This window comes from Poecilia mexicana, unplaced genomic scaffold (genome assembly GCF_051168715.1).
Source record: "Poecilia mexicana isolate PSO_F unplaced genomic scaffold, ASM5116871v1 scaffold_10, whole genome shotgun sequence".
In the NCBI taxonomy this organism is placed as follows: domain Eukaryota; kingdom Metazoa; phylum Chordata; class Actinopteri; order Cyprinodontiformes; family Poeciliidae; genus Poecilia; species Poecilia mexicana.
The window spans coordinates 30,945,642-31,086,301 of record NW_028263379.1 but is presented as its reverse complement, the minus strand read 5'-3'; the positions used below and the strand labels follow the sequence as shown (position 1 = coordinate 31,086,301).

Genomic DNA, 140,660 nt, shown 5'->3' with positions numbered 1-140,660 from the left:
TGTACTCTGCTTCCTGCTTTTCCATCCACATACACATTCGAACTGCATCAGAGTTCACTTTAACTGATCCAAGACCTAGGTTTGTTTGCTAGTGTGTTCACTTTTTTGTTCCGCATCAGAGTTCGATTACACATTCACACCTCCCCAAACGAACCAGACTTTCTTAACCAACAAATTAGAGTTTAGAGACATTACAAACACTAGACATGTTTCAAAATGATCAAGAACTCAATGCTTAATCACGTCCAGGAGGCCACTAAGAGGCAGAAAGCAGCCCTGTAGGGCCTGCAGAAATTTGATAAAGTTCCTCATGCTTAGGCTAAGGAAAGGAATTGAAAAACAAAAGTATCTTCTTCCAAAGAAAATATTCAGGCCTAGCTAAAATCTCCCAGACCTTTGAGTGAGGGCGTGTTGTGGTACGATGAAATGTCAAGTTTAAGACAGCAACTCAATAGGCTGTCTTAAACTAACCTATAGAGCTAGTGTCTATAGGCTATAACCTGTTTTGTGATTGTTTGGCACAAAACAACACATAGCACCACCAAAACATCTGAATATCCACAATGATGCATCAAGATGGAGGCACGGAGCACTTGGGTTCCTTTTCTTCAGCTGAAATTTGGTTTCTAATATGAATGGATGAAATTCTAAGCAGTTCTGGGAACGCACCCAGCCCTCAACAGATGTTACTGAACTGTAACATCTGTCTCTTCATTAAGAGTCTACAAAGGCTTTCTGCTACCACTTTCCTAGACTTAACAGTCCTGATACTAAATGAAATGACTGTCAATGGGCCTTTTGGCAGCACTGAACATTTACCTTACAGCAAACAAACTCCCAAGGGATATATGTTGATTGCTTCACAGAAAGAAACATGAATGTTTAGAATGGCTTCCTCTTTGTATATTGTACTTTGGGGAAATTTAAGGTTGTAATCTATAACGACAATAATCTGTTGGGTTTGGTAAGGACAAAAACAAGAGAGCAGTTTATATTCTAATACCAGTGCTTGCTTACTTCTTCCCGCCTCACCAATTACCAAATGATCTTTCTGATCATTTCTCCGTCTCCTCTTCTGTTTGCTCTCGCTGTTCATTTTATTAACTACCTGGAGTTTTTGCTAAACTATCAATCGCTCCTCTTGAACAGCTGTAACTCCATCGATCCAGAAAAATCCCCCCTGATCCCGATGCTCCCTCCCCGCCTTCCTAAACTCTCGTTTTTAAAGTCTCTTTCTCACATACCATCCGTACCATCTGTACCTCCACACCAATAAATAGTTAAGGTATGAAACCGCTACGGCGGGCATAATAATCCACGGCAAGAAGACTCAGCCCCTTTCAAGCGATTCAGCTTCCTGTGTTCATTGCGTTTCCCCCCCAATCGGCTCGTCTCACAAACACGATAGATTTGTTGGAAAGCCTTTGTTGTTTGAAGTCATTGTCTGCTGTCTCTTGTGAGTAAATGTATATCTACAATGATGGATATGCCTTTTCTCCAAAAAAAAATAATGCATTGGTTAATTAACTTAATGGCTTGTGCTGTATATCTACGCATGCGTATGTACGTGAATGACTCCACTGTGTGTGAGGTTTTATGTTGTAAATTAAGCAATATAAAGAAAAAAAAAGGCTCATTAACTCGAAAACCAGCAAGACAAATTAGAAGCGGTGGTCTGATCATTTGTCAGCATTTAATTAATGATGCTGAGAGCATCCAGCCGGAGTGCCGATCCTGCACATTTTCATCTGAGAGCTTTACCGTTACAACATGTGTTAACGTGCAGCATGCATGATGGTCCGCAGGTCCAACAGCCGAGTTCACTGGTAGGAAACAGCTTGGACAGTTGTTTTGCTGTTAAGCACATTTTAAAGGTACGGCCATGTTAAAACATCAGGTTTATATATTAAAGTCTTTCATAAGAATAGTTCACTGATTAATGTCAAACCTTTTTCATATATTTATGAAATATCTGGTAAAAAGCTGTGAAAATAACAAGACTTGTTAGCTGTTAGCCGCTAATTATGCTAATGTTAGCATCTCCCTAACCCTCCCAACAGTGCTAGGCTAAAAGGGCTAATTTACAGTTAGTACAGCTAGTGATCATCCCTTTAAAAATAAAAATAAAACTTAGACTGATTAAGTATAATTTGGATAATTCTACACTGAACATGGATACATTAACATTTTAAAATTGCAGTGCTGTTGTTTTTTCCAATACCTTCTTAGAGAGAAGCATGATGTAGTTCATCATTATTTTTATAATGATTACAAACAATTCTTACTAATTATTATTAACATAGCTTTTTTATTTAAGAAACCCTTATTTGGAAAATTTAAAAAAAAATAGTTTTCAAATAATTGCTACAGATTTTTCTTCATTTCATGAACCCAAACTGCAAATACACCTCAGTTGCATAAAATGTCCATCTCTTGAGGGAAACTACAGGCTTCTGACAAGAGCTTCCAGTTTTATAATAAAACAAATCTCAAATTCTGCATTGAAATGTGATTTTATGGGACTTGCTTTCCACCACTGTGCTTAAATTTAATTAAATCTCCTGTACAGCAAAGCCGATTCTCTTTAAACCAGGAGTAGTTTTGCGACACAGAACAAACTTACATGCTCTTATCGAGCAGAACGTTTTCATACGGTTTGATATTAAGAAGAAGTAAGAGCTCCCCTTTTTGCTTATTCGAGAAAAATCCAATTTTATGCCCCGTCTATTTAGTTTCACCTGATGTCCCTGTGATTGATTCGCTCCCTGCTTTCCTTTTTACCGGCGCCCACAGACTCTTCGATGTTAAGGCGCTAACTTCTTCATGGCGCGCTTTACGGCGTCACGGAGTTCACATCAGTGCGTTGTTATGAGCCGTATTTAAAATTCATACTCTCAGGTTAACAAAAGGAACTCTTGAAAGAAAGTCGTGCTTGTGCCTGAGCGTGGGGGGAAGTAAGGCGTGAGGAGGTGGGCTTCACCGCTGTCCAGCCAGAGCTGCGGCAGATAGATAGAGAAAGGAAAAGAAAGGATCTGGGTCTGGAGAGAGGAGTGGGCGGAGGAAGGACTTCGGAGGGAAGGGTGAGATGACTGCGGAGGCGGAGGTAAACACAGGGGACAAACCCAGGGAAAAAACAAAAAAGACTGGAGACACATCTCTGTTGTTTGTTTGTGAAGGATATGAAAGTCCTTCTGCCTTATTGGCTCTGAAGGCTTCTATGGTAACATCACCCAGGGGCGACTGTGGCAGAGGTAAAAGCTTCTGCTATCGTCTAAAATGAAAAATGAGAACAGTGTTTGAAGAGGGTAAAAAAAAAAAAACACGTCAGGTTTAATAACAGACTCCAGCTTTTGGACCATCTTTATTTTATAGTATAGTTTGTTTGTGTAAGTTATTACTTGGGCACATGTAAACATAATGCCATTGGGTTTGCCATGAAGCCATTTTTTTTAGCTGGATGGTCTTTTAATGTGTTCATCTCATTTTCTCATAGTTTTATTAAGTCAAACTCCAGTCCTCAGGGGTCACTGTCCTGCAGTTTTTAAATGTGCCACAGGTACAAAACACTGGAATGAAATGGCTTAATTACCTCCTCCTTGTGTAGATCAGTTCTCCAGATTCTAATGATCTAATTATTCTATTCAGGTGTGGTGCAGCAGAGGCACATCTAAAAGTTGCAGGGCAGTGGAGTTTGACACCTGTGCCTTAAAGGGACAACATTACGTAAAAATCAACTTCTTTGAGCGTTTCGTCATGTTATGTTATTCCCTCATCAAAACCATTGTTGGAGTGTTGCCTCGGTTCTTTCTTCCATGTTTGAGAAAGCATTTTATCTCCCACGGCAACCTTTCAGCTGTGTGTTAAAGGGTTAATAGAGGAGCCACATGGGGATGACTTCCTGTAGGCGGAGTTTCAGAAAGAGCAGAAGCTTCTTAAAGGGACAGAGGCCCAAGTAAAAGGTGTTAAATTAAAAAGTCAGTTTGTTTTAAGTCATGTTATACAACCGTTTTATAACAACTGGAGGTGACAGAGTTACTTTATTGAGTTATAAAATGATACTATGAGGCTGGAAAATACATAAAAATACCTCTTTAAAGCAGATTGTTCATGTGACATAACCTCTTATTGATACTTAATTCACCTATATTCTTTCTGTAAGGAAGAATAAATGTAAAGTCAACAACTGAATCCAGTTGTTCTAATAATTATGAGGTGAATGGAAGAGAGTAATTAACCTTTTCACATAGGACGTTGGTTTGGATTCTCCCTTAATAAGTCACCCCGTCATTTCAAAACTGCACTTTTTGTCTTTGTCTGATATTAAAAGTAGTTTAATTGGCAACATTAAGTCACTCATATTGGTAATATTTAGTAAACAAACAAATTAAATCACTGTTTCTTCTTCTTGGATGCCTCAGAATGTGATAACTATGAGCTGCTGGTTCTGGCACTGTGTACTGAAAGAATATGTAAGCAACACATTTGCTATCATTAAATGGCTAATTAATCAATTAGCTGCTGATGACATTTAACTGAAATGTCATTAGCAAAATTTCACACACACAGAACCTCTTCCGGAGCTTCTTTTTCATTTTTCCCCTCATTCTTGATATCTGCATTAGCAATTTCTGCTTTCTTAAACAGAACAGAAATAAATGAACTCCTTAATCACTTTAGAAACGAGTCCGTATTCCTCCCTCCATTCATATCTTCCTCCCCTCTCTCTGTGCACAGACACCCACAGAGTGTGTGTGCGTGTATGTGAGTGTGTGCGGGCGTGTATGTGAGTGTGTGTGGGCGTGTATGTGAGTGTGTGCGTGTGTGTGTGCGTTTGTTTGTAATACCTTGTGGGGACGATTTTCCTGACATATACTATGTTGTGGGGACCGGAGCCTGGTCCCCACAAGGGGAAACCCTGTTTTTGGGTCAGGGGTCAGCGTTAGGGCTAAGGTATGAATTGAATTTTGGTTAGGGTTAGGGTTAGGTATGTGATGGTTAGGGTTAGGAAAAGGGTAAAGGTAAGGTTTAGGCTGTAGAAATGAATGGAAGTCAATGGAAAGTCCCCCCAAATATAGCAACACAAACATGTGTGTGTGTGTGTGTGTGTGCGTGCGTGTGTGTGTGTGTGTGTGTGTGTGTGTGCGTGTGCGTGCATGTGTGGGCATCCGTCGACAATTACAACCAGGAAATCTATTAATTAATTGCAGAACAAAATCAATTGTTACAGGGCTTAAAAAAACAAAAACAGAGGCAAGCTGGAGCTATCTTGATGTGGAGCCAAAGGGATTTTAGGGTCTGGGAACGCTGATAGAGCATCGATCTCCTCCTCCTGTTTTTACTCTTGTGTTCATCTGTTTCTCATCCCCCTGAAGGCCTCATTCGTTCACTAGAGTTCTGTCTCTCAGTGTCCGTCTGTCTTGGTGTCAGAGGACTGCTGATCAAACAGGGTGTTCCTGTTCTGCTGTTTAAGCATGAAATCAAATATCTTGCTGTTTTCATTCCTCCCACAGTTTAAGTAAAAACAGCAGCAATTAAGAAATTTTTGGGGATCGATGAGAGGCCAGCTACAACTCTTAGCTTTAAAGGGGCAGCGTTATGTGTTTTCCATGCACATGGTATCATTTTTTAGCACTATGTTAACATCAGTTGTTATAAAAAGGCTATATATATCAAATATGATTTAAAGAAATGTGACTTTTCCAATTTCAAAATTTAATGCTTTGAAATGGGATCTGTCTCTTTAAAATCTCCTGCTCTTTCTGAAACTCTGCCTTCAGGAAGAAGGAGCTTTGTCCTTGAAGGCGGAGCTAGGTCCACCCAGGCCGAGGGTGGACCTAGGTTTTGGACAACTGAATGGCTCCCAAGGTAGCACTTCAGGTAGATTTTTGGTAAGGGAATAACATTATATCATGATGTAAAGCTCAAAAAAGTTGATTTTACATAATAGTGCCCCTTTAAAACAAGGACACGGACTGTCTGTTCACGGCTCTAAAGCCCTCATCAGAGCACGGTAGTCATGTTTTTAGCTTCCTGGCCCAGAGGACTGGGAACAGGAGCACTCCCTCGCACTCACTGGAACACATCCATGTTGTCTTCCAAGTAAAGTAGGAGAACAAAGAGCACAGTCAGCATTCTACCCAGGCTTCAGCTCTGACACAAGGCTTTAAAGTTTGTCTGTAATAAACAGAGTTAAATTAAGTTTTATAAAAAAATATGTTTTCATATTTGTTCCTCCACCTCTTACCGGAGCTGCTGTTGACGTCTAAAAAAAACGCACCGCTCCTGACCAAAAACAACCAATCAGATGCATTAATAGGGTCTTAGTGGTGTCAATCAGCCTTGGCGGATAAAGTGCTTACTGTTACTGGAAAACCGTTTATCTGCCATCATTGACGGCAATGCTAGCTAGCCTCAGCATGCACGGCAGGCTCTGCTGATGGGGAGAAGCTGTGGCGTGTCTGAGGGAAAGGGGAAGGGAGTGAGGAGCGCGTACACAATCATGATAGACAGAGCTAAGACCCTCCTCCTGGCTCTGATTGTGAAATTGTGAAATTTCTGTGAAAATTCACACAGAATTCACACAGAATTCCTCTGCTTTCACTGAGAGAAAGCAGAGGAGCTCACTCTTTTTTTCACAAATTACCTGTCTTCTAATGTCACAACAATGATAGTTTTAACAAATATGTAAAAAATATTTGCTAAAACATACAAAATATGTATGTTTTTTACATATTTTAGCAAATATGTAAAAAACATATTTTATTACATACCATGCATAAAAGTTACATACCCAGCTTTAAAGGACTGCAACACCAGATGTCATGTTGACACATGAGTCATAGTCAAATCATTTCTGAAGTTAGATATATCTCACCTGGTCTATCGTTTTCTCTCCTACACTAAATAATCAATAGATGTTTCAGTAAAACTACTTTTCAAACTCACTTCCTCTTGTGTGATTTTATGGTATTTGTGATTTTTTGTGATGCTGCTCGTCTCGGCCTGGTGTCACTTGGAAAATAGGTTTTTAATATCACTGGGATATTACCTGGTTAAGGAAAGGTCAGAAAAAGAATAAAAATAAAGCATCCACTATTTCACTGTGTAAGGTTTCAGTTAAATAATATGACTACAAACTCACTATCCATATCAAAATTAGAAAACAAACTCCTGTAACTTATAGTTCAGCCTCTATGAAACAAAATGTCAGTCTTTTAATTTGTTCTCCTACATAGTTGTAAATTTTGATTTACTTAAATAAAACAGCCTTATAACAAATTAACTTCTGCATCAGGAGCATTTCACAAGTAGAGCTTAAATCAGGCTTTAGGCTAATAAAAAATAAAGTAAGCTAGGTATAGCTAATGAGCTCAAAGTCTGACTTTATGTGTTGTTTATGTTTTTAATCCACATTTATCCCTCTGAAAGGCTTAACTTTACTCTTTGCAGCTTCAGAGAAACCCCTGAACCATACGTTAAGAACGCTACAAAGTTTCTGGACAGTTTGACAAAGAAAAACACAAGGAAGTCCGGCATTGTGTTAGCTATGCTAAAGCTAAAACTGAAGTTAACAAACTCACCTAAAAGTGAAAAAAGTGTTTGTTTCAGCAGGCTGTCACAGCTCAACTTATCATTTATTTCATCCATTAAAGATGTCAAAGATAACACCATCAATGTTTAACGATTTTTGCAGCACCAAGGAAATGTGATTTCCATGAGCTCTTAGCTGAAACTTGACAACAGTAAGTGATCGACTGAAGGCGGATCTGACTCTCTGATCCTACACGATTTCCTCCAATTTTCTAGAGATGTGACTTTCATACAGTGTCCATTTGCTGCAGATTTTTTTTAAGCTTTAAGTCTTTTTTTTGTTGTTTCATTTTAAAGTGTGCTCTCCACAGTGTGCCATTATGGTACATTATAATGGTAGCCTCAGCAGGTTCTGCTGACAAGGAGAAGCTGTGACAGAGTTCTTCAATGTTCCTACATGTCCTCTTTAAGCAAAGTGCATTTTTATTCTTTAATATTAAAAACATGTACCAGAAGTCTAATTTTGGCATTGAACTCCTGAACTTGTTTTTCCTTTGGCCTTTTATGTGATTTGATTGTCACTATAATTACCATATTTTCTGGACCATAAGGCGCACCGGATTATAAGGTACATGCTAAAACATACAGTCAAGAAAAAACAAGTTACGGACGCAACACATTAAGTTTAGTTGAGCTTTTATTCTACTATGTAACAATAGACTCACGTTAGTTTTTTTTCTTCTTCCACAAATCCATCAAAGTCCTCTTCTGTGTCTGAATTCCGCTATCAAACATCCCAGGTTCCCTCTCATCATTGTCGGAGTCAGACTCGTTGCCAGGTGGCTGTTCAGCAATGATTTCGGCTTTCGCGAAAGCTCGGACAACAGTTAAGGCAGATACATTAGCCCAGGCATCCACAATCCATTCACACATGGTGGCGTAACTCGCCCGGTCGGTGCTGCCTCCCCGTCTTAGTAAAAGTGTGTTTGCAGTCTGTCATCCATCGCTCCCACGCCACTTGGAACTTCACTTTGAACCCCCTGTTTACACCAATGATTGAGTCTCAGATGAACAGGGATGGTGGTTCATGGAAAAGATGTAAATATTTGTCTTGTTTTGCTTCAGATAAATATTTACAACAACCAGGTCGTCCAGCAGCATCACGTCCCCAAACTGTCTTTAGATTAAATTTCATTACAAATGTGAGCAAAACATAGTCAATATTCCACTAACATTGAAAAAAAACACAATTTCGCAATTGCGGTATTTTCATTAAACAAAAAACGGAATCAAAATCACACGTGAATAAGTTTGTTCATCAATAAAAAAAATCAAGCCGCGCCATCATCCTCCTATCACTTCCTGTCGACTTCTTCATCTTTTCAAGCATTTGTAACATCTGGTTGTTGATCACATGACTCGTGCGATGGGGAAAAAGTGTTTCCATTGCAGTTTTGCATAATACACTAATTTTGATATGGCCAAAAGAAAACCATGTCATCCTAGTGTCAAAACTTCATGGTAAAAAATAAGAGTTTTTCTAAATTGGCGTATGTCAAATTGTGTGATTTTAAGGTAAATGGAAATGCGGCTATGGTGAAATGCATACTGAGGCAAAGTCGTCTGGTCAGCCTACACCATGGAAACATAATAATAATATTGGAGCGACAGGAATTTAAATGTTTTTACTTCCTGTTTCTGAAATTCTTATGCAAATGTCCAGGATATGAAGGCAAGAGAGACAAGTTCTTTCTTCTTCTTTTTTTTTTTTTTTCCAATACGGGTTTTAAAGCCAGTAAACACATCCCAAAACAAATTGTAGCCTTAAGCATCATAAGTGTTCAGGGACAAAGCTCAGGTTTTAACATTGCAATCTATTCTTTGTAATTTACCTTTCCCTTCCCCCTACCCCACCAAGAAAAAAACATCTGTTAGTAAGTCTCAGGTTTATAACGACAATAAAACTATCCAAGCACAATAACCTTGCTCTCCAAACAGGGATATTGCTTCTGGCGAACTCTGACACAAAAACAAGGCTGCCTTGCTGGAGGTAACCTCTAAATCTAAATCTAGATTACAAGCCCAGCGCAACAGAGCTCTGAAAATGACATATTTCACATGCGACGTGTTTTTGACGTGTCCACCCAGGAAGTGCACAGGTGTGATCTAATTGGACGAAGGTCCCGCTGATTCGCGAGCGAGTTCATTTCCAAGATTTACTCCGGCTTCGTCAGGAACTCCTCTGGAATTAATGAGATTCATTACACTTCAGATGCTCATGCTGGGAGAAATCAGGTTGTCTGTTGTTGAAAAGGTCTCGTCCAGTCTGGCCAATTATGAGACCAAAGTTGTTTCTTTCTTCTGTTTTGGTGTGCCAAATCAACATGTGGACTGATATCTGCTTGTTCTGACATCAGACTGCATTGTTTTTCCCTTCCTTCTCATAGCAACAGCAGGACGTTACCAGCACTGACCTTGGTAGCAAGACATATTTGGCAGTTTGTTAGCGATGGAGATGTCACAACATAATGAAATAAATATAAATCAAAGTAATGTTATGAGGCTGACTTTAAAGACACTTTGTTTTTCTCTTCCCTGAGGTTCAGCATTTTGGAAAAGGTTTCACATGATGTATGCTTTAAGCTTCATTATATTTTTTCAGGTTGCAATCACAAATCTTGCCATTTTTTTCATTGGAAATTGATGTGAAACAAGTCAAAGCGGAAAATTATGGAAGGAAAATGATAGGTCCTTTTTTTCTAGGTGAAAATCTTGACTATTTGCATTGATATTTAATAATAATCTAGACTGGCTCACCAATATTATACATTATTTCATAATTATATTTCCCAACCAAAAGGTAGTTAACTATCTAATCTCTCAGTTTCTGGCTGTTGAGCTACAGGACATAAAGTCTAATTTATATGATAGGATATGGATTTATTGTACAATAGGATTTTATAAAATTTTGTGACGATAAAACTACCAGCATTCTGAATTAAGCTGAATTAAGTAGTCAACCTCCCATCAGCCTTTTCTCAATGCGACAAAAAGAACGTTGATGGAAACATGTTTACTGACCTTGTTGCTCATCTGTGCTTGAATATCTTTAGATCAGAACATGATATTTTGCTTATTTACATCTTTTAGCCTACTTGATATATTTGACCAATCTCTTGAGATGACAGGTCTGGTTTTATTAAAGTTAAGCTAAAAAAATTTTTTTTTGATTAATCCCAGATTTAACAAAGGAAGCCAGTTCCTTTTCACATAGCACCAGGTTGGTTCAGAAAGTCATCATTTTAAAACTAAACTTTATAGTTTCTCAGATTATCTTTGTCTTGTACTGAAACTAGCTTGATATGAATAATTTAAGACTGACAAAAAACAACACCAGAAGGGAGAATATTGGTGTAAACATAAAAAAAATAAAATCTTTTCTCACGTAGGGTTGTTATTTTCTCTGTCTCCAATTGTGTTTCAGCTGTTTTGGCCGTCATTCCTTCGACAGACTACCAGAGTTCAAACCTTGGCACTTCCTCCTGCCTCCAGTCTCCCACCGTAATCTGGCCTGTCGTGCGTACCCAAACTGACTCTCCTGCTAATTAACTATTCAGCCTCTGACACTCGCCTCTTCGCAACAAGGCTTTAGGAAAAGGACTACGTGGCACTGCCAACTTCCCTGCCATGTTTAAACCCCCTCAGTGTCAAACTTGGGAGCACTGCTTTAAAGTCCTGGTCCAACAGAGGCAGAGAACATATTAGATTCTAAATGCTAAGGCACATATATTGGAGTTTGAGGAGATTACGTGGACTTAATTTAAAATTTCTTCTGCTTAATGCAGACTCCTGGGTTTGTGGAGAGGGAGGGGCAGCAGGAGAGGCTGTGGACGTTTAATCAGTTTCATTCATCTTCGTTGCCTTGCAGCATGTGTGTAATTTAACTTTTCATCAGTTTATGAAAAAAAAACTCTCAAAGGTTTATTTGAACAGTATCTGCTTTTCCATTCCAAATGTTTCTAAGCTGAAGTGTTTTTTTTTTTTTTATATTAACAGAATATTGAGAATTTAGCAATTGTGGTGTTTTGAAATTAAAATTATGCATGAATAAGCTTGTTCAAATGAGAAGTCATTAAAAATCATGGCAGCAATGGATGTAAAGAGTTACATAAAATATATTCATATTTGAGCCATGACAGCAGCTCTCATCCATCAGGAGTTATTATACTGCGTCATCATCAACATCCTTCAACCACTTCCTGTCGTCTCCTTCCTTTTTCAGCCAGTAGTAACTCAGGCTGTTGATCACGTGACTCATGATGATAAAAAGTGTTTTCATTGCAGTTTTGCAAAACATATATTTCGATACAGCTGGAAAAACCAATCCTCATCCAAGAACAAAAACATTTGATTAAAAAATGGTTTTTTTTTTTTTAATTGGCATGTTACCATTAAGGAAATTTATTATCTTACTTTCAATTTGCACAACTTAATGGTTAATGGAAATGCAGTTACTGACTCGTTGAAATCTTCTGGGCTTCCTTAGAAACTTTTTTCAAGTCAATTTGAAAAATGAAGTGAACTCACTGTACTGTTTCATAACTTGGATAAATTGGAATGTATGTGTGATTGAAATTGAATTGAATTGTATCATATATTTCTCTTATTCCTTGTAATTTAGCATAAAAATATTTATACAGACTATTTAATGAGACAGATCTAATTTTTAAAATGTCAGTCTTACTGTTTTTATCCATAGTCCAATCATCATACATTCATCCTTTTCATTCCACTTTTCCAACGTACTGCTTTGTGTAAATCTGTCATATTAGAAAGACTAACTTCTGCATCTATGCTTTCTTCAGCTCAGGTTTTTCCCATTCCTTGTAGCGACTACATTTGAATACTTTTCAGATGAGTTTCAAAAACAAGAGACTTGTTTTTTTATGAGGATGGTTAACTTCAGAGAAGTTGACTTTTTTTTCTCTACTGTTTAGTGACTTTTCGTCAGCTGTTTTGGCTCAACCTTCACTCCGCCCCCAGTCCCAGGTGCTAGGTAAGTTTGATTGGTTACATCAGGACTGATTTGATCAGAAAAAAATATTGAACCATAAACGAAGAGAGTCCACAGTCAGGAAACAAACCTGCTGAAAGACTCTGAGACTGAACAAAACGACTTCGCTTTATGAACACAGACGGGGAGGAACACGCAGCAGCAAAAATAAGAAAGGAAATAAAGGCATATTTTTAAAAAAAAAATGTTTTCAGGGCAAAAATAAGAGCATCAACACCTGAGCAAAGAGCGGGATCACAGGGTTTGGGACTGAGAGGAGATGAGAGAGAGGAGAACCTGAGGAGGGATCGTCCTCCTCCACCTCCTTATCTCCTGTTCTCAGGGTTTAGGGGGAGCTTTATAGCAGAAGACCCCGCCACTCTTCTGAACATTCACACCGCCATATTAGAGCTGGGAAATGCCCAGGAGGAATGTGGGAAAAGAGTCAGTGGAGGAGAAGAAAGGGAAAGACAAGAGGAAGAAAGCAAAGTCTTCAGAAAAGCAATGAAAGCGAGGTGAGATTATGGTTAGCATATTTATGTAAAACTATTCTGTCTATTCGCCACCTTAAAGCCTGGTTTCCACTGACCGCCATGACACCGGTCGGTGCTACTTTGTTACTATTGTAAAAGAGACCCATAGTGCAGCATTCTTGAAACCCCTTCAGTTTTAGATCCAGTAGTATGATATAGTACGGTTAGCATGAAGCTAACACCGTCCATAAAACAGAGTCCCAAAACACACCAACACTTGCTGTTAGCACAGCTAAACATAGGACAGACTAGAATAACTGTAAACAATGAGGTCTGAAAGAATCAAACAAACTAGTTTTAGGTGAATTTGTTAGCTTTAGTTTTAGCTTTAGCACAACTAAAGCTAAAGCTCCCTTGTGTTTTTCTTTGTCAAACTGTCCAGAAACTTTGGACATATGGTTCATGGGTTTTTCTGAAGCTGTAAAGAATAAAGTTAAGCCTCTCAGAGGGATAAATGTGGATTAAAAACATAAACAACACATAAAGTCAGACTTTGAGCTCATTAGCTATACTTAGGAATATATATAAAGCCTGATTTAAACTCTTCATGTCACATTCTTTTAATGCAGAAGTTAATTTGTTGTAAGGCTAGGCTTTATTGAAGTGAATCAAAAATAGCAAGTATATAGGAGAACAAATTAAAAGACTGGCATTTTGTTTCATAGAGGTTGAACTGTGAACTTGAGTTTGTTTTCTAATTTTGATCTGGATAGTGTGTTTGTAGTCATATTATTTTCATTATTAGTTTCTGTGTAACTGAAACCTTACACAGTGAAATAGTGGATGCTTTATTTTTTATTCTTTGTCTGACCTTTCCTTAACCAGATAATATTCCAGTGATATTAAAAACCTGTTTTCTAAGTGACACCAGGCCGAGACGAGCAGCATCACAAAAAATCACAAATACCATAAAATCACACAGGAGGAAGTGAGTTTGAAAAGTAGTTTTACTGAAACATCTATTGATTATTTAGTGTAGGAGAGAAAAATATAAAAATATAGACCAGGTGAGATATGTCTGACTTCAGAAATGATTTGACTGATTCATGAGGGCAAGCTGTTTCTATGTTTTAACAAATTTATCTACGAGGCAAATAAAAATACTCTGGATCTGCAGTCCTCTACAGAAAAACAGCTTAAACAGGCTTCACCCACTTCAAAATAAGAGCATGAGTGTAGATGGCTAACTATTTGAAGGATATTTAACAAAAACTTCAACGCAGATGTCGAACTTTATTCAACTACGTTAATTTACAGCCAAGTACGCAGAAAAGATGTTTGTAAGGAAAGTTAAGTGCACTTGATGTTTTCAAAGTTAGCAAAAGCAAAAATGTTAGCGCCACTGTTAGCACATTAGTGGATTAGCAGAAGTGTGCCAGCCACATACAGTGGGACGTTGCTTCTGATTTTAACATAAGAAATGATTCCTCATGGTGGGAAGACTAGAAAAAAAACGGTTCTAAATCCTTTTAATTTATTATTATATTCCAGTTTTTAAAGAAAATTAGATTCAGCTGGCAACAGATCAGGAGTCATTCACAAATGTCTGATCTGTGTGTTTCTATTGCATACTGTGATTATACTTCATACAGCGGTGTTTGTCACAATTATTATAAACGTTCCAGATCAATAGCTCATCGCAGGGAATCCCACTGAATTACAGGTTTCAAAAAATGAAAGTTTAAAATAATTTGAAAAAAACCTGTTAATTTAATTATATAAATCATGTGTGTTGAAGCATCTGAAAGTAGAGGACCAGAGTTTGACCCTGTGTCCTACAGGTTTCATGTCTCCTCCGCTAGCCATCATGACCAACACTGGCTCGCTGCTAATCGCTGCTGGATCAGCTCATAAACAGCAAGAACCGTGTCCTAATGTACATCAGTCCAACATTTTAATTGGATAGCTGCAGCGTGGGGCTCGACTGTCCCTCACAGCTTATTACTGAGAGCTTGTTAGCTCTGAACAGTAACTCCAGCTGCTCACTTGCTCAGATAGACACTGATGGGCCCGGTTCTTTGTCAGGTTGTGCTAATACTGCAAGAGAATTACGGCTCTTGTGGGGCAAGATCAAAGGCTTTGGATGTTTGTAGTTTACCATGACAACTCAATCCAAGAAAATAATAGAAAACACATGAACTGTACTTGAATGTATACATCATGTCTCAGCTTATTTAGTTCAAAGCTTTTTGCTCTGATGCTCTTGTGGTTGTTAAAGGGGTAGTATTATGTAAAATGGACTTTTTTGAGTTTTACATCATGTTATGATATTATTCTCTCATGAAAAATAAACCAAATAAACCTGGAGTATTGCTTTGATTCTTTTATGGATATTTAAGAAATCATTTAATCTCCATGGTAACCCTACCGCTGTGCAAAACACCAGGTTTGACGTAGCTCCGCCTTCACGGACAAAGCTCCTCCTCTAAGCAGTTTCCAAACCTCTATGGTGGAACTGCTGAGCTCATCATATAAGCTGGTAAAAACATTGCTAAAGGGTCAATAGAGGACCCATGTTGTGATGACTTCCTGAAGGCGGAGTTTCAGAAAGAGAACAAGTGTTTTTTTTTAAAGAAACAGAGACCCAACTTCAAGGTGTTCATTTTCAAAGTTTAGTTTCTTTTATGCCATATTTTGACATAAAAGAATATATAAAATATATTAGCACTTTTATAACAACTGAAGGTTACATGGTTACTTGAATCTGCTATAAGATGGCATTATGTGCCAAGGAAACATATTACTGCCCCTTCAAATCATAATGTGTCTGATCATTTAAAGATTTTAAACAATGCAGAATGGATGCTACTCATTAAATTGGTAATACAAAGTTCTTTAAGTCATCTCAACTTCCATAGCAACACTTCGGGGTGTTTAAGTGCAGAAGTCCTTGAAAAACTCAAGGAGTTTTTTTCTATAGAGACTCTAATGAAATCCTGTTGTTCAACTGCAGTAGCAATTTCAGTCCAAAGAATATCCCAGTGCTGTCTAACCCTGCTCTGAAGAGACAAGTTAAGACTTACACCTGTCTATCCTTTCTTTTTTATAAAAAGCAGACTTATCATGGGTTTAAACTTGTCAAAGGAAAACCAAGAGTACTCTTACTGCTTCTACATGATGTTAGATGGAAAATAGAAGCTAGATGCTGCTACTAAAATGCACCTTATTAACTGATCATCAACGAGTACCTGTGCAATGCCAGGAAGTGTCAATCTGTGAAGAGTTATTACACCATTTCCAAATAAATCATGCAGTGAGAAAGTTTACTTATCAGTAGAAAACATTTCAGAATCCTGCCAGCATTAGACACTCCAACATGCCCCCAACAAAGTCAGGCCAGGCAATGCTCTGAGAAATTGCAAAGAACCAAAGATATACATCTCAGACTCTAACAAGCCTCAAGGGTGAAACATGTTGGTGGTTTCCGCTGCAGTCCACTGCTCCACATCATGCAGCCCAACGAGCCTCTTTGGCACAGTCTGGTTTATTCTGTTAGCGTCATTGTTTCTGAAAACAAAAATCTGAGGGTTTTAGTTGCACTGCAGCATGAAGCAGCCTCTGAGGATCAAATAAACACACTGTAGGATTACTGACCTGTTTTCTTCTTCATTAGGCATTGTAATGTTAAAGCCCTACATTTATTTTTTTTTTTTAAATGACAAACTTAGGTCTTGTTTTGGTTGAAGTGAACTCTGGTGCGATTTGAATGTATGTGTGAACATCAAGCAGACCAGAGACTGCTCCAAAAGCAGGAAGCAAACTACTGAGCAGGGGATTCTGGCTAAATAAAACCAAAACAAACATGTGAGTCTCCTGTTAGCGAAAGAAAAGACTAGTTGTCTTTTACCAAAGACGAAAGAGAAATCCTATAGACGGTAAAATCTGACGCCACTCCATTTCTGTTTATGTTTCATGAAGAAAAAAAGTTGTGCTCAGTGTCTTCTTTGGGGGGTTTCATGTTGTTTCCTTCAGTAGTTCTTGGTGGAGCGCCCCCACAGGTGAGGAAGTGAACAGGTTATTGAAAGGGCTTGATTTGTTTGACTCAGTTCAGTGAGAAAAAGACTCACAGCAGCCAAAAATCTAAGAAATCAGATGTGAAAACACCCCAACTTAGTTTCTCTCATTACTGAACCATCAATCGTGGCAAACCATTTCTGAAACATTTAGCACCTTTGATCCAAATTAGAAAGGTTCTAGGCTCCCAAAGGATCATACAAAACATTACTTTTAATATCTATATGCTAACATTTTCTGCTAAATTGATTTTGTGATTTTTGTCAATTATTTAGCTTATTAATAAGCATATGAAGCATTTTATTTAATCCTTTAGAATCCTCTATGAATGTGATGAAACAATGAATAAAAACCCCTCACTCGAAAAGTTGCCTTGTTTTACAAATGTTTAGTTTCACAGTAAAAGCTTTATTTATTTTTTATTATTTCTGGAGACAATTACTTCCCAGAAACCAGCCAAGCTAATAGAGTCCTGTCTCTTCAAACATCTGGCACTCTCTTTCTAATTAACCTCAAAACACGCTGGCGGACATGTTGGAAACAGTCGGCCCAGGTGGCAAATGTGACAAGAAATCAAACCTAAAGACACTTAATGAGAAGCAGCCTTTAGAGCCAGAGGCAGGAACAGCGACACCAGCACACATCCTCACTTCTGAAACAGCAGAACTGCAGTATCATAAAATAATTATGATACAGATCAGCTGATGTCAGAAGATGAGTTTTAATCGACGGGCAGATTAGAGAATGTTGGATTGGAGAGGGCGGTCTGACGGATCAGACAATTTTTGAAGAAGATCTGAGCTGAGATCATTTTACTCAGCTCAGATTTGTACTCTAATTTGGGAGTACAAATTGACTGTTTTTTATTGTTTTCTGGTAAGCTTTTAGATGTAATTAAGATATTCATATGACCAGTAAATGGCAAACATAATGAACCAAGAGCAGGACCCACCTGCTCTTGGTTCCACTTTGCAGTGGCACAGCAAAATCTATATTTTTTCAATATTTTGTTGGTATCAATATTAGTGTATTTTGCAAAATTGCAATGGAAACACATTTTCTCACGTCACATGAGTCACAGGATCAACAACCTGATGTTGAACAAACCTATTCATATGTCATTTTAATTTAATTTTTTATTTATTGCATAGTTGTATTTTTCCAACATTAGCGGAATATAGGCAAAGATTTGCACACATTTGTAACAGAAACGCAGCTACTGACACATCCGAAACAAATTAACTTCAGCATAACAGACTGTCCAGCCAAAGCAGCAGCGCCTGTTCTGTGCCTGACACTCGTGTTAAAAATGCTCCGAAGGGTCAGCAGGGTTTTGAGGACCTGCAAATGAATGTTTTCCAGTGGCAGAAGGACCCACTTCATGATATAAGTCTCATGTTGTCAAGAGGGGTTTTGTTTTGGCTGTAGAGAGGAGGGGTAAAGGGTCAGGGGTGGTACGCCTTTTGAGGAATTGAGATTGGAGAGAAGTGGGGCTGACACCAGGAGGCAACTGAGTGACCCATGACTTATTTAAGAGAGCAGAGTCCTTGAACCAAAAGCGTAACGGAGCAAACTTCAAGAGGAGAACCGAGGGGATTTCAATCTGAATCGCTGCAGAAACGGGGCTCTGCGTTCAGCAGGGGGCAACGTAAACCTGTTCCTGTCTGATGCTTAAGTCGCCCCTGATAGGTGGGAGAGGTCAGAGCGAGAGCAGACAGCCCATCGCGTGATTCATTTACTCTTATGTGTCTGTTGTTTCTCAGAGAGTGGAAAATCCTTTCTGCTCCTTCACTTCCTGCTGCCAGCAGCAGTCAGCCGTTGGACCGTGCAGCGCGACTGCTTTCTGTCACTCTGGGTCTCTCTCCTGCATCCGTTTCCTCCCTGTTCTTTCTACCGGAGGTGTCCTGTTTTATGTTCTTGTTTCGTTTTTTTCCTCGTCGCTTTTGTTTTTTGAAGCCTTTCTTTAGCTTTTCTTTTGCTTTTGTCTTCTCTTGACTTCAATTTTTCGGGTTTTGTGTGACAGACAGAGGAGGATGAATTTTGTTTACAGACATTTCAATATCCATCTTCTTTATTGTTTCGGTTGCGAGTGGTTCTCATTTCCATTCTTTTTAAAAGGTTTTATTGGCTCTAGTGGCTTTTATTTGATAGTTAATTTACAGGAAAGTGGGTAATGAGAAAAAAGGAAGACATTCAGCAAAGGTCGCCAGGCCAGGAATCAAACCTGCGACAGTCGCGTCAAGCACTAAGGCCTCCATATACGGGTTGTGCTTAACCCCTGCACTACCACAGCACATCCGCCTTACTTTCATTCTATTGTTTTTTGTGGTCGTGTTTTATTTTGGATATTTAAAATATCTTCCAGCTCCAGTAAGTGTTCTTTATAAAATTAAATATCACTGATCTTTGAGAGGACAAACTTGCATTGTGTTATTTAGCCTCAGTGTTAAAGCAGCTGTTACATGAAGGCCTCCTTGGTTTGTTAGAAAACATAGTAAGGATTTTTTTTAATGTGCATTTTGAAGTATCACATCAGAAAAGATCAGTGGAAGCATTTTTGGATTTTCTGAAGAAGACTTAATGTGCAAAAAGGGAAGATGGAAACACATTTACTGAATAAATTCTGACCTAACAACCTTCCCCTTCATTGGTGGGTCGGTACCTTACCAGAGACCTTTCCACATCTTGTTTTTTGTGTAGCGTCAACTTTTAAGGAAATTACACCTTGCGAAGTCAGGTCCATTCACTTCAAACCACTTGATGGAAACACAACAAATCTGCATTTTCTTTTTTGCAGAATTTTACAAATTCACTTAAGAGTCACATCACAGTTAGATGGAAATGTATCCAAATGGAGACACCTGGGGACATCGTTGTGGTGTTTAAATCAGAGTTAGCCTTTAAGCCAATGTCTGCCAGGCCTGTGTTCAATACATCTGTTGTGACTTTTTTACACTTATGTTGTTCGGTATATTTGCATGATAAGTGACTGATTTACAATTATATGTTAAGCATAATTTACATGATGATTATTATTAATTGTATTGAACATGATTGTATATAATTACAAAGGTGAAGTGAAATATATTTAAGTGCAAGACATGATTTATTTGAATAGAGGAAGTCTTTTATTTTGAAGAATGCTTAAGGATCTGTTACTGTTTAGTCACTATCTTGCTTTGTTGACTTTTGATTGCTATTGGTTACGAACAGTTGTTGCCCGTTATCAGCTGACGCCGTTGTTTTCCTCTTCAATAAACACTGAACAGAAAGGTTCAGTAAAAGAAATACGAGCCTCCGTCTTGTTTGAGAAGAAGCTTTACTCCGTAACAACATCATCTGAAAACTATAAAGACTTTAACACAACTGCCAAATGTTACAAGACATGACTGTGAACGTAAGCTAACAGGTCAGGAAAGGAGAAGGTTATTCAGGAAAGTTACGTTCATGCAGCTGGTGAAAGCGACCCAGACTGGTATCTAACTTTTTCACAGCAGTCTGACAAAATGGAGTCAGAAATATTTTAAGAACGTCACAATGACCACCTACCTTCTTCTCTTACCGTTGCCATGGGCCCCTAACCCCACTTCTGCTCATCGTATATCATCTTCAAGAAACCTTTGAAATGGTTTGAGATTGTGTTGTGTCTGTAATTGCAGCCCACACTAGAGTCTCAGTAAACAACGTGACAGAAGGGTGCTGAATACAAATACATGTTTCTGTTTTAGGGGGGAGGGCTTTAGCGGGGGAAAGAAAAAAAAATATATCAAGAATCATGTTTTTCTTCCACTACATAATTAGACACCGTTTTTCTTTTTGCTTACCACAAAACATCCCTGTAAAATGCACTGAAGTTTGCTTTAACGTAACAGAAACTTGTGCACACCTCGTTCTATTTAAAGCGACGTACACGTCGATATTAACCTCAGAAGCGATCAGCATATGGGAAATTGAATCTGTTTGCATAATTTGCTGATTTTAACCTGGTTATAATAATGCAAAATTATGATAATGTTAGCTTTCAGACTGAACTCCTCTCAGCGGGGATTCACCGAAAGGGATCATTTTAATGTGCTTAATGGTGCATCCCTAATTTCTGCTGCAAAACTCCTCAACTTCATTTTTCCCTGCATTAGGAAAGCAGGTGGTGTTTTCATTCAGTTAAACAGCTTTACTCAAATCAACCAAGACGCAGTCACTTCTTCCCTCAACAGTGTGTAAAACCAGATTTTCATAATGCGGCTTGATGACTGAGAGTAAGAATAGAGCAACAAAAGTAGCACAAAAGCATGAGTTATGTGCCTGAAGTCATGATTTTATGTGCTGAGACAAAAGAAAGCAAAGGAGTTTAGATAAATGTTGGTTTTGAATGAAATGGAAAATTAGGCGGAACTTCTCTCTACAGACCTATCAAAGCATCCTTGATTATACTTAGTTTATATCTATCACTAGTGGTTGCATTTCCATTGACCATATAATTTAGCAATTTGACATTTCAAAACTAAATCTTCTTAATGGAAACATGCAAATTTTGAGAAAACTCATTTTTTGATAAAACATTTTAGCACTGCTATGACGTGGTTATTTTGATAGCATTGAAATTGGTTTATTAAACACATTTTCTCTTGTAACGTTTCTGTTTGAATAACCATCACTGCCCCTCCGTTCTTGCAGTAATGGCTACCAGAGAGCATCAGTGCCGCGTCCTGCTCCATCTTGGTGAGATGTGTGTTTGGCCTCCGTCTTGTGGACTCGATTTGGATGCGAACCGCAGAGTGACAGCAGGTGGAGGCGCTGCTTTGGCCCGGCAGCCAGCGGAGAGCATGCGCGACACTCGGAGCAGGTGTGTCGTCTCTGTGTGCCCGGCAGTGAAGCCTCCCGTTGAGCGTGTTGCTGGTGTTTGCCGTGACTCTGACAGGATGAAGTTGCTGGGTGAGCTCGGGTTGCCTGCTGTGACTTCTCCTAGTACCGTCCCTCTGATGGCGCAGCAGCCCGAACGCGTTTGCTCCCAACATTAAAGTGGCCAAACAAGAGAAGCTTAATGTCCTCTAGGTTTTGTTGGAAATGATGTCCTAGAGATTCACATTAATTTGTGATGTTCTCGTTCATTAATTTTGATGTATAGTTTTATAACTTGGACAACAATTTGCAAACACGTTTTTTTTTTTTTTTTTGTCATTATGCAGGGATTTTTAAAAAACATTTTATTGGTTCTAAATGTGGAGAAGAGGCAATTAAGTTTCAAGTTTTGCTTTTGATGCGGTCCTATTCTGTACATTAACGTGGATGTAATTCCACATTACGTTTTATTTATTTGCTGATATTAGAGGCTTAACTGGCCATTTGTGAAGGAAGTTTCGGTGTTGTCTTAAGTGCCAGCCAGTGTTCACATAATCATTTAGACTAGCAGTGTCCAAAGTATGGTCCAGGGACCATTTATGGCGCTTGAGATTATTTTGTTTGGCCCCTGTCCAGAAGTCAAGAATGGTAAAATAAATAAATAAATAAATAAATAAATAAAAAATTTGACTAGCAAAACAGAAAACAATGAATGGCCTAAAAAATAAGGGAATTGTTTTTTTTTTTGTTTTTTTTAATAAAGCAAGAGTCTGAAGCCCTTTTTATGTTTAGGATCAGTGATGATATACAGACTTAATAATTATTTAGTCTTTTATTGAGAAGGAACTTTTTTTTGCATTTTGGTTATTTTTTTAGGCCACAAGTAGTTTAAATTTGACAGTTTGGACTCTGATTTATACTGTAAATGATGGCAAAAATTGCACTTCAATTTCACTTCAAAGCATCCATAATGTCACAATAAGTAGCTTGAGAATGATTTCATTACTGAGTCATTGCTGCAAAGTTGGAGTCACAGTTAATCAATGTAACTGAAGATAAACAGAGGGATGAGTTTCTCCTGAACTTACTAAGACATCAGTCTTTTAACCTTCAGGAGGTAGAAGGCCGGCTTTGTAACTGTCTTTATGTGTCTGTGAAGGTTCAGGTCAGAGTCCATCACTACTTCCAGGTTTCAGGCCTGATCTGAAGCTGGTTTTGTTGGACTCTTTAGGTTCAAAGATAACTTCAGTTTGGTTTTGTTCAGCTGAAGAAGGTTGTGGTGCATCCGCATGTTGATTTGCTCTTTTAATCTGCTCAGCACGTGAATGGGTTCATAGTCACCTGATGTGATGCAGATCTCTGTATAGTTAAAGAAACTTGTTATATTTTATTTATTATTAAATAAAAGGAGCACCACGATGGAACCTTGGGGTACCTCACATGTGATCTTTCTCTTCTCTGATGGAAAGTCACAAGAAGCCCTGTTGTTTCAGTGACACTCAAACCAGTTGAGTTTTGTGTCAAGCTCTCCAGCTGATTCAATAATATATCATGGTCAAGAGCTGAGATCAAATTATTTATGCCATTGTTTTCAATGTGTTGTGAGGCAATATGTGAGTGTTATTCTCCTATACCACAGAAAACAGCATGCTTTAGGATTGTGCTCCTAAAGCACACGATCTGCGGTGCTGGGGCGAACTTTGATTGCTGTTTTATCTCTTTTCTTTGATCTATCACTTGTTCTAAACTTTCAGTCAATTCAAGTCTCCTGCTGCACAGATCTGACAGTGAGCGTCTTCCTCTCTGATTGCGCCGCCGCACGCCGCCGCACACGCCCCTTACACTAATCTCAGCCACACCTAAAAATCAGCATGACCTGCCCAAAAATGAGTTTTAGAAGTGGAAATTCAGAATAATTTTACAATGAAATAGCAGCAACTGTTATACAAATCAGATGATACATTTACTCTTAATGTATTTATCCAGGAAAAAAACAAACATAGTGGTTATGTTACAAACTCAAAATACTGTTTTTGTGTTTTCCAAAATAGTTGAAGGTTTTCATAAATAAATCATTTCTGCTCAGTGTAGAGTCCAATAAATATGTAGTTAGCCTGGTGATTAAAATGTGGTGTATTTTTTACACCGTTTAAAAAAATACTTAAGAAGGTGATGCAGAACTGATGTTCCTGTCTTACAATATTACAAGAGAGGTGTTGGGACTCAGCTGTATGTTTTATAACTTTGATCCAACTGGACTGAATCAGAATGTGTGTGAATGACCTTGACCAAAAAGACTGGATTGAATTGATTCTAAATTTCTGCACATAAATGTAGCGTTTTTGAATTTGTTCACAGCATTGGCTTCTTTGTTTGCTGTTGTGATCATCAACACCTATTAATATTAACTCCTATATTAACTCCTGACTGACAGCCCTATCCTAGGGCTGTCAGTCAGACAAGGTGGTCTGCAGCACAGGGGTTCCACAAGGAACAGTCCTTGCCCCCTTCCTCTTCACTCTCTACACTGCTGACTTCCGGTACAGCTCTGCCAGCTGTCACCTGCAGAAGTTCTCGGATGACTCTGCTATCGTCGGTCTCATCAAGGATGGTGATGATGAGGAGTACAGAGAACTGACTCAGAGCTTTGTGGAATGGTGCCAGAGGAACTGTCTGCAGATCAACACAGGAAAAACAAAAGAACTCGTGGTGGACTTCCGCAGGTCCAAACACTCTCCTTCTGTGCCAGTGAACATTCAGGGAATGGACATTGAGATCGTGAAGTCCTACAAGTACCTGGGTGTTCACCTTAACAACAAGCTGGACTGGACTGACCACACAGCTGCCTTCTACAAGAAAGCACTGAGCAAACTGCATCTCCTGAGGAGACTCAGGTCCTTCGGTGTGCGGGGGGCTCTTCTCAGGACCTTCTTTGATGCTGTGGTGGCATCAGCCATCTTCTACGGAGTGGTCTGTTGGGGCAGCAGCATCTCCACTGCTGACAGGAAGAGACTGAACAAGATCCTCAGGAAATCCAGCTCTGTCCTGGGGTGTCCTGTTGACCCAGTGGAGGTGGTGGCAGACAGGAGAATGAGGACTAAGCTCCAGCGCATGCAGCAGTACCCGTCTCACCCCATGCACCTCTCTCTGACAGCACTAAGCAGCTCCTTCAGTGCCCGGCTGCGGCACCCTAAGTGCGTGAAGGAAAGATACCATAGGTCTTTCCTTCCGGCCGCCGTCAGACTGTACAACACCCGCTGCTCTCAGTAGTTCACTACTCTTTACTATAGGCGATAAACCAGGAATTTATTTATTTATATTTCAAACAATACTGTTTCAGTACTTTATATATTCACCTGATTTTACTGTGTATATATAGATTTTTATAGATTTTTATATTGGTTCTGCTCTGTCCCTTATACTGCTGTAACAATGTAAATTTCCCCACTTGTGGGATTAATAAAGGAATATCTTATTAAAATGCCCATCTAAGTCGTCTCAGAAAACATTTGCGGCAGAGTAACGTCTACAGTTTCACAAATGTAATGTAAAAACATATCAACACCACAGTGTCATGGGTTCAGCTGTATGAATATATACAGCGGCTTGCAAAAGTATTCACACCCCTTGAACTTTTCCATATTTTGTCACATTGCAACCACAAACATAAATATATTTAATTGGAATTTTATGTGAAAACCAACACAAAGTGGTGAAGTAGAAAGAAAATCATACATATTTTTTTACCAATAAAACAATGAAAACTGTGTGAAAGTATTCAGTCCCATTTCCTCTGAGTGCAAAACTTTTTATTTTGATCAAAAAAGTGGCAAGTTTCCACAAAGCAAGTTTATTTTCACAATTTCAAACTTACGGTTAATGGAAAACGCAGCTGCTGGGAAAAAAAAGTCCATGTTTTTCCTTTTCCTCCTTGCATATGAAATATTTAATTCCTGTGTGCTGTTTGATGTTTTTAGTAAACATCCCAGGTCAGTCCAATCGAGTGAAAAACACAAGCACTGCAGAGGAATCACAACAAAGGGAAGCATAGTGGAAAAAAATATGCAAAGCAAAGGACAAGAAGTGACTCTCTACATATGGTGACCATGTTATATGAGAGCTCCGGACCAGATCTGCAGCTTCTGCTGTGTCAGATCGGCTGGTTATGAGTCATAAATCCTTTGTGTCATTCAGAAATTGTGTGAAGGAGGAGCTGGGCTGGCTGGTAATAACATGCAGACCTATACTGTGTTTTATTACTGCACATCATTCATGCTTCTGCACATCACTGAGTACAGAACAGTGAAGGAACGAGAGCCGTGTCCGTTAGGCCTCGACGTAAACAGAAAGAAAAATTAATAAGGAAAAACACATGGGAGAATGGAAGGAACAATTTAATAGATCTGAATATTATTATTCTTCACATTCAGATCTGAAGTGGTTTCTTGCACTGCTAAAACTAAAGCATTGTTACACTGAAATATGTTGCCAATGAAGAAATACTTAAAAACTCAGTAGACTTTGTTGGTACCAAACTCTAACCTGAACACAGCAAGTGATCAAGGTTATGTTTGTCCTCACACGTGCGCTTTATATTTAGCCACATAAAACCATTTTCATGCGAGAACTGAACTTTTCTCGACATCAGATAATTGGGATCACAGAAGCAAAAAGCTCCTGCTGGTTTCCTCTGTGTGCCTGCGTGTGTGTGTGTAGGTGTGTGTGGGTGCGTGTGCCTGTGTGTGTGTGTGTGTGTGTGTGTGTGTAGGTGTGCCTGTGTGTGTGTGTGTGTGTGTGTGTGTGTGTGTAGGTGTGTGTGTGTGCGTGTGCCTGTGTGCGTGTGTGTGTGTGTGTGTGTGTGTGTGTGTGTGTGTGTGTGTGTGTGTGTGTGTGTGTGTGTGTGTGTGTGTGTGTGTGTGATAGAGACAAATTGGGGGGTGGTGGCATAGATCAGTGGACCAAATATATTTTCCCTTCCTCCCCTGTGCAGGCTGGACACGAGGCATATACAAGTGTCATCTCCCGCCGTGTGTGTGTGCGTGTGTGCGTGTGTGTGTGTGTGTGTGTGTGTGTGTGTGTGTGTGTGTGTGTGTGTGTGTGTGTGTGTGTGTGTCAGGACCCGTGCAGATGTCCACTGTGTATTGGAATCAGTCACAGCCCGCCGCCTCCCAACACGGCTGAAAATCCCCTCTCATGGACCACTGGCCAAAACAGCCCATTTGGACAGAAAGATCAGAGCGCCAGAGGGCCGTGGGATGCTGCTGCCTCTGCAGAGTGCCCTAATAAAATAATAATGCACCGACGGCACTCTGAGAGGTGGACAGAAACAGCTGCCTGGCCTGGAAAAAAATAAATAAATCTATTCATGTAGGTTTATTCTTCATCTTTCTTCAGAGAGACTTTTACTCACTGCAAGACTGTTCCATCTTGTCGCCTTCCTAAAATAATGGCCTAAGTCATTTTTTGTTAAAAAGGATTTTGGAGAGAAAAAAAAATCAACAACTTTTATTGCAGAAGATGATTAAGGAGGAGAAAAAAAATCACTTTTGGCAAAAGTTGGCTTTGGGTATTATTTTAGGAAGGTGATACTGTACAGCATTCAAATGTGATTTTTTTCTTTTCAGCTTATCAAATATATATATATATATATATATATATAATAAATAATTTTTTTTAATTCCCTTCTCACCCTCCGTGGGTGGTCTCTTTCATCCTCTGAGCTCGGGTCCTCTACCAGAGGCCTGGGAGCTTGAGGGCTGTGCCTAGAACTGCACATTTCTGGACTGAGATGTCTGATGTTGTTCCTGGGATCTGTTTGAGCCACTGCTCCAGTTTGGGGGTGACTGCCCCGAGGGCCCCGATGACCACAGGCACCACTGTGGTCTTCACCTTCCAGGCCTTCTCAAGTTCCTCTCTGAGGCCCTGGTATTTCTCCAGTTTCTCATGCTCCTTTTTCCTGATGTTGTGGTCACTTGGTATTGCTACATCCACCACAACGGCTTTCCTCTGTTCTTTATCCACCACCACAATGTCCGGTTGGTTCGCCATTACCATCTTGTCTGTCTGGATCTGGAAGTCCCACAGGATCTTAGCTCGGTCATTCTCCACCACCTTTGGGGGTGTTCCCCACTTTGACCTCGGGGCTTCCAGTCCATATTCGGCACAGATGTTCCTGTACACTATGCCCGCCACTTGGTTATGTCGTTCCATGTACGCTTTCCCTGCCAGCATCTTGCACCCTGCTGTTATGTGCTGGACTGTCTCAGAGGCCTCCTTGCACAACCTACACCTTGGGTCTTGTCTGGTGTGGTAGATCTGAGCCTCTATTGCTCTGGTGTTTAGGGCCTGTTACTGGGCGGCCAGGATGAGGGCCTCTGTGCTGTCCTTGAGTCCAGCTTTCTCCAGCCATTGGTAGGATTTCCTGATATCAGCCACTTCAGTTATTTGTCGGTGGTACATCCCATGTAGGGGCTTGTCTTCCCATGATGGTTCCTCCAGCACCTCATCCTCTGTTCCCCATTGTCTGAGACATTCGCTGAGCACATCGTCCATTGAGGCTTTGTCCTTGATGTATTTATGGATCTTGGATGTTTCATCCTGGACAGTGGCTCTCACACTCACTAGTCCTCTGCCTCCTTCCTTACGGCTTGTGTACAGTCTCAGGGTGCTGGATGTGGGGTGGAACCCTCCATGCATGGTTAGTAGCTTCCGAGTCTTAACGTCCGTGGCCTTTATCTCTTCCATTGGCCAGCTAATTATTCCGGCAGGGTATCTGATTACTGGTAAGGCATAGCTGTTTATTGCACGGATCTTGTTCTTGCCATTGAGCTGGCTTCTCAGGACTTGCCTTATTCGTTGGAGGTATTTGGCTGTGGCTCCTTTCCTTGTGACCTCATCGAGGTTGCCATTTGCTTGTGGTATTCCCAGGTACTTGTAGCTGTGCTCTATGTCTGCTATTGTATATATATATATATATATATATATATATATATATATATATATATATATATATATATATATAATCAATCCAATGTGTGGCCCTCGAATTAATTTTGTTTGGCCCCTGACCTCAAGTCCAGAATGATAAAAGAAAAAAAGGAACGAAATAGAAAATGATATCTGACCTAAAGAAAACAGAACACTTTCCGTTTCTTTTTTTTTTTTTTTTTTTTTTTTTTTACTAAGGCAACTGTCTAAAGCCTGTTTCTGTTTTGGATTTGTAATAATGTACAAATTCCATAAAAAATAAAAAATGATTTTTTTTTGTTGGAGAGGTAAAACTAACAAAATCAAAAACATCCCAGCCTCTCCCTCATTTTTGCCTTTTTAGTTAATTAATTTCATTTCCCAAAAGTATTTTCCTTGTTATTGTTTTTTTTTTCACTTTATTTTGCATTTAGTCACATATAAATTACTCACATCATCACACTTATGTATATATATTTTTAGGAAATTTTACATATTTGTATTTACCAATATTTAGTGCTTTGGATGAAGTAGCTTGTCAACAAATTAGCAACGTTACCATAGGGATCAATAAAGCATGTTCTGTCCTATTCTAGTTGAAATTTGACAGTTTTGTCCTGCATGGTAAAACATTTGGACACCACTGATTTAAATTTGTTCATAAAAACATCTATTTGATGGAAAGTGAACAAAAATGAATAAAAGAAGGGCTTTGATCGTTTTTTGATCGTATATTGATATAGCTGCCTGCAAATAGTTCTGCAGTAAACCTTTTTGGGTTCTTCTTTCTCCGGCCTCTGCTCTGTAACAGAGCAGTGACGTAGCAGCAGTCTGAGAGTAGAACACCTCTACAGCTGTTACCTCCACTGTCAGGACAGATGTCCTCCACCACATAACAGGATCCGTTCAAGGAACATGACAAAACCCATAAAATAATCACACACACACACACACACGCACACACACACACACGCACACACACACACACACACAAATGTCCTCCAGCTTCACAGCTAGTGAGACCAAAAGAAGTGTCAGTGTCAACATTTCACTGAGACACATCGACAGAATCAACGTTCTGGACTAACAGAGACGTCCCAGAGTGGAGGGATCTGGACCATGTGAGGTTTAATCCAGACAGACAGAATGTAAAAATTTATTAGGTCTCTGTTTTTGTTTGCTATTTCCTAAAGGTCCCATAGTATCCTACCCTGTCATTCTCAAACATATTTGGCATTGTCACTTAAGGTGCGTTTCCTTTAACAGTAGAATTGCGCATAGTGAAATTATGAAAACAAATTTTGAAAAATCTCATGTTTTTCAATAAACATGAGATTTATGCTACAATGATGTGATTTCATAGCTGTATCAAAATAGATGTATATCACAAAACACTTATTTAGAAACTTTTTATTTAGCATCACATGTTACTACTGGTGGAAATGAGAAAAAGACAACAGGAAATGGTAGGAGGATGATGATGTTTATTTTTTTCTGACATTGTTCAGCTCCACCAGGATCACACAGCTCATTAAAATGTATGTCATTGTATGTCATTCAATCATGTTGAATCCATAGCTGTAACGTAAAATGGCCGACTACACTTTCCCCAAAACGCCGCATACATAATTTCTTATTTAATCGAAACACAGCAATTGTGAAATTGTGTTTTTTCAACAGCAGAATATCAACAAAGATTTGTGCACATTTGTAATGGAAACACACCTTTAATTTGACTGGGTTTTAACCCTAAAAGAACATTACAGATGCTCCTCTTCCAACTGCTGTGGTGATGTTTTTTTATGTATGTTTTTTTTTGTATTCTTTGCCTTTTTGGAGGCATCGTTGTTTTGTACATTTTCAGTTTTGGTATCTTAGTCCAACGTGTTCAAGTACAAAATTAAGCCTTCTGCTCTGGGAAACTTTGAACCAGCCATGTGTCAGTTCAAATTGTTTATAATGTCCCCTTAGCTTATAATGAGTAGATATAAAATGTAGATATAACAATATGATCTGGGATTAGCCCTCAAATATAATTCAGAGCAACATGCATCAGCACATGAACTAACACAATTAAAATGAATTTTACATGAGATTTACTAATATACCCCTGAACAAAACTTTAAAAGCAAGTGAACAGCATTCGCTTTTCACACGGCTTTATCGTAACTGGGTTGTTCAAAACATAAAAAGAAGAAACAGAAGCAACAATCCCTCCCAGACGTCTATTGTCTCCTCTGCAGGGTTGTCTTGTTGAAAGAGCCACGCAGACCAAGGCCCTCTCTCAAGACAAATGCTGGCAGCTACGTCTCCATGTAGCTAGCCGTGGTTTGACGCCCCTGCACAAGCTGAAGCTCCATTGTTCCATGAAAGAAAAACAGTTCCCCTCGGCCATGTAGGCGACGTCTCTAGGGGGAAATCCACGTCGTGCCAGCAATGCTGGAAGCCATCAGGAACAATCCATAGTATTTCATCTTTTCACCAGAGAAGAAAAAAGATTCCTCCACCTGTCCATGTTCTAGTTTGGGTTTAGTTTGCAATGTGCAAAGGGGCAAGCTTGTGTCCTGGGAGGATCATAATCTTTAAAATACTTGTTTTTATCTGTCTCTTTCCAAATAGTCTTTGAATGAATCGGCTCCCTTTTCGTTGCAGAATGCAGCATTAAGTCCTGTTGCTTGTTTTTAAGGCTCTGAATGGTTTTACCACATCTTATTTATCTGACCTCCTAAGATTTCCTGTCTCTGGGAGATCTCTGAGGTCGTCGAATCATTTTGTACTGGACACCCTGAGGTCAAGGTTCAAACCTTGGGGCACTCTTGACTTTTCTGTGACAACCACCTGGTTTTAGAATGACCTTCCCCTGGATTTTCACTCTATTACCTGATCCAAGCATTTTAACTTAAAACTTCTCTTTTTACCGAGGTTTTTAATACTATGTAGCATTATATGTGGTTATTGTTCTGTCTTTTGTTATGTAAAGTGCTTTGGTCTTTCCAACTGGCTGTTTTGGTTATAAATAACCAAATCAAATCAATCAATCAGTCATTGGGTTGCCACCAACATCAGAAGGTATATGTGTTTCATCAGTAGTTGTGTTTCTATTAGAAATGTGGGCTAAATTTTGACAGTATTCCACTGATGTCGAAAAAACTTTACATTAAATAAGAAATCACACGTGAATACATTTTTTGTTTTTTTTTATACAATAAGTCATTAAAAAACATGCCACACCACCATCCTTCAGATACTTCCTGTTGACCATGTGACTCGTGTGATGTGAAAAAAAGTGTTTCCATTACAGTTTTGTGAAACAAACCAATTTGGTTCTGGCAGGGGTGTCAAACTCCTGTCCTCAAGGGCCGCTGTCCTGCAGTTTTTAGACATGCCACGGGTACAAAACACTGGAATCAAATGGCTTGATTACCTCCTTCTTGTGTAGATAAGTTCTCCAGAGTCCTACTAATGACCTAATTATTCTATTCAGGTGTGGTGCAGCAGGTTCACTTCTAAACGTTGCAGGACAGTGGCCCTCCAGGACTGGAGTTTGACACCTGTGGGTTATGGCCAAAAAAGAAAAAAAAAAAGGACACTCACCAAAACAAGAGGTTTTGGTGAGTCACGGCCCAGTCACGGAAGGCTCTCCTTGCCGACCGAAGTCGGACTGCTTTGTTGACATTCTTTATGTCAACAAAGTGGCTTTAGATATTCATCCGGGGTGCTTCGACTAGGGTTACCAAGGGACCAGCCCCTATACATTTAAAGCCGGGGGAAAGAGAGACAGAGACTGCAGCGGCAGCGTGTCAGTTGGTCTGTGTTACCCAGAAAGCAGTTGGGCACAATATCGCAACACCAACACCGTGAGTGAAACAATGGCTGGGGCAGCCTACTATATAAAGTACTCGGGGACCATTTTATTATTACACATCCACATTTGTAGAGTACGGAACAAATTGCGTCTATTCTATTCACTTTATGTTGCGGTGTGCCTTATATATGTAAAAAGTTTTAAAATAGGCCTTTCATTGAAGGTGTGCATTAGAGTGTGGAAAATATGGTACATGGTCAATGGAAACACAGCTTATGACACTCATTTGGATTGTCCAATAATTCTTTTTTTTTACCAGATCCTTCAGAACCTTCTTTTAAATGTGTGAGGTCTATACATGGCATTGGGAAGGTTGGCATTCACACAGCTTGGTACAGGAGAACGTTTAGGTCTGTGATCTGACACAACTGACTACCAACAGTAGTAAACTCATATGTAACGGTTTAAGTACACTGTAGAACAAAGTGGAAGTACAAATCTGTACAAAGAAGAGATTGCTTTGGTGAACTGACCTTAATCCACTGTCTGCATCTTATGCCATAAACCGCTTGGTTGCTTTGTTTCCTCTAACGGCGGACGCCAGTGTAGCCGGATCGTTTTCTGCGTTGTGCTGGTTATTGAGTGAATGGACCGTGACACAGTTTATCTTTCAAGCAGATGATTCTCAGTTTATTTCTGACGAGAATACAAAGACAAAACAACCGTGTTAAAGGCTGCCCGCTCCAAGTCCTCTCCCGCAGGGCAACATGACAAAAGGGGAGGGGGTAAGGGGCGCAAACAATTTAAAGACAATACCACAGAAGAAGAAATAAAAAGAAGGGGCTTCCGATCTTAAAGTAACACGGTTAAAACAATAACAGAGGTGTTTCAGTAAGATAAGGAACAAGACAAATAATAAAAAAAAGACATTTTGTGTAATTATAACAAAAGAGAATTACAACCAGGTTACACCAGGTCTTGATCTTTACTCTTGTCTCCTTCCAGTCAGAAGAAAGGCACGTGCAGAGAAGCTGTAGAAGAAGATTGAAGAACTGTCAATAGGATCTTTGTTATGCTGTTCACAAAGGACAGATGTTGGAGTCTATACACACATATGCACACGCACTCACAAGTCCTGACTTTGCCATCACATCCCCTGCCAGGGCAAGGCCAATTAAGCTGGCACTGTCTCTTGGCCTTAACTACACCCTCGCTCTTCCACACACACACACACACGCACACAGTTCCACTCAAACACACTCTGCGTCTCTCTCCTCTGACGCTTCGTCTGACAGGGACAGATGGACATGTGTGAGGCTGATAAAAGAAGCGTGCAGTCCCTCGCTCCCCTCCCCACTCCTGAAATGGCTCAATGAAGATTGATAGGACCACTTACATAAACCCTCCCACACAAGCAAATGCTCCTAGATTAATAGCCGCACTCTGGAGAACTCGTCAGACAATGGCTTTCCTAGAAGTCTGCAGAACTCTGCAAACTTCAGGCTAAATGACAGGAGCATTATTTAACATCCTGATGAAATTGATGGCTGTGTCTCTTTTTTTTCTTTTACAGACTTGTGAGGGTTATGGATAGTGAATCAATAAGAGCAAAATGATGTTTTTGCTCTTATTACAAAGGGCACTGAAGAGAGACTGGGGGACTGTTTGGACGAGGCGCATCCAGATGAGTGAGGGACATAAAATGGACGAAAGCAAACATCAGGAATTGGACGGGGGGATGGGATGAAGATGGGATTGGATCTTAAAAGTCTATTTAAAAAAAAAAAGATTTGTTTGTACCTATTCACAAATATGCATGCGCACTAAAAGAAATACTTCCAGGGAAGGTATTTTTATTTTTACATTTTTGTATGTTATTGCTATTGTAAAAATACCGCATAACTTAAGAAGAATAACAAGAAGTAAAGACAAAAACAGTTTAACCACATACTGCAAGATCGTTTCTGAAAGGAAAAAGAAAAAGATCAAGAAATTGTATGTGCCGGCGTGTTATTGTAATCACCGTGGTCGGCCAGCAGCCAGATCAAATGAACATCTTTCCTGACTCCGTGTCCCTATAAGCTCCAATCAAGGTGCTGAATTGCAAACAGGACCAAAGCAACAGAGCAAATCAATGCTGCCAGGCCCCTGTGTGCTGCTGTTTACGGCCAGTTGCTCTGGATAAAACATCAACAGACAAAGGTAAGGAGACATAGAAAGGATTTAAACGAGGCAGCTTTGTCTCAGACTAATTACACACTAACACCTGATTATATTTATCATGAACATAATAAAAGAATACAAACCCTTATGTCTGGCTTAGCTCTCAAACAACAAGAGCTGATATGCAAAATGGGTTTGTGTATTTCAATCTCAATACCAAACTGTTGTTGTTTTTGTTTTGACCAGGCTGTATAATGTACACTGCAAAAACACAAAATCCTGCCAAGTATGTTTGATCTAGACAAAACTAACTTAAATGTAACTTTTCATCAAGTTGTAGGAGCTTTTTTAATTCAATAATTCATTAATATTGATCAAAGTATTAGCTCCATTGGCAAATTTTTTTCACCTATAACAGGAGAAATGTCTTACATTTTAACATTTTTGCAGAGTATTTTGTTTTCTAGGCACACTGCATCATTTTGTAGCACAATCAAACAACCATGTTACCTTCAGCTATGAAAAAATACTAAATATATAAAATATGAATTAAAAGAAATTTGACTTTGTAATTTAACATTTGAGTCTCTTTAAAAACTCCTGTTCTTTTTGAAACTCCAGCTTCAGGAAGTCATCACAACAACAGAGGAGCATTACTCTGTGAAGCTCCTATTATGAGCTCAGCTGATGCACAGGTCCATCAGGTGTTTGCTAATTAGTGCTGGCTAGTCTGAAGGAGCTGAGTGGGAGAGTCTTGGGGGAAGCTGCTATGTGAGGTGGTAGTTTGGAAACTGAAAGAGGGGTTAGGTCTAACAAGGTGTTTTGCACATCTGAATGGTTGCCATGGGGATTAAAGGATTTCTCAAACATGCATGAAAGAATCAAAGCAACGCTCCAGGTATGATTTTGATGAAGGAATAACATTTTGACATGATTTAAAGATCAATCATTTTACATCACACTGCCCCTTTGATGATTTATTGACTTAAAACAAGCTCCTATATCTTGCTGAATATGTACTTCCACGTTAGTTTTGTCTTATTTCAAGCATACTATGATATTTGCACTAGGTCAAATGTACTTAGTAAGAATTTGTGTTTTTGCAGTGTAATGGATCAATACCAACATTAAAGTGCCCATTGAGACAAACAGTGCAGTTGACAGTGGGAGCAGCCTTTGTTTTCACTTCAGTGACACACAGCTGCTGAATGAGGCTCTGAGCTTTGAAGCCGTCAAGTGAGAGGTCGCTCTGATTGTCAGCTGAGGTCTGACAAACATGAAAGTGAAGAAAAAATGGAAGGAAAAGTCGTGAGCACTTCACATAACCAAATTTATTCTGATAAATATCAAACATTTCAGCTGTGTTGGACCATCACTAATGAACAGATGAGTTCTGTTATCATGGGGACTAATAATGGAATCTGAATATGAGCAGATTATGTTCAGTTCCACACCCTGACCCTTCTCACTCACATGAAGACGTGATGCAGACAGACCCCAGGCAGGGACTTGAACCCAGGGCCTTTCTGCTGCAGGGCAAGAAGGTTTGTAAAGTTACACAGTGAAAAATGAACAATAACTTGTGTTAATTATCTTGTCAAAAGAGGAAGAAAAAATGGGGATTAATTTTTCTAAGTCATATTTTCACCATGTCATTCATTCATTTATAATTGTTGCACTTTCAAGCTAAATATTTAGTTAGCAAGATAAATATTTAGCTCCAAAATGAATATTAAATAAATGAAATATTTTTAATATTTGCATATTTACTAAATATTTCGCTGTGAGCTAAGCACGAAACGTGGACTATCAAAATAAAAGATTTGTCTTGTGAACATGTATATAAACCCCTGCTGGTGAACTGAAGCATCAAAGTTGCTTTAGATCCATTAGTAAACATCAATAGTACCATCAAAACAGGTCATGTTATGCTTTAAGCTAAAATGTTTTAAGCTGTATATTTAGCTTCAAGTATATATATATATATATATATATATATTTTCTAAGTCATATTTTCACCATGTCATTCATTCATTTTTTCGTCTCTCGCCCATTTCCGTCTTGTTCCAGTAGCCCATTTTTCATCAAGGTGCTCTGGTTCCCCAGCACCTGACGCAGACCTTGTTTGGCCGGGCGACGTCTGAGCCGGCATGTCATGCTTATCAGTGTCTCTCATTGTATGAGGTAGGCTATATAGCTCCAAGGGTCTTGCCTAGGGACCCACACTGCATAGCTCAATTGCACTGTTGTAACTTGCCCCAACCTGGCAAGTGTTCCAACATCCGCAAACGGCAACTGCTATCACAACTTGAGATTGACGAGATACAACACAAATGCTACGGCAAGAGGGAGGAGCCCGGATGTAAGGTCAGGGGGGAGTTAACTACAACTCCCCACCCCGAGACTGGGTATGCAGCCCCAGTAATGAACGAACTATCAAAGCTGAACGAGACAGCAACTGACCTGAGAGACAGAATCATGGCCCGAATGAACACCAGGCAACCCCGACGCCAATTACAACGGCTGAGTGAAGTACCATCAGATAGTCTCATTGAAGATGTGAATGCAGCATTGAGAACAATCCCTACCAACACCATAACAGAAACCAATGAGCTGATATACAACTCAGCATCAGTGATCCTTGAAATGCTCGGCTATAAGAGCAACCATGAGACCCAATATCCATCATGGAAAAGACGGTTAGAGGCTAAGATCAAGATAACAAGGAGAGAAGTGAGCCAGCTGTCAGAGCTCCTAAGGGGTGCAATGAAAAGATCAGTACCCAAGAAGTACAGCCAGATGCCCATACCTGAAGCACTCGAAACTGCCAAACAAAGGCTCCAAGCCTTGGCCAGCCACCTAAAGAGATACACAAGAGAGAATGAAGCCAGGAGGATCAACCGGCTCTTCTCCACCCAACCAGCTAAAGTGTACTCTCAATGGCAGGGTACTAACAACAGAGCAGACCCACCAAGGCTGGAGACTGAACAATACTGGAAAGGCATATGGGAAAGGGAGGCGTCCCACAACAGCAATGCACAGTGGCTAACCTCTCTACGAGAGGACCACAGTAACCTCCCTGAACAAGCCCCGGTAACCATCACTGTGGCAAATGTCCTAGAAAGAGTCTCGGGTATGAAAAACTGGACAGCACCAGGGCCTGACATGATCCATGCCTACTGGCTAAAGAAACTCACTGCCCTCCACGAGCGACTGGCAGCTCAACTGAACCAGCTGCTACAAAATGGGACTCACCCTGAATGGCTAACTGAAGGGCGCACAATCCTGATCCAGAAGGACCCCTCAAAGGGTTCAGTCCCATCCAACTATCGGCCGATAACCTGTCTCTCTACAACATGGAAGCTCATGTCAGGCATCATAGCGGCTAAGATAAGCGGACACATGGATAAATACATGAACACGGCACAGAAGGGCATCGGCATAAATAGTAGAGGAGCCAAACACCAACTCCTTGTAGATCACACAGTCGCCCGAGACTGCAAAACCCGACACACCAACCTGTGCACCGCTTGGATTGATTACAAGAAAGCCTATGACTCAATGCCACACACCTGGATCATTGAATGCTTAGAGATGTACAACATCAATAGGACTCTAAGAGCCTTCATTGCAAACTCGATGGGGCTGTGGAAAACCACCCTTGAAGCCAACTGCAAACCACTTGCACAAGTTTCCATCAAATGTGGCATATACCAAGGAGATGCTCTGTCCCCACTGCTGTTCTGCATAGGCCTGAACCCCCTCAGCCAAATCATCAACAAGACTGGCTACGGATACCGACTTAAGAATGGGGCCACAATCAGTCACCTCCTCTACATGGATGACATCAAGCTGTACGCCAAGAGCGAGCGAGACATCGACTCACTGATCCACACCACCAGGATCTACAGCACTGACATTGGGATGTCATTCGGACTAGAGAAGTGTGGCCGGATGGTTACAAAGAGAGGGAAGGTCGTCCACACAGAAGGGGTCTCACTCCCAGAAGGAACGATAGCAGACATAGAGCACAGCTACAAGTACCTGGGAATACAGCAAGCAAATGGCAACCTCAATGAGGTCACAAGGAAAGGAGCCACAGCCAAATACCTCCAACGAATAAGGCAAGTCCTGAGAAGCCAGCTCAATGGCAAGAACAAGATCCGTGCAATAAACAGTTATGCCTTGCCAGTAATCAGATACCCTGCCGGAATAATTAGCTGGCCAATGGAAGAGATGAAGGCCACGGATGTTAAGACTCGGAAGCTACTAACCATGCATGGAGGGTTCCACCCCAAATCCAGCACCCTGAGACTGTACACGAGCCGTAAGGAAGGAGGCAGAGGACTAGTGAGTGTGAGAGCCACTGTCCAGGATGAAACATCCAAGATCCATAAATACATCAAGGACAAAGCCTCAACGGACGATGTGCTCAGCGAATGTCTCAGGCAATGGGGAACAGAGGACGAGGTGCTGGAGGAACCATCATGGGAAGACAAGCCCCTACATGGGATGTACCACCGACAAATAACTGAAGTGGCTGATATCAGGAAATCCTACCAATGGCTGGAGAAAGCTGGACTCAAGGACAGCACGGAGGCCCTCATCCTGGCCGCCCAGGAACAGGCCCTAAACACCAGAGCAATAGAAGCTCAGATCTACCACACCAGACAAGACCCAAGGTGTAGGTTGTGCATGGAGGCCTCTGAGACAGTCCAGCACATAACAGCAGGGTGCAAGATGCTGGCAGGGAAAGCGTACATGGAACGACATAACCAAGTGGCGGGCATAGTGTACAGGAACATCTGTGCAGAATATGGACTGGAAGCCCCGAGGTCAAAGTGGGGAACACCCCCAAAGGTGGTGGAGAATGACCGAGCTAAGATCCTGTGGGACTTCCAGATCCAGACAGACAAGATGGTAATGGCGAACCAACCGGACATTGTGGTGGTGGATAAAGAACAGAGGAAAGCCGTTGTGGTGGATGTAGCAATACCAAGTGACCACAACATCAGGAAAAAGGAGCATGAGAAACTGGAGAAATACCAGGGCCTCAGAGAGGAACTGGAGAAGGCCTGGAAGGTGAAGACCACAGTGGTGCCTGTGGTCATCGGGGCCCTCGGGGCAGTCACCCCCCAACTGGAGCAGTGGCTCAAACAGATCCCAGGAACAACATCAGACATCTCAGTCCAGAAATGTGCAGTTCTAGGCACAGCCAAGATACTGCGCAGAACCCTCAAGCTCCCAGGCCTCTGGTAGAGGACCCGAGCTCAGAGGATGAAAGAGACCACCCACGGAGGGTGAGAGGGGAATTTTTTTTTTTTATATATATATATACAATACAACTTGTACTGTACAAGTTTTACGAGTTAAAACTGAGGATTTATTTTTATTTCTAAAGGTGATTTGATGCTAATGTGCTGACATTCTTTTCCAGCAGAGCATAATCTTGTGAGCAGCAGAGATTATGAGTTAGATATATGCGATGTAACTTGGCATAGAATAAGGCCTCTCTTGTTTTAACTATTACACTAAATAAATCAGATCTCAATCTGTGCTCAGCAGATATCCTTATCAAATGGATTCATCATCTAGCTTCAAACAATGGCTCTCACAGAACTTCAAATCAAGGATTGATTCCCTCTCTGTCTCATAATCACACATTTCACAACAATTCCCTGAAGACTTCTCTTAAGTCTTTGCTTTCTTCAGAATGCGGATTTCAAAGAGATTCTTGTTGAAATGACATACGGGGGGTAAAGAGCTCTAGAAATTTGGAAATCACAAGAACGAGACTTCAAAACCGCAGCGCCTCGTCGACGCACACGCTCACACACAACGCTCCGCAAAAAAAAAAAAAAACCTGCACAGCGACTCAACCCACAGATCCATCCCACACAATTATTCCCTTTCAGATAAGACATAATCTCAGTTCACAAACACAGGTTGCGTGTTCTTTTTTTGGCTCATGAATTTAAAATGTGAGCACATTTGATCTTGCTGGCACAGATGGACAGAAAAGATCTGCCCACCAGCAGCAGCAGCTAACCAACATGAATGCACTTGGCCACAGTTCATTCTTAGGTTGGGAAACCACTTCAGACTCTGGATCAAGGAGAGCATTCTTCTTCCAGAATGAGTCTCAGCCGTCAGGTCGTGTGTACGGGGTTCTTCCTGCTCGTCTAGAACCTGTTTGCTCCATCATCACCTGCTGTTCTTTTGTCCAAAGCAGCACTTTGCAAATTCACCGCTCAGCAGAGCGAACTCTAAGCTCAATGAAACTGAAAAATTCAACAACCCAAGTTACTCCAGTAACACATTTTGCTTGTCATTTGTACATTTTACACGTTTGGGCTGGAAAATGTGAATCAGATTTGGCGGTCCTGCTGAATGCTGCCATGTTTCTTTATATATGAGACAGAGAAAGAGAGATGGAGCTTCAACGTCATCGTTTAAAAACAAGAAGCGGCTTGTCTGGCCACATGGAAACATGAGTTCTGGCATTTATTCCCTCTGGAACCCAATTGTAAAAACGATCATTTTTCGTAGCCTAAACGACAAAAACCTTTTCCTCTCTTTGTAGACGGAGCCTTGGAGCACAAGGTGTCTTCTGGATTTCATGATAGTGTTTTGTGAGTCTCACTGTACAAACAAAAGTAAAACCGAAAAAGAATGTGCCAATTTAGCAAGTTTAGAAGTTGTTCATATAAAATAACATAACTTAATTATCAGCATCTGGCTGCCACTGAACCATATGAATCCTGTAACAGCTTCTCTTCCTGCCTTTTCCTGTGACATAACGATAATGTTTAAACTTTTGATGTGATTTTACTTGCACAGATGATTGGGAGCCTTTTCTCAGGATCAATATTGGGAATAAAAGTCCAAAAGTCTTCATCACTAATGTGTCTGGTGTGGCTAGTCCCTAAGCCTTCACTAACTAACTAGTATTATGATGCAGTTAAATTACACACAGGTAGACTGTTTACAAGAGCAATTGGTAGCACTGGATTTTATTTGAGGATATCAAAGTAGGGGGGAATTGAATACAATAATATACACATGTAATACACACGTATATCATTTTGTGCTTTAATTTAAAATACTTTTGAAATGTATATTTTTCTTACACTAAGACCACCAATGTACTTAAAAAAAATGGTAAAACTCAAAAACAACAATTCTAATAACTAATGATCAGGGGCACCACATAGGGGGGAAAAGTTATGACAATTCTAAGGGCCCCTGACCAACAGGGGCCCTTAGAATTCCTCATCATAAAAATGTATTTATTTTTTGTTCATAGAAATAAAAAAATAAATTGTGGCCCTGTCAATTACAAAATTAATCATATTATATTTTTGAAGATTGTTTTTAGTACTAAAAATTTTATGTTTCCACTCCCTGACCAAAAAACACACATCTATATTTGGCCTGAACCCCTCCCTCCATCAAATGGTTTGTTCCTGCTTAGCTTGACAGTGACGGTGCTCAGCAACAGTCAGTACAAGACAAGAATGACTGTGGCAGTTACTATGCTGCTAAGAAAAATTATAAAATCAGTTTTTCAAAAAAAAAATTAAAACAATAGAGAGAGAGAGAGAAAAAGGTAAGAGTGTGAATTTGTAACACAGTTTTTCGCCGAGAGGTGGGTAGACTGTGTGAGATTGTCAACCATTTAGTATAGTTAGCATAGCTACAGACTACTGTTTGCCTCCTTTTCACTACCATTTAATGAATTAAGGAAAAAAAATTACCAAGATATTCATAAATTTGATTTGTCCCTGTACCTTTTACCACTTAACAATAGGTGAGTCAGTCAGCGGCAGTTCTTAACCCACGTCCCTCCTGACCCATCCTCTCCTAAGTGAAATTAAAGCTGGAGTATGTAACTTTTAGAAAAAAAATTTTTTTCTCATATTTGTTAAAACTGTCATTATGTTGTGGCAGCATGGTATGACACATAATTTGTGAAAAATCAATTTCCTCTGCCTTCTCCCAGTGCTATCTAGAAACAACCAGTCAGTGGCAGCAGAGTTTTAGTGCTGTCAGTCACAAACTCATGTGGCTGCTCATCCTTCCTCCCCCTCGCTCTGTGCTATGCTGTAGCTGGCATAGCACAGCGTATAGCTAGCATAGTGCAGAGCATAGCAAATAGCTAGCATAACGCATAGTTAGCATAGTGCATAGTTAGCATAGTGCACAGCTTCGCTAGAAAATGGACCAATTTTTACAAGAAAAAGACAGAAGGAGCCATTCAGCAGCCCTGCGGTAGGAGACTAAAAACATGTTAAACGGAAAACTATAATCAGTATGAGGCAGCAACTATGCTAATATAATATAATAATTATTGAATAGTGAATAAAAGTAAGAAAAAAAAACATTTTAAAAGTTGATCTTAACATATTTTATAGTACTGTCTGAATGTCTGTGGGTTTTTACTAAGGGAACTCCGGCCAGAAGCTAACTTTCTTTTGCCACAGATAAGTTTGGGAAGCCCTGTAGTCTGGTGTCCAAAGTAAGCAGATTAAAATCTGCTGTGTGTGGCTTCCAGAATGAAAAGGAAGGGTGAGTGTCCAATCCCCAGCTGACTCTCTTGGCTTTATCAGCGCCAAGTGATTATTCTATAAAAACAAAAAAACAACATAATTAAAGTCCAAACCTCAAACACAAAGGGATTCAGGAATAATAAGAGTGCTTTTGAAAAACAAACCCACAAATGAAGTTAGAAATAGAAGTCTACTCATTGTCTGTGTGTCCCTTGTGTTCTTGTTATGGCCTCCTTCCAGTGGCAGCCAGTCTGATCTGGTTCAGAGGGGCTCTCTTTCTCACACACAAAACACACACACCCCCACACACACACACACACGCACACACACAAACACGCACGCACACACGCGCGCACACACATTGCACACATGCTCAAAGACATTTTGTTTGTTTAAATCAGGCATGACAATGGAGTCAGCGCCTCCAACTCCATCCGCCACACAGTCCACGCAGAAAGCCAACTGGGGATAGAAGCTTTCCTCTGTGGACAAGATTTTGTTCGGTGGCCAGGTATTCTTCTGTTGTTGCCTATCGGTCGTTCAGCCATTATGACCTGAGGAGGATATTTCAGAGCCGTCCGTCTGCACTGCTACTCTGGAACGGGCTACAAATATGGAAGTGCTCTAAGGTTTGGGTACTGATGAAAGGATGCACCATCTTTGCGGTGAATCAGAAGGTACTGAAGGTTTTAAAACACTTCCCACTGTGATGTATCTCTGGGAATTGGTGTCTGAAAAACCTGTTAAAGTCTGAAGTGGTTCCCCTTGTTTTGAGAACCATTCGTATTTAAAATGACCAAAGACTCAAGTTCTCCATGAAGTCTAAAGACTTTTAGACTTAGTCTACATCCATGGCCTTCCTATATACTCTTACTGCTTTTATGACAGGATAGCATTATAACCTCATGTAAAGCTCCAAAAAGTCGATTTTACATTTTAAAAAATCGTACTAAGTTACTCTTAATGAGAGTTTAGACTCAGGAAAGGAGACTGGAGCCATGCTGTCACCTCCTTCCTACGTCGAGGCATCAGCTCTAACCACTGCGTCGTCTCGCAGCTCCAGTCATTTACCTTTACATCAAAATCGGATCCTTCAGTGTGATTACTGCTGAGTGATGAAATGTCAGGACACCTGTTAAGTCCTTGGAAATAAATTCATTTGGGCATCAAGACAACAACACTGCGCACACTAAATCTTTAGAGCTCATTCAACCATGAAGATCCAGGCCTTTCTAAAATGTGGAATTTAGATTAAAGCGGCACCATTGGCTAGCTTACATTTGTGTGTGTGTGTGTGTGTGTGTGCGTGTGTGTGTGCGTGTGTGTGTGTGTGTGTGTGTGTGTGTGCGTGTGTGTGTGTGTGTGCATTTGTGTGGGTGTGTGTGTCCTCAAGGGCCATATCCAGCCAAATTGAGTAGTTTTATGAGGCATGTAGACAAACTGCTGTGTCAAGAAAAACTTTGGTTTGAGTTTAATTTGTGCATTCATCACCTCCGTTGGCTGTTCCCTCCCTGCCTTATGGATCCCGTCTTCTCTTATGACCCATCAACTTGTGGCGGAATTTGACAAATGTTTAGGATCCCTGGTTGATCCAGGTGGAAAGCTGGGGGGAGCTACACACATTAATGTCAACAAGAAAAGAAAACCATGTTGCAGAGTTTGCGTATCGCAAGTTGGCCTCTACGATAGGCAAACTAATAAAAACTAGTTTTGTAAAGAGAAAGGTAAATATCTGGACACAAATAAGTTAAACCACAAGAGCTAACAAAAAAAGTCATCTTGAATTGTCTAACGTGAATTCAGTTGAGGAGCTGTGCAATGAGACATGTGAACTATACCATGATTCAGGACAATTGTTCAGATATTTTTCTGGACATGTTGTTCAAATTCATGGTCAAGTAACCAATGTGAATGGATGTTTTTAATGAAGCTCTTGGGTGTTCATGCCCATCAAATAGCTTGTCTGGTCCACTTCAGGAATGGGCTGTAATGCAAGAGGTATGCGGATATTAAAACTTAGCCAAGTTAGTCGAGAATTCCAATGTTTTTCATGAAAGCTAAGCTGAAAAGAGTTGTCACTGTGGACTTTTTTAGCCCAGAAGAGAATCCATAAACAAGCATATTTAAAGTACTTTATGATCTCTCTGGCCATCTGCTAATAATCTGCTTTAATGAGAACACAGGGGTGAGGATTAACTTATTATTATTATTATTTCTTCTCCAAAAACCCAAAACACAGTTTGAAGTCTGTGTTGCTAACTTCATGGTTAGCTCTGTTCTCTGTGGACCAGAAACCAAACACTCTCAGATAATAAGTTCAGATTCTGCCATCAACAAAATCCCAGCAGCCAGTAAATATAAACCAGTCTCTACTGGGGGAAATTTACAGGCTAGCCATAGCTAGGTCTGAATTAAAAAAACACACACAGGCTCTATGGGCTCCTGATTCACTGTTTGCCCTGAGGCAAAGGTTTGCTCTCACAGGGTTAGGCATAATAATGCCAAAGGCAGCTGAGTGAAATTTAATAGAGGGGTGATCATGATGCAAGTCTGTCAGCCTGTTACCATCAGGTTGTTAATCAGCTAACATTATGGCTTGCTGACCGTTTATTTTGGTTCCAGTTGGTGTTTTATTTCCCCATCGCTCTCCCACTTCTCAGTGCAAATAAAAGAAATGTACTTCACATTTATGAACCTCATGTCCATATGAAAAATGTATTCTAGTGGTGTAGTGATAGCAACATGCCACAATGTTTCTCGACTAGGTCTAACTTAAAATGGGCCTTTTAGCTGGTGTACGAAGGTGAGTGCGTTAAACTTTATCCCCTATGTTTGAGGCTCTCTTTGAAGAAAGGCAGGAAGAATTCACTATGTTGCTTTTTTGATGACAGAGTTGACTACTATTTGTAAGCTTCCACCAGTTTTCAGATGTCTGTGTGACAGTATTGTCAGTGTAAAAGAAGAAAAGACAGATAGGATCCGAGATGAGTATGGGAGCTGGCTAACCACTAGCAAAAATGAATTAGCTGTTGATGCCAATTTCTTTCCTAAAGTATCACTAAAAATCTCATCTGGTTCTCATGAATCCATTGTCAAACACATTGAGCTGGTTGGATTGTTATATCTTTCTCATCTCCTATCAGTTTTTATTTAGCTGCGTTACCCTGACAGAAGCAGCTGAAATTAGTCTCCTCCTGGTGATGACCATCGTCGTCCACTTGGAGCTGCATCGAATGGAGTCAGTTGAGGTGGATCAGGTATTCGATTAGGATACTTCCTCTGAAGGCTTTCCGTTCATGCTCCACTGTCTGGTTTCCTCCCTTAAACATGGGCACTACTTTAAATGGTGACTTTAAAAAACACTTTGTAAGACTGTATAAATAGTTATCACTCGCTTATATGTCTGTTTTTTCAAGTCATTGTTCAGACATCTTATTCAATGTTAGATGATTTTTATTGTAGCTAAAGCAAACTGAATTAAACTATGTAAGCATTTTAGGAGTCTACAATTACAAAGTGTTTGCAAGCTAACTAGCTGATGCTATGTGCTGTTCTGTACTGTTGAACTTTAGAACTTAATTTCACTGGTTTGTTGTAAATATGATACACAATGGGCTCTTAAATGGTAGTTAGTTCTATAAAAAAAATAATCTGTGGAAAAAAAGTACATTTCTCAGTCTTTGGGTAGAAAAAGAATTAAATACTACCCAGTGGAACATGGTAACCTTCTGTTTTTATTGTCTTGTTTACGAATACCTTCACTTGAGTTCTGGAAATGTTCAGGTCTGAAAGGTAAAAAAAAAAAAAAAACACACACACACTCCATAATTCATACTGAACAATTCAGAGGTCAGGGTTACTGACCTGTGTTTCACTTTCATTTGTTCAGATATTATGATTGAAAAGCTTCCTTTGAAATGACAAATATTAAAACTGAATCCAGATGTCAGATAATGAGTTTCCAAGAATGTCTGGCTTTCCAAGAATTTCTCAATGCCTAGACATTTTCAGAAATCTTTGCATTAAATACCACTGATTGCCGACAAACGCTGGAGACAGACCGTCTTCCACTGAACCCGTCCTGCTGAAACGGCACCAATCCAATTCAAGCTTCACAATGAATGTTTTAGTCTTTTTTTTCGCAGCATATTGACGTCATTTCAAATATCTGTAAAGAGGCGAAATAGGTAACATAAGTGCAGGAGGTAATGTAGATAAAAGAAATGAACAATACAAATGAAAGTTGAGTGTCTATCAATCATGTCTCATTCTTCTTCTCACTACCTGTTTCTGCACTTTCTGTTATTATCGTCATCGTTTCTCTGCCTCTGTAGAATGAATCAGAGGCCCAGGCACAGAGTTAATTTCCAAGTCATTAGCCAAGTGTGTCTGTATGTGTTTCTGTGCCTAGAGGGAAGCCAACTGTCAGGCAAAGTGACCGTTGTGTGCTGTGAGTTTTATGCGATAGGAGTTGTAGGACTACAGTTCACCCTCTAGGCAAGTCTGATTCAACATGAAACACGTCTTCTCTCTGGTTTGATGTTAATATTTTATGTGTTCTTGTAACAGTGCAGCTGTTTTCTCAAAGTTAGCCCCAACTGAAAAAAGGAATTGTGAGATTATCTTCAGACTTGAGTTTGAGATTCGGACTTGCGTTGCAAAAATAAAAGACTTCAGACTCAATTTAGTCTCTATTAAGTCTGATTTAACTCAAGTCTTAGTTACAGTTATTCAGCTCATATAGTGAAGAGTAAAAGGAAGTCTGTGTTGGCAGATTATGGGATGTCAATGGTTAATAGCAATCTGTTCATGTTAGATAACAGATACTGGATTGTGATGACCTACTCGCCCTTATAGAACCCAAAACCCTGGCGCTGGAAGAGGTAGCTCTGTTTGGGCAGAGACTGTGTTGTGGTTTGTGTGGAGTTGAAAAGAAAAAGTAATGCAGAATTTGGGAAACAGTACTCAAAGGGTAAAATATGCTTTAAATCATCAAATCATCAAAGACATTACCCTTTAATGTCTCTTAAAGGGTAAGTATAAACTTTAAGTGCCTGCCAGGTATTTAACTAGAAGTGTATGTCATAATAAAGGCAGTGGTGAGACCGGAACCCAGGTTCTTTTCAAAGTTTTATGGCTCCAAAATTAAAATAATTTTAAAAAAGTGATTGAATGGGTTAGAGATTTTTACATTTTAGGGTTTTGTGGCATGCTTGCTTCATTTTCTTTTTGGCTCTAGTGGCCTTTATTTGAAAGTGCTCAGACAGGAAAGTAGATAATGAGAGAGAGGAAAGACATGCGGCAAAGGTCACTATGCCAGGACTCGAACTTGCAATGGCCGCATTGAGGCCTCCTTATGTGGGCTGTGCTTAACCCACATGAAGAACAACCCCAATGGCTTCATTTTCTATGAGACATAGTACATAGCTAAGAGGTTCTTTCAATTCGAACATAATTTATTACATAAATGCATTCAACATATATTCAGCTTCAGAAGATAATACAATGGTATTCAATGGAAATAAATAACGGGTTATAGCCTTTAATGAGTGTCCTTTCTTGGTTAATACAAGTTTTTTTCAAATGCAGACCTTGGACTATTTTCACCTTCTCAGGTAAAGTTTGACAGATTTGTCCATAATTGTACTTCAACCATTTATTTTTTATTAGTATAAAATTGTACATTTTAGAATGTAAAATTCTAAAATGTAAGTGGTTACAGTGGGATGAAGGTTACAAAGACCTTCACAATCTTCATGTTCAATACAGTACCATATGTGACATGGTTTATTCGACACTTTTATTGTGCCTTAAAGTGCTCTCACAGTAGCTGCTGTCCAAATAATTAAAGAGCTCAAAACTGACCCATGCAACAGAAATATAATCAAACTGCTGAAATCTCAGACAGGGGATGTTGATGATTAAGTAGTGTGTGTACTTCTTTTATGTTATTTTCAATTTCTGTTGTCTTTGAGTCCAGTCATTTTTATAGAAAAAGTCTAGAATTATACTCAGCCCTGGTAACAGCTACTCTTAGGCGCTACAATGTGAATTAAAGTCAACCCTATGTCCTAACAACTGCAAATGTGTGTGTGTGTGTGTGTGTGTGCGTGTGTGTGTGTGTGTGTGTGTGTGTGTGTGTGTGTGTGTGTGTGTGTGTGTGTGTGTGTGTGTGTGTGCGTGGGTGTGTGTGCGTGTGTTTGACTGTCAAGTACAACATTATCCCACCAAGCCGAACATTTTCATGAAAGTGTTTTATTACCTCTTGAGTGAACAAAGTTACTTTTGGCGCCTGGGGGAAGGTGACTCATTCACACGTATATAACAGCACTGAGTGACCTGGGAGGACCTGCACAACAACTTAATCCAGTGTTAATCCAGCTATCCACAGCCTCTGGGTCTCTCTGTGGTCCCTATTTGGCATTTGTGGGCTATGGCACAAAGCTGATCTTGGTTTTTCATTGTCGGAAAATTAGATCCAGTTCAGTGCCCCAAAAGTCTTTAGATGTGTTTAAACCCCCTGTGCAATGAACTCTGCAAACCAACTTCCAGCTACTTTAAATCAGAAACTTTCTCAAGTTTTGCTACTTTTCCTTGGAAGGAAAGAAATTTCCAAATTTTTTCTGGTTTCAGATTATATGGTATTTTCTGAAGGGATTCATACCTTTTGAACTTTTGCAGATGCTTGTGGTTGTTCTCTACAACCACAAGCATCTGTGTATTTTATTGGAATTTTATATAGACAAGTAGACAAGTGGTGCATGGTAGTGAAGTGGAAGGATGATGACAACGGTGTTAATCCTGCTTCAAATTCCAGGACAGGTTTTGAGAAACACAAGCTGCTTGTCTTCGGCTTGTCAATGACAATATTCCTTAGCCCCTTCTACAGTATGTCCTCTGCATAAATGTCAGAAACATGTAATGCTATTTAGCTCCTCCAATGACACAGTTTTACTTGGGTCAATGCAGAATAGCATTGGCCCAAGGAAATGCATAGCTAAATGTAGCTAAAAATCCTCTGATTTCGCATCCTACTGGCCATTTGACAGCAGAATCAGTGGATCAGCCCATCAGTTGTTGGACTAACAAATTGACTGATGAAATGTGCGAAGTCAGTTCAGGTACAATGAACCCTTGTGAGATACAAAAGGAGCCAGACCCAGAGTCACCCCATAGTGCCCAGAACCTCCAGGCAGCATTGGCCCAGACCAATAGGCATTAGTCCCGGACCAACAGGCATTAATCCCGGACCAACAGGCATTAGTCCCAGACTAACAGGCTTTAATCCTGGACCAATAGGCATTAGTCCCAGACTAACAGGCATTAATCCCGGACCAACAGGCATTAGTCCCAGACTAACAGGCTTTAATCCTGGACCAATAGGCATTAGTCCCAGACTAACAGGCATTAATCCCGGACCAACAGGCATTAGTCCCAGACTAACAGGCTTTAATCCTGGACCAATAGGCATTAGTCCCAGACTAACAGGCATTAATCCCGGACCAATAGGCATTAGTCCTGGACCAACAGGGATTACTTCCATACTAAGGGCCCAACAGGGAGTAAGTATCTGTTAGTCTATGAGACTAATCCCAACATGGACCACCAGAACACCTCACAGACACCAACAATCTGAGCCAACCTATAAGCAACAACTAAAGCAGAACTATCCAGCCACTTCAAGTTAATGCAAATGAAAAAGAAATGGACAGTCTGCCTGAAAGAATTAAAGGATTCTTGGCATCATAAAGGCTGAGTGACCCTAACGTCCCAAGCTGATCACCAAGGCAGTATGAATCTCCTCAAGTTTAGAAAGCTGTGGGGAGATGTAGGGAAACCTAGACACAAGTCAAGACCAAATCATCTGCAGCTGGGTTGACTGGATAATGGTGTCATTGTTGGAACACCCAATGATCTTAAGAAGCTTCCCTGAAGATATGTCTCTGTGCATCCAATGAGGAATTCCACAGAAAACTGGATGCTTTGGGTTGTTGTCCTGCTAGAACTGTGGTCTCAATCTCCAGTACTCAAAGGCTAGATTACTGAAACTTTTAGATGTATTTTTGCTTCAGCACAACTGGGTCCAATATTAGCTCATTAACAGAGCTCTGTAGAGTTTAACTGCATGCTAGTGAAGCAGTGTAGCCATTTAACTCCAGTGTGTAGGACAATGGACACATCTAAATGTTGCAAGGACTTCAGTTTGAGTCCAATGTGCTTCAAGGTGAATCCCTGCCCAATCTTAGCCTCCAACAGGTTTTCCTCCACTGTCCCTGTGTCTTAGTGCCACCCTATTAACTATATCCTGTATCATCCCATGGTTCCTAAAGAGTCTAGAAAAGTCAAGAATATAACAAAAGTATTTTGCAGGATGAATAACTAACATGAATACAGAGAGTGTATAAGAAATTTGTATTTCCAGACTTTCCTGAAGTCTTTTATGCCAGGAACAATAGGTGCTGATAATGGTTGTAGCTGTCATTATGATCGAAAATGGCTTTAAAATCAACAACAAAAACATTCCCCATTCCTTTTATCTGAACCCAAATTACAAGATTAAATGTCTTTTCTCTCAGTCTTTCCCAGTCGTTTGCTCAATAAGGCTCCTCCAAGGTGACTCTCACACCCCACCCCACCCTCCTCTTTCCATCACACACCTCCCTAATACTCTGTCAGTCAGAAAAGAGCCAGCCGTAAAAGAGAGTGAGAGAGGTGTGTGTGTGTGTCTGTGTGCGTAAGGTTTGCGTGTCTACGAAGCAGTCAGGTAGTGATGAGAGAGGAGGAAGGACTGAAGGAGAAGGTTGGGCTGGAATAAAGTGAGGTGGGCTGACAGACAGAGAGGAAAGGAGAAAATAAAGGAGAGGATAAGGCAATGATTGCTCAGATCACAGGCGGCTGGCTGATGTCTTGTCAGGTGAAGCTGTTAACTTGTCAGTAACTGTGTGTGCTCAGACATAAGAAAAGTCAACCTGCAAAAGCTCGCATGCATGGAAGGGGAACCTGTATGCATAAAATGGAAAGGTCTGGATAAGAGTTTAAAAGATGATCATCATGAGACGTTTAATCTAGCATGGACAAATAATTCTTCAAAACAACCCAAAGAACCGCACTGATAAGAGAACCAACATATACCTGGCCAGTCAGAAAGGCGCAGCAAAGCCACAACTAAATTGAAACATTATTCTTAAAAGAAATCCCTTGGAAATCTACTTTAGACAAACCTTGGATGAAAAAAACTGAGTTCCACTTCATTAATTATAAATTGAGTTGAATTTATGTAATTGTGGAAGCCAATAAGTTTTTCAATATGTTTATTTGTGGATTTGGGTAGTTTTGTTCTTTTATGCAGTGCTATGAACTAGTTTAACTTTCCTTGTAGGTTTTTTTCTCTCTCAAATGTTTAAGATGATCAAACTATTTTTATCATAAGACAAAGAGAATCTGACTAAATATCAAATGCAGTTTTCAAGTAACAATTTTGTCTTTTAATTGTAAAGAAGCTATCAAAACCAGCCCTCACAGCTAAAACTGCTGTCAAGTTTGTGATAACTGGCAATAACTATGTTTGCATCAAACATTTTATGCTCATTTTGAAGTATCGCATTGGAAAATGTTGATGGAAAAGGCAAAATTCAAAATAACTTCCTTCATTTTCTAAAAAAGGTTTTTATCCTCACTTGAAATGTGATTGTATCAAACACTGGAGATGATGCCCTGAGTTTAGAAGGTTTGTTTTCAGCTTAACATCTGCTTCCATCGCTCTTACGTTTATTTTCTCACTCTTTTTCTTCACTCTCTTGTAGTTTATCACACAGTGCCCCCTCTGGTCAGAAGGAGAAACAGTGTTTACTAAGTTATCTAATCTGCACATTTGTTGTACACAAACTTGGAAATTCAACAAGGTGTTTTTTGGCTTTCTGAAAAAATGTCAGTGCACTAAAGAGATGGAAACATATTTGCCAAATACGTTCTGATGTTTACCTTGCATGACTGATCAGTTGTTTCTGTTAGAATCTTTAAGCTAACGTAAGCCACACTAGGCTTAAGAGTCCACTCTGTTTTTCATTTAGGTTTAGTTTTTAGGTATTCACAGTGGATTTGTTGATGGGCTTCAGTACTTCACTGTTCCATGTTTTCTTTATCTGTTCCTGATACTTTAGTCCTTGCTTTATTCCCACAGCGTTGGAAATAGCTTTGTGGCCCTTGCCAAACTGATAGATGCCAATACATTTGTTTTTTACTGATAAATCAAAGCATGATGTTTTTACAAGTCTGGCAATTCTTGTTGCCAGTTTGGTTCTTTCATTTCTTAAAGTTTATAGTTACAAATGCATAAACCCGTTCTCTAAAGGTTTTCTTAAAAGCATGGGATTTCTTTAAAAAACATTTTAAATAAGATTGTTTTCCTTAATTTCAACAAAAACTCTGAATAGATCCCTTACACTTATATTACTGTTTATTAGTTTCAGTCATACATATACTTTCCATTGCTCAATGTTCATGCTATAACCTGAGGGTAACAAAAACATCCTATAAACCTGACAAGAATGATAAAAACAATTGATGACCCCTACGATTTCAGAAATGTCCCGCTGATGTCCAGTTTATGTTTTGGGCCTTTAATGATACACAGATTTTATAAAAATGTTTTACATTGTTGAGCAGGTAAAAAACAAAAATAATACAAATGTTTACATTTTTAATTAAATAAATTTTATGGTCCACCAGTAATTCAAATCTGCCACTTTTGGGTAAGACGTTTGGACACCACTGGGGTTTTGTCATTTTTTTAACGTTCTTTGGCTTTTTTCCTATTAGTTCTGCCTTATTTCCATTTCCACTTAAGTTCTTCCTTAGTGATTCTAGTTTATTTCTTGTTTCTAGTTATTCTCTGCCACTCTAGTTTAATCCTGCTTCTTTCGTATTAGATTTATTTCCTGTTTCCCTGTGTACGCTCTCTCTGTCTGTCTCCTGCTCCCTCAGTCACACCTGCAGTCTGTTCGCTCATCAGCTCAGGTCTTTTATTCAGTGTTCAACCTCCCCAGTATTTAAGCACCTCATTCTCACCCATTGGGATTTCCTGTCTACTCCCTGTTCCTCCTTGCCTGGAAGTTAGATAGTTTTATTATATACCTTTGCTATGACTCCTGTCTTGTTTTTTGTATTTCACCTTTTTCATTAAATCACCAAATTCACTGGCCACCTCCTCTGTCTCACTGCATTTGGGTCCTACAGCAACCATCTACACACCATGACAACCACACCATGACAACCACTCCTGTACTCTATCATCATCATTTTTGCCCCAACATGTGAACAAACGGTCCAAGGCAACAAGTTGGTCTCTTCCTCTTTCAGTGCCTTGTCCCAGCTGTGAATGGCTCTGGATTATTTATGTGCAGCCACATAAAGCTTCCCCCTCCTGTCTGTCTCTCTGTTATTTTGCCACCAGTCCCACCATTTTCTTGCTCTTCCTGCCCACTCCATCAAACACACAGACTATTTTATGTCCCCTCTCAGTATTCATGTAGCAGAGCATATGTCTTTTCTCCTTGCATATTTATGAAGTGTTCAGCGGACTTCCCTCCCCCCCCGGGGCTATCAGTAGTTATGTGTGTGTCCTTTATGCCTCCATTAAGTGACACGCTCCAACTCACCACTCAGGGTTAAATAGATGAAATTATCGCCCCCTTTCTGACAAGTCCCATCTAACATCTGTGAGTGTGTGTTGTGGCCATTAGCGAGAAAGCTTCTTCCCCCAATCTGCTGATATCCAACCTCATTGAAAATGGGTGAAAACATCTTCGACGTCCCAATGGAGCCCGGCGAAGACAGGAATCTATGGCATGCATGTGTCAAAGTTGGGTAGCAACTAGTTGCATTTATTCAATTACATTTACTAGTTTAAATGTAATTTTTAAAAAAAATAGTATTTTTACTACACTGCACTTTTTACTTGAGTAATTTTACTATGAAGAATCGCCAGTTGAGCACATTTCTGGATTCTCTACCCAATGTGAATAACTTCACTTCATGAACCAAGAATTCACCAGACACAGACCTGCAGTTTTTGTTACAGTTTCATAAGTTTTTTTTTTATTGAAAGAAACTGATTTGATATATCTCCTGATATGAATTATTGTCTTTCTGGTCCTCAAAATACCAAAATTTCCACTTAACTTTATATTCTGGTCCGTCTGAGGATGTAATTTTTAAATATTAAATGATCGATAATTTGATCAGTTACTCGGTTGATCAGTTTTACCAAACATGTTTTTACTCCTACTTGAGTAATTTCTTGACTACTTTTTACTTTTACTTTGGTAAAAAATATGTGGAAGTAGTGCTACTTTTACTGGAGTATTAATTTTTGGCTACTCTGCCCACCTCTGGTGTCTACAGATGTCTACCAGTGAAGTTATGATCTGCTGCAGCATTTACACCAGCGTGTTCGTTTGCTTCTCCTTCTAATACCACTCGCTGTCTTTCATCCCAAACATCCTCTTCCTCAGTAGATCAGCTATCCCAAGCTGCATTTCTAAACGACCCTTCCACCTCCCATATTAACAGCTGCTAAAAGGGATTTTCTTTAGCACCGCAAGACTTTCATCACTTCGGTTTTCCTTTGATCTCTTCCAGACATGTCATCATCGCTGGCTGTGGGTTGGAGTCTCTCATTAGGAGGAATTTTAATCTGCAGGACAGGTGAGTTAAACATCGCTTCAGACTTGGTGCTTAGTCACAGCAGTGACACCACACACACACACACACACACACACACACACACACACACACACACACACACACACACGCAGTCTGAGATTTAAGCACATACTGTTTATTTCAAACATATTTACATTCATATCCAAACACTGTTACAGTGTTTGAGGTAGGTGGGATCTGTGTGTAGTTGTGCTATTTAATGCTTACTATTCAAGCTTATACATCTTTTAGGAAAAAAATCCCATAACTTTATTAAAATTTAGATGATGGATGGACATACAGTTTTTACACAAATCAATAAACAAATTCTAGAAATAAAACTCCATACATTCCTAGATTGCGTAGAAACACTCTTTATGGTAAATATAACTGTTTTGTATAAGTTATATTTACATTTGTGTAAATATGAGTAAATTAAAGTTGAACTTGCTTCATGAACCTCATTCCTGTTGAACTGTCTCCTTTTGAGAATCTGTAATGTTTCCAAGCAGAAGTTTTTACTGATGGTAAAAACTGAACTCCAGTTAGTCAGAAACCACAATGATTTTTCATTTTGGTGTCCCTTCAAATGGTTCGTGTTGAAACGTAGTGTAATAGTACATCGAGTTCCACACGAATGCTCTGCATGTGTTCAGGTTTAAAGTGACGTTGCATGAATCCACTGAAATTCCCCATGCTGAAAATTTACTTCACTGTGTGGTAATTTAACATGATATCCTCCCTCACAGAGAATAAAAAAAAAAACTAAACAATGATGGTGTTCTGTAGCAGCGATGATCATGTCCAATTCATTTTAAACAGGTTTTGTATCTACCAACACAACACAAAATCTGGCTTATTCAAACATCTTCACCCAGATGTCACACTCTGGGCCCAACCAGCTGCTGACCTCCGAACTCCCTGTGATGACACCCTGGGCGAACATTTCCATTTTTTGAGAAGAGAAAGAACATCAGAAGGGATTAAAAGCCATAAAAGAAAAAAAAAAGTGACAGACAAATGGAGCGCTAGAGAGAGCGACACGGAGACGGGCGGCGTCAGAGTGGGAATATGGAAATGTAATATCCGGCTGATAAATCATTGTGACTGTCAGGTGCTCAGTCATCTGATAATGTGACAGACAGAGCGGCCGATGGCTTCCTCCCCGGCCCTCTGCTAATTATAGACAGATATAATGAACCTGGGTCCAGAGTAAGCCGCACCAAGCACACGTGTGAAAATAATCTCATCTTTATTTGTGTTTCATTTACGGCACGGTAAACTGCGAGCTGGCCTTTAAATCTCTGTGGGAAATGCAAGGATGTGTTCTGGACCAGAAATATAAATATACAAGATGTACAAGTACAGCCTAGTGTTTTTTTTTATTAAGCAACACAAAGAACACTGCTTATGAGTAAAATATGAAGAACAAACAGCCATATGTGGGGCAATCTACTGTGTCCATCTTCAATTACTAACACCTGCTACTAACACCTGATGCTAACACCAGCCTCAGGTCAACCAGAGGTAGGTTCAGTAGTTGTAGCTGTGCCTTCATTTTATAATATTATAAATCAGATGCAAACCATATCGTTCGCAGTTAGCCCACCGTGGTTAAATTTAATTTAAAATAAAAATTCAATGTTAATTTTTTTCCCTCCTTCACCGCATCACATTTTCATATACGTTTTGTTTAAAAAAGCGTTTAAGGTTAAAAACACAATGCACAATAGTTTACAAAAATAAAACTGCTTTTCCAAGGTAACCACCAAAACAGCAGACCAACAATACAATCCAATAAGTCTTACGCTCTTCCTTCCTGACCAACACCAGGCAGAATTTTTTAATGGCCGTCGCCTTTTCCGCAAAGTCTGGTCACTATACCAGCAGTAGCAGTGGGCCGTCTCATAGTAGGTTTCGCAACAGGCTGGAAAACATTTTTGTACATCTGAAATAAAGAGCATAAACAATATTCAAGAAAAAAATAAAATAAACACACAAATGTACAACATAAGTAGATACTTAGATATTATTATGTCACTGTCCACGCCTTGGAAATCCAGGCCTGCCTGAAGGCTGACCCTCACGTTGTGAGGTGAACACATTCCATGGAAATAAATGTTAAAGTAAATAACAGTTAAAAAACATTTTAAGTTACTGTCTCTTTCATGGTGTAAGGATTTAGGTTTCTGTGTTTGTTTTCAAGTCAATTTAGTTCCTGTGTCGTCTTGTCTACCCCTTGATTGAGCCCAGCTGTGTCCTGTTTCCTTGATTACTCCCTTACGTATTTAATCCCACCCTTGTCTGCATTTCCTTGCAAAGTCTTGTCTATTGTCATTAGTTTCATGTCAACTCCAGTTCCTACCAGTGTCAGAGTTATTGCAGTTGCTCATGTGTGTGGCCTGGATTTTTGTGAATTCCTTCATTAAATCACCATTTCACCATAACCTGGGTCCAGCTGTGTTTCATCCTCTCAACAAGACTTATGATCCACACATTGAATATTTTGTGCTTTTTGTTTTTTTATTATTATTCTTATCCTTATAAAGAATCATACTGGCTTCTATTGGCTTCGGACTTGTGCAGGTGCCGAATTGCGTCGCATAAGAAGAGATGAAACCAAATAGAAATAAGAAACCAAATCACAATGTGTCAACTTGCTGTGAACATAACATGACTTAGTGTTTTCAGTTTAAAATCAAGACTTACTACAGTTTTTGGATTATGCTGCTGTTTTTTCCTCAAGTCCTTCTGCCTTCTGTACGTGAGGCCTCGTTGCATTCCAGAGCATCAAGTCTCTCCACAATAGACACCAACTTGTCTTTTGGTTTGGCTAGCTCTTTGCGGACACCAGTAAAAACCTGGGTAAGCTGACAAAACTACTCTCTCACTGCAGCCAGCATCGTCTTATCTGCAGTGGACTGGAAGAAGCTGGCCAGCGACTGAATTAACTGGTGGTGGTAGCTGGGAGAGGGAAATGTTTTGTGGGCATTTTTTTTTTAGGACCCGTTTACCGAACAATGCAATAAGCATAAAGAATTACAAAGCTTGTCTACACTAATTCTGTAAAACATCTGAGCATCTTAATGGAACAGAAATACTTTTTAGTTTCACTAATTTTATCTTTTGCCTTTTAAAAACAAGAATGGCTGGAAAAACTGCTGGCATAAGATCTTGTGGATTACCCAGAGTCTGTCCTGGTTTGTGTTTCAGAGCCAAAAAAATCAACAAAGCCATAAACCAAAGCACTCATTGATTCATGGGCAATATAACAAAGTGTTTAAAATAACTTTTTTTTTCATTGTTCCTCCCATGCGATATTTTTAAATGTCAAACTCTACTGAAATGTGAGTTTCAGTAGAAACTCACATTTCTACTGAAATGTAGAAATTTCAGTGTAGTATTTTTGATACTACACTGATCAAAAATAGTGTAGTAAAGTTGGATGGAAAAGTTGTTTTATATTTACAATAAGTGTCCAGTGGTGTTTATGGCATACAGCCCCTGCCAACACTTTGTGGAACATGAAATCCAGCTACACAAAACAGGAAGACAACAAACTTGAATTCAACTTGTGTGGTCATATGCTTTGATTTTTGCCTTTTGACCTTTCACCATGCCCTGTCATATTGCTGTAATAAAGAAGAAGATTAATGCCCCAGTCAGCCTGCCTGGAACTGAAAGGTAGGCATATACTGCCTGGGAAAAGAGAAATATTGTTAAACACAGACCAATCAATGCTAGCACCAACAAAGTAAACAGGCATTAAAACGTAACTCGCTCTCTAACTTCTTCCTATGGGTCAGGCCGAAAAGGTTCACAGAGCCTGTAGGGCTTGATCCGACACCAGAGTGTCTCTTTTTCGACTCCTGCCCAAATACTTTTGATTACTGCAAAAACAACAATGTTAACACAAATTAAACTTTCTAAGAGCACTACAGGAAAATCTCACAGGCTTCAGGGGAGACAGGAGGCTGCAACACCCTGAGTTTAGAAGGGACCCTCTTCTGGGGAACAACGAAGTGCTTCAGGTGATCAATATTCATTTTCCACTTCTTAGACTCCATGTCTGCATTCTTGCCCTGCAGGTTCACTGCAACAAGTGGACCCAACACTTGTTGCACTTGTTTCCCACCCTTCCTGTGTTCCTGCCTTTTGTTCTTCAAAAGAACTAGGTCCCATACCTGATAGTGATCCTCCTCACCCAGCTGCCTCTTCTGGTGTCTGACCCTGTCCTGGTTTTTTAGGATGTTGGCTGACACTTCTCCGTAAGTTGTTTCCTGCTTACAGCCTCCTCACAAAGAACCTTTCAATCTTCTGCTCTGTGATCTATAGATAAGAGAACAAAATTTGTACTGTGGTCTACTAATGGCTAGATCAATGAAAACACCTTACCTCAGTGTTGGAATTTGTGTAGGATACCTGGCCTCCCTTTCAAACATCAAAAAATATGGTGTATATTTTGTTATGTGGCACTTTGTTCAGAGTGCCAACATGGTTGGTTGAAGAACCTCTTCCCATTTATGGGCGTGGTCTGCAACTAGCTTGTTCAAGGGCCTTTAAACACCAGAATTCAGTAAGTCATACCTTTGTATCCGGCAATGCACCACATTTCCAAGATTTGTTAAAAATAGGCTTGGATAATAACTTTTGGATTGTGCCGTTCAACAAGCCCATTGGTTTGTGGGTGATACAGTGAGCATTAGCGTCTTTGAATATTAAGCTTCTGGGATAAACCATAATTCACATAAGGGAAGCATTACTAGATCCACTTTCTGATTCTGAAAAAAATCAGTACTTGTTCACAATCTCTGAACCCTGGTCTGTAAGAAGCCTTTTGGGTGCAACAAATTTGTTAAAGCAATCAAATATACAACTCATGACCTCAGCTGCTGTTTTTGATTTGAGTTGGCAGGCCTCTGCCCATTTGGTGAAATAATCAATCATCACACAAATATACCGACTACCACTATTTGTTACCATCTGTTTACCCATTAGATCCATTCCCACCAACTCAACAGGCTCCATCACCTGTGAACAGATATGGATGAACTGTTAATCCCAGTCATTCTACAACTACAGACACATGTCATCTGGTTCAGTTTAACTTCCTCCCACCCCTAGGTTATAGTCACTCTTTTCTTTAAGATTTGCCCTTTTGCTCTGGCATTGGGGGCACTGAGCAACCTGAAATACAAAGAGAAATTAGATTAAGAACTATATAAAAACCCTAGATAAAGAGAATTAAATGCAAAAAGACATGCACACCTATTTCTGGGTGTCATTCTCCATCCCTGGCCAATAATGGCAACTGGTAAGGGCACTGGGTTTTTTGCCATCCATAGGTCCCTCCCACATCACTACTATGGAATTCAATGAAGAGTTTGTTAGCCTCCTCTGCTGTGGACACAACTTTGGCCAGGTGTTCTGTCTTGTTTCTGTCTTCCATCTATTCATCCATTTTCTTCTGTTTATCCGGGGTTGGGTCACGGGTTTCTGTCTTCTGCATATATAATGCAGTTCCCCATCTAAAATGTTTAAACATGTTTAGGCAGCCATTTGCATTCTTTAATATTAGGCTTTATGGGATTATGATAATATATAATTACATTGCAAGTTGATGCATTCATATTTGCGATCTTGTAGTTATGCACTTACGTTTGAGAACAAATCTCTGCTTGTTTGTTGCCCCTTCTGGGTATCTATTCTGAACTTTAAAGTCCAAGATTTCCTTCACTTTTCTGGAATCCAAAGATGAGTTCAACTGACTAGTGAGTGATGAACATAATTTATTTTTGTTATTAATGTAAAAAGTTGTTTTGTGGGGACATTCGACAAGCAAGTGTCTGATGCCCTGTACTCTGACTCTGAGCGGTCTTTATGGGAGCAACACACATCAAGAGATCTCACTATACCATGACCAAGGCAGAGCAGAAGAGAATCAAACCGTATGAAGCCAGGTGGTCAGAACTCTTCCGTCTGAGTTACTACAATGCCATCAGATTTGTTGTCATAGATCCAGTGCACAACCTTCTCCTTGGTACAGCAAACTGTGTTCAGACTTTGGGCAGAACTGGGAATTTTGTCAACAAAATGCCTTGATGATCAGCAAAGAAGAGTGGAAAATGTCAATGTACCCTATGAGGTTGGAAGAATGTCCTTATGAATTGCTTCCTGCTTTACAGGATTTAGAGCAGCTCAGTGGAAAAGCTGGACCACCATTTGACTGTTTTGCCAGAAAGTGGTCATCAACAGTCACTAGGACATCTGGTTTGATTTTGATCAGGCTTGTATTATATTCTGTCTGCCATTTCCAGTCTGATGGCAGTGGTGGGAAGTAACGAAGTACAATTTAGTAGATTTAATAATGGGTACTTTCCACTTTTACTCCACTACATTTTACAGTAAGTATCTGTACTTTCTACTTCACTACATTTCTACAAAACTGTCGCGTTACTCGTTACATCCAAGTCGCGTTGCACTTTTTGTCCGTTAAAATATGAAGTTCAGGGTTTTAAGGTGGCGCCGTAATATCCAAGCAATAACGTGACTTAGTGTCTGTTGTCACCCATCGCCTCCACGTTTACTCACACGCGGAGCTCCAGACATGCTGTAGTGGTTTCCTCTGAGCGGGAGAAGATGTCTAACTAATCGATAATAGCTGCATAAATCATAAGATATGGCGACATGTAAAACCAGCAGCATTTCGCTTTCACAGACGGTGGGGACTTTGTCCAACTTTTAGCGTCACTTGGAAGTAAAGCTTAAAGAAAGGTAAGATCGGTGGACGTGATGCTATCAAAGCTAGCTCTACAGAGACACATGTTGCGTCTGCGATGAAAAAAAGTTGTCACTCGTGCTGAATTATTGTGTGGAGGTGTTGACTGAGGTGTCGCATATATGGGACAACGCTGTGACCAAAGTGCAATATATGAGATTCAGGAACGATCCGATTCTTCTGGGCGGATCTTTACTAAGGTTGATGGGACTGAAGCCTCACTGAGAGCTGTTCTTTGTTCTTGTGTACACTGCAATAGCTATGCACACACACGTTTATTTAATTGCAGAATAAGTAAAAGTTAAACGTATGAACACAGAGCATGCTCATTGATTGATTTTGTCTCCTGTCATGGTGACAAACATGCAGTGGGAGGGAGGATGAGAACAGTCACGGTGCTCCTTCTGCTTGTTGCGCCGTTGGACAGTGTTCATAGTGTTGTTTACCATTAATTGCTATGTTTCATGGTTTAATGGTGCAGACAGTTGTGGTTTCTGACATGGGCAATATGGACAACCGCCCAGGGCGTTATTTTTATAGGGATGGCAGGAGACCTCTGCGGATTGTAGCACAGCGATGAAAGCAAAACAGAATGAAATTAGTTTTAATTGATACTGGTTAAATATATTTCAGCTCTAAGTATTTAATATCTAGGTGTTTTTATGGAAACGTGGATCTTTCAGATCAATCTGAGAACCAATTTTGATAGGTGCACTTCATTTTATTGTGTCATGTAGCACTGGTCTTGGTCTCGGGTTCGGTGGTCTTGACTACAACTCTGCTACGTGGCTCCTCGATTGCATGTCTTCCCCCCACACCTTCGTTCCTTCCCCTTTCAGTTGGATTTCTTTCTAAATAAATGTCACTAATGAAGTTCATGCTATGTTAGGACAGGAAACAAGATGTTTCCATCCCTGAAATTATGATGCATAGAATCACATATCTAAGTCTAAACTCTTACAGAGAATAAACACAATAAGAACATGTTTAATCTGTGACATTGTTTATTAAAATGGCACATTTATGATGTATTCAAATTAAATACTATCGGCACACTTAATGATATTAGCGATTAGGTTATGTATTCAGTAAGTACTTTTACTTTTAATACTTAAGTATTTTTAAAAGCCAGTACTTTTTTACTTTTACTTAAGTAAAATGTTAATGTGGTACTTTGACTTATACTTGAGTACATTTTTGCCTGTGTATTTGTACTTTTACTTAAGTACATTTTTGAGTACTTTCTCCACCACTGACTGACTGGATATGACTCTGGAGCAGATGCCTGCAGACATTTCTCTCACAATGTGAGGATTTGGTTTTCTGTGTGTCAATTTATTTCCTCTGTTGTCTTGGCTGCCCTTGATTGCTCCCAGCTGTGTCTCGTGTTCCCTGATTCTTGTGTATTTAATCCCACCTGTGTTCCCTGCTAATTGTGGGATCTTTCTCAAACTGTCTTGCGCTATGTTATCAACCAGTGCTACAAGCGTTTGAGTTCCTAGCCTTTCTGCGCTCTTCGTTGTTCACCACTAAACTACAATTATACCTGGGCTATGGCGGAGAAAGCGCCGAATCCTGACCACTAGACCATCAGGGACCTTCTTTTGTGATAGAAGCTATCAAGAGATCTTTGATCATTACCAAGATGTGATTAAAACAATCATGCAGTTGAAAGAGCCTTTCCCTGACCGGGAATCAAACTCGGGCCACGGCAGTGAGAGCACCGAATCCTGACCACTAGACCATCTTTTATGATAGAAGCTATCAAGAGATCTTTGATGATCAATACCAAGAGTGCCTTTAAGATGGTATTAAAATAATCAAGCAGTTGAAACAGCCTTTCCCTGACCGGGAATCGAAACTGGGGCAAAGCAGTGAGAGCGCCGAATTCTGACCACTAGACCATCAGGGACCTTCTTTTGTGATAGAAGATATCAAGAGAATTTGAAAATCAATACAAACAATGCTTTGAAGATATGATGAAAACAATGAAGCAGTTAACATAAACATGCATTACCCTGAACGGGAATCGAAACTGGGCAGTGAAAGCGCCGAATCCTGACCACTAGACCATCAGGGACCACCTTTTGTGATAGAAGCTAACAAGAGACCCTTGATCAATACCAAGAGTGCTTTGAAGAAGTGACGAAAACAATCATGCAGTTGAAAGTGCCTTTCCCTGACCGGGAATTGAGCCCGGGCCGCGGCGGTGAGAGCGCTGAATCCTGACCACTAGACCATCAGGGACCTTCTTTTGTGATAGAAGATATCAAGAGAATTTGACGATCAAAAAAAACAATGCTTTGAAGAAGTGATTAAAACAATCATGCAGTTGAAAGTGCCTTTCCCTGACCGGGAATTTAACCTGGGCCGCTGCAGTGAGAGCGCCAAATGCTGACCATTAGACCATCAGGGACCATATTTCATGACAGAAGCTATCAAGAGATCTTTGATGATCAATACCAAGATTGCCTTTAAGATGTGATTAAAACAATAATGCAGTTTAAAGTGCCTTTCCCTGACCGGGAATCGAACCCAGGCCGTGGCGGTGAGAGCGCCAAATCCTGACCACTAGACCTCAGGAACCTTCTTTTGTGATAGAAGATATCAAGAGAATTTGACGATCAAAACAAACAATGCTTTGAAGATGTGATGAAAACAATGAAGCAGTTAACATAAACATGCCTTTCACTAACCGGAAATCAAAACTAGGCGGTGAAAGTACCGAAGACTCACCACTAGACAATCAGGGACCACCTTTTGTGATAGAAGCTATCAAGAGACCCTTGATCAATACCAAGAGTGCTTTGAAGAAGTGATGAAAACAATAATGCAGTTTATAGTGAACCTTCCTTTCCCTGACTGGGAATCGAACCCGGGCTGCAGAGGTGAAGGTGCCGAATCCTGACCACTAGACCATCAAGGACCTTCTTTTGTGATGGGAAAATTTCAAGTAAAGTTGACAATCAATACAAACAATGCTTTGAAGATGTGATGAAAACAATCAAGCAGTTAACATAAACATGCCTTTCCCTGACCGGAAATCGAAACTGGGCGGTGAAAGCGCCGAAACCTGACCACTAGACCATCAGGGACCTTCTTTTATGATAGAAGCTATCAAGAGATCTTTGATGATCATTACCAAGATTGCCTTTAAGATGTGATGAAAACAATCATGCAGTTTAAAGTGAACCTGCCTTTCCCTGACTGGGAATTGAACCCGGGCTGTGGCGGTGAAAGCACTGAATCCTGACCACTAGACCATCAGGGACTTTCATTTGTGATAGAAGATACCAAGAGAATTTGACGATCAATACAAAAAATGCTTTGAAGATGTGATGAAAACAATCATGCAGTTCAAAGTGAACGTACCTTTCCCTGAACCGGGCCGTGGCGATGAGAGCGCCGAATCCTGACCACTAGACTATCAGGGACCCTCTTTTGTGATGGAATATATCAAGAGATCTTTGATGATCAATACCAAGAGTGCTTTGAAGATGTGATGAAAACAATCATGCAGTTGAAGGTGCCTTTCCCTGACCGGGAATCGAACCTGGGCCACGGCGGTGAGAGCGCCGAATCCGGACCACTAGACCATCAGGGACCTTCTTTTGTGATAGAAGATATCAAGAGAATTTGACGATGAATACAAAAAATGCTTTGAAGATGTGATGAAAACAATCATGCAGTTGAAGGTGCCTTTCCCTGACCGGGAATCAAACCCGGGCCGCGGCGGTGAGAGCGCCGAATCCTGACCACTAGACCATCAGGGACCTTCTTTTGTGATAGAAGATATCAAGAGAATTTGACGATCAATACAAACAATGCTTTGAAGATGTGATGAAAACAATCATGCAGTTGAAAGTGAACATGCCTTTCCCTGACCTGGAATTTAACCTGGGCCGCTGCAGGAGAGCACCAAATCCTGACCATTAGACCATCAGGGACCATATTTCATGACAGAAGCTATCAAGAGATCTTTGATGATCAATACCAAAAGTGCATTGAAGATGTGATGAAAACAATAATGCAGTTGAAAGTGAACGTACCTTTCCCTGCCCGGGAATCGAACTCTGGCTGTGGCAAAAGTACCTAAACCTCACCACTAGACCATCAGGGACCACCTTTTGTGATAGAAGCTATCAAGGGATCTTTGATGATCATTACCAAGATTGCCTTTAAGATGTGATTAAAACAATAATGCAGTTTAAGGTGAACCTGCTTTTCCCTGACCGGGAATCGAACCCGGGCTGTGGCGGTGAAAGCGCCGAATCCTGACCACTAGACCATCAGGGACATTCTTTTGTGATGGGAAGATTTCAAGAGAATTTGACGATCAATACAAACAATGCTTTGAAGATGTGATGAAAACAATCAAGCAGTTAACATAAACATGCCTTTAACTGACCGGAAATCGAAACTGGGTGGTGAAAGCGCCGAATCCTGACCACTAGACCATCAGGGACATTCTTTTATGATAGAAGCTATCAAGAGATCTTTGATGATCAATACCAAGAGTGCTTTGAATATGTGATGAAAACTATCATGCAGTTGAAAGTGAACATGCCTTTCCCTGACCTGGAATTTAACCTGGGCCGCTGCAGGAGAGCACCAAATCCTGACCATTAGACCATCAGGGACCATATTTCATGACAGAAGCTATCAAGAGATGTTTGATGATCAATACCAAAAGTGCATTGAAGGTGTGATGAAAACAATAATGCAGTTGAAAGTGAACGTACCTTTCCCTTCCCGGGAATCGAACTCTGGCTGTGGCAAAAGTACAGAAACCTCACCACTAGACCATCAGGGACCATATTTCATGGCAGAAGCTATCAAGAGATCTTTGATGATCAATACCAAGAGTGCTTTGAAGATGGGATGAAAACAACCATGCAGTTGAAAGTGAACATGCCTTTCCCTGACCTGGAATTTAACCTGGGCTGCTGCAGGAGAGCACCAAATCCTGACCATTAGACCATCAGGGACCATATTTCATGACAGAAGCTATCAAGAGATCTTTGATGATCAATACCAAGAGTGCTTTGAAGATGTGATGAAAACAATCATGCAGTTGAGGGTGCCTTTCCCTGACCTGGAATCGAACCCGGGCCGCGGCAGTGAGAGCGCCGAATCCTGACCACTAGACCATCAGGGACCTTCTTCTGTGATAGAAGATATCAAGAGAATTTGACGATCAATACAAACAATGCTTTGAAGATGTGATGAAAACAATCATGCAGTTGAAAGTGAACATGCCTTTCCCTGACCTGGAATTTAACCTGGGCCGCTGCAGGAGAGCACCTAATCCTGACCATTAGACCATCAGGGACCATATTTCATGACAGAAGCTATCAAGAGATCTTTGATGATCAATACCAAAAGTGCATTGAAGATGTGATGAAAACAATAATGCAGTTGAAAGTGAACGTACCTTTCCCTCCCCGGCAATCGAACTCTGGCTGTGGCAAAAGTACCGAAACCTCACCACTAGACCATCAGGGACCACATTTGTGATAGAAGCTATCAAGAGATCTTTGATGATCATTACCAAGATTGCCTTTAAGATGTGATTAAAACAATAATGCAGTTTAAGGTGAACCTGCTTTTCCCTGACCGGGAATCGAACCCGGGCTGCGGCGGTGAAAGCGCCGAATCCTGACCACTAGACCATCAGGGACATTCTTTTGTGATGGGAAGATTTCAAGAGAATTTGACGATCAATACAAACAATGCTTTGAAGATGTGATGAAAACAATCAAGCAGTTAACATAAACATGCTTTTCCCTTACCCGGAATCGAAACTGGGCGGTGAAAGCGCCGAATCCTGACCACTAGACCATCAGGGACCATATTTCATGACAGAAGCTATCAAGAGATCTTTGATGATCAATACCAAGAGTGCTTTGAAGATGGGATGAAAACAACCATGCAGTTGAAAGTGAACATGCCTTTCCCTGACCTGGAATTTAACCTGGGCCGCTGCAGGAGAGCACCAAATCCTGACCATTAGACCATCAGGGACCATATTTCATGACAGAAGCTATCAAGAGATGTTTGATGATCAATACCAAAAGTGCATTGAAGGTGTGATGAAAACAATAATGCAGTTGAAAGTGAACGTACCTTTCCCTTCCCGGGAATCGAACTCTGGCTGTGGCAAAAGTACAGAAACCTCACCACTAGACCATCAGGTACCACCTTTTGTGATAGAAGCTATCAAGAGATCTTTGATGATCATTACCAAGATTGCCTTTAAGATGTGATTAAAACAATCATGCAGTTTAAAGTAAACCTGCCTTTCCCTGACCAGGAATCGAACCCGGGCTGCAGCGGTGAAAGCGCCAAATCCTGACCACTAGACCATCAGGGAGATTCTTTTGTGATGGGAAGATTTCAAGAGAATTTGACGATCAATACAAACTGCTTTGAAGATGTGATGAAAACAGTGAAGCAGTTAACATAAACATGCCTTTAACTGACCGGGAATCGAAACTGGGCGGTGAAAGCGCCGAATCCTGACCACTAGACCATCAGGGACCTTCTTTTATGATAGAAGCTATCAAGAGATCTTTGATGATCAATACCAAGAGTGCTTTGAAGATGTGATGAAAACAATCATGCAGTTCAAAGTGAACGTACCTTTCCCTGACCGGGAATCGAACTCTGGCTGTGACAAAAGTACCGAAGCCTCACCACGAGACCATCAGGGACCACTTCTTGTGATAGAAGCTATCAAGAAGTCTTTGATGATCATTACCAAGATTGCCTTTAAGATGTGATTAAAACAATCATGCAGTTTAAAGTGAACCTGCCTTTCACTGACCGGGAATTGAACCCCGGCTGCGAAAGCGCCGAATCCTGACCACTAGACCATCAGGGACCTTCTTTTGTGATGGGAAGATTTCAAGAGAATTTGACGATCAATACAAACAATGCTTTGAAGATGTGATGAAAACAATCAAGCAGTTAACATAAACATGCTTTTCCCTTACCCGGAATCGAAACTGGGCGGTGAAAGCGCCGAATCCTGACCACTAGACCATCAGGGACCATATTTCATGACAGAAGCTATCAAGAGATCTTTGATGATCAATACCAAGAGTGCTTTGAAGATGGGATGAAAACAACCATGCAGTTGAAAGTGAACATGCCTTTCCCTGACCTGGAATTTAACCTGGGCCGCTGCAGGAGAGCACCAAATCCTGACCATTAGACCATCAGGGACCATATTTCATGACAGAAGCTATCAAGAGATGTTTGATGATCAATACCAAAAGTGCATTGAAGGTGTGATGAAAACAATAATGCAGTTGAAAGTGAACGTACCTTTCCCTTCCTGGGAATTGAACTCTGGCTGTGGCAAATGTACAGAAACCTCACCACTAGACCATCAGGTACCACCTTTTGTGGTAGAAGATATCAAGAGAATTTGATGATCAATACAAAAAATGCTTTGAAGATGTGATGAAAACAATCATGCAGTTCAAAGTGAAGGTACCTTTCCCTGACCGGGAATTGAACCCGGGCTGCGGTGATGACAGTGCTGGATCCTGACCACTAGACTATCAGGGACCCTCTTTTGTGATGGAAGATATCAAGAGATCTTTGATGATCAATACCAAGAGTGCTTTGAAGATGTGATGAAAACAATCATGCAGTTGAGGGTGCCTTTCCCTGACGGGGAATCGAACCCGGGCCGTGGCGGTGAGAGCGCCGAATCCTGACAACTAGACCATCAGGGACCTTCTTCTGTGATAGAAGATATCAAGAGAATTTGACGATCAATACAAACAATGCTTTGAAGATGTAATGAAAACAATCATGCAGTTGAAAGTGAACGTACCTTTCCCTGACCGGGAATCGAACTTTGGCTGTGGCAAAAGTACTGAAGCCTCACCACTAGACCATCAGGGACCACCTTTTGTGATAGAAGCTATCAAGAGATCTTTGATGATCATTTCCAAGATTGCCTTTAAGATGTGATTAAAACAATCATGCAGTTTAAAGTGAACCTGCCTTTCCCTGACCAGGAATAGAACCCGGGCTAACGCGGTGAAAGCGCCGAATCCTGACCACTAGACCATCAGGGACATTCTTTTGTGATGGGAAGATTTCAAGAGAATTTGACGATCAATACAAACTGCTTTGAAGATGTGATGAAAACAATCAAGCAGTTAACATAAACATGCCTTTAACTGACCGGGAATCGAAACTGGGCGGTGAAAGCGCCGAATCCTGACCACTAGAACATCAGGGACCTTCTTTTATGATAGAAGCTATCAAGAGATCTTTGATGATCAATACCAAGAGTGCTTTGAAGATGTGATGAAAACAATCATGCAGTTCAAAGTGAACGTACCTTTCCCTGACCGGGAATCGAACTCTGGCTGTGACAAAAGTACCGAAGCCTCACCACGAGACCATCAGGGAACACCTCTTGTGATAGAAGCTATCAAGAGGTCTTTGATGATCATTACCAAGATTGCCTTTAAGATGTGATTAAAACAATCATGCAGTTTAAAGTGAACCTGCCTTTCACTGACCGGGAATCGAAACTGGGCGGTGAAAGCGCCGAATCCTGACCACTAGACCATCAGGGACCATATTTCATGACAGAAGCTATCAAGAGATCTTTGATGATCAATACCAAGAGTGCTTTGAAGATGGGATGAAAATAACCATGCAGTTGAAAGTGAACATGCCTTTCCCTGACCTGGAATTTAACCTGGGCCGCTGCAGGAGAGCACCAAATCCTGACCATTAGACCATCAGGGACCATATTTCATGACAGAAGCTATCAAGAGATGTTTGATGATCAATACCAAAAGTGCATTGAAGGTGTGATGAAAACAATAATGCAGTTGAAAGTGAACGTACCTTTCCCTTCCCGGGAATCGAACTCTGGCTGTGGCAAAAGTACAGAAACCTCACCACTAGACCATCAGGGACCACCTTTTGTGATAGAAGCTATCAAGAGATCTTTGATGATCATTACCAAGATTGCCTTTAAGATGTGATGAAAACAATCATGCAGTTTAAAGTGAACCTGCCTTTCCATGACCGGGAACTGAACCTGGGCTGTGGCGGTGAAAGCGCTGAATCCTGACCACTAGACCATCAGGGACTTTTGTTTGTGATAGAAGATATCAAGAGAATTTGACGATCAATACAAAAAATGCTTTGAAGATGTGATGAAAACAATCATGCAGTTCAAAGTGAACGTACCTTTCCCTGAACCGGAATCGAACCCGGGCCGTGGCGATGAGAGTGCTGAATCCTGACCACTAGACTATCAGGGACCCTGTTTTGTGATGGAAGATATCAAGAGATCTTTGATGATCAATACCAAGAGTGCTTTGAAGATGTGATGAAAACAATCATGCAGTTGAAGGTGCCTTTCCCTGACCGGGAATCGAACCCGGGCCGCGGCGGTGAGAGCGCTGAATCCTGACCACTAGACCATCAGGGACCTTCTTTTGTGATAGAAGATATCAAGAGAATTTGACGATCAATACAAACAACGCTTTGAAGATGTGATGAAAACAATCATGCCGTTGAAAGTGAACATGCCTTTCCCTGACCTGGAATTTAACCTGGGCCGCTGCAGGAGAGCACCAAATCCTGACCATTAGACCATCAGGGACCATATTTCATGACAGAAGCTATCAAGAGATCTTTGATGATCAATACCAAAAGTGCATTGAAGATGTGATGAAAACAATAATGCAGTTGAAAGTGAACGTACCTTTCCCTGCCCGGGAATCGAACTCTGGCTGTGGCAAAAGTACCAAAACCTCACCACTAGACCATCAGGGACCACCTTTTGTGATAGAAGCTATCAAGAGATCTTTGATGATCATTACCAAGATTGCCTTTAAGATGTGATTAAAACAATAATGCAGTTTAAAGTGAACGTACCTTTCCCTGACCGGGAATCGAACTTTGGCTGTGGCAAAAGTAATGAAGCCTCACCACTAGACCATCAGGGACCACCTTTTGTGATAGAAGATATCAAGAGAATTTGATGATCAATACAAAAAATGCTTTGAAGATGTGATGAAAACAATCATGCAGTTCAAAGTGAAGGTACCTTTCCCTGACCGGGAATCGAACCCGGGCCGTGGCAATGAGAGCGCCGAATCCTGACCACTAGACTATCAGGGACCCTCTTTTGTGTTGGAAGATATCAAGAGATCTTTGATGATCAATACCAAAAGTGCATTGAAGATGTAATGAAAACAATCATGCAGTTGAAAGTGAACGTACCTTTCCCTGACCGGGAATCGAACTTAGGCTGTGGCAAAAGTACTGAAGCCTCACCACTAGACCATCAGGGACCACCTTTTGTGGTAGAAGATATCAAGAGAATTTGATGATCAATACAAAAAATGCTTTGAAGATGTGATGAAAACAATCATGCAGTTCAAAGTGAAGGTACCTTTCCCTGACCGGGAATCGAATCCTGACCACTAGACTATCAAGGACCCTCTTTTGTGATGGAAGATATCAAGAGATCTTTGATGATCAATACCAAGAGTGCTTTGAAGATGTGATGAAAACAATCATGCAGTTGAGGGTGCCTTTCCCTGACCGGGAATCGAACCCGGGCCGCGGCGGTGAGAGCGCCGAATCCTGACCACTAGACCATCAGGGACCTTCTTCTGTGATAGAAGATATCAAGAGAATTTGACGATCAATACAAACAATGCTTTGAAGATGTAATGAAAACAATCATGCAGTTAACATAAACATGCCTTTAACTGACCGGGAATCGAAACTGGGCGGTGAAAGCGCCGAATCCTGACCACTAGACCATCAGGAACCTTCTTTTATGATAGAAGCTATCAAAAGATCTTTGATGATCAATACCAAGAGTGCTTTGAAGATGTGATGAAAACAATCATGCAGTTCAAAGTGAACGTACCTTTCCCTGACTGGGAATCGAACTCTGGCTGTGACAAAAGTACCGAAGCCTCACCACGAGACCATCAGGGACCACCTCTTGTGATAGAAGCTATCAAGAGGTCTTTGATGATCATTACCAAGATTGCCTTTAAGATGTGATGAAAACAATCATGCAGTTTAAAGTGAACCTGCCTTTCACTGACCGGGAATCGAACCCCGGCTGCGAAAGCGCCGAATCCTGACCACTAGACCATCAGGAAACTTCTTTTGTGATGGGAAGATTTCAAGAGAATTTGACGATCAATACAAACAATGCTTTGAAGATGTGATGAAAACAATCAAGCAGTTAACATAAACATGCTTTTCCCTTACCGGGAATCGAAACTGGGCGGTGAAAGCGCCGAATCCTGACCACTAGACCATCAGGGACCATATTTCATGACAGAAGCTATCAAGAGATCTTTGATGATCAATACCAAGAGTGCTTTGAAGATGGGATGAAAACAACCATGCAGTTGAAAGTGAACATGCCTTTCCCTGACCTGGAATTTAACCTGGGCCGCTGCAGGAGAGCACCAAATCCTGACCACTAGACCATCAGGGACCTTCTTTTGTGATAGAAGATATCAAGAGAATTTGACGATCAATACAAAAAATGCTTTGAAGATGTGATGAAAACAATAATGCAGTTCAAAGTGAACGTACCTTTCCCTGACCGGGAATCGAACTTTGGCTGTGGCAAAAGTAATGAAGCCTCACCACTAGACCATCAGGGACCACCTTTTGTGATAGAAGATATCAAGAGAATTTGATGATCAATACAAAAAATGCTTTGAAGATGTGATGAAAACAATCATGCAGTTCAAAGTGAAGGTACCTTTCCCTGACCGGGAATTGAACCCGGGCTGCGGTGATGACAGTGCTGGATCCTGACCACTAGACTATCAGGGACCCTCTTTTGTGATGGAAGATATCAAGAGATCTTTGATGATCAATACCAAGAGTGCTTTGAAGATGTGATGAAAACAATCATGCAGTTGAGGGTGCCTTTCCCTGACGGGGAATCGAACCCGGGCCGTGGCGGTGAGAGCGCCGAATCCTGACAACTAGACCATCAGGGACCTTCTTCTGTGATAGAAGATATCAAGAGAATTTGACGATCAATACAATCAATGCTTTGAAGATGTAATGAAAACAATCATGCAGTTGAAAGTGAACGTACCTTTCCCTGACCGGGAATCGAACTTTGGCTGTGGCAAAAGTACTGAAGCCTCACCACTAGACCATCAGGGACCACCTTTTGTGATAGAAGCTATCAAGAGATCTTTGATGATCATTTCCAAGATTGCCTTTAAGATGTGATTAAAACAATCATGCAGTTTAAAGTGAACCTGCCTTTCCCTGACCAGGAATAGAACCCGGGCTAACGCGGTGAAAGCGCCGAATCCTGACCACTAGACCATCAGGGACATTCTTTTGTGATGGGAAGATTTCAAGAGAATTTGACGATCAATACAAACTGCTTTGAAGATGTGATGAAAACAATCAAGCAGTTAACATAAACATGCCTTTAACTGACCGGGAATCGAAACTGGGCGGTGAAAGCGCCGAATCCTGACCACTAGAACATCAGGGACCTTCTTTTATGATAGAAGCTATCAAGAGATCTTTGATGATCAATACCAAGAGTGCTTTGAAGATGTGATGAAAACAATCATGCAGTTCAAAGTGAACGTACCTTTCCCTGACCGGGAATCGAACTCTGGCTGTGACAAAAGTACCGAAGCCTCACCACGAGACCATCAGGGAACACCTCTTGTGATAGAAGCTATCAAGAGGTCTTTGATGATCATTACCAAGATTGCCTTTAAGATGTGATTAAAACAATCATGCAGTTTAAAGTGAACCTGCCTTTCACTGACCGGGAATCGAAACTGGGCGGTGAAAGCGCCGAATCCTGACCACTAGACCATCAGGGACCATATTTCATGACAGAAGCTATCAAGAGATCTTTGATGATCAATACCAAGAGTGCTTTGAAGATGGGATGAAAATAACCATGCAGTTGAAAGTGAACATGCCTTTCCCTGACCTGGAATTTAACCTGGGCCGCTGCAGGAGAGCACCAAATCCTGACCATTAGACCATCAGGGACCATATTTCATGACAGAAGCTATCAAGAGATGTTTGATGATCAATACCAAAAGTGCATTGAAGGTGTGATGAAAACAATAATGCAGTTGAAAGTGAACGTACCTTTCCCTTCCCGGGAATCGAACTCTGGCTGTGGCAAAAGTACAGAAACCTCACCACTAGACCATCAGGGACCACCTTTTGTGATAGAAGCTATCAAGAGATCTTTGATGATCATTACCAAGATTGCCTTTAAGATGTGATGAAAACAATCATGCAGTTTAAAGTGAACCTGCCTTTCCATGACCGGGAACTGAACCTGGGCTGTGGCGGTGAAAGCGCTGAATCCTGACCACTAGACCATCAGGGACTTTTGTTTGTGATAGAAGATATCAAGAGAATTTGACGATCAATACAAAAAATGCTTTGAAGATGTGATGAAAACAATCATGCAGTTCAAAGTGAACGTACCTTTCCCTGAACCGGAATCGAACCCGGGCCGTGGCGATGAGAGTGCTGAATCCTGACCACTAGACTATCAGGGACCCTGTTTTGTGATGGAAGATATCAAGAGATCTTTGATGATCAATACCAAGAGTGCTTTGAAGATGTGATGAAAACAATCATGCAGTTGAAGGTGCCTTTCCCTGACCGGGAATCGAACCCGGGCCGCGGCGGTGAGAGCGCTGAATCCTGACCACTAGACCATCAGGGACCTTCTTTTGTGATAGAAGATATCAAGAGAATTTGACGATCAATACAAACAATGCTTTGAAGATGTGATGAAAACAATCATGCCGTTGAAAGTGAACATGCCTTTCCCTGACCTGGAATTTAACCTGGGCCGCTGCAGGAGAGCACCAAATCCTGACCATTAGACCATCAGGGACCATATTTCATGACAGAAGCTATCAAGAGATCTTTGATGATCAATACCAAAAGTGCATTGAAGATGTGATGAAAACAATAATGCAGTTGAAAGTGAACGTACCTTTCCCTGCCCGGGAATCGAACTCTGGCTGTGGCAAAAGTACCAAAACCTCACCACTAGACCATCAGGGACCACCTTTTGTGATAGAAGCTATCAAGAGATCTTTGATGATCATTACCAAGATTGCCTTTAAGATGTGATTAAAACAATAATGCAGTTTAAAGTGAACGTACCTTTCCCTGACCGGGAATCGAACTTTGGCTGTGGCAAAAGTAATGAAGCCTCACCACTAGACCATCAGGGACCACCTTTTGTGATAGAAGATATCAAGAGAATTTGATGATCAATACAAAAAATGCTTTGAAGATGTGATGAAAACAATCATGCAGTTCAAAGTGAAGGTACCTTTCCCTGACCGGGAATCGAACCCGGGCCGTGGCAATGAGAGCGCCGAATCCTGACCACTAGACTATCAGGGACCCTCTTTTGTGTTGGAAGATATCAAGAGATCTTTGATGATCAATACCAAAAGTGCATTGAAGATGTAATGAAAACAATCATGCAGTTGAAAGTGAACGTACCTTTCCCTGACCGGGAATCGAACTTAGGCTGTGGCAAAAGTACTGAAGCCTCACCACTAGACCATCAGGGACCACCTTTTGTGGTAGAAGATATCAAGAGAATTTGATGATCAATACAAAAAATGCTTTGAAGATGTGATGAAAACAATCATGCAGTTCAAAGTGAAGGTACCTTTCCCTGACCGGGAATCGAATCCTGACCACTAGACTATCAAGGACCCTCTTTTGTGATGGAAGATATCAAGAGATCTTTGATGATCAATACCAAGAGTGCTTTGAAGATGTGATGAAAACAATCATGCAGTTGAGGGTGCCTTTCCCTGACCGGGAATCGAACCCGGGCCGCGGCGGTGAGAGCGCCGAATCCTGACCACTAGACCATCAGGGACCTTCTTCTGTGATAGAAGATATCAAGAGAATTTGACGATCAATACAAACAATGCTTTGAAGATGTAATGAAAACAATCATGCAGTTAACATAAACATGCCTTTAACTGACCGGGAATCGAAACTGGGCGGTGAAAGCGCCGAATCCTGACCACTAGACCATCAGGGACCTTCTTTTATGATAGAAGCTATCAAAAGATCTTTGATGATAAATACCAAGAGTGCTTTGAAGATGTGATGAAAACAATCATGCAGTTCAAAGTGAACGTACCTTTCCCTGACTGGGAATCGAACTCTGGCTGTGACAAAAGTACCGAAGCCTCACCACGAGACCATCAGGGACCACCTCTTGTGATAGAAGCTATCAAGAGGTCTTTGATGATCATTACCAAGATTGCCTTTAAGATGTGATGAAAACAATCATGCAGTTTAAAGTGAACCTGCCTTTCACTGACCGGGAATCGAACCCCGGCTGCGAAAGCGCCGAATCCTGACCACTAGACCATCAGGAAACTTCTTTTGTGATGGGAAGATTTCAAGAGAATTTGACGATCAATACAAACAATGCTTTGAAGATGTGATGAAAACAATCAAGCAGTTAACATAAACATGCTTTTCCCTTACCGGGAATCGAAACTGGGCGGTGAAAGCGCCGAATCCTGACCACTAGACCATCAGGGACCATATTTCATGACAGAAGCTATCAAGAGATCTTTGATGATCAATACCAAGAGTGCTTTGAAGATGGGATGAAAACAACCATGCAGTTGAAAGTGAACATGCCTTTCCCTGACCTGGAATTTAACCTGGGCCGCTGCAGGAGAGCACCAAATCCTGACCACTAGACCATCAGGGACCTTCTTTTGTGATAGAAGATATCAAGAGAATTTGACGATCAATACAAAAAATGCTTTGAAGATGTGATGAAAACAATAATGCAGTTCAAAGTGAACGTACCTTTCCCTGACCGGGAATCGAACTTTGGCTGTGGCAAAAGTAATGAAGCCTCACCACTAGACCATCAGGGACCACCTTTTCTGATAGAAGATATCAAGAGAATTTGATGATCAATACAAAAAATGCTTTGAAGATGTGATGAAAACAATCATGCAGTTCAAAGTGAAGGTACCTTTCCCTGACCGGGAATTGAACCCGGGCTGCAGTGATGACAGTGCTGGATCCTGACCACTAGACTATCAGGGACCCTCTTTTGTGATGGAAGATATCAAGAGATCTTTGATGATCAATACCAAGAGTGCTTTGAAGATGTGATGAAAACAATCATGCAGTTGAGGGTGCCTTTCCCTGACCGGGAATCGAACCCGGGCCGCGGCGGTGAGAGCGCCGAATCCTGACCACTAGACCATCAGGGACCTTCTTCTGTGATAGAAGATATCAAGAGAATTTGACGATCAATACAAACAATGCTTTGAAGATGTAATGAAAACAATCATGCAGTTGAAAGTGAACGTACCTTTCCCTGACCGGGAATCGAACTTTGGCTGTGGCAAAAGTACTGAAGCCTCACCACTAGACCATCAGGGACCACCTTTTGTGATAGAAGCTATCAAGAGATCTTTGATGATCATTTCCAAGATTGCCTTTAAGATGTGATTAAAACAATCATGCAGTTTAAAGTGAACCTGCCTTTCCCTGACCAGGAATAGAACCTGGGCTAACGCGGTGAAAGCGCCGAATCCTGACCACTAGACCATCAGGGAACACCTCTTGTGATAGAAGCTATCAAGAGATCTTTGATGATCATTACCAAGATTGCCTTTAAGATGTGATTAAAACAATCATGCAGTTTAAAGTAAACCTGCCTTTCCCTGACCAGGAATCGAACCCGGGCTGCAGCGGTGAAAGCGCCAAATCCTGACCACTAGACCATCAGGGAGATTCTTTTGTGATGGGAAGATTTCAAGAGAATTTGACGATCAATACAAACTGCTTTGAAGATGTGATGAAAACAGTGAAGCAGTTAACATAAACATGCCTTTAACTGACCGGGAATCGAAACTGGGCGGTGAAAGCGCCGAATCCTGACCACTAGACCATCAGGGACCTTCTTTTATGATAGAAGCTATCAAGAGATCTTTGATGATCAATACCAAGAGTGCTTTGAAGATGTGATGAAAACAATCATGCAGTTCAAAGTGAACGTACCTTTCCCTGACCGGGAATCGAACTCTGGCTGTGACAAAAGTACCGAAGCCTCACCACGAGACCATCAGGGAACACCTCTTGTGATAGAAGCTATCAAGAGGTCTTTGATGATCATTACCAAGATTGCCTTTAAGATGTGATTAAAACAATCATGCAGTTTAAAGTGAACCTGCCTTTCACTGACCGGGAATCGAAACTGGGCGGTGAAAGCGCCGAATCCTGACCACTAGACCATCAGGGACCATATTTCATGACAGAAGCTATCAAGAGATCTTTGATGATCAATACCAAGAGTGCTTTGAAGATGGGATGAAAATAACCATGCAGTTGAAAGTGAACATGCCTTTCCCTGACCTGGAATTTAACCTGGGCCGCTGCAGGAGAGCACCAAATCCTGACCATTAGACCATCAGGGACCATATTTCATGACAGAAGCTATCAAGAGATGTTTGATGATCAATACCAAAAGTGCATTGAAGGTGTGATGAAAACAATAATGCAGTTGAAAGTGAACGTACCTTTCCCTTCCCGGGAATCGAACTCTGGCTGTGGCAAAAGTACAGAAACCTCACCACTAGACCATCAGGGACCACCTTTTGTGATAGAAGCTATCAAGAGATCTTTGATGATCATTACCAAGATTGCCTTTAAGATGTGATGAAAACAATCATGCAGTTTAAAGTGAACCTGCCTTTCCATGACCGGGAACTGAACCTGGGCTGTGGCGGTGAAAGCGCTGAATCCTGACCACTAGACCATCAGGGACTTTTGTTTGTGATAGAAGATATCAAGAGAATTTGACGATCAATACAAAAAATGCTTTGAAGATGTGATGAAAACAATCATGCAGTTCAAAGTGAACGTACCTTTCCCTGAACCGGAATCGAACCCGGGCCGTGGCGATGAGAGTGCTGAATCCTGACCACTAGACTATCAGGGACCCTGTTTTGTGATGGAAGATATCAAGAGATCTTTGATGATCAATACCAAGAGTGCTTTGAAGATGTGATGAAAACAATCATGCAGTTGAAGGTGCCTTTCCCTGACCGGGAATCGAACCCGGGCCGCGGCGGTGAGAGCGCTGAATCCTGACCACTAGACCATCAGGGACCTTCTTTTGTGATAGAAGATATCAAGAGAATTTGACGATCAATACAAACAATGCTTTGAAGATGTGATGAAAACAATCATGCCGTTGAAAGTGAACATGCCTTTCCCTGACCTGGAATTTAACCTGGGCCGCTGCAGGAGAGCACCAAATCCTGACCATTAGACCATCAGGGACCATATTTCATGACAGAAGCTATCAAGAGATCTTTGATGATCAATACCAAAAGTGCATTGAAGATGTGATGAAAACAATAATGCAGTTGAAAGTGAACGTACCTTTCCCTGCCCGGGAATCGAACTCTGGCTGTGGCAAAAGTACCAAAACCTCACCACTAGACCATCAGGGACCACCTTTTGTGATAGAAGCTATCAAGAGATCTTTGATGATCATTACCAAGATTGCCTTTAAGATGTGATTAAAACAATAATGCAGTTTAAAGTGAACGTACCTTTCCCTGACCGGGAATCGAACTTTGGCTGTGGCAAAAGTAATGAAGCCTCACCACTAGACCATCAGGGACCACCTTTTGTGATAGAAGATATCAAGAGAATTTGATGATCAATACAAAAAATGCTTTGAAGATGTGATGAAAACAATCATGCAGTTCAAAGTGAAGGTACCTTTCCCTGACCGGGAATCGAACCCAGGCTGCAGCGATGACAGTGCTGAATCCTGACCACTAGACCATCAGGGACTCTCTTTTGTGATGGAAGATATCAAGAGATCTTTAATGGTCAATACCAAGAGTGCTTTGAAGATGTGATGAAAACAATCATGCAGTTGAAAGTGAACGTACCTTTCCCTGACCGGGAATCGAACTTTGGCTGTGGCAAAAGTACTGAAGCCTCACCACTAGACCATCAGGGACCACCTTTTGTGATAGAAGCTATCAAGAGATCTTTGATGATCATTACCAAGATTGCCTTTAAGATGTGATTAAAATAATCATGCAGTTTAAAGTGAACCTGCCTTTCCCTGACCTGGAATTTAACCTGGGCCGCTGCAGGAGAGCACCAAATCCTGACCATTAGACCATCAGGGACCATATTTCATGACAGAAGCTATCAAGAGATGTTTGATGATCACTTTCCCTGACCGGGAATCGAACCCGGGCCGTGGCGGTGAGAGCGCCGAATCCTGACCACTAGACCATCAGGGACCTTCTTCTGTGATAGAAGATATCAAGAGAATTTGACGATCAATACAAACAATGCTTTGAAGATGTAATGAAAACAATCATGCAGTTGAAAGTGAACGTACCTTTCCCTGACCGGGAATCGAACTTTGGCTGTGGCAAAAGTACTGAAGCCTCACCACTAGACCATCAGGGACCACCTTTTGTGATAGAAGCTATCAAGAGATCTTTGATTATCATTACCAAGATTGCCTTTAAGATGTGATTAAAACAATCATGCAGTTTAAAGTTAACGTGCCTTTCCCTGACCAGGAATCGAACCCAGGCTGCAGCAGTGAAAGCGCTGAATCCTGACCACTAGACCATCAGGGACCACTTTTTGTGATAGAAGATATCAAGAGAATTTGACGATCAATACAAAAAATGCTTTGAAGATGTGATGAAAACAATCATGCAGTTGAAGGTGCCTTTCCCTGACCGGGAATCGAACCCGGGCCGCGGCGGTGAGAGCGCCGAATCCTGACCACTAGACCATCAGGGACCTTCTTTTGTGATAGAAGATATCAAGAGAATTTGACGATCAATACAAGCAATGCTTTGAAGATGTGATGAAAACAATCATGCCGTTGAAAGTGAACATGCCTTTCCCTGACTTGGAATTTAACCTGGGCCGCTGCAGGAGAGCACCAAATCCTGACCATTAGACCATCAGGGACCATATTTCATGACAGAAGCTATCAAGAGATCTTTGATGATCAATACCAAAAGTGCATTGAAGATGTGATGAAAACAATAATGCAGTTGAAAGTGAACGTACCTTTCCCTGCCCGGGAATCGAACTCTGGCTGTGGCAAAAGTACCAAAACCTCACCACTAGACCATCAGGGACCACCTTTTGTGGTAGAAGATATCAAGAGAATTTGATGATCAATACAAAAAATGCTTTGAAGATGTGATGAAAACAATCATGCAGTTCAAAGTGAAGGTACCTTTCCCTGACCGGGAATTGAACCTGGGCTGCGGTGATGACAGTGCTGGATCCTGACCACTAGACTATCAGGGACCCTCTTTTGTGATGGAAGATATCAAGAGATCTTTGATGATCAATACCAAGAGTGCTTTGAAGATGTGATGAAAACAATCATGCAGTTGAAGTTGCCTTTCCCTGACCGGGAATCGAACCCGGGCCGCGGCGGTGAGAGCGCCGAATCCTGACCACTAGACCATCAGGGACCTTCTTTTGTGATAGAAGATATCAAGAGAATTTGACGATCAATACAAACAATGCTTTGAAGATGTGATGAAAACAATCATGCCGTTGAAAGTGAACATGCCTTTCCCTGACCTGGAATTTAACCTGGGCCGCTGCAGGAGAGCACCAAATCCTGACCATTAGACCATCAGGGACCATATTTCATGACAGAAGCTATCAAGAGATCTTTGATGATCAATACCAAAAGTGCATTGAAGATGTGATGAAAACAATAATGCAGTTGAAAGTGAACGTACCTTTCCCTGCCCGGGAATCGAACTCTGGCTGTGGCAAAAGTACCAAAACCTCACCACTAGACCATCAGGGACCACCTTTTGTGATAGAAGCTATCAAGAGATCTTTGATGATCATTACCAAGATTGCCTTTAAGATGTGATTAAAACAATAATGCAGTTTAAAGTGAACCTGCTTTTCCCTGACCGGGAATCGAACCCGGGCTGCGGTGGTGAAAGCGCTGAATACTGACCACTATACCATCAGGGACATTCTTTTGTGATGGGAAGATTTCAAGAGAATTTGACGATCAATACAAACAATGCTTTGAAGATGTGATGAAAACAATGAAGCAGTTAACATAAACATGCCTTTAACTGACCGGAAATCGAAACTGGGCGGTGAAAGCGCCGAATCCTGACCACTAGACTATCAGGGATATTCTTTTATGATAGAAGCTATCAAGAGATCTTTGATGATCAATACCAAGAGTACTTTGAATATGTGATGAAAACTATCATGCAGTTGAAGGTGAACATGCCTTTCCCTGACCTGGAATTTAACCTGGGCTGCTGCAGGAGAGCGCCAAATCCTGACCATTAGACCATCAGGTACCATATTTCATGACAGAAGCTATCAAGAGATCTTTGATGATCAATACCAAGAGTGCTTTGAAGATGTGATGAAAACAATCACGCAGTTGAAAGTGAATTTCCCTGACCGGGAATCGAACCCGGGCCGCGGCGATGAGAGCGCCTAATCCTTACCACTAGACCATCAGGGACCTTCTTTTGTGATAGAAGATATCAAGAGAATTTGACGATCAATACAAAAAATGCTTTGAAGATGTGATGAAAACAATCATGCAGTTCAAAGTGAACGTACCTTTCCCTGACCGGGAATCGAACTTTGGCTGTGGCAAAAGTACTGAAGCCTCACCACTAGACCATCAGGGACCACCTTTTGTGATAGAAGATATCAAGAGAATTTGATGATCAATACAAAAAATGCTTTGAAGATGTGATGAAAACATTCATGCAGTTCAAAGTGAAGGTACCTTTCCCTGACCGGGAATCGAACCCTGGCTGCAGCGATGACAGTGCTGAATCCTGACCACTAGACCATCAGGGACTCTCTTTTGTGATGGAATATATCAAGAGATCTTTAATGATCAATACCAAGAGTGCTTTGAAGATGTGATGAAAACAATCATGCAGTTGAGGGTGCCTTTCCCTTACCGGGAATCGAACCCGGGCCGTGGCGGTGAGAGCGCCGAATCCTGACCACTAGACCATCAGGGACCTTCTTCTGTGATAGAAGATATCAAGAGAATTTGACGATCAATACAAACAATGCTTTGAAGATGTAATGAAAACAATCATGCAGTTGAAAGTGAACGTACCTTTCCCTGACCGGGAATCGAACTTTGGCTGTGGCAAAAGTACTGAAGCCTCACCACTAGACCATCAGGGACCACCTTTTGTGATAGAAGCTATCAAGAGATCTTTGATTATCATTACCAAGATTGCCTTTAAGATGTGATTAAAACAATCATGCAGTTTAAAGTTAACGTGCCTTTCCCTGACCAGGAATCGAACCCAGGCTGAAGCAATGACAGTGCTGAATCCTGACCACTAGACCATCAGGGACTCTCTTTTGTGATGGAAGATATCAAGAGATCTTTAATGATCAATACCAAGAGTGCTTTGAAGATGTGATGAAAACAATCATGCAGTTGAAAGTGAACGTACCTTTCCCTGACCGGGAATCGAACTTTGGCTGTGGCAAAAGTACAGAAACCTCACCACTAGACCATCAGGGACCACCTTTTGTGATAGAAGCTATCAAGAGATCTTTGATGATAATTACCAAGATTGCCTTTAAGATGTGATGAAAACATTCATGCAGTTTAAAGTGAACCTGCCTTTCCATGACTGGGAACTGAACCCGGGCTGTGGTGGTGAAAGCGCTGAATCCTGACCACTAGACCATCAGGGACTTTCGTTTGTGATGGAAGATATCAAGAGAATTTGACGATCAATACAAAAAATGCTTTGAAGATGTGATGAAAACAATCATGCAGTTCAAAGTGAACGTACCTTTCCCTGAACTGGAATCGAACCCCGGCTGTGGCGATGACAGTGCCGAATCCTGACCACTAGACTATCAGGGACCCTGTTTTGTCATGGAAGATATCAAGAGATCTTTGATGATCAATACCAAGAGTGCTTTGAAGATGTGATGAAAACAATCATGCAGTTGAAGGTGCCTTTCCCTGACTGGGAATCGAACCCGGGCCGTGGCGGTGAGAGCGCCGAATCCTGACCACTAGACCATCAGGGACCTTCTTTTGTGATAGAAGATATCAAGAGAATTTGACGATCAATACAAACAATGCTTTGAAGATGTGATGAAAACAATCATGCCGTTGAAAGTGAACATGCCTTTCCCTGACCTGGAATTTAACCTGGGCCGCTGCAGGAGAGCACCAAATCCTGACCATTAGACCATCAGGGACCATATTTCATGACAGAAGCTATCAAGAGATCTTTGATGATCAATACCAAAAGTGCATTGAAGATGTGATGAAAACAATAATGCAGTTGAAAGTGAACGTACCTTTCCCTGCCCGGGAATCGAACTCTGGCTGTGGCAAAAGTACCAAAACCTCACCACTAGACCATCAGGGACCACCTTTTGTGATAGAAGCTATCAAGAGATCTTTGATGATCATTACCAAGATTGCCTTTAAGATGTGATTAAAACAATAATGCAGTTTAAAGTGAACCTGCTTTTCCCTGACCGGGAATCGAACCCGGGCTGCGGTGGTGAAAGTGCCGAATCCTGACCACTAGACCATCAGGGACATTCTTTTGTGATGGGAAGATTTCAAGAGAATTTGACGATCAATACAAACAATGCTTTGAAGATGTGATGAAAACAATGAAGCAGTTAACATAAACATGCCTTTAACTGACCGGAAATCGAAACTGGGCGGTGAAAGCGCCGAATCCTGACCACTAGACCATCAGGGACATTCTTTTATGATAGAAGCTATCAAGAGATCTTTGATGATCAATACCAAGAGTACTTTGAATATGTGATGAAAACTATCATGCAGTTGAAGGTGAACATGCCTTTCCCTGACCTGGAATTTAACCTGGGCTGCTGCAGGAGAGCGCCAAATCCTGACCATTAGACCATCAGGTACCATATTTCATGACAGAAGCTATCAAGAGATCTTTGATGATCAATACCAAGAGTGCTTTGAAGATGTGATGAAAACAATCACGCAGTTGAAAGTGAATTTCCCTGACCGGGAATCGAACCCCGGCCGCGGCGATGAGAGCGCCTAATCCTTACCACTAGACCATCAGGGACCTTCTTTTGTGATAGAAGATATCAAGAGAATTTGACGATCAATACAAAAAATGCTTTGAAGATGTGATGAAAACAATCATGCAGTTCAAAGTGAACGTACCTTTCCCTGACCGGGAATCGAACTTTGGCTGTGGCAAAAGTACTGAAGCCTCACCACTAGACCATCAGGGACCACCTTTTGTGATAGAAGATATCAAGAGAATTTGATGATCAATACAAAAAATGCTTTGAAGATGTGATGAAAACATTCATGCAGTTCAAAGTGAAGGTACCTTTCCCTGACTGGGAATCGAACCCTGGCTGCAGCGATGACAGTGCTGAATCCTGACCACTAGACCATCAGGGACTCTCTTTTGTGATGGAAGATATCAAGAGATCTTTAATGATCAATACCAAGAGTGCTTTGAAGATGTGATGAAAACAATCATGCAGTTGAGGGTGCCTTTCCCTGACCGGGAATCGAACCCGGGCCGTGGCGGTGAGAGCACCGAATCCTGACCACTAGACCATCAGGGACCTTCTTCTGTGATAGAAGATATCAAGAGAATTTGACGATCAATACAAACAATGCTTTGAAGATGTAATGAAAACAATCATGCAGTTGAAAGTGAACGTACCTTTCCCTGACCTTGAATCGAACTTTGGCTGTGGCAAAAGTACTGAAGCCTCACCACTAGACCATCAGGGACCACCTTTTGTGATAGAAGCTATCAAGAGATCTTTGATTATCATTACCAAGATTGCCTTTAAGATGTGATTAAAACAATCATGCAGTTTAAAGTTAACGTGCCTTTCCCTGACCAGGAATCGAACCCAGGCTGCAGCAGTGAAAGCGCTGAATCCTGACCACTAGACCATCAGGGACCACCTTTTGTGATAGAAGATATCAAGAGAATTTGACGATCAATACAAAAAATGCTTTGAAGATGTGATGAAAACAATCATGCAGTTCAAAGTGAATGTACCATTCCCTGAACCGGAATCGAACCCGGGCCGTGGCCATGAGAGCGCCGAATCCTGACCACTAGACTATCAGGGACCCTCTTTTGTGATGGAAGATATCAAGAGATCTTTGATGATCAATACCAAGAGTGCTTTGAAGATGTGATGAAAACAATCATGCAGTTGAAGGTGCCTTTCCCTGACCGGGAATCGAACCCGGGCCGCGGCGGTGAGAGCGCCGAATCCTGACCACTAGACCATCAGGGACCTTCTTTTGTGATAGAAGATATCAAGAGAATTTGACGATCAATACAAGCAATGCTTTGAAGATGTGATGAAAACAATCATGCCGTTGAAAGTGAACATGCCTTTCCCTGACTTGGAATTTAACCTGGGCCGCTGCAGGAGAGCACCAAATCCTGACCATTAGACCATCAGGGACCATATTTCATGACAGAAGCTATCAAGAGATCTTTGATGATCAATACCAAAAGTGCATTGAAGATGTGATGAAAACAATAATGCAGTTGAAAGTGAACGTACCTTTCCCTGCCCGGGAATCGAACTCTGGCTGTGGCAAAAGTACCAAAACCTCACCACTAGACCATCAGGGACCACCTTTTGTGGTAGAAGATATCAAGAGAATTTGATGATCAATACAAAAAATGCTTTGAAGATGTGATGAAAACAATCATGCAGTTCAAAGTGAAGGTACCTTTCCCTGACCGGGAATTGAACCTGGGCTGCGGTGATGACAGTGCTGGATCCTGACCACTAGACTATCAGGGACCCTCTTTTGTGATGGAAGATATCAAGAGATCTTTGATGATCAATACCAAGAGTGCTTTGAAGATGTGATGAAAACAATCATGCAGTTGAGGGTGCCTTTCCCTGACCGGGAATCGAACCCGGGCCGTGGCGGTGAGAGCGCCGAATCCTGACCACTAGACCATCAGGGACCTTCTTCTGTGATAGAAGATATCAAGAGAATTTGACGATCAATACAAACAATGCTTTGAAGATGTAATGAAAATAATCATGCAGTTGAAAGTGAACGTACCTTTCCCTGACCGGGAATCGAACTTTGGCTGTGGCAAAAGTACTGAAGCCTCACCACTAGACCATCAGGGACCACCTTTTGTGATAGAAGCTATCAAGAGATCTTTGATGATCATTTCCAAGATTGCCTTTAAGATGTGATTAAAACAATCATGCAGTTTAAAGTGAACCTGCCTTTCCCTGACCAGGAATAGAACCCGGGCTAACGCGGTGAAAGCGCCGAATCCTGACCACTAGACCATCAGGGACATTCTTTTGTGATGGGAAGATTTCAAGAGAATTTGACGATCAATACAAACTGCTTTGAAGATGTGATGAAAACAATGAAGCAGTTAACATAAACATGCCTTTAACTGACCGGGAATCGAAACTGGGCGGTGAAAGCGCCGAATCCTGACCACTAGAACATCAGGGACCTTCTTTTATGATAGAAGCTATCAAGAGATCTTTGATGATCAATACCAAGAGTGCTTTGAAGATGTGATGAAAACAATCATGCAGTTCAAAGTGAACGTACCTTTCCCTGACCGGGAATCGAACTCTGGCTGTGACAAAAGTACCGAAGCCTCACCACGAGACCATCAGGGAAAACCTCTTGTGATAGAAGCTATCAAGAGGTCTTTGATGATCATTACCAAGATTGCCTTTAAGATGTGATTAAAACAATCATGCAGTTTAAAGTGAACCTGCCTTTCACTGACCGGGAATCGAACCCCGGCTGCGAAAGCGCTGAATCCTGACCACTAGACCATCAGGGACCTTCTTTTGTGATGGGAAGATTTCAAGAGAATTTGACGATCAATACAAACAATGCTTTGAAGATGTGATGAAAACAATCAAGCAGTTAACATAAACATGCTTTTCCCTTACCGGGAATCGAAACTGGGCGGTGAAAGCGCCGAATCCTGACCACTAGACCATCAGGGACCATATTTCATGACAGAAGCTATCAAGAGATCTTTGATGATCAATACCAAGAGTGCTTTGAAGATGGGATGAAAATAACCATGCAGTTGAAAGTGAACATGCCTTTCCCTGACCTGGAATTTAACCTGGGCCGCTGCAGGAGAGCACCAAATCCTGACCATTAGACCATCAGGGACCATATTTCATGACAGAAGCTATCAAGAGATGTTTGATGATCAATACCAAAAGTGCATTGAAGGTGTGATGAAAACAATAATGCAGTTGAAAGTGAACGTACCTTTCCCTTCCCGGGAATCGAACTCTGGCTGTGGCAAAAGTACAGAAACCTCACCACTAGACCATCAGGGACCACCTTTTGTGATAGAAGCTATCAAGAGATCTTTGATGATCATTACCAAGATTGCCTTTAAGATGTGATGAAAACAATCATGCAGTTTAAAGTGAACCTGCCTTTCCATGACCGGGAACTGAACCTGGGCTGTGGCGGTGAAAGCGCTGAATCCTGACCACTAGACCATCAGGGACTTTTGTTTGTGATAGAAGATATCAAGAGAATTTGACGATCAATACAAAAAATGCTTTGAAGATGTGATGAAAACAATCATGCAGTTCAAAGTGAATGTACCTTTCCCTGAACCGGAATCGAACCCGGGCCGTGGCGATGGGAGTGCTGAATCCTGACCACTAGACTATCAGGGACCCTGTTTTGTGATGGAAGATATCAAGAGATCTTTGATGATCAATACCAAGAGTGCTTTGAAGATGTGATGAAAACAATCATGCAGTTGAAGGTGCCTTTCCCTGACCGGGAATCGAACCCGGGCCGCGGCGGTGAGAGCGCTGAATCCTGACCACTAGACCATCAGGGACCTTCTTTTGTGATAGAAGATATCAAGAGAATTTGACGATCAATACAAACAATGCTTTGAAGATGTGATGAAAACAATCATGCCGTTGAAAGTGAACATGCCTTTCCCTGACCTGGAATTTAACCTGGGCCGCTGCAGGAGAGCACCAAATCCTGACCATTAGACCATCAGGGACCATATTTCATGACAGAAGCTATCAAGAGATCTTTGATGATCAATACCAAAAGTGCATTGAAGATGTGATGAAAACAATAATGCAGTTGAAAGTGAACGTACCTTTCCCTGCCCGGGAATCGAACTCTGGCTGTGGCAAAAGTACCAAAACCTCACCACTAGACCATCAGGGACCACCTTTTGTGATAGAAGCTATCAAGAGATCTTTGATGATCATTACCAAGATTGCCTTTAAGATGTGATTAAAACAATAATGCAGTTTAAAGTGAACGTACCTTTCCCTGACCGGGAATCGAACTTTGGCTGTGGCAAAAGTAATGAAGCCTCACCACTAGACCATCAGGGACCACCTTTTGTGATAGAAGATATCAAGAGAATTTGATGATCAATACAAAAAATGCTTTGAAGATGTGATGAAAACAATCATGCAGTTCAAAGTGAAGGTACCTTTCCCTGACCGGGAATCGAACCCAGGCTGCAGCGATGACAGTGCTGAATCCTGACCACTAGACCATCAGGGACTCTCTTTTGTGATGGAAGATATCAAGAGATCTTTAATGATCAATACCAAGAGTGCTTTGAAGATGTGATGAAAACAATCATGCAGTTGAAAGTGAACGTACCTTTCCCTGACCGGGAATCGAACTTTGGCTGTGGCAAAAGTACTGAAGCCTCACCACTAGACCATCAGGGACCACCTTTTGTGATAGAAGCTATCAAGAGATCTTTGATGATCATTACCAAGATTGCCTTTAAGATGTGATTAAAACAATCATGCAGTTTAAAGTGAACCTGCCTTTCCCTGACCTGGAATTTAACCTGGGCCGCTGCAGGAGAGCACCAAATCCTGACCATTAGACCATCAGGGACCATATTTCATGACAGAAGCTATCAAGAGATGTTTGATGATCAATACCAAAAGTGCATTGAAGGTGTGATGAAAACAATAATGCAGTTGAAAGTGAACGTACCTTTCCCTTCCCGGGAATCGAACTCTGGCTGTGGCAAAAGTACAGAAACCTCACCACTAGACCATCAGGGACCACCTTTTGTGATAGAAGCTATCAAGAGATCTTTAATGATCATTACCAAGATTGCCTTTAAGATGTGATGAAAGCAATTATGCAGTTTAAAGTGAACCTGCCTTTCCCTGACCGGGAATTGAACCCGGGCTGTGGCGGTGAAAGTGCTGAATCCTGACCACTAGACCATCAGGGACTTTCATTTGTGATAGAAGATATCAAGAGAATTTGACGATCAATACAAAAAATGCTTTGAAGATGTGATGAAAACAATCATGCAGTTCAAAGTGAACGTACCTTTCCCTGAACCGGAATCGAACCCGGGCCGTGGCAATGAGAGCGCCGAATCCTGACCACTAGACTATCAGGGACCCTCTTTTGTGTTGGAAGATATCAAGAGATCTTTGATGATCAATACCAAGAGTGCTTTGAAGATGTGATGAAAACAATCATGCAGTTGAAGGTGCCTTTCCCTGACCGGGAATCGAACCCGGGCCGCGGCGGTGAGAGCGCCGAATCCTGACCACTAGACCATCAGGGACCTTCTTTTGTGATAGAAGATATCAAGAGAATTTGACGATCAATACAAACAATGCTTTGAAGATGTGATGAAAACAATCATGCAGTTGAAAGTGAACATGCCTTTCCCTGACCTGGAATTTAACCTGGGCCGCTGCAGGAGAGCACCAAATCCTGACCATTAGACCATCAGGGACCATATTTCATGACAGAAGCTATCAAGAGATCTTTGATGATCAATACCAAAAGTGCATTGAAGATGTAATGAAAATAATCATGCAGTTGAAAGTGAACATACCTTTCCCTGACCGGGAATCGAACCCGGGCCGTGGCAATGAGAGTGCCGAATCCTGACCACTAGACTATCAGGGACCCTCTTTTGTGTTGGAAGATATCAAGAGATCTTTGATGATCAATACCAAAAGTGCATTGAAGATGTGATGAAAGCAATTATGCAGTTTAAAGTGAACCTGCCTTTCCCTGACCGGGAATTGAACCCGGGCTGTGGCGGTGAAAGTGCTGAATCCTGACCACTAGACCATCAGGGACTTTCATTTGTGATAGAAGATATCAAGAGAATTTGACGATCAATACAAAAAATGCTTTGAAGATGTAATGAAAATAATCATGCAGTTGAAAGTGAACATACCTTTCCCTGACCGGGAATCGAACCCGGGCCGTGGCAATGAGAGCGCCGAATCCTGACCACTAGACTATCAGGGACCCTCTTTTGTGTTGGAAGATATCAAGAGATCTTTGATGATCAATACCAAAAGTGCATTGAAGATGTAATGAAAACAATCATGCAGTTGAAAGTGAACGTACCTTTCCCTGACCGGGAATCGAACTTAGGCTGTGGCAAAAGTACTGAAGCCTCACCACTAGACCATCAGGGACCACCTTTTGTGGTAGAAGATATCAAGAGAATTTGATGATCAATACAAAAAATGCTTTGAAGATGTGATGAAAACAATCATGCAGTTCAAAGTGAAGGTACCTTTCCCTGACCGGGAATCGAATCCTGACCACTAGACTATCAAGGACCCTCTTTTGTGATGGAAGATATCAAGAGATCTTTGATGATCAATACCAAGAGTGCTTTGAAGATGTGATGAAAACAATCATGCAGTTGAGGGTGCCTTTCCCTGACCGGGAATCGAACCCCGGCCGCGGCGGTGAGAGCGCCGAATCCTGACCACTAGACCATCAGGGACCTTCTTCTGTGATAGAAGATATCAAGAGAATTTGACGATCAATACAAACAATGCTTTGAAGATGTAATGAAAACAATCATGCAGTTAACATAAACATGCCTTTAACTGACCGGGAATCGAAACTGGGCGGTGAAAGCGCCGAATCCTGACCACTAGACCATCAGGGACCTTCTTTTATGATAGAAGCTATCAAAAGATCTTTGATGATCAATACCAAGAGTGCTTTGAAGATGTGATGAAAACAATCATGCAGTTCAAAGTGAACGTACCTTTCCCTGACCGGGAATCGAACTCTGGCTGTGACAAAAGTACCGAAGCCTCACCACGAGACCATCAGGGACCACCTCTTGTGATAGAAGCTATCAAGAGGTCTTTGATGATCATTACCAAGATTGCCTTTAAGATGTGATGAAAACAATCATGCAGTTTAAAGTGAACCTGCCTTTCACTGACCGGGAATCGAACCCCGGCTGCGAAAGCGCCGAATCCTGACCACTAGACCATCAGGAAACTTCTTTTGTGATGGGAAGATTTCAAGAGAATTTGACGATCAATACAAACAATGCTTTGAAGATGTGATGAAAACAATCAAGCAGTTAACATAAACATGCTTTTCCCTTACCGGGAATCGAAACTGGGCGGTGAAAGCGCCGAATCCTGACCACTAGACCATCAGGGACCATATTTCATGACAGAAGCTATCAAGAGATCTTTGATGATCAATACCAAGAGTGCTTTGAAGATGGGATGAAAACAACCATGCAGTTGAAAGTGAACATGCCTTTCCCTGACCTGGAATTTAACCTGGGCCGCTGCAGGAGAGCACCAAATCCTGACCACTAGACCATCAGGGACCTTCTTTTGTGATAGAAGATATCAAGAGAATTTGACGATCAATACAAAAAATGCTTTGAAGATGTGATGAAAACAATAATGCAGTTCAAAGTGAACGTACCTTTCCCTGACCGGGAATCGAACTTTGGCTGTGGCAAAAGTAATGAAGCCTCACCACTAGACCATCAGGGACCACCTTTTCTGATAGAAGATATCAAGAGAATTTGATGATCAATACAAAAAATGCTTTGAAGATGTGATGAAAACAATCATGCAGTTCAAAGTGAAGGTACCTTTCCCTGACCGGGAATTGAACCCGGGCTGCAGTGATGGATCCTGACCACTAGACTATCAGGGACCCTCTTTTGTGATGGAAGATATCAAGAGATCTTTGATGATCAATACCAAGAGTGCTTTGAAGATGTGATGAAAACAATCATGCAGTTGAGGGTGCCTTTCCCTGACTGGGAATCGAACCCGGGCCGCGGTGGTGAGAGCGCCGAATCCTGACCACTAGACCATCAGGGACCTTCTTCTGTGATAGAAGATATCAAGAGAATTTGACGATCAATACAAACAATGCTTTGAAGATGTAATGAAAACAATCATGCAGTTGAAAGTGAACGTACCTTTCCCTGACCGGGAATCGAACTTTGGCTGTGGCAAAAGTACTGAAGCCTCACCACTAGACCATCAGGGACCACCTTTTGTGATAGAAGCTATCAAGAGATCTTTGATGATCATTTCCAAGATTGCCTTTAAGATGTGATTAAAACAATCATGCAGTTTAAAGTGAACCTGCCTTTCCCTGACCAGGAATAGAACCTGGGCTAACGCGGTGAAAGCGCCGAATCCTGACCACTAGACCATCAGGGACATTCTTTTGTGATGGGAAGATTTCAAGAGAATTTGACGATCAATACAAACTGCTTTGAAGATGTGATGAAAACAATGAAGCAGTTAACATAAACATGCCTTTAACTGACCGGGAATCGAAACTGGGCGGTGAAAGCGCCGAATCCTGACCACTAGAACATCAGGGACCTTCTTTTATGATAGAAGCTATCAAGAGATCTTTGATGATCAATACCAAGAGTGCTTTGAAGATGTGATGAAAACAATCATGCAGTTCAAAGTGAACGTACCTTTCCCTGACCGGGAATCGAACTCTGGCTGTGACAAAAGTACCGAAGCCTCACCACGAGACCATCAGGGAACACCTCTTGTGATAGAAGCTATCAAGAGGTCTTTGATGATCATTACCAAGATTGCCTTTAAGATGTGATTAAAACAATCATGCAGTTTAAAGTGAACCTGCCTTTCACTGACCGGGAATCGAACCCCGGCTGCGAAAGCGCTGAATCCTGACCACTAGACCATCAGGGACCTTCTTTTGTGATGGGAAGATTTCAAGAGAATTTGACGATCAATACAAACAATGCTTTGAAGATGTGATGAAAACAATCAAGCAGTTAACATAAACATGCTTTTCCCTTACCGGGAATCGAAACTGGGCGGTGAAAGCGCCGAATCCTGACCACTAGACCATCAGGGACCATATTTCATGACAGAAGCTATCAAGAGATCTTTGATGATCAATACCAAGAGTGCTTTGAAGATGGGATGAAAATAACCATGCAGTTGAAAGTGAACATGCCTTTCCCTGACCTGGAATTTAACCTGGGCCGCTGCAGGAGAGCACCAAATCCTGACCATTAGACCATCAGGGACCATATTTCATGACAGAAGCTATCAAGAGATGTTTGATGATCAATACCAAAAGTGCATTGAAGGTGTGATGAAAACAATAATGCAGTTGAAAGTGAACGTACCTTTCCCTTCCCGGGAATCGAACTCTGGCTGTGGCAAAAGTACAGAAACCTCACCACTAGACCATCAGGGACCACCTTTTGTGATAGAAGCTATCAAGAGATCTTTGATGATCATTACCAAGATTGCCTTTAAGATGTGATGAAAACAATCATGCAGTTTAAAGTGAACCTGCCTTTCCATGACCAGGAACTGAACCTGGGCTGTGGCAGTGAAAGCGCTGAATCCTGACCACTAGACCATCAGGGACTTTTGTTTGTGATAGAAGATATCAAGAGAATTTGACGATCAATACAAAAAATGCTTTGAAGATGTGATGAAAACAATCATGCAGTTCAAAGTGAACGTACCTTTCCCTGAACCGGAATCGAACCCGGGCCGTGGCGATGAGAGTGCTGAATCCTGACCACTAGACTATCAGGGACCCTGTTTTGTGATGGAAGATATCAAGAGATCTTTGATGATCAATACCAAGAGTGCTTTGAAGATGTGATGAAAACAATCATGCAGTTGAAGGTGCCTTTCCCTGACCGGGAATCGAACCCGGGCCGCGGCGGTGAGAGCGCCGAATCCTGACCACTAGACCATCAGGGACCTTCTTTTGTGATAGAAGATATCAAGAGAATTTGACGATCAATACAAACAATGCTTTGAAGATGTGATGAAAACAATCATGCCGTTGAAAGTGAACATGCCTTTCCCTGACCTGGAATTTAACCTGGGCCGCTGCAGGAGAGCACCAAATCCTGACCATTAGACCATCAGGGACCATATTTCATGACAGAAGCTATCAAGAGATCTTTGATGATCAATACCAAAAGTGCATTGAAGATGTGATGAAAACAATAATGCAGTTGAAAGTGAACGTACATTTCCCTGCCCGGGAATCGAACTCTGGCTGTGGCAAAAGTACCAAAACCTCACCACTAGACCATCAGGGACCACCTTTTGTGATAGAAGCTATCAAGAGATCTTTGATGATCATTACCAAGATTGCCTTTAAGATGTGATTAAAACAATAATGCAGTTTAAAGTGAACCTGCTTTTCCCTGACCGGGAATTGAACCCGGGCTGCGGCGGTGAAAGCGCCGAATCCTGACCACTAGACCATCAGGGACATTCTTTTGTGATGGGAAGATTTCAAGAGAATTTGACGATCAATACAAACTGCTTTGAAGATGTGATGAAAACAATGAAGCAGTTAACATAAACATGCCTTTAACTGACCGGAAATCGAAACTGGGCGGTGAAAGCGCCGAATCCTGACCACTAGACCATCAGGGATTTTTTTTTATGATAGAAGCTATCAAGAGATCTTTGATGATCAATACCAAGAGTACTTTGAATATGTGATGAAAACTATCATGCAGTTGAAGGTGAACATGCCTTTCCCTGACCTGGAATTTAACCTGGGCCGCTGCAGGAGAGTGCCAAATCCTGACCATTAGACCATCAGGTACCATTTTTCATGACAGAAGCTATCAAGAGATCTTTGATGATCAATACCAAGTGTGCTTTGAAGATGTGATGAAAACAATCACGCAGTTGAAAGTGAATTTCCCTGACCGGGAATCGAACCCGGGCCGCGGCGATGAGAGCGCCTAATCCTTACCACTAGACCATCAGGGACCTTCTTTTGTGATAGAAGATATCAAGAGAATTTGACGATCAATACAAAAAATGCTTTGAAGATGTGATGAAAACAATCATGCAGTTCAAAGTGAACGTACCTTTCCCTGACCGGGAATCGAACTTTGGCTGTGGCAAAAGTACTGAAGCCTCACCACTAGACCATCAGGGACCACCTTTTGTGATAGAAGATATCAAGAGAATTTGATGATCAATACAAAAAATGCTTTGAAGATGTGATGAAAACAATCATGCAGTTCAAAGTGAAGGTACCTTTCCCTGACCGGGAATTGAACCCAGGCTGCAGCAATGACAGTGCTGAATCCTGACCACTAGACCATCAGGGACTCTCTTTTGTGATGGAAGATATCAAGAGATCTTTAATGATCAATACCAAGAGTGCTTTGAAGATGTGATGAAAACAATCATGCAGTTGAAAGTGAACGTACCTTTCCCTGACCGGGAATCGAACTGTGGCAAAAGTACAGAAACCTCACCACTAGACCATCAGGGACCACCTTTTGTGATAGAAGCTATCAAGAGATCTTTGATGATAATTACCAAGATTGCCTTTAAGATGTGATGAAAACATTCATGCAGTTTAAAGTGAACCTGCCTTTCCATGACTGGGAACTGAACCCGGGCTGTGGCGGTGAAAGCGCTGAATCCTGACCACTAGACCATCAGGGACTTTCGTTTGTGATGGAAGATATCAAGAGAATTTGACGATCAATACAAAAAATGCTTTGAAGATGTGATGAAAACAATCATGCAGTTCAAAGTGAACGTACCTTTCCCTGAACCGGAATCGAACCCCGGCTGTGGCGATGACAGTGCTGAATCCTGACCACTAGACTATCAGGGACCCTGTTTTGTCATGGAAGATATCAAGAGATCTTTGATGATCAATACCAAGAGTGCTTTGAAGATGTGATGAAAACAATCATGCAGTTGAAGGTGCCTTTCCCTGACCGGGAATCGAACCCGGGCCGCGGCGGTGAGAGCGCCGAATCCTGACCACTAGACCATCAGGGACCTTCTTTTGTGATAGAAGATATCAAGAGAATTTGACGATCAATACAAACAATGCTTTGAAGATGTGATGAAAACAATCATGCCGTTGAAAGTGAACATGCCTTTCCCTGACCTGGAATTTAACCTGGGCCGCTGCAGGAGAGCACCAAATCCTGACCATTAGACCATCAGGGACCATATTTCATGACAGAAGCTATCAAGAGATCTTTGATGATCAATACCAAAAGTGCATTGAAGATGTGATGAAAACAATAATGCAGTTGAAAGTGAACGTACCTTTCCCTGCCCGGGAATCGAACTCTGGCTGTGGCAAAAGTACCAAAACCTCACCACTAGACCATCAGGGACCACCTTTTGTGATAGAAGATATCAAGAGAATTTGATGATCAATACAAAAAATGCTTTGAAGATGTGATGAAAACAATAATGCAGTTGAAAGTGAACGTACCTTTCCCTGCCCGGGAATCGAACTCTGGCTGTGGCAAAAGTACCAAAACCTCACCACTAGACCATCAGGGACCACCTTTTGTGATAGAAGCTATCAAGAGATCTTTGATGATCATTACCAAGATTGCCTTTAAGATGTGATTAAAACAATAATGCAGTTTAAAGTGAACCTGCTTTTCCCTGACCGGGAATTGAACCCGGGCTGCGGCGGTGAAAGCGCCGAATCCTGACCACTAGACCATCAGGGACATTCTTTTGTGATGGGAAGATTTCAAGAGAATTTGACGATCAATACAAACTGCTTTGAAGATGTGATGAAAACAATGAAGCAGTTAACATAAACATGCCTTTAACTGACCGGAAATCGAAACTGGGCGGTGAAAGCGCCGAATCCTGACCACTAGACCATCAGGGATTTTTTTTTATGATAGAAGCTATCAAGAGATCTTTGATGATCAATACCAAGAGTACTTTGAATATGTGATGAAAACTATCATGCAGTTGAAGGTGAACATGCCTTTCCCTGACCTGGAATTTAACCTGGGCCGCTGCAGGAGAGTGCCAAATCCTGACCATTAGACCATCAGGTACCATTTTTCATGACAGAAGCTATCAAGAGATCTTTGATGATCAATACCAAGTGTGCTTTGAAGATGTGATGAAAACAATCACGCAGTTGAAAGTGAATTTCCCTGACCGGGAATCGAACCCGGGCCGCGGCGATGAGAGCGCCTAATCCTTACCACTAGACCATCAGGGACCTTCTTTTGTGATAGAAGATATCAAGAGAATTTGACGATCAATACAAAAAATGCTTTGAAGATGTGATGAAAACAATCATGCAGTTCAAAGTGAACGTACCTTTCCCTGACCGGGAATCGAACTTTGGCTGTGGCAAAAGTACTGAAGCCTCACCACTAGACCATCAGGGACCACCTTTTGTGATAGAAGATATCAAGAGAATTTGATGATCAATACAAAAAATGCTTTGAAGATGTGATGAAAACAATCATGCAGTTCAAAGTGAAGGTACCTTTCCCTGACCGGGAATTGAACCCAGGCTGCAGCAATGACAGTGCTGAATCCTGACCACTAGACCATCAGGGACTCTCTTTTGTGATGGAAGATATCAAGAGATCTTTAATGATCAATACCAAGAGTGCTTTGAAGATGTGATGAAAACAATCATGCAGTTGAAAGTGAACGTACCTTTCCCTGACCGGGAATCGAACTTTGGCTGTGGCAAAAGTACAGAAACCTCACCACTAGACCATCAGGGACCACCTTTTGTGATAGAAGCTATCAAGAGATCTTTGATGATAATTACCAAGATTGCCTTTAAGATGTGATGAAAACATTCATGCAGTTTAAAGTGAACCTGCCTTTCCATGACTGGGAACTGAACCCGGGCTGTGGCGGTGAAAGCGCTGAATCCTGACCACTAGACCATCAGGGACTTTCGTTTGTGATGGAAGATATCAAGAGAATTTGACGATCAATACAAAAAATGCTTTGAAGATGTGATGAAAACAATCATGCAGTTCAAAGTGAACGTACCTTTCCCTGAACCGAACCCCGGCTGTGGCGATGACAGTGCTGAATCCTGACCACTAGACTATCAGGGACCCTGTTTTGTCATGGAAGATATCAAGAGATCTTTGATGATCAATACCAAGAGTGCTTTGAAGATGTGATGAAAACAATCATGCAGTTGAAGGTGCCTTTCCCTGACCGGGAATCGAACCCGGGCCGCGGCGGTGAGAGCGCCGAATCCTGACCACTAGACCATCAGGGACCTTCTTTTGTGATAGAAGATATCAAGAGAATTTGACGATCAATACAAACAATGCTTTGAAGATGTGATGAAAACAATCATGCCGTTGAAAGTGAACATGCCTTTCCCTGACCTGGAATTTAACCTGGGCCGCTGCAGGAGAGCACCAAATCCTGACCATTAGACCATCAGGGACCATATTTCATGACAGAAGCTATCAAGAGATCTTTGATGATCAATACCAAAAGTGCATTGAAGATGTGATGAAAACAATAATGCAGTTGAAAGTGAACGTACCTTTCCCTGCCCGGGAATCGAACTCTGGCTGTGGCAAAAGTACCAAAACCTCACCACTAGACCATCAGGGACCACCTTTTGTGATAGAAGATATCAAGAGAATTTGATGATCAATACAAAAAATGCTTTGAAGATGTGATGAAAACATTCATGCAGTTCAAAGTGAAGGTACCTTTCCCTGACTGGGAATTGAACCCTGGCTGCAGCGATGACAGTGCTGAATCCTGACCACTAGACCATCAGGGACATTCTTTTGTGATGGGAAGATTTCAAGAGAATTTGACGATCAATACAAACAATGCTTTGAAGATGTGATGAAAACAATGAAGCAGTTAACATAAACATGCCTTTAACTGACCGGAAATCGAAACTGGGCGGTGAAAGCGCCGAATCCTGACCACTAGACCATCAGGGACATTCTTTTATGATAGAAGCTATCAAGAGATCTTTGATGATCAATACCAAGAGTACTTTGAATATGTGATGAAAACTATCATGCAGTTGAAGGTGAACATGTCTTTCCCTGACCTGGAATTTAACCTGGGCCGCTGCAGGAGACCGCCAAATCCTGACCATTAGACCATCAGGTACCATATTTCATGACAGAAGCTATCAAGAGATCTTTGATGATCAATACCAAGAGTGCTTTGAAGATGTGATGAAAACAATCACGCAGTTGAAAGTGAATTTCCCTGACCGGGAATCGAACCCGGGCCGCGGCGATGAGAGCGCCTAATCCTTACCACTAGACCATCAGGGACCTTCTTTTGTGATAGAAGATATCAAGAGAATTTGACGATCAATACAAAAAATGCTTTGAAGATGTGATGAAAACAATCATGCAGTTCAAAGTGAACGTACCTTTCCCTGACCGGGAATCGAACTTTGGCTGTGGCAAAAGTACTGAAGCCTCACCACTAGACCATCAGGGACCACCTTTTGTGATAGAAGATATCAAGAGAATTTGATGATCAATACAAAAAATGCTTTGAAGATGTGATGAAAACAATCATGCAGTTCAAAGTGAAGGTACCTTTCCCTGACCGGGAATCGAACCCAGGCTGCAGCGATGACAGTGCTGAATCCTGACCACTAGACCATCAGGGACTCTCTTTTGTGATGGAAGATATCAAGAGATCTTTAATGATCAATACCAAGAGTGCTTTGAAGATGTGATGAAAACAATCATGCAGTTGAGGGTGCCTTTCCCTGACCGGGAATCGAACCCGGGCCGTGGCGGTGAGAGCGCCGAATCCTGACCACTAGACCATCAGTGACCATATTTCATGACAGAAGCTATCAAGAGATCTTTGATGATCAATACCAAGAGTGCTTTGAAGATGGGATGAAAACAATCATGCAGTTGAGGGTGCCTTTCCCTGACCGGGAATCGAACCCGGGCCGCGGCGGTGAGAGCGCCGAATCCTGACCACTAGACCATCAGGGACCTTCTTTTGTGATAGAAGATATCAAGAGAATTTGACGATCAATACAAACAATGCTTTGAAGATGTGATGAAAACAATCATGCCGTTGAAAGTGAACATGCCTTTCCCTGACCTGGAATTTAACCTGGGCCGCTGCAGGAGAGCACCAAATCCTGACCACTAGACCATCAGGGACCTTCTTTTGTGATAGAAGATATCAAGAGAATTTGACGATCAATACAAAAAATGCTTTGAAGATGTGATGAAAACAATCATGCAGTTCAAAGTGAACGTACCTTTCCCTGACCGGGAATCGAACTTTGGCTGTGGCAAAAGTAATGAAGCCTCACCACTAGACCATCAGGGACCACCTTTTGTGATAGAAGATATCAAGAGATCTTTAATGATCAATACCAAGAGTGCTTTGAAGATGTGATGAAAACAATCATGCAGTTGAGGGTGCCTTTCCCTGACCAGGAATCGAACCCTGGCCGCGGCGGTGAGAGCGCCGAATCCTGCCCGCTAGACCATCAGGGACCTTCTTTTGTGATAGAAGATATCAAGAGAATTTGACGATCAATACAAACAATGCTTTGAAGACGTAATGAAAACAATCATGCAGTTGAAAGTGAACGTACCATTCCCTGACCGGGAATCGAACTTTGGCTGTGGCAAAAGTACTGAAGCCTCACCACTAGACCATCAGGGACCACCTTTTGTGATAGAAGCTATCAAGAGATCTTTGATGATCATTACCAAGATTGCCTTTAAGATGTGATTAAAACAATCATGCAGTTTAAAGTGAACCTGCCTTTCCCTGACCAGGAATTGAACCCGGGCTGCAGCAGTGAAAGTGCTGAATCCTGACCACTAGACCATCAGGGACCACCTTTTGTGATAGAAGATATCAAGAGAATTTGACGATCAATACAAAAAATGCTTTGAAGATGTGATGAAAACAATCATGCAGTTTAAAGTGAACGTACCTTTCCCTGAACCGGAATCGAACCCGGGCCGTGGCCATGAGAGTGCCGAATCCTGACCACTAGACTATCAGGGACCCTCTTTTGTGATGGAAGATATCAAGAGATCTTTGATGATCAATACCAAGAGTGCTTTGAAGATGTGATGAAAACAATCATGCAGTTGAAGGTGCCTTTCCCTGACCGGGAATCGAACCCGGGCCGCAGCGGTGAGAGCGCCGAATCCTGACCACTAGACCATCAGGGACCTTCTTTTGTGATAGAAGATATCAAGAGAATTTGACGATCAATACAAACAATGCTTTGAAGATGTGATGAAAACAATCATGCCGTTGAAAGTGAACATGCCTTTCCCTGACCTGGAATTTAACCTGGGCCGCTGCAGGAGAGCACCAAATCCTGACCATTAGACCATCAGGGACCATATTTCATGACAGAAGCTATCAAGAGATCTTTGATGATCAATACCATAAGTGCATTGAAGATGTGATGAAAACAATAATGCAGTTGAAAGTGAACGTACCTTTCCCTGCCCGGGAATCGAACTCTGGCTGTGGCAAAAGTACCGAAACCTCACCACTAGACCATCAGGGACCACCTTTTGTGATAGAAGCTATCAAGAGATCTTTGATGATCATTACCAAGATTGCCTTTAAGATGTGATTAAAACAATAATGCAGTTTAAAGTGAACCTGCTTTTCCCTGACCGGGAATCGAACCCGGGCTGCGGCGGTGAAAGCGCCGAATCCTGACCACTAGACCATCAGGGACATTCTTTTGTGATGGGAAGATTTCAAGAGAATTTGACGATCAATACAAACTGCTTTGAAGATGTGATGAAAACAATGAAGCAGTTAACATAAACATGCCTTTAACTGACCGGAAATCGAAACTGGGCGGTGAAAGCGCCGAATCCTGACCACTAGACCATCAGGGACATTCTTTTATGATAGAAGCTATCAAGAGATCTTTGATGATCAATACCAAGAGTGCTTTGAATATGTGATGAAAACTATAATGCAGTTGAAAGTGAACATACCTTTCCCTGACCTGGAATTTAACCTGGGCCGCTGCAGGAGAGTGCCAAATCCTGACCATTAGACCATCAGGTACCATATTTCATGACAGAAGCTATCAAGAGATCTTTGATGATCAATACCAAGAGTGCTTTGAAGATGTGATGAAAACAGTCATGCAGTTGAAAGTGAATTTCCCTGACCGGGAATCGAACCCGGGCCGCGGCGATGAGAGCGCCTAATCCTGACCACTAGACCATCAGGGACCTTCTTTTGTGATAGAAGATATCAAGAGAATTTGACGATCAATACAAAAAAATGCTTTGAAGATGTGATGAAAACAATCATGCAGTTCAAAGTGAACGTACCTTTCCCTGACCGGGAATTTAACCTGGGCCGCTGCAGTGAGAGCGCCAAATCCTGACCACTAGACCATCAGGGACCACCTTTTGTGATAGAAGCTATCAAGAGATCTTTGATGATCATTACCAAGATTGCCTTTAAGATGTGATTAAAACAATCATGCAGTTTAAAGTGAACCTGCCTTTCCATGACCGGGAATTGAACCCGGGCTGTGGCGGTGAAAGCGCCGAATCCTGACCACTAGACTATCAGGGACCCTCTTTTGTGATGGAAGATATCAAGAGATCTTTGATGATCAATACCAAGAGTGCTTTGAAGATGTGATGAAAACAATCATGCAGTTGAAAGTGAATTTCCCTGACCGGGAATTTAACCTGGGCCGCTGCAGTGAGAGCGCCAAATCCTGACCATTAGACCATCAGGGACCATATTTCATGACAGAGGCTATCAAGAGATCTTTGATGATCAATACCAAGAGTGCTTTGAAGATGTGATGAAAACAATCATGCAGTTGAAAGTGAACATGCCTTTCCCTGACCTGGAATTTAACCTGGGCCGCTGCAGGAGAGCACCAAATCCTGACCACTAGACCATCAGGGACCTTCTTTTGTGATAGAAGATATCAAGAGAATTTGACGATCAATACAAAAAATGCTTTGAAGGTGTGATGAAAACAATCATGCAGTTCAAAGTGAACGTACCTTTCCCTGACCGGGAATCGAACTTTGGCTGTGGCAAAAGTAATGAAGCCTCACCACTAGACCATCAGGGACCACCTTTTGTGATAGAAGATATCAAGAGAATTTGATGATCAATACAAAAAATGCTTTGAAGATGTGATGAAAACAATCATGCAGTTCAAAGTGAATGTACCTTTCCCTGACCGGGAATCGAACCCGGGCTGCAGCGATGACAGTGCTGAATCCTGACCACTAGACTATCAGGGACTCTCGTTTGTGATGGAAGATATCAAGAGATCTTTAATGATCAATACCAAGAGTGCTTTGAAGATGTGATGAAAACAATCATGCAGTTGAGGGTGCCTTTCCCTGACCGGGAATCGAACCCAGGCCGCGGCGGTGAGAGCGCCGAATCCTGACCACTAGACCATCAGGGACCTTCTTCTGTGATAGAAGATATCAAGAGAATTTGACGATCAATACAAACAATGCTTTGAAGATGTAATGAAAACAATCATGCAGTTGAAAGTGAACGTACCTTTCCCTGACCGGGAATCGAACTTTGGCTGTGGAAAAAGTACTGAAGCCTGACCACTAGACCATCAGGGACCACCTTTTGTGATAGAAGCTATCAAGAGATCTTTGATGATCATTACCAAGATTGCCTTTAAGATGTGATTAAAACAATCATGCAGTTTAAAGTGAACCTGCCTTTCCATGACTGGGAATTGAACCCGGGCTGTGGTGGTGAAAGCGCTGAATCCTGACCACTAGACCATCAGGGACTTTTGTTTGTGACAGAAGATATCAAGAGAATTTGACGATCAATACAAAAAATGCTTTGAAGATGTGATGAAAACAATCATGCTGTTCAAAGTGAACGTACCTTTCCCTGAACCGAACCCGGGCTGTGGCGATGAGAGTGCTGAATCCTGACCACTAGACTATCAGGGACCCTCTTTTGTGATGGAAGATATCAAGAGATCTTTGATGATCAATACCAAGAGTGCTTTGAAGATGTGATGAAAACAATCATGCAGTTGAAGGTGCCTTTCCCTGACCGGGAATCGAACCCGGGCCGTGGCGGTGAGAGCGCCGAATCCTGACCACTAGACCATCAGGGACCTTCTTTTGTGATAGAAGATATCAAGAGAATTTGACGATCAATACAAACAATGCTTTGAAGATGTGATGAAAACAATCATGCCGTTGAAAGTGAACATGCCTTTCCCTGACCTGGAATTTAACCTGGGCCGCTGCAGGAGAGCACCAAATCCTGACCATTAGACCATCAGGGACCATATTTCATGACAGAAGCTATCAAGAGATCTTTGATGATCAATACCAAAAGTGCATTGAAGATGTGATGAAAACAATAATGCAGTTGAAAGTGAACGTACCTTTCCCTGCCCGGGAATCGAACTCTGGCTGTGGCAAAAGTACCAAAACCTCACCACTAGACCATCAGGGACCACCTTTTGTGATAGAAGCTATCAAGAGATCTTTGATGATCATTACCAAGATTGCCTTTAAGATGTGATTAAAACAATAATGCAGTTTAAGGTTAACCTGCTTTTCCCTGACCGGGAATCGAACCCGGGCTGCGGTGGTGAAAGCGCTGAATCCTGACCACTAGACCATCAGGGACATTCTTTTGTGATGGGAAGATTTCAAGAGAATTTGACGATCAATACAAACAATGCTTTGAAGATGTGATGAAAACAATGAAGCAGTTAACATAAACATGCCTTTAACTGACCGGAAATCGAAACTGGGCGGTGAGAGCGCCGAATCCTGACCACTAGACCATCAGGGACCTTCTTTTGTGATAGAAGATATCAAGAGAATTTGACGATCAACACAAACAATGCTTTGAAGATGTGATGAAAACAATCATGCCGTTGAAAGTGAACTTGCCTTTCCCTGACCTGGAATTTAACCTGGGCCGCTGCAGGAGAGCACCAAATCCTGACCATTAGACCATCAGGTACCATATTTCATGACAGAAGCTATCAAGAGATCTTTGATGATCAATACCAAAAGTGCATTGAAGATGTGATGAAAACAATAATGCAGTTGAAAGTGAACGTACCTTTCCCTGCCCGGGAATCGAACTCTGGCTGTGGCAAAAGTACCGAAACCTCACCACTAGACCATCAGGGACCACCTTTTGTGATAGAAGCTATCAAGAGATCTTTGATGATCATTACCAAGATTGCCTTTAAGATGTGATTAAAACAATAATGCAGTTTAAAGTGAACCTGCTTTTCCCTGACCGGGAATCGAACCCGGGCTGCGGCGGTGAAAGCGCCGAATCCTGACCACTAGACCATCAGGGACATTCTTTTGTGATGGGAAGATTTCAAGAGAATTTGACGATCAATACAAACTGCTTTGAAGATGTGATGAAAACAATGAAGCAGTTAACATAAACATGCCTTTAACTGACCAGAAATCGAAACTGGGCGGTGAAAGCGCCGAATCCTGACCACTAGACCATCAGGGACATTCTTTTATGATAGAAGCTATCAAGAGATCTTTGATGATCAATACCAAGAGTGCTTTGAATATGTGATGAAAACTATCATGCAGTTGAAAGTGAACATGCCTTTCCCTGACCTGGAATTTAACCTGGGCCGCTGCAGGAGAGTGCCAAATCCTGACCATTAGACCATCAGGTACCATATTTCATGACAGAAGCTATCAAGAGATCTTTGATGATCAATACCAAGAGTGCTTTGAAGATGTGATGAAAACAATCATGCAGTTGAAAGTGAATTTCCCTGACCGGGAATCGAACCTGGGCCGCGGCGATGAGAGCGCCTAATCCTGACCACTAGACCATCAGGGACCTTCTTTTGTGATAGAAGATATCAAGAGAATTTGACGATCAATACAAAAAATGCTTTGAAGATGTGATGAAAACAATCATGCAGTTCAAAGTGAACGTACCTTTCCCTGACCGGGAATTTAACCTGGGCCGCTGCAGTGAGAGCGCCAAATCCTGACCATTAGACCATCAGGGACCATATTTCATGACAGAGGCTATCAAGAGATCTTTGATGATCAATACCAAGAGTGCTTTGAAGATGTGATGAAAACAATCATGCAGTTGAAAGTGAACATGCCTTTCCCTGACCTGGAATTTAACCTGGGCCGCTGCAGGAGAGCACCAAATCCTGACCACTAGACCATCAGGGACCTTCTTTTGTGATAGAAGATATCAAGAGAATTTGACGATCAATACAAAAAATGCTTTGAAGATGTGATGAAAACAATCATGCAGTTCAAAGTGAACGTACCTTTCCCTGACCGGGAATCGAACTTTGGCTGTGGCAAAAGTAATGGAGCCTCACCACTAGACCATCAGGGACCACCTTTTGTGATAGAAGATATCAAGAGAATTTGATGTGATTTAAGATGTGATTAAAACAATAATGCAGTTTAAAGTGAACCTGCCTTTCCCTCACCAGGAATCAAACCCAGGCCACAACTGTGAGAACACTAGACCATCAGGGACCATTTTATCTCTTTCAATCACCCAAGAGGTCTGTGACCATAAATACCAAGAGTGCTTTAAAGACGTGATGAAGACAACGATGCAGTTGAAAGTGAACATGACTTTCCCTGATCGAACCTGGTCCACAATGCCGAAATTTCCAAATCCTGACCACTAGTCCATCAGGGTCCACTTTATTCCAGAGAAGCTACAAAGGAAACAACAAGGCAGGTGAAAAGATATATGCCTTTCCCTGACCAGAAATGATGGTCTAGTTCCATTCCCAGTCTGGGAAATGTAACAAAATTGGACTCTGTCTACTTTGAGAAATAAAATATGTTCAGATAAGTTGGCCAGACATTGATATTTTTTTTTGTCATGATTTTAAAATACATGGTCTTGTGTGTATTGCTTATGAGGGGGAAAAAAACTCTTTAAAACATAGTAAAAATGTGGATACTTTCCAGTACTTTGGTAAGGTATTCACTTTATGATATCTTGCCATGAAGTTGCCATAAAGGAGACATGGCTGCCCACTTGTGCTGACAGGCTGGGCAAGGAGAGCAATCGTTTGTTGGATCAACACAGATCGGTGGCTCAGATCTGGCCTTTAGGGAACAGGCCAGATCTGAGCAACGGCTTGAGGAAAGCCGTTGCTTTAAGAAGGTATGTGGGAGATATGGGAAACAAGATTGAATCAAACTTTGATTTCTATTTTGGCCTACATGTAGACCAAAATAAAGACAAATAATCACAAAGCATTTTGCATGTATACAAAAGGCTTTGTGTAGCAGAAACTAACCCTGAGTACACCATGCCTACAGCTAAGGTTGCCACATACTTTGGTATAGTGAGCCACACAACAGGTGATATTTTATTGTCAATGTGCTAATTGCCCTCTTTTTTAAGGTTTTGTTTTCTCTGGTGATCTTCAGTTCAGAGTGATCAGACAGGAAAGTGGGGGAAGACATGCAGCAAGGATCATCAGGTTGGGATTTGAGCCTGTGACCAATGTGTTAAGGATTAAAGTTTCATTATGTGGATTGTGCTTTACCCCTGCGCTACCACAGCACCCCTGATTTACCCTCATTTGTTGTTGCAAATTCCTTCATGTCCCACACAATTCAGATGGATACTAGCAGGTTTGATGAGCTGGTTGGGCGCCTGGTCTGATTGGCCTCTGCACACCTGTCAGTGCAGTGCAGAGTATGTGGCAGTCACATCGCACGTCCTTGCGACTGGTTGAGCCAGTTCTCAACCTTTATCAGCTCGGTTAATGCATACAAAACAGTTCAATGTGCCACCAATCTGTTTATTGTGTAACACAGATTATGAGGTCATAAAAACAGACTTTTGTGAGGATGTGTCCGGTGGACGTCCGTTTTGAGAATGCATTGAGGATGAAGTCTGTAGTATTTGGCAGTCTTTAAAGATGGTGGTACCACAAGGCCTATGATTTTTTCAGCAGAAACTGTGATGGTGGTTGGATTTGATGGAAAATACAGATGGAGCTTCAGACGGGAAGAAAACCTGGTCGAGGTCCAAAAGCCTTTCGACTGGGCCAGAGGTTCTCTTTCCAGTAGAAAAACTTAACATTCAGCCAGAGCTGCTACGAAATGAAATCAAAATCATGTTTACCTATATGCTCTTCTAAATTATCTGTGCTTGAGTTGTTTTGTGCAGATGTACAAGGAAAGTATAAATGTACCCAAGCAGACTTTCAGCTGAAGGTTGCTTCAACAAAGCATCAGTTAGAGATTTTTAGGGGAAGGGCCAGTGTAGGATACATACTTCTGTGTACAATTTTGAACTGTTACAAAATATCCAAATAAAATTCATGAAGGTTTTTGGTTTTAACATGACACAGAAGCATCCATTCCACTTTAAATTTTCAACATTCCATGTACTTCCATACTGATCTCTTGAAGTAACAGTAAAAGAGAAAAGATCTGGCTAAGCAACAGGCAGTGATTTTAGTATTAAAGTTCAATAGTTTCCATTATATTTAGTAAAGGAAAACTTTGTAAACTAATCTGTTTTATGCTTCTGTAGTATCTTTCCAATTGGAAATAACAAGATTGTCTTCATAAAGATTTGTCTAACACAGCAAAACAGAAAATCATTTGGAGAGAAAGCTTTGGAAGGCAATGAAAGAGACAGAGAAGTAAAGAGGGGAAAGAAGCAACTAACAAAGCTGATCTCTAAAACCTTTCAACTTCATATATTATTCATTGGTAATTAAAAGAGTTGAGCTGACTTCCTTGCTTTGGCAAGGAAGACAGAGACTGAGAAGCCGTCTGAACTTAGATGCTCTCTCCATTTAATCACTGTCCATGTGTTCAGGCTTTAACATGTCTAACCTCACTTTGGTTCTTTAGAACAGCAACGTTTTTGGCTGACACATTTTATTTTATTTTATTTTACTTTTCCATTGATTAAATAAGTATTTTTCAAGTTTGTTAGGATTTTGGGTTGTTTTGAGGTTTGTTTATCATTCTTTGTTCCTTAACCGATACAATTAGATCGATCTTGTTCGGGTTTACTTTAGTTCAGTCCTTCTTAGTGATTCTAGTTTATTTCTTGTCTTTAGTTGTTGTTACTCTGGTTTAATTATATTTCTTAAGTCTAGTTATCCTTTAGTATTAGATTTTTTTCTTAGTTCCCTTGTGCCACTTTCTCTCTCCCACTTTCCCCTCACACCTATAATCTGTTTCTAATCAGCTATCTGTTCCTTGATCAGTAATGAACCTCCCCACTATGCATATACTCACTCTCAGTCATTCCTTGCTGGTTCCTCCTGTTACAGTATGTTACTTCCCTGTTGTTCCTATGATTAGTTTTTTGTTCTGCCCTGTCTTCCTGCGCTCTCCATGTTTTTTTTTGTTTTTTTTGTAACTTCTTGTTTCATTCTTCATTAAATCTTCAAATTCAGCTCAAGACCTCAGGTTTTAGCATCTGAGTCTGACACCAACACACATCATGACAGTTTTTCCACTTGCACAAAAGAAAATATAATGGAAGAAAAGTATTGCACATACAGAATTGTACGTAATCACTTGAATGGAGGTACAAAAGCATTTGTAACTAGCTCAAAGGATTAAGGAAATGCTTTTTGATGTGCAGATGTGACAATGATTTGACACTTGAACAAATTAGTTTTGAGAATTTACCAAACAACTGAGAAAAACTAAATATCTATGCTTCCAAATTTTATACAAGCTTCAAATTTGAAAATGTCATAAGCTGATTTAGAGTCTGCTTTTTTTACATAGGTTTTTCTAATATTTCTACAATTTTAAAGCAAACTTTAGAGATGATTTTTAAAGAAGATGGATTGAGTCTAGTAGAAAGAAGTCAAATCTTTACTTGGGGCTGAGGAACAAAGTGACAGAAAATCACTGTGAGAAGCTGATAGGTCGGACCGAAAGGTCTGGAAACAATGAGCTTTAGTCTGCTTAGAATTATATTCGGTCCATTTTGGAGTTACTTTCATTTGGTCGTTACCTCATTCTTCTACACAGATACATTGTTATTTCCCTCCTGCTCCCTTTTAACCTCCTGTCCTGTCTATAAGAAAAATAACCTCTTTAAAGTTTTAAAGAAATGATCCGCAGCAGAGGAAAAGTTTGTTCTGAGCAGACCCACATCCTCCCTCACCCCTCTGCTCTCCCTCAGGCCAAATATTTTGCTGACCAAGACTTAGCCAGCCATCAAGAGTTACAATTTTCCCTCTGCTCACATTTCACTTTATGTCAAGTCCTCTCGTAACGGGGGCCAATAAACTCTGATGTTCTCATTGAGGAGCGGAGAGCAGAGCTTTTTAAGCCACAGAAAACTTTTTTTCCCTTCACTCTTTCCGTTGGACCACAGTTCTCTTCAGTCTGCATGGGGCGAGCCTCAAATCTGGATTTGACAGAAGACTACAGAGGAAGAAAAATATTACACTCAGCAGAAAAAAGAGAAGTGGTTCTGGAAAAGTTTGGATGGAGAAAATTCAAACCTGTCTCCTTCAGAAAATTTGCAGCCAGAAATGGAGTTTGAACAATGTAGGTTGCCCAGGTTGTGCTGTGTGACGAATTAGGCCCAGTTTAAATGGATGTTACCTTAATAATTAATTGTATTTTGCCACGTTGAATGAAAAATGAAAAATTTACAGAGAAAAGCAAAGAACAAATAAAAAACGGAGAGATTATGCATTTAATCTTCAAGCGTTTCTTTAACCCTGACATGAGGAGTTATGAATGAGGGCAGGAGAAAAAGCCTTGCAGCTCCATTTCTTGTCTAATATATGTTCCAGGCATTTAAATTGACCTTTATACAATAATGTGGTTCTACATTTTGCTGTGTGTCCTGCAGAGTATTTCAGCTCCAACAAAATGTGACATGGCTTTCAGAAGAATTTGTAACATTTTTAGGAAGGTGAACCTTCACCTCGGTCTCAAGTCTTTTGTCTCCATTAACAAGTTGTCTTGTAGAATTGCTCGGCTTTTAACTTCATCCAACTTCCCATCCACTCAGGCCAGTGTCTGTGTCCCTGTTGAAGAAAAGCGATGTATATTCAGTCTGATGTGCAGAGTTGGTTTTCTACATACAATTTGTTTATAGGCCAAAAAGTTCAACCTTTGTCTGGCATGTCTTGATTACTTTGTGCCACGTTTGCTGATCTCTGAAGCTCCTCTGGAGGTGCCAAACTCCTCTTGGCTGCCTCTAATCAGAACTTTTCTTGCCTGGCGTGTCAGTTGAGGTGGACGGCCATGTCTTGGTATGACTGCAGTTGCTCCATACTCCATGCCTTTGTCGGATGATGGATTGAACAGCACTCTGTCATCTCCATGCTATACTCCCTAATTTGTCTGCTGTGCTCCTTGGTCTTCGTGATGCTGTTTGTTCTCTGATAAACAGCATCTTATTTCCATTTGACTTAGTTTAGCTGTTCAAGGAATGTCATAAAAATTGACAGCTTCATTTGGTTTAGTTTTCTTTCTACGCCATAGTTTTGGTACTGTTCAGACAGATTCCATAAATCATTGTCTCTGCCCGTCCATCACAGAGACACAAAACCATGCACACAAACTAAAACCAAAGGGTAGGCTAGGTACCCTTAGAACCAAACACTCATCCGTGGACTGTGGGAGGAAGCCAGAGAACCCAGAGGCATGAACAGGGAGAACATACAAAGTTCATGCAAAAAGACCCCAGACCGGGACTCAAACCCAGCACCTTCTAGCTGTAAGGCAACCGCACCACCGTGACACCTTGCAGCCGACTTGTTCCCAACAAAAAATAAAGAATTGATAACACCAAATGTCATGTCATTTCCTTCAGTGGCTCTTGGTGTAGCGCCACCACGGGCGATGAGGGGAAAAGGTTGCTTTTACACAGTGCAATGTGAAAGTGAACCGCAGCAGCTGAAAATTTAACAAATGTTGCAATGAAGGTCTCCAATCAAACTGAGTCTACCGGACTATGAGGTGTGAAAACACCCTAGATTACACACACGGAATCTATGTTTTTTATTTTAAAATAGGTGACCTATACACATAACTGGATTCTGTTTTGAGGTATTAGGAGAAGAGTCCAGTGTGGTTCTTAGGTACTTTTAGTGTTGTTGATGTACATGTATAGTGTTCAAGGCCTTTAACTTTATTTCTTTTTCTTTTCTCTATTTTTGTCTTTTTTGCACACTAATTTCTATCACTTGTATTTGTCATACACATATGACAATAAAAAACACTACACATTTCAGTTTTGTTAAAAGAATAAAAACAATATCATTTTTTTCTGCTACATAAATACATTGATAGTGTAATGTCACAAAAGGCAAAAAACTTCTTGGGTATAAATACTTTTTAAAATAGTCTCATGTTACAGTGTAAATGGCAGCACAAGAGAATTTCCTAGAGAATTCCAGTTTTTCAGGACAGAACGGTGCTGGAAACATGAACTTAAAAAGCTCAGCTGAATAGCGGGGCTTAAGTGACAGAGTCCAGGCTGTAATCACAGATAAGGGTGCCAATATGGTGGCTGCTGTGCACAAAGCAGGTTAAGCATATTATCTGTATTTTGCACACATTGAACCTAATAGTTAAATAAAAAAAGTAAATTAAAGCTCTCCTAAATTTTTATGACCTTTAGCACAGAACTGTTTTTTTTTCTATCCTCACAGCACAAAAGCGGCTCAACAAGCCGAATGTCCCAGAAATCAAACTGATACTGAAAAGTAGGTAAAGAAACATCGCTAGGGGAACAAAACCTTTTCTCATTTTGTCTATGCAACCACACTATTACATTTGATTGCAAATATTGAGTTATTATGAGTAACCTTGCAGTTTGGGAAAACATTTAAGCGTATCCAAGAGCTCTTCTGCCCCAAACAAACCCTCGTAGTGATTTTGCAACACAGGAATTTTATACAAGATCCTTTCAAGATATATTACAACAGATCCAAGTATGCCCTTGAACAGATTTAACTGATGGGTTTGGCCTTAGAGGCACACCGGAAACCCACTATGGATGGCTGGGAACGTTATTGATGTTTTATGATCAGCGTTAGGACAGTCGTCCTGGTTGTCTTGGCTCAAGTGTTGCCAGATCTTGCGAGAGAAACAAGCAACCAGCTCAATGAAAACAAACCCCCAAAAAACCCAACTGCAGACCAAATCCAAAAGATTTTAGTGGTTTTCAGTCAATCAATCAAGTTTATTTGCATAGGACATTTCAGCAACAAGGCAGTTCTAACTGCTTTATATAAAACAAAACAGAAATACAAAGTTATAATAGACACCATACAGTAAACATTACATTTTGTCAAGTGCCATTGTTGCACATCAAAATGTCATTTCTTATGATTCAAAACCAGGTATAAAACACATATAGCACCACACTACTGCAAACGACATATTGTTACTGTTTAGCTTTATTTTGAGGAGCTTGGTATAATCTTGTTTTTGTTTTCCTTTAATGGAAAGAAACTCAAAGCCAAATCAGCAACTTCACATCTAAAAAACCACAATGTGGATTTTAAATTTGAAAGCGACACATAAAAAATACAAACAAAAAAACAAACAAAAAAAAAAGCAAGCCCAAAGTCGCTAACAATAAGATGTAACATCACTGCTTGGCTCCCAAAGAGAATATTTTCCATCTGGTGTTTGATATTCTTTGGAAATGAAATATTATCATCATAGTATATGTATTTAAGACTTCAAAGGAACTTTATCTGAAGTCAGAATAGGCGTCAACCGCTGGTCGTCAGTGAAATAATGCTTTACTTCAGATTGGACTCTGAGCTGCAGTGTTTTTGCCCTTTTTGGTTTTCCATCTCCATCTTCCACCCCTCTTCACTCTCCCGCTCTCCTCACAGCTTCAATCCGTTCTGGCATCTCTGCTGATGGGAGTGTAAATTGTGGGGATCTTTGAAGAGAGAGTGATGGTGGTCCTTCTTTCTTCTATTTTTTTTTTTTTGACAAGCTACCAGATCGGTTAAAGTGGAGGACAAACTCAGAGGAAGGGGGAATAGAGTTTGCAAAGGAAAGAAAGAAGAAAGGAACACGAACCAGGTAGTGAGAAAGACTTAGATGTAAAGATGTGTGGGGGGGGGGGAAAGACAAGAAGGCAGAGAGTTGTCTGTAAAATTGGTAGAAAAAAAACTTTTTGAAATTGTTCTAATTTTAATCTGAATTTATCATCAGATTTCTTATGGATGCATAGAACTGGTTAGGGAATTCAAAGTGTAGGAAATGATTTGCTTGACTTCAACGCCTCTTAAGGGATAACTATAAACATCAGGCCATTTCAGGTAATAATGGCAGTGGTGGGAATTGAACCCACACCTCCACGGAGAGACTGAACAACATGTTCATGTTTTACAGTGTAACAGGTTGTAGCAACCTGTTACAACACAAGTTGTAAACCTGTTGTTTTACAACACTAACAGGTTATAAAACATGGTAGCACTCATGATTTGCTAGGTATTTAACTTATTGCTCTATAGTGTACCTCATCCTCAACCTTTCAAGTGTAGAATCCGTTGGAAACTTAGTTGTTGTCCTTTCATTCAATTGAAACCCAAATGCATGAACACCGTCACATTTGGGGTTCGTTCTGTTTAAGGGTACAGGCCATTTGACCAAATACAGCTGCAGTCTCAGTTCGTCCTTTTTTCCAAGACTTGAACAACAGCAACTTGAACAACAGAGATTTTTTTTATTGTTTAATAGTCTCAAAGAGAGAAAAAAAGAAAAAGAAAATCAGTAGATGGTTCTTATTGTCCTGCTGGCAGGTTCAAAGGTTTTGGAGAGTTTCTCACAATGATCCTCATCAGGCCGGTCAGCAAACCTCAGACTGACCAAGAAAACACTGACTGCAACATTGCTGATGAAGCTGTCAGTCTGAATTTATGCTGCTATTCAGTTGAAGGCTGAAGGTTTTCAGACAGAGAAGCAAAACACTCCTGAATAAGCAAATTCTGCCTAGCAACCACAGCTGAGAATATCTGGTTGGCTTATTTTTACCCTGATACAAAAATACAGATCTCTGTAATAAAACACAGAATAAATCAGATTGTACATGTTACAAAGATTAAATCTCACCAACTTTGTAGATTTTTTTTATTGATTTGTTTTTATGTTATAAAGATCATCCTTTTTGATTTTTATCAAAAAGGATGCTCTCAAGCTAGTACCATTAACAGGCAGGTTACAGTGATTCCATGCCAATAACCGTTTTGTTTTTCAGTTTATATGGTTTTATAATCCAGAAAATTAAAAAAGCCAACGTGTTTACCTCTGAGCAAATCTCTTTACAGTTTTTCCTTTTCCCGTATATGACATGAAATGCCCCGCTGCCATTTTCCGTGAAATATGTGGACATTCTCGTTAAAAACAAACGTTGGTTCTCTGTTTTCTCTGCCTCCTTGCAGACCCGATTGCGGCGTTCCTTCTCAGAGATTTTATTTGTGCAGGGGAGTTTGTATGAAAGCACTTCACCCAACGAACCCAGTAAGTTCTCTATCATTTCTCTGGGAGTTTAGCTGAGGTGAGAGGTGTGTGTGTGTCTGTTTGTATTGTAGGCCTATAGGAGAGTGAAAAAAAGAGGGAAACTAAAATATAAATAAAAAAATTCTTCTCAAGGTAATTACTTGCATTCAGTATAATATTTTTTTTCTTCAGACAGAGGAGATGTGGAGGAGAGGATTACAGAACGGGAAGCTTACGACAGAAATGGAGAGATGAAAAAGATTGATGAGAGAGACTGTCCTTTCCACAAGAATGCACACCACTTTTCCCTGTCAACAAAACACGGCCATTAATGGGCTTAAATGATCCTTACAGTGCCCCCCCATCGCCACGACAACACCTCACTTTTACACTCATGAATGAGCAAAGATGCCTGCTTGAAAAAAAAGGTGTCAGTCAGGAGAGATTGAGCTTTGTTATTACTTGGAAATCAATATTTTAAATTCCACCACTTAGATCAAATTTTGGATTTATCTCATTATGTGAAATCATCGAATTATGAGCTAAAGGTGCATCACAGATGGACTAAAATGGGACTTTTTTTGTTTGCCGATGGATCGCCTTTGTAAATTTAAATTGCAATCAAGAAATCCAGCAAATCGAGCCCAGTTGACGACATGATGTAGGCGAAAATATCTCAGAATGCAACACATGCAAATAATTTGCTTAGTTATGAATAAAAACTTGAGCACCCTCAAAGCTGCAATATGTAACTTGTACATAAAGTTTTTTTGTTTTTTTTTAACATATTAATAGAAACAATCATTATCTTGTGACAAAATATGAGGCAGAACTTGTGAGGGAAAAATTTAAAAACTAGATTCTCTGTTTTCTCCCAGTGCTACCTAAAAACAACCAATCAGATCCGGAGGGCGGGTCTTAGCGCTGTCAGTTGATCAAGTGTATTTGTGTACCTTATTTCAGCAGGCAGTTCAAAGTGCTTTACATCACTCTTGTGCACGCCCTGCTTCCTCCCTCTCTGCTCTCTGCTATGCTACAGCTTGTCCCCATCAACATAGCCTGCCATGAATGCTAAGGCTACTTACAATAGCCACAGATGAGAGCGAATAAATAGTATTCCTGTAACTGTAAGTTGTTTTTACAGCATTAGCATATTTAGTTGTTGATTAACAGCATTAAGACCCGCCTTCTGTCTCTGATTGGTTGTTTCTGACTGAATTTTTCTCTAGGTGACAGAAGGTCAGAGGAGTTCAATTATTTTTTTTATCTGTATCATATTATCTGATATTAATATGTAAGGGAATGCAGGTAAAGACAATGGTTTGTCTGTTACGTTTGCTCCAGGTCTTCTGCTGCATGTTTCTCCTCTTTCCACCATATTTCGTAGATTTCAATTTGCTGTTCAATAAAAGGATACTACTGCTGAAAACTCTTTAAAAAACAAAAACAAAACAAAAAAACAGCAGCTCTACCCCAAAGTTTTTAGTTTTTACTTGTAAGACTAAAGTAAAAACTGTGTGAACATTTCCTTTTGTAAAAATAATAATTCATGGAGTTTTGTTAATCTTTCACATCTCTTCCATGTTCTGTAGACGCATACGCCCTCATGACCCTTAGCGGTAACCCCGTCTGAAAGTCAACCACTAAGTTTTCTTCGTTCGTCTTTTTTTTTATTTCTTTTTTTTGTTCAGGCCAATGCGTCCATGTTCCTCTGGCATTGTCCAGAGCACTCCTTCATTCTATTTTCAAAATAAGTCATTGAAGAAGAAGGTGAGAAGAACAATGCTACTGTCAGAGTACATTCCATCCTGCAAGTATCACTGTCCCTCAGCCCCCATTTCCCCTTTCACCTCCTCTTCTATTAGCCACTATCTGGCCTTCATCTCTTTGTCTCGCTCCAGCCTCTCTGGCTTCCCTGGGCAGTCATCAGTTCAGCTGACAAAACGCTTCCTTCTGTCCTTTTGTTGCCATCTTTTTCCTGCTCTTTATCTTTTTCTGCTCAATCACCTACTTCCTCCCCCCACCCTCCTTGTAGTTGCCTTCCATTTCACTTTTGTCACCTGTGTCTTTTGTGTGTGTTCTCTGAGAGTGAAGATCCAAAATTGTGTTCCATTCACCTCTTTCGCCAGTTCGGGGGTGAAGTTAGGAAGATAATGCCATCTCTCTTTTCTTAGTCTGGGCTTACAGTTCAATAGATGTTGATAGTCATTCTTTGAAAGGTTTTTAAGTTGATGCTTGTGGAACCGTTACGGTTCAGAACGCCGCACGTCATATTGTACGTCTATGATTTAGCAATAACCAGGAATTGATGAAATATCTAAAAAAATATGATTTTAGTGGGTTTAAACATGAAGAGAAAGATTTTCTACAAGTTGATTGATGCCCCTATTCTACTGCATCAAGATAGTTTATTTTGAGATTTGTGTAGGGGAATAATTGTTGTTTGTGAAATGTTGATGAAGGCAGTGTTGCAGGTTACTCTGACCTGAAAACCATGTTTCTGTTTTTCATATCAGGTCATCCTGACCTGAAAAGAGTGATAACAATTATATAAGTGGCAATGTTTTTGAATTATCCCAGCTGTGGATATTTCCTGAAAATATTCCAAGACATCTGCACAAGCTAAAAAAAAAACAACAAAAAAGAAGGACATCATTGGTTAAAACATCCAGATAGTTATTCACAGATATTGGACTGCTAGAAGCTGTGTTTCTTTTACAGCTTTGCTATTCTGCTAGTGTCCAATAAACACAATTTTACAATTGCAATGTTTTCATTAAGTAAAAAACGCAATTAAAAATCACATGAAATTTGTTCATGTGATTCGAGTCATTTAAAAACAAGCAACGCCATCATCCTCCAATCACTTCCTGTCGTTTCTGCCAGTAGTAACATCCAGCTGCTGATCATGTGACTCATGTGATGCCACCAAAACATTTGGCATGCCAAGGTGAGAGAGTCAGTTAAGGTGTGCAGTATGAGGTTGATAAAGCAAATAGTAAACATCAGTAAAGGGTCATTCCTGTGACAACTGAGTAGAGCTTTTTAAATCCGTAGCAGGACTTCATGTCAATGTCTCTACAGCCGCTTCTCCACTAGATGGCCTCTATAACCCTTTCTGCCCTATTTGTCTCCATTATCAGATCTTGAATGCGTAGAATAAACCCGACAGCCTTGCATTGTGCTCGTGTTCACACGTCCACAGGCAGAGTTAAACAGAAAAGTTTAACTCTGACATCTGGTTTCACAAACGCCGGTGGCTGGTGTTGTGTAAATGAGCAGCTGCATTGCAACGAAGATGTTACGGTTTAACTGAAGAGCAGCTCTGTGTAAACAGGGCCTTAAAGAGGATAGAATTTTCATTCCTTGAACGTTCACTTAACTTTCAATATAGAAAAAAAATGACAATATCAATCAAATGTCAAATGTCTGTAGAGTATAGAATCGGGATGAGGTGCCAATATTTCAATACATATTCACAATAACAAATAGGGACCGAGTAAAGACTGACACAAACACTTTGAAGACATGACTGGACTTGATATTCTACAAAATGAACTTAATTTCCTGAAGTTTAGACCCAATTAAAACTTGGCTTTCAATACACCAACAAACATGGCGCAGTGTTTGAGTTTGTGAGGGCCAACCTGATATTAGAATAGTAGAAAATAACTCAACAACATCGCTTTTATCCTTCCAAATTAATTGCCTAATTGACAAGTTAATGTGACTGCTGTACAACAGCAAAACTGAGCTTTTGCAAACTGTAAAAAAAAAGATCTTGCCTTGGAAAGAGGATAAAATGCATGTTTTGAAGACCCTGATTAACAACTGGGTGAGCCAAAATAAATCTGTCTTCATGAGGCAATTCTCAATGACAAGTCAGTAAAATATTGCGACATTTCCGCCTTGTATGGGATTTATTTTGCCAACAATGGCTGAAAGCCAAGAAAATAGCTGAAATATCAAAATAGTGGAGGAAATGAAGGTCAAGTACTGTGTGTTTGTGGGGTCAGGTTTGATGAATGGACAGGATGAAAGCGTGACATACAGACTTTGACATTTCGCAGGTTGCTGTGAGCGATAAATGAAAAGTAACGTAGCACGAGGGAACGTGAGTGCACACTTGTACAAACAATAGAAATAGAGTGAAATTGAAATTGAAGAGAAGTAAGAATAAATTCTCAATCTTTTATGACATTGTTTCTATTTTAATGGTTCAAAGTTGTCTACAGCGCAAGCAATTTCCGGTAAGGTAGGCAAATGTTAGCAACTGGGTAAAATTTAAAACTTCAACACAGGAAGCAATTGTTTCTCAATAGCCAAGAGTCCTCTTAACGAAGCAAAGTGTAGTACAACTTGCTCTTTTATTGGTAACTCAAATAACAGAAGTACTTTATGAACAGTGAAACATTAAAACAAGATTTTTTGGGGCTAAATATTCTAGTCTGCATTACCTAAAGGGAAAATTCAGAGGAAAATAGTTATGTTGTTAGTAGGAACTACAGTGAAACCCACAGAAGCCTGCTGGGCCCAAATCCTGCCAAAAATGTTGGATTAAAGCATCTTTTCCTTGTCAAAACTTTCCAAAGCAAGCCCTTGTGGTGTTTCCAGCTCCTTCCTACAATGTTCATATTAGGCTTAAACAAGTCTGAGCACAAGAGCGAGATTAGGTTAAACATCCTGGAGAAGTACTTTATAGTCGAGTCCCGGAATTCTTCGGAGACGTGGGGTTTTGTTAGACATCATTGGGAATGAATTTTTAAAAAAGTTACTTAACTCTTATATTCCTGAAAGATTAATGTCTGGGATATCAACTTTGAAATATAACAAAGTGGACCCAGGGGAATTTTCTCCTCCGGAGGATAATAAGACAAGAGCCAAACTGTGATCATTAGCTTCCCGTTTTCTCGTCTGACACCCCGGCGCTCTGCTGCATCTCAGATAAAGCCTTTTGCTGGAAGACTAGAGCGCCTTAAACATCTCAAGGTTGAAAAAAAAATACAAAAAGTCCCTTTTTTTGAGACGTTTCGAATCTGATGTGAATGCAGTGCTTTACTTAAGAACACACATCTTTGACACACTTGCCCCCCAAAGCCGTTTCATCTGTTCTAAATGTATCCAATAAACATGTCAGACTGCAATGATGCGGCACTTTTACCAGCCAGTCGATGACAGCTATACGTCATTACGCTAACAAGCAAATATTTATTTTATGACAGAACATGTTTCACATGCTCATGAAATGGAAAAATTGTGAACATGAAGTATTTTTTTCTTCCATTATTAATTCTCATAGAGTATTCAAAAACACTGACAAGTGTTTATACAGCTTTTTTAAAAAAGCTATAATTATTTTCATCTCCAGTGTAAGCTACATTTCATGCCTTAAAATTAAGACGTTACGGAGAGATCTGGTGACATGGGAGGGAAAAAATATTGTGGCCATGATTTATCTCATGCGAACAAATTGTTTAATTTGTGGCCACAACTTATTTTGTGGCAACAACTTATTTCATGGTAACAACTGAATTATAACAATTCGTTCCCACTGCATTGTGTCAAAGAAGCCAAACCCTTTGAAATGTTTATTTCCCTCCTCGCCTGTAGTGGCGCTGTAACAAGAACCACTGAAGGAAACAAAAGGAAAACCTGAAGACACAGAGGGCAGTTTCCTCTGTCACGAAATGTAAACAAAGTGGAATGGCGTGAAATTTTAGCGCTTGTAGTATTTCCCTTTCATATTTGGAAAAAGCAGACGAGCCATTTCTGTTGCTCGCATGAGAATCAAGCACTTGCTTTGGTTGTATTTACCCAGAATGCCCTGAACTACAGTCTGCTTCCTGCTTTTGGAGATTTCTCCGGTCTGCTTGGCATTCAAATTTGCATTCAAACCAAGTCAGAATTCACTTCAACCGAACCAAGACCAAGATCCTTCTTTCTGAAAAAAAATTTGAGTTGAAAAAACTTTTAATTTACCTTTAGGATTTATATTAAAGTATTATTGAACTGAATGTGAATTGAATATACATTGATAACATTTAATAACATTTGGGATATACAGTTTACCATTTTAAATATTTTAGATAGGGATTCTTAGTTTTAAATATATATATTCCTGAAACCTCATTCTCTTGTGCTCCTGTGTCACATCGTCTCATGATCTGGATGGATTGTTGCTCTGCTAGCACCTTGAAAATATTTGTTTCAAGGTTTAGATTCGACAGGATAAGAAGAACTTAGCCATTTCCCTCATCTAACCTGCCATCTCTGTAACTTGAAAGTGCAAAAACATTCTAAGAGCAAGACAAAGTGTCCAAATCTCAGCAAACCTGTGAGAAATTTGAAGTGCTCTAACTCTGTGTGATTATCGACAATTGTGAATAAGGCTGTGGTTATTCATTTATCTCACTTAGTTCAGCCAGGAAAGTTTTTTTTCTCTCTCTTTCTTCAAGGATATGACCTCAGTGCACTTAAGACATTTCTGTTTCTACCTTTGAAAAGTCATTCCAACAACATTTGGCAGGTAAAGGTGAGCGAAAAAGTCTCTGAGCCAGTTAAAGTGTTAAAATGTGTTTTAGCTACAAACACCTGCTGTGAAAATAACATCCGAATCTGGACTAATAGAAGGAATTGCAGACTCTTGCCTGGAATCGTCTCTTCCATCTCGGCTGAAAACAGCGGTGATCACAGATGGAGCTCTGCTAAAGCCAAGCTCATCTACTAGGAAATAGTATCATAAATCTGTGTTTGGAAAATAAATACTATTGACTATGTTTGAGCTTGAGATGGCATGGCAATAATTCAATGCCCCAAAAGAAAAGCACTGGTTAAAATGACTGAGTTACCGGGTTACTTGGTTATTTTTAACTGAGAAATATGGACCTCTGAACACGTTAACAAAATTGTTGGGGCTGCTTTGTTAATGAACAAAAAGCCCACAGTGGTCATTGAAATAACTTCAAACTGAAAAGTAATAATAAATGACAAAAATATAAAAAACAACCAATGAATTGTGATCCAACACAATCATAAAAATAAATAAATAAATAAAACAACAGGCATGGACAAAAATGAAGATAAGGCCACAACATCCTTCATGCCAAATGCCAAAACAGGTTCTCATAGACCAAATGTGTCAAACTCAAGACCCAGGGGCCAAATCTGGCCCACCATAGCTTTATGTGGCCCTCTAGACTCCAAATTATATCAATAAGACAGTTTTTAGGACAGTTTCAGTTATGCGATTGTTAAGTTTTCCAGTATTTAAAACTGTTTTTTGGGAAGCATCATGCTTGGTTTTAGGTGTGGCATGGATCAGATCCGTGCAGCGGGAGGATTCCCTTCATGGATGTTTAAACAAGTATAAAATGAAAGAAAAGCCATAAAACGGTAGCCCAGTAGGTGGCAGTAATGCACATCTAAATGTTGCTTGTCAATGGCCCCAAAAAAGAAGAAGAAAAAACAGCAGCCATTGTTCGCCCCAGTGCCACGGATCATGAGATTGGAAACTGGTTTTGGAGCCTCGCCACCTGGTGCAAGATAATTACAACGATAACTGGCAGTGTTTCCAGGGTGACCAAATAAAGCCTATTTATGCCAAACAGACCCAACTACTGGTCAAACCTTTAAAAATGTCAGGAACTACACCAGAAAGGCAGATTACTTTACTCTGACCTTCTCATTCAACACAGTCAAACTCCCTCCTTTGACTTTTGGATCTTAATATTTGTTTTACAATGTATCACAGACTCAGGAAGAAATAATTCGTTCCCCTTTTGGCAGCCCCATGCGTGTTCATCAGCCCCATTTTTTTTTTTTTTTTTTACACAGATCTCAGTCATTCTCTGCAGGTCATCCCGTGTGTCTGTGGCAGGTCATCAAGGAGGATGCAATCACCGCTAATGTGTCAGTGGATTGCTCCCCCGTGGACGGCCACGGGACAAATTTCCGGCGCTGTTCATGCATCAGAAACAGTCAATAAGTTCTGACGCTGCCGAGTCTCCTCTACTGAGCTAAAGCGTTGTCCGTTTCCCCCCAACACATGTAAACTGAATCAATTTATAGCCTCCTTCACCTAGATTCTAGATTTGACTTAATTACAAATGAGGTCCGGTCTTGCTACTTGTCCTGTTGTTGCAGTGAAGGTTGTTAAAAGTCCAATCATCCACTAAAACATTATCTAAGCCCCTCAGTGAGGCTCATTACACAATTTGTACCACACGTACTCAGAACTCGGCTTATTTTTGGAGCTTTATTAGATAGATGGGGGGTTTAACTTTGTCCTTCATACCCTTGACTCAATTTCTATAGCTACATATATTTAAAAGAGTTTTGTTCCCTTTGTCCTTTAGAAGTTGTTTCAGAATTTGTGGCAAGAATCACTTTTTACAGCAATGAGGAAAAAAGGCAAAACAAGCCAGAGAATGAGTGTGCAGAAAGAGACGAGTTTCCAGTGTGACCAATTCATAATTTTTGATGTAACAAGGAATCGTCTAAAGATGTGTTTAGCTCACGAGACAAGATGCCACACAATGGAAGGTTCACGAGAACAAGACTAGATTAAGAATCAGTTTTCTTTTTCCCCCTTGTTTTAAGGTATAAAAAGTTTCTTAAATCATTGGCAAATCTGTGAAGAGTGCAGAAGATTTCAGTCTGGGTTTGACTTGTCTATTTCTGGATTTCTTTTAAAAAAAATTTAACATCAAATGTGGGCCTAAGGCTGAAACAACAACAAATGTTTTAGAAATAGAATAAATGCCACATTTATCTAATAAAATGTGCCTTTAGAAATATCATCCTTCCAAATAACTTTAAATGAATGTGGTTGGATATAACACACTGAGCAGCCAGGGTTTTTTGACATCATTTGGTTTCCCCTCCCCATTTATGGTCCGAATGAAAACCAAGTCAGCAGATTTCTCCAGAATAACATGTTGACAATTTTTCTATGATGAGCTAAATGTTTTACAAACTGCTTGTTGTCAACTAGCTTGATGAGAAATAACAGCTGGCTGTCTGAAACATACTGGTGTCATAACCTGATGTAGCAACCAGTTAGCGCTTTGTGAAAGATTTCACATGAAGAGGTTGATGCTATGTTATGACTCATATTTTAAAGAAAGACAAACTGTAACTGTATTTTCAAAGACATTATTTCATTATTGTGATGACTCGATTGTGGTTGGTCTAGGCAGCTAATTACAGTTTTCATTTCGTTTCAAGCAGCTAATCCGTGGTGAGAGTTAGCTTAATAAGTTAACATACAAAAGCTGTTTCAGTGCCAGTTAAGTGTCATTTATTGAATAAAGTCCCCCCACTTCCTTGCTCTCTTGCTATGTTCCAGCTACTTCCCCTCAACACAGCCTGCCATCAATGCTCAGGCTAGCTAGATGCACCAATGGCAGCAGATCCAGTTTTCAAACAACAATAAGTTGTTTCTCTGCCATTAGCACACATTGAGCAGCGCATACACGCACACACACTTACTCCTTATGCCAATTGTCAACTTAATTTTACTTAGGGGCGTCACTGTAAAAGGGACAGAAAACAAAAGCAAGCCAGAAGTGTTCAGATTTTTCTAAAGATTGTGTATTCTTTTCCTTCCCCTTTAATTACGCTCCGCTTTCTACTGATTTATGAGATGAAGCAGCAGTGCTGATCGCCAACCAGACACTTCATAACTGCAACACACAAAAATATTACACAAGACGTCATTGTTGTGCACGAGAAATGATAGTTGAGCTCGCCTTTATCATTACCTTTTTATTACCTTGGTATGTTTATAAAGTCTTCGCCTTAAGCCTGCGCTTTTTCTCTGACTTCAAACATCCCCGTCTCTTCTTTTCTATTTCCTTTCCACTTTTATGTTAATCACAGCAACCAAGGGAGGGAAGTGATGAGTCACAGGTGAGTAATGTTTGCACATGAGGGTTGTTGTTTTTCTTAACGTGTAACCCAGAATTACAGCAAAGCACCTCCAAGAACTCAGCAATAAAAAGTTTTATTTTAGTCTTCAAAAGAAAACTTTTGTCTGTTTTCCTTATAATTTCAGTGATAGAAAATTATTGTTGTTTTTTTATTGTTTCAGCATCCCCTGAACATAACATAACCAATGTTAGCTAATAAATTCAATTAATATAGGCCTGTGATGTTATTTGTGTGAATGTTGCATACATTCACACATGAAAACTTCATCAACACATTCATAATTCATAAACCGGATTTAAAATGTAGCCCCTCGCTTTGCCCTGATCCCTTGGCTTTTGAGCAATGTTTAACATTTCTCATAGAAAATTAGGGCCAAAGCCGGGCTCAAGCTTCCACATGACAGTGGGAATAAAAATAACTGCTTGAATCCTGATGCGCCGCCTGAATAAGAAAACCCATCTGAATTTCAAAAAAGTTCTTGTGTGCATTAAGCAGGGTTATCAGCATTCAGCGAAGCAGCGCGGGGTGCTGCTCTAACCAGACTACAGAGACGCCAGAAAGAGCGAGATCATCATGACTGTCAAACGAATTAGTTGGCCGAAGGGGGGAAAAGATGAACAGGCATCACATTTTTTCCTGGCCCAAAAGAAGACGGTTGGGAGGGGAAAAAAAAATCTTCCCAAACATCCGATGGAGGTTGGAAATGAGCTGCGGTGGCCTGGATTTCCACATTCAAACTTGCAATGGATATTGTAATCATAAAGTTTAATTTTTCTCCTTATTTTGTCCTTCACTTTGTTTTAAATTTAAACTGAACATCTTAGTTCATGAAAATTATGTTACATCATCCATAGTTACTACTCCTGAGTGCCACTGAGAATTAAATGAACTTTGAACTCAAGAAAAATTGTTTTTAACTGGTGAGTAAATTAAATGAACTGCAGTTCACTCTGCCAGCGTTAAGCTAGCTATTGGAGTCAAAACCCCTAAATCTGACACCAAGTCTAGTCAAAGACCAGCATCCCAACATACTCAACAATGAATGTGAAACATGATCAGAAGTGCTTCTGAAATTCGTCTTCAATGAATTCAACGGCCTACATTCCCATAAAGACACATAGATATTAAACACTTAGAGCTGAGATGAACATAATCTTAATCATAACCAAAGCTAAATGTGTGATACAAAATACCAAACATTCAACACTTGAAATGTAGAAAACTTGTGTACTGTACCAAAGACAGTAATTCTATGTCAAAGTTCATGTTTAGGAACAACCTTTGTAAACAGGAGTCATTCGTAGCTTTGATATGTCATCAAAGCATCATGAGATACTAAATACGAAGAGGTCAGAAAGTCTGTGGACAAACAGCATGTGATTTATAAAAGTACAAAACTGATTTAATTGGGAGCAGCTGCTCACTTTCTTGGCATGCGAGTGAAAGGGGAAGGGTGTCACGAGTTTTTAAAAATCTCATAATTAGCATTGAGCCATGTTATTCAGCTCTAGTGCAATGGAAGAAACCAGAAGAGAATGGCAGAACAGGAGAGGTTTAACCCTTGTGTTTACAAATGGGTTCCAACCGACCCCACACCCATTTCACTTATATCAGTTGCCTCAGTCCTCGCACGCACAAGGGTTATAAATACTGTGGAGTTTGATTACTGGTGGCTGATTGGAAACAGGGCGCAGCTGAGAGGGAAGGCTGAGCAGGCAGACTGAGGGAGCTGAACAGAGACTCAATCCACATAGGAAAATAAACAATAATTTAAGAGCACAAAATCAAAAACGTACAAAATATTAAAATAACTCAGAAACTAAATACAAAGGAATGAACAGATGTGTTAAGGACAAAAATAAATAAATAAATGGATTATTCTGACAGTAAGACGGAGCCCTCAGTCATTATGTCAGATAATGAGGGAAACAATTGTGTTTTATGAAGTGAATCTAAATGTTTCCTTGGATTTGGAGGCAAAGAACAAAAAACAAAAAAATGACAAATCTTCCAGCAAATTCCTAATTTGCAGGTCTTACACTTCCTAATGTTTAGAGAACTAGGTAACTTCTTAAAGGTTTCCATGATTTAAAATAAAGCTTTGAGCTTCCAAAAAACACAACAAAAACACACGAATACGCTCTGAAAAACAGGCTTTCTGTTCTGCCTTTGGAGATTAAGACTACACCCATTATCCCTGTGAAAGCATCTATCTGCATGCCGCTCGTTCCCCGTCTAGAGCTCGACTCGTAAATGCATGTGACAAATGATGGACGGATGACTGATCTATTATCAGCCACGGAGGATAATTAGCGAGCGTAGCAGCGCTGCTGTGACAGAATCCATCCATACACCAACTTACCATCTGCACAAATGTTTTTCACCAGCACGCCCATTTGCATTGGATTGTTCCGTTTACATCCTGTGTAGGTGAGCTGTGTGTGACTGAAAACCTGTTGACAATTAACACACACAGAAGAAATGGAGGTGGTTGGACAGTCTGCGCACCTTTTGGGAAATTAGATTTTTTTTTCTTTTATGTTTGTTTGCTTGCAAACCTGTTAATAATTCATGCCGATTGATTTTTCTCCTAATTCAGAGGCAGCAGCTCTCTGTTGAGATGCTGAGCTTTTTAGTGGAAATTCTTCCAAACGGGTACTGCTCAAAAACATTTGAATATTGTGAAAAAGTTCAATCTTCTTTTTTCCTTCAACATTTTAAATCTTTCTTGCATCAAAAGTGATGGAACACAGAATTCCACTTCTACAAAATTTCCTTTTAAAATTTTGCACATTCACGACTTTTCATGAAGTTTATCGTGACTCTACGGCATATAATTCACAAAGTGTCGCTGTGATTGAATCGCTGGGCTTTTTCACTGAACATTCCCATCATAAACCTGCAAGGACGAGGCGTCTCCAAGCTCCCCTCCGGCCGTTTATAAATCACAAGTGGACAAAGCAATCTCCCTCACAGGTGCACTGAGTGGTCACTACGAACAGAGAAGTGTAACATAACACCAGTCTGTTTACCTGCCACACATTCACAAAACATAAGGAAAGGGGGAAAAAGCAAATAATCCTGCTTTGAACTGTTTGTTAAAATAGGCTATTGTTGAAGATTTATTGCTGAAAAAACAAGAGGAAAAAAGTTTCTTCTCTCATTGTGAATTGTGCCTTTCCATTGACACAAACTGAACCGAGGCTCAACACCATTTGAAAACTTGAGATGTGATGTTGACAGATGTTCTTCATCCTGTCTAACTGAGCTTGAACTAGTTTCCAAAGAGTAAAGGGCAAAACTCTCAATCTGTAGACGATGTATCCGACTGAGGGCAGTTTAATACAAGCATCACATTTTAAAAAAAAAATTATTTAGGAAAGCCACTTTGTTCATTTACAACAAACTCATACAATAGCATGTTATCTGGCAGCTGAATGCTTAAGATTTCATATTTAGGTCAACAGCTCTGCTTCCATTTACCACAAAATTGCAGAAATTGGAATTACAGAAATAAATCTGCTTAATGGAAACACTATGATTTCAAAAGAATCTCACTTTTTGATAAAACTTTTGCACTTCAGTAAGGTGTTATTTTCAGCCGTATCAAGATAAGTGTGCTACGCAAAACGGCAGTGGAAACACTTTTTTTGCATCGTGCTGATTTGTATTCAGCAGCAAGGCTCTTATTTGTAGACGCCGCCGCCTCCTCGGACAACACGCAGCCTCCAACACAGCAGCTCATCAAAAGTTGAGTATTAGAAAAAAAACAACATAAGTCAACAAATGAGCAATCAGTAAAATGTGATAACTGGAAACTGTGTCCAGGAGTAAAACCTTTTATTTTCATAATAAAAGGTCTTAATATTTTTTCACATATTTTCATATTTTTGTAAAAATATGAAAATATTTTAATTTTTATTTTATGAAAATAAAAATAAAAACCTTTTATTTTCATAATAAAAGGTCTTTTTTTCCCCCTATTATTTGCCACCTGGTATCAGGAGAGAAATATGTGAGGCCTTTTTCCAAGAACCCAAACTCCATTTGACCTTTCAGTTATTTAATAGCCTCACATAAAATCTCTTTATTATCTTCTCTAATAATGCTGAATCAAAGCTAATTGTCCTCTGTTGTTCGAGGGTTAGGAGCGGGTAGAGAAAAAAGCCTGCTAATTAACTCTATTATAAGATTGGATTTTTTTTTCCATAAGAAAGTTACCAGTTCATCAGTTCAATACAGGGATCAGAAAAGTGGATCATCATATTGCTCGGTTGCTTCACAGTTTTTCAACAACTGCTCTCAGAGCGATTGTCATACAGTAACAGTTTATTCAAGCTGAATCGATGCAGAAATCAGGGCCTTCATTCCTTACGACAGCCGTGTGAGTTAATTGTATAAACGGCGTGACCTGAATTCATCAGGCTCACACTGTGATAAAGTGGTGCAGGGAGCATGAGACATCATTTTCACACAAGACCTCAGTGAATAATGGATGAAACTCTGGCTTGAGATCATTGTTGTGACACTGAATCAGCCTAGGAAAACGATGCCATAGCAAATATCCACGTATGCCGTTGACGTCACATCTGCATGAGCCAATGCGACTTACTTGTTTCTGCTTTGTATTACCATGACAGCTAGAAACGACTAAGTTGTATTTCAGACGCAATAAAAGCAATACTATGAACATTGTTGTCTTCCTAATATAATGGGCTTTTAAATTTTCATTCATTTCCAAGCGATCCTGAATTAAGAAGATGGTGGCTTGTAAATATTCGTCGCTACCAGTTAAAGCTAACACCGCACAGCAACGTTTACAGGCTTCACTTCACTCTGGATCAATTTCTTCAGCCTAAAACTACCATAGGAGACGGATGGTAAATAAAGGAGATGTCCCTGAGTTATTTCCATGGAATCACTTCTGTATTCAGCCTGAAAGAGCGAGTGTATGGGAACGAGTGAGCAGACCAGAGCCAGACAGCCAAGCAACTGATCCGCCTGTACACTACAATAGCTGGAGAGGGAAAAAAAAGATAGAGCAGAAAAGGTGGTGTCACCAGTCTGGCAGTATTTCAGATACATGAAGCAAAAATCTAACCGACAATTATTGATATCGACTGATATGAAATACTTGTATTATGATACAAGTGTTTAGGTTGACACCATCAATAACGCCAGAATCTGCCCCCTAGTTCACTTGTGTAGGCAAAGATTCCAGCAGTACAGGGAAGAGAGCGACCAAAGATCCTTTATGCACCATGGGACCCACTCCAGTTCCCACATCCAATCTGCTACTCCAAAAAATGGACAGTATCAAACAAACACAACTTCATGCCTAGGCAACAACCCATGTTCACTAATAACACTTCATGAGCCGTAACGCCACACAGCCCACACCACCAACACCGCCCTGTTTCCAGAAGGGACATCCAAAGACAGAGATAAATTTGTAGATCTGTCTGTAAGTAGACTGTTTTTATCCTCAGAGGGCTCAAAAAAGAAAAATCAATAGTCTTAACCATCATCAAAAAGACTGATGACGAGATAAAGACTTCCTTTAGGGTGATGCAACCACCTGTCAACACACAAACACACCACCTTTGAGTAAGGTGGTGTGTTTTGTCATAAGAAAACAGACTCTTCAGTAACACGGTTCCTCTGCTCTAAAAGGTGACTGATCATTTAATATGAGCTATTCCTATAATGATATATTTCTATTCAATGGAAAGCATCCACAGACCAAACAACAAATTGTCCCTCCATTATACCCTGGGCTATTTCCTGTGACTCCTCCCTTTGGAAAATGCCCAAAATATTAGGAAGACCCTCTCCATGTGGACACCTCACATCCATAAAATATGTTCAATCCACCTCAGCAAACTCTTCAAATTGTGAAAAACCACTCTCTACTCCAAACTCTTCTTGGATGGGTTCTTACACAACCAGTAATACAGTGTCAGGTCACCCTGCACAGAAGTAGGTCATATACGTAACTTAAATCCACAATCTCTTTCTTTTGATTAACACCAAAGTTCCATGACTCAACATAAGAGTAAGATTATAAATAAAGTATTGCCTTCCAACTCAGCTAAAACAGACTTGTGGGACATCAGCATTTATGCAAAACTCACATTAATCTGACAGTCCCTCTCTGTCCCCCACACTTCAACCCAACTTACTTTCCAACTTTGAGAAGTCATCTTGTTCTATAATGTTACAAAAATAATTTTAAAACAAAGATCCGAAACACAGAACTCCAACTGAACAACTCACAATTATTTTAAAAGTTAAGAGGAATAGTAACAAAATAAAATTTTACCAACCTTACAAATACAACCAACATAAAATTAACACACAGAAGAACATGAAATGTGGTCCTCCAAAAGGGATGGAGCATCTTCCTCTACGAAGGAGGAATCAGTCTGATTGGAAGCATCTTTTTGCTCTGAAAGATTTTAGCAGGAAAAAAAATGACAAAGACAAAGGAGCAACTACTAAATACTGACTTTTTTTTAATCGTAGTTGGTTTATAAAACAAAGAAAAACAATAAACCACCCACAATCTAAAAATACTTTTTATACTCACTAAAATTACCACATGATGCACCATTAAATCACCTGTGAATGAACATGCTAACAGAAGACATAAATAAAACTTATAACCGATATTCTATAAGATTCACACACCTACCATCAGCATAAAATGCTGCTATAGACTGAATATTTTCTATTTCTTCCAGAGCTGCTGAAAGGTTTGTTCAGTTGTTCTTGGAGGAACCAAGGTTTTGGTTATAAGGACTTCAGCTGCTGCTCCTTCTTTGCCATGACATCAAGCGCCAGTTTGAAAGCCTGGCATGATCTTTGGAAAATGTTCTCCCCAGACGCCCTGACAATCAGTACAAAGGTACTGCAAATAAAAAACATTACTATCATTACAAGTATTACCTGTTATTAATTTGGTTTTAAGAGATGGCCGTTTTTTTCTGGTTATGAACTGCCACGAAGTATAAATCAGGTTTTTACTTTTGTGTTGAATGTCTGTTTTATAATATATTTACCACCAATGAGACACACACAATAACACAAACATTTAATTTTACTGCAAAATTCACCAAATGCAAAATTCTTAGAAAGTATGAGTAGTATTTCAAAAGAACAGAGGAAATCTTATGTTTTTTTGAACAATAACAATATTTGTTGTTAATTTGTTGCTAAGAGACAAGCTTGTTTTCTGGTAACCAAGTGCCAATAAGTAAACATCTGATTTTTACTTTTGCAAAATTTACCATCTGTAAATTTCTTGTCTAAGCAGATACATTGTATAGATAGATAGCTGACCTGTTAACTGGTCTTCTGCCATCCGTCCTTCAATCCGTCCTTTCAGTGGAAACACTGGTGCTTTGGTCGTTTGTCCTTAAATACTTTATAGGGTGGATAGCCTTAAGTCAGTGGTTCCCAAACTTTTTCTCCTGGGCCCCTCCAGTGGTTTCCAAACTATTTCTGGGCCTTGGCATCCCTGTTGCCACCCCAGCTAGCGACAATGAATTCAATAAATAGTTACGGCAAATCGGACATTAAGCGCATGAAACTATTTTTTCCGACAACATTGAATGCAACACAATGTAACCTGACATCTACTGCTAAGTAGCCGGAAGTGCGAGAGAAGGACAGAGCGCGAGGCAGCAGCATTGATGGATATATTACTGGACTGGACATTACGTGATTTATCGCAAGTCACACATGCGCTATTGCTGTCCATTGAATCAGGAATATCGGTGGTCAGGAAACTACGACAATCACGCAAAGAATCAGAACAACGGACGCAATGTTTAACAGTTAATTAAACCATAGATAATGGTAATAAGGGCTTCAGATTTTACAGATGAGGAAAACGTTTTAATTTAAAGAAAAGATTGAACAAGTGAGCAGTGGGTCAGTTATACTAGCCTAACTGTTGCTGGCCTGGTATTGACTTTTGGTTTTGGTTCTGTTAGCACTAAAACAGGACAACCCGCCCACCAAGTCATCAGTAGAGCAGCTGTTTAAATCAGCTAATCAACCACCGCGTTGTTCAGGCGAAAACTTGTTAATAATCACAATACATTCAGCCTGACAACATAATGTAACAGACTGGATGTTCTGTTTTAGTGTTTGTGCTACTTTTGTGTGGGAATTGTTTGCTTTTTGGTGTTGATTCCCCTGATCGGTAATCTCTGCTCTATCTGCTCGTTGAGCTGTTGTTTGTCGGTTGCCATGGCAACGGGTCGTGCATAATAGCGACATACAGAGCGAGAAAAGGCTGAAACTGCGCGCCCCACAGTTTGGGAACCTCTGGCCTAAGTTCACTTCACCAAATGGCATTGGCATTCCCGTGTTATCGTCGTATTGGCATTACCGTGTTTGCGCCGAGTCAAACTGTATCATCTGTGATTAGTTTTTTTTTAATCATGAAAATTTTTTTATTGTATAATAATAATGTCAAATATATGGATGGATTAAAAATGTTGCCCAAATAATGAGACATTCAATCAGAGTTACACACTGAAGACAAATGTTAATTATTTTTTACATGCAGTAATAATATAGGCCTACAATATTTCTGTTAAGTGGTCAGATCAGACAGCTGTATACCAAACAACCTGTGGATATAGTTTAGGCTAACATTAGCATTTTGACTAATTTCAGCTTATACGCTGATTTTAACATACTGAATGGAGTAACTCCATGTTACTGAACATGCTTGTGACTCTCCACATGCTACTGAGTACATTGTAGCTTACTTTAGCATTGATACTAATTGTTAGCATCAGAACGCTTTGTTCCAACCAACAGGCACACTTTGGCAGGCACCGTTTAAATTTTTTCAGAAATGTTCTAGATATTAATATATTTGCGGTTGTCTCTAAATCATACATGCACCATTGTATTTTCACTAAATTTGTTAGGATTGACCTTTGTTAACCTCTAAAGAGCCCAATAACTTGAAATTGCAATTCAACTCCACTGCGCCCCCTGGGTCATTCCAACTGCTATGTCTCCTTACATCAGCCGATCTGCAGCAGATTTTTTGTGCGTTGTCAAATCAGTGTGATTTGCTTAGTGGACGGGTGCGTGAACTGCACAAGAGCATCGACGGTGGCGAGCAGATGGAGTTGCTGGAGCTCCCACAGTCACCATGAGGCCAAAGCGGCGCTGAGCTGCATGGGCCTCCAAAGCTGCTTGCAGCTTTAATCAGACTACAAATTAGACCAAAATTACTTGGTAAGATTTTGTGTTTTTGCAGTGAAAGATTCCTGGATTTATTTTGGACAAAATAAACACAAATCCAAAGGGGAGAGAAGGGTCAGACTTTGCCCCTTGTTGTTGCAAATCTCTTTTCTTTCAGCTGTTGATTTGAAATCAAGAAGTTAATGTGCAAAAAGCTTTATTCCTCACTGATCTCCCCATCCAAGCTACAGAACATGAACCACAGTGATCCGGTAAAGCTGAAGAAGCTGCCTTCATCTTCATTGAGATGATCTTCAAGTCTGCGTAAAGGTGGAAAAAGAAAAGATGAGATTTGGTGTGAACTTGAGTCCTGCCTGCAGGAGTTTCCGTTTCTTAGCCGTCATCTGCATCTCTTTCCCTCAAAATCCTTTAAGAAGCTTTCATGCCAATAACTTTGCTCTGCGACGGTCTGTCTTTCACCTCTGGAAAAAAAAAAAACCAGCGGAGGAACATGCTTCTGCCACGGCGCACGACAACAAAACAGCTCTCAGAAACTTGTGTTAGACCGTTTTCCTGCTGTGTTTAATGCAAATACCAAAAAAATAAGAGAACAAAAAAGAGCAGCAGCAGAGTGGCAGCTGCTTGTTGTAACGAGGACACAAAGACTAACAGCCAGAGTTTTAGTGCTGCTTCACAGGTGGAGTCTGGCTCATGATTCCATGCAGCTGCACAATACAGGAAATGTTGTCAGAATGTGATCCAAAAGCTTTTTTTTTCTTTTTCTAGCATAATTTGTTTCAAGAATTTAATTAAAAAAGGGGGTAACTGAGATTCATGAGAAACCAAGAATATTATGTAGGATAAAGCCTATTTGTGGGCCTAAGCAGATTTTCATTTGTGGCCCCCCTCATCACCATACCAACAGGTCAACACCAGGGGCCTCATGTATAAATCATGCGTACACACAAAAAAATGTGTGGCGCCGTATATTACGCACAAGTCGGCATGTATAAAAATGAACGTAGCCTGAAAGTTTATGTAAATTTTTTACCTTAGCCACGCCACTTGTTTACAATAAACTACAAAGTGCTGAAACTCACCTAAATACACTGAAACCTGGATTCATTCAGTGTTATTTAGGCCAGACATTCTTAACCATAGGGCCAGAGCCAAGAACTTACAGGACTTTACCTGTGGGTAAAAACAGCAGCCAATCAGAGAGGCAAAATATAAACAAAATCAATTCAAACCATATATATATATATATATATATATATTTTTTTTTTTTTTTTTTGCAGCAAAGTGATTCACACTTACAAAGTTAAGTGGGAACCCACACACACAGACTCCCTCATGGTCATGCACTGGATTATGGATTACAGTCCCCCCCTCACTTTTGACAATGATGCAAGAGAACGTGCTGACTTTAATCTGTTGTATTTCCAAGCAGATTAGAGGCATAGCAGTTCAACAATAAGTGTATGAAACCTAAAAATATTCACATGTGACTTCTATGTGCTTTTTGATCTATGGGAGGAAATATAACTGTTATTTGCAAAGATTAAAGTCAAACATTAAGGAGTGAAAATTTTGATTTTACTGATTTTAATGTGAGAAAAGCAGAACGTCCAAATGAGAGCCTGAAGCAAAAAGATGGTTTACACTGGATGGTATCTTTTGTGCTGAGGTAACTGTCATCAGAATAACATTAACTGTAGATATCCATCAACTTTCCACTTTTTGCTGTGGATCTGCTATGGGCGGAGCTAATGCTAATCTGTTGACCAACCAATAGAGAAATGTAATCTTTGAAAGTTATGTAGTAAAGGAGACAATCTGGATGACAATCTCATGCTTTTCTCCAATGAACTCACAAGAACCCTACCATTTTGGCCCTCCATATCACCCAGTGCATCAGTGAGATGAACTAACTGAGCTAGCTTTATGATCAGCTGTACAGTTAAGGGCTTTTTCAGTACTTCAGTCTAGAAGTACGTCGCTATTATTTGGTTATATTTTTCAGTTTATGTTGGTTCTACCAGACACCCTTAGACACAGGTGATTAGACAAAAGTTGTTGGGTATGATTTGCACCATGAGGAGGAGTAAGTGTCTCCTATAGGCTGCATCTGACTCTTTAATAATGTTCCAGGCATCACTTGGAAGCAGCATGAGGAATTAGTTGAGAGCGTGTGTCTTCTGCCAGAAAGAAAAGATGGCTCCTTTAGAGTCTGAAGGCTGTCTGGTCAGAACACTCTGGTGACAGATTGATGGGAACTGGATGGTGTGTTTCTAGGCCACAGAGACCATTCTAGTGATTGATCCTCAGATGTCTTTGGCCTATGCCAACCTAGAGATTTCATCTTAGAGCTCCAGTTTCCTCAGGTTGCTTCCATTGTTGTCACAGGAAACGTAAATCTCTGCTGTAAAATTTACAGCTTTTGTCCTGAGTGAAACCTTGTCCGCAAGCATGGATGAAACTGTTTGAGTTGTTCTGGCTCTTGCTGAACTTTTTTGGTGTTCAGACACACACACACACATTTGCGTGGCTATCTTTGTGGGGACTTTCCATTGACTTCCGTTCATTTCTACCGCCTAAACCTTACCAGCCTAATTTGAGCAGGACTGCAACAGAACAGGGTGCAGGGAGAAACGGTGCCGCTGATTCTCAGGTACCATCATGAAAAAACTCAATTCACAACTTTGTCCCAAATTTGGCCCCTGACCCAAAACCAGCAATTCCCCTCGCGGGGACCAGGCTTCGGTCCCCACAACGTAGTATGTGTCAGGAAAATCGTCCCCACAAGGTATTACAAACGCACACACAAGCACGCACACACACACACATACACA

General features: G+C 40.7%; 59 non-coding genes across 59 annotated transcripts; all 59 read right to left on the bottom strand.

Annotated features, from left to right (window-relative positions):
• Positions 1-65,107: 65,107 nt before the first annotated feature.
• Positions 65,108-65,179, bottom strand: trnae-cuc (transfer RNA glutamic acid (anticodon CUC)). The gene has a single exon. It is a non-coding gene; the product is annotated as a tRNA-Glu (tRNA).
• A 1,285-nt stretch (positions 65,180-66,464) lies between these two features.
• trnae-cuc (transfer RNA glutamic acid (anticodon CUC)) lies at positions 66,465-66,536 on the bottom strand. The gene has a single exon. It is a non-coding gene; the product is annotated as a tRNA-Glu (tRNA).
• A 97-nt stretch (positions 66,537-66,633) lies between these two features.
• Positions 66,634-66,705, bottom strand: trnae-cuc (transfer RNA glutamic acid (anticodon CUC)). Its single transcript has one exon. It is a non-coding gene; the product is annotated as a tRNA-Glu (tRNA).
• Positions 66,706-67,156: 451 nt separating this feature from the next.
• Positions 67,157-67,228, bottom strand: trnae-uuc (transfer RNA glutamic acid (anticodon UUC)). The gene has a single exon. It is a non-coding gene; the product is annotated as a tRNA-Glu (tRNA).
• Positions 67,229-68,018: 790 nt separating this feature from the next.
• trnae-cuc (transfer RNA glutamic acid (anticodon CUC)) lies at positions 68,019-68,090 on the bottom strand. The gene has a single exon. It is a non-coding gene; the product is annotated as a tRNA-Glu (tRNA).
• Positions 68,091-68,540: 450 nt separating this feature from the next.
• On the bottom strand, positions 68,541-68,612 carry trnae-uuc (transfer RNA glutamic acid (anticodon UUC)). Its single transcript has one exon. It is a non-coding gene; the product is annotated as a tRNA-Glu (tRNA).
• Positions 68,613-69,233: 621 nt separating this feature from the next.
• Positions 69,234-69,305, bottom strand: trnae-uuc (transfer RNA glutamic acid (anticodon UUC)). Its single transcript has one exon. It is a non-coding gene; the product is annotated as a tRNA-Glu (tRNA).
• Positions 69,306-72,332: 3,027 nt separating this feature from the next.
• Positions 72,333-72,404, bottom strand: trnae-cuc (transfer RNA glutamic acid (anticodon CUC)). The gene has a single exon. It is a non-coding gene; the product is annotated as a tRNA-Glu (tRNA).
• A 623-nt stretch (positions 72,405-73,027) lies between these two features.
• On the bottom strand, positions 73,028-73,099 carry trnae-cuc (transfer RNA glutamic acid (anticodon CUC)). Its single transcript has one exon. It is a non-coding gene; the product is annotated as a tRNA-Glu (tRNA).
• Positions 73,100-73,517: 418 nt separating this feature from the next.
• trnae-cuc (transfer RNA glutamic acid (anticodon CUC)) lies at positions 73,518-73,589 on the bottom strand. Its single transcript has one exon. It is a non-coding gene; the product is annotated as a tRNA-Glu (tRNA).
• A 3,027-nt stretch (positions 73,590-76,616) lies between these two features.
• On the bottom strand, positions 76,617-76,688 carry trnae-cuc (transfer RNA glutamic acid (anticodon CUC)). Its single transcript has one exon. It is a non-coding gene; the product is annotated as a tRNA-Glu (tRNA).
• Positions 76,689-77,311: 623 nt separating this feature from the next.
• trnae-cuc (transfer RNA glutamic acid (anticodon CUC)) lies at positions 77,312-77,383 on the bottom strand. The gene has a single exon. It is a non-coding gene; the product is annotated as a tRNA-Glu (tRNA).
• Positions 77,384-77,801: 418 nt separating this feature from the next.
• trnae-cuc (transfer RNA glutamic acid (anticodon CUC)) lies at positions 77,802-77,873 on the bottom strand. Its single transcript has one exon. It is a non-coding gene; the product is annotated as a tRNA-Glu (tRNA).
• Positions 77,874-79,173: 1,300 nt separating this feature from the next.
• On the bottom strand, positions 79,174-79,245 carry trnae-cuc (transfer RNA glutamic acid (anticodon CUC)). Its single transcript has one exon. It is a non-coding gene; the product is annotated as a tRNA-Glu (tRNA).
• Positions 79,246-79,697: 452 nt separating this feature from the next.
• trnae-uuc (transfer RNA glutamic acid (anticodon UUC)) lies at positions 79,698-79,769 on the bottom strand. Its single transcript has one exon. It is a non-coding gene; the product is annotated as a tRNA-Glu (tRNA).
• A 1,307-nt stretch (positions 79,770-81,076) lies between these two features.
• On the bottom strand, positions 81,077-81,148 carry trnae-cuc (transfer RNA glutamic acid (anticodon CUC)). Its single transcript has one exon. It is a non-coding gene; the product is annotated as a tRNA-Glu (tRNA).
• A 1,088-nt stretch (positions 81,149-82,236) lies between these two features.
• trnae-cuc (transfer RNA glutamic acid (anticodon CUC)) lies at positions 82,237-82,308 on the bottom strand. Its single transcript has one exon. It is a non-coding gene; the product is annotated as a tRNA-Glu (tRNA).
• A 276-nt stretch (positions 82,309-82,584) lies between these two features.
• Positions 82,585-82,656, bottom strand: trnae-uuc (transfer RNA glutamic acid (anticodon UUC)). Its single transcript has one exon. It is a non-coding gene; the product is annotated as a tRNA-Glu (tRNA).
• Positions 82,657-82,753: 97 nt separating this feature from the next.
• Positions 82,754-82,825, bottom strand: trnae-cuc (transfer RNA glutamic acid (anticodon CUC)). The gene has a single exon. It is a non-coding gene; the product is annotated as a tRNA-Glu (tRNA).
• Positions 82,826-83,445: 620 nt separating this feature from the next.
• Positions 83,446-83,517, bottom strand: trnae-cuc (transfer RNA glutamic acid (anticodon CUC)). Its single transcript has one exon. It is a non-coding gene; the product is annotated as a tRNA-Glu (tRNA).
• Positions 83,518-84,482: 965 nt separating this feature from the next.
• trnae-cuc (transfer RNA glutamic acid (anticodon CUC)) lies at positions 84,483-84,554 on the bottom strand. Its single transcript has one exon. It is a non-coding gene; the product is annotated as a tRNA-Glu (tRNA).
• A 445-nt stretch (positions 84,555-84,999) lies between these two features.
• trnae-cuc (transfer RNA glutamic acid (anticodon CUC)) lies at positions 85,000-85,071 on the bottom strand. Its single transcript has one exon. It is a non-coding gene; the product is annotated as a tRNA-Glu (tRNA).
• A 970-nt stretch (positions 85,072-86,041) lies between these two features.
• On the bottom strand, positions 86,042-86,113 carry trnae-cuc (transfer RNA glutamic acid (anticodon CUC)). The gene has a single exon. It is a non-coding gene; the product is annotated as a tRNA-Glu (tRNA).
• A 451-nt stretch (positions 86,114-86,564) lies between these two features.
• Positions 86,565-86,636, bottom strand: trnae-uuc (transfer RNA glutamic acid (anticodon UUC)). Its single transcript has one exon. It is a non-coding gene; the product is annotated as a tRNA-Glu (tRNA).
• Positions 86,637-87,078: 442 nt separating this feature from the next.
• trnae-cuc (transfer RNA glutamic acid (anticodon CUC)) lies at positions 87,079-87,150 on the bottom strand. The gene has a single exon. It is a non-coding gene; the product is annotated as a tRNA-Glu (tRNA).
• A 445-nt stretch (positions 87,151-87,595) lies between these two features.
• On the bottom strand, positions 87,596-87,667 carry trnae-cuc (transfer RNA glutamic acid (anticodon CUC)). The gene has a single exon. It is a non-coding gene; the product is annotated as a tRNA-Glu (tRNA).
• Positions 87,668-87,943: 276 nt separating this feature from the next.
• On the bottom strand, positions 87,944-88,015 carry trnae-uuc (transfer RNA glutamic acid (anticodon UUC)). Its single transcript has one exon. It is a non-coding gene; the product is annotated as a tRNA-Glu (tRNA).
• A 273-nt stretch (positions 88,016-88,288) lies between these two features.
• trnae-cuc (transfer RNA glutamic acid (anticodon CUC)) lies at positions 88,289-88,360 on the bottom strand. The gene has a single exon. It is a non-coding gene; the product is annotated as a tRNA-Glu (tRNA).
• Positions 88,361-88,980: 620 nt separating this feature from the next.
• trnae-cuc (transfer RNA glutamic acid (anticodon CUC)) lies at positions 88,981-89,052 on the bottom strand. The gene has a single exon. It is a non-coding gene; the product is annotated as a tRNA-Glu (tRNA).
• A 1,824-nt stretch (positions 89,053-90,876) lies between these two features.
• Positions 90,877-90,948, bottom strand: trnae-cuc (transfer RNA glutamic acid (anticodon CUC)). Its single transcript has one exon. It is a non-coding gene; the product is annotated as a tRNA-Glu (tRNA).
• Positions 90,949-92,613: 1,665 nt separating this feature from the next.
• On the bottom strand, positions 92,614-92,685 carry trnae-cuc (transfer RNA glutamic acid (anticodon CUC)). The gene has a single exon. It is a non-coding gene; the product is annotated as a tRNA-Glu (tRNA).
• A 278-nt stretch (positions 92,686-92,963) lies between these two features.
• trnae-cuc (transfer RNA glutamic acid (anticodon CUC)) lies at positions 92,964-93,035 on the bottom strand. Its single transcript has one exon. It is a non-coding gene; the product is annotated as a tRNA-Glu (tRNA).
• A 279-nt stretch (positions 93,036-93,314) lies between these two features.
• Positions 93,315-93,386, bottom strand: trnae-cuc (transfer RNA glutamic acid (anticodon CUC)). Its single transcript has one exon. It is a non-coding gene; the product is annotated as a tRNA-Glu (tRNA).
• Positions 93,387-93,804: 418 nt separating this feature from the next.
• On the bottom strand, positions 93,805-93,876 carry trnae-cuc (transfer RNA glutamic acid (anticodon CUC)). The gene has a single exon. It is a non-coding gene; the product is annotated as a tRNA-Glu (tRNA).
• A 1,291-nt stretch (positions 93,877-95,167) lies between these two features.
• Positions 95,168-95,239, bottom strand: trnae-cuc (transfer RNA glutamic acid (anticodon CUC)). The gene has a single exon. It is a non-coding gene; the product is annotated as a tRNA-Glu (tRNA).
• Positions 95,240-97,063: 1,824 nt separating this feature from the next.
• trnae-cuc (transfer RNA glutamic acid (anticodon CUC)) lies at positions 97,064-97,135 on the bottom strand. Its single transcript has one exon. It is a non-coding gene; the product is annotated as a tRNA-Glu (tRNA).
• Positions 97,136-97,586: 451 nt separating this feature from the next.
• Positions 97,587-97,658, bottom strand: trnae-uuc (transfer RNA glutamic acid (anticodon UUC)). Its single transcript has one exon. It is a non-coding gene; the product is annotated as a tRNA-Glu (tRNA).
• A 440-nt stretch (positions 97,659-98,098) lies between these two features.
• Positions 98,099-98,170, bottom strand: trnae-cuc (transfer RNA glutamic acid (anticodon CUC)). Its single transcript has one exon. It is a non-coding gene; the product is annotated as a tRNA-Glu (tRNA).
• A 275-nt stretch (positions 98,171-98,445) lies between these two features.
• Positions 98,446-98,517, bottom strand: trnad-guc (transfer RNA aspartic acid (anticodon GUC)). Its single transcript has one exon. It is a non-coding gene; the product is annotated as a tRNA-Asp (tRNA).
• A 616-nt stretch (positions 98,518-99,133) lies between these two features.
• Positions 99,134-99,205, bottom strand: trnae-cuc (transfer RNA glutamic acid (anticodon CUC)). Its single transcript has one exon. It is a non-coding gene; the product is annotated as a tRNA-Glu (tRNA).
• Positions 99,206-99,828: 623 nt separating this feature from the next.
• Positions 99,829-99,900, bottom strand: trnae-uuc (transfer RNA glutamic acid (anticodon UUC)). The gene has a single exon. It is a non-coding gene; the product is annotated as a tRNA-Glu (tRNA).
• A 440-nt stretch (positions 99,901-100,340) lies between these two features.
• trnae-cuc (transfer RNA glutamic acid (anticodon CUC)) lies at positions 100,341-100,412 on the bottom strand. The gene has a single exon. It is a non-coding gene; the product is annotated as a tRNA-Glu (tRNA).
• A 275-nt stretch (positions 100,413-100,687) lies between these two features.
• Positions 100,688-100,759, bottom strand: trnad-guc (transfer RNA aspartic acid (anticodon GUC)). The gene has a single exon. It is a non-coding gene; the product is annotated as a tRNA-Asp (tRNA).
• A 616-nt stretch (positions 100,760-101,375) lies between these two features.
• trnae-cuc (transfer RNA glutamic acid (anticodon CUC)) lies at positions 101,376-101,447 on the bottom strand. The gene has a single exon. It is a non-coding gene; the product is annotated as a tRNA-Glu (tRNA).
• A 964-nt stretch (positions 101,448-102,411) lies between these two features.
• On the bottom strand, positions 102,412-102,483 carry trnae-cuc (transfer RNA glutamic acid (anticodon CUC)). The gene has a single exon. It is a non-coding gene; the product is annotated as a tRNA-Glu (tRNA).
• A 445-nt stretch (positions 102,484-102,928) lies between these two features.
• trnae-cuc (transfer RNA glutamic acid (anticodon CUC)) lies at positions 102,929-103,000 on the bottom strand. The gene has a single exon. It is a non-coding gene; the product is annotated as a tRNA-Glu (tRNA).
• A 98-nt stretch (positions 103,001-103,098) lies between these two features.
• Positions 103,099-103,170, bottom strand: trnae-cuc (transfer RNA glutamic acid (anticodon CUC)). The gene has a single exon. It is a non-coding gene; the product is annotated as a tRNA-Glu (tRNA).
• Positions 103,171-103,614: 444 nt separating this feature from the next.
• Positions 103,615-103,686, bottom strand: trnae-cuc (transfer RNA glutamic acid (anticodon CUC)). Its single transcript has one exon. It is a non-coding gene; the product is annotated as a tRNA-Glu (tRNA).
• A 276-nt stretch (positions 103,687-103,962) lies between these two features.
• trnae-uuc (transfer RNA glutamic acid (anticodon UUC)) lies at positions 103,963-104,034 on the bottom strand. Its single transcript has one exon. It is a non-coding gene; the product is annotated as a tRNA-Glu (tRNA).
• A 273-nt stretch (positions 104,035-104,307) lies between these two features.
• On the bottom strand, positions 104,308-104,379 carry trnae-cuc (transfer RNA glutamic acid (anticodon CUC)). The gene has a single exon. It is a non-coding gene; the product is annotated as a tRNA-Glu (tRNA).
• A 451-nt stretch (positions 104,380-104,830) lies between these two features.
• On the bottom strand, positions 104,831-104,902 carry trnae-uuc (transfer RNA glutamic acid (anticodon UUC)). Its single transcript has one exon. It is a non-coding gene; the product is annotated as a tRNA-Glu (tRNA).
• Positions 104,903-105,342: 440 nt separating this feature from the next.
• Positions 105,343-105,414, bottom strand: trnae-cuc (transfer RNA glutamic acid (anticodon CUC)). The gene has a single exon. It is a non-coding gene; the product is annotated as a tRNA-Glu (tRNA).
• Positions 105,415-105,694: 280 nt separating this feature from the next.
• trnae-uuc (transfer RNA glutamic acid (anticodon UUC)) lies at positions 105,695-105,766 on the bottom strand. The gene has a single exon. It is a non-coding gene; the product is annotated as a tRNA-Glu (tRNA).
• Positions 105,767-106,386: 620 nt separating this feature from the next.
• Positions 106,387-106,458, bottom strand: trnad-guc (transfer RNA aspartic acid (anticodon GUC)). The gene has a single exon. It is a non-coding gene; the product is annotated as a tRNA-Asp (tRNA).
• A 98-nt stretch (positions 106,459-106,556) lies between these two features.
• trnae-cuc (transfer RNA glutamic acid (anticodon CUC)) lies at positions 106,557-106,628 on the bottom strand. The gene has a single exon. It is a non-coding gene; the product is annotated as a tRNA-Glu (tRNA).
• A 615-nt stretch (positions 106,629-107,243) lies between these two features.
• On the bottom strand, positions 107,244-107,315 carry trnae-cuc (transfer RNA glutamic acid (anticodon CUC)). Its single transcript has one exon. It is a non-coding gene; the product is annotated as a tRNA-Glu (tRNA).
• A 451-nt stretch (positions 107,316-107,766) lies between these two features.
• On the bottom strand, positions 107,767-107,838 carry trnae-uuc (transfer RNA glutamic acid (anticodon UUC)). Its single transcript has one exon. It is a non-coding gene; the product is annotated as a tRNA-Glu (tRNA).
• Positions 107,839-108,458: 620 nt separating this feature from the next.
• trnae-uuc (transfer RNA glutamic acid (anticodon UUC)) lies at positions 108,459-108,530 on the bottom strand. Its single transcript has one exon. It is a non-coding gene; the product is annotated as a tRNA-Glu (tRNA).
• Positions 108,531-108,970: 440 nt separating this feature from the next.
• On the bottom strand, positions 108,971-109,042 carry trnae-cuc (transfer RNA glutamic acid (anticodon CUC)). Its single transcript has one exon. It is a non-coding gene; the product is annotated as a tRNA-Glu (tRNA).
• Between the last annotated feature and the right edge of the window lie 31,618 nt (positions 109,043-140,660).